The sequence below is a fragment of the Phocoena phocoena genome, chromosome 12, assembly GCF_963924675.1.
Source record: "Phocoena phocoena chromosome 12, mPhoPho1.1, whole genome shotgun sequence".
NCBI lineage: Eukaryota > Metazoa > Chordata > Mammalia > Artiodactyla > Phocoenidae > Phocoena > Phocoena phocoena.
Genome location: NC_089230.1, coordinates 44,919,015 through 45,063,193, shown reverse-complemented (window position 1 = coordinate 45,063,193; position 144,179 = coordinate 44,919,015).

Genomic DNA, 144,179 nt, shown 5'->3' with positions numbered 1-144,179 from the left:
ATTCTCATGGGCCATGGCTGGGGCAGAGGGTGTGATGGGGAGGTAATGTGTAGAAGGAAGGTCAATTAATTATTCCTCTTCTGTATAAACTATTAGAGGAATATCCATCATAGGTATATACTTTCAATCTATATTTATATTGGTTGTTCCTATGTATACAAAAATATAACAAATCAGATGCTGAGTTGGTTAGAAGTTAAAAACCTGAGACATGAAATCAGAGTCTTACATTTGAGTTTCGGTTTTGCCACTGAATGAATGTGTGACCTCTGATGAATGAACATTTGAGCCTACTTTCCACCTGTACAATAGGGGTAATAATGCCTACTTTATGGATTTTGAAAGTCAAGTAAGATGAAATAAGATAATGTTTATAAAGTATTTGTATTGGGTCTGGTGTATACCAAAACCTCAAAGATTGTGACTAAAATTTGCAAAAAGAAAATAATAGAAGTCAGAATATTGATATGAAGCAAACAAAACAAAAAAATTAAGGGAGAAACACTAATGATAAAAATCACGAGTAATATTGAAGGAGTCTATGCGTTATTAAATTGTAAAATTAAGAAAGGAAGACTTAAATTGTTAAATAATAATGAACTATAAGGACTGCTTTTCACAATGCCTGGCAGATAACAGACACTAAACAAATGTTGCAGATTCTGAGGTATCATGAAGATTTAAGTGGGAAATGAGCTGCATTTGAAGGAGACTGGTACAGGATACGTAGAGGGTGGAGAACTAGAAAGTGACTTTCTTTCTCTGTGGAACCAAAACCAGCTGGTTGTTTTCTAGAATCATGTTTCCAACACTATTCAGATGCAGAAACAAAACCATAGGTTTTAGAAGAAAACTTAATTTTCCACCTTTAGTCACTGGGAAGTCTCCCTCAGTTATTTCTCATTCTTCATGCTGATTAACTACAAACCCCACTGGTGGTAAATATCTAGATGTTGTTGTGCCTATGTTTTTTGGGTTTTTTTTGCGGTACGTGGGCCTCTCACTGTTGTGGCCTCTCCCATTGCGGAGCACAGGCTCCGGACGCGCAGGCTCAGCGGCCATGGCTCACGGGCCCAGCCGCTGCGCGGCATGTGGGATCTTCCCGGACCGGGGCACGAACCCGCGTACCCTGCATTAGCAGGCGGACTCTCAACCACTTCGCCACCAGGGAAGCCCTGTGCCTATGTTTTAAAACTTTTGTTTTACTGTCTTTTTGACAGGACATAGCTAAAGAAGAAGAGAGGAGAAAAACCTATTTTGAAGAAAGTATATGCACCAATCCATTTCACCCATTAAATATTGATAATTTTACATTACAGTTCTAAAACAACAAGGAATTATTGCTCCCATATCAACCGGTCTGAAACAGAAGCAAGTCTGTTTTCCTTCCCCTGTGGTTAGCACAGTGTGTCTGGACAAACAGACAATTAAGTTCTTAAAATATGCACCAAAATGAGGCTTCGACTGTGTGTGTTTTCATATTGTTCTACAACAAAAGACAGTTAACTCACTGGGGTGGCTTAACTTATTCTGACTCTTCTTGATAAACATGTGCATTATACGTAATATTTACACAGGTTCTTAGCAAGTTTCAGGAAAAAGGATTATTTGTAAAATAAAGAACTTATTTTTCACATCTCAGTGTTGCTATGGTGTAAAGAAGAATCATTCAACAGAAAAGGTCAGAACACCTTGATCATATATCTATTTCACCCTTTAGCTATTAGTGTGACCTCAGCAAAGTCACCTCTTTCATTCGACCAGCAGGTACCTCATCTCTAAAATATGACTGATGCTAGTTCTTGATTGACCTACAGAATAAGGCTGTGAGGCTCAAATGAAATTATAAATGGAAAAAAAGTGTTCAAATGCCATATAAAGCTCGTTTTCCATTAGTACTTTAATATTAACTCCATAAAAATTTTGTAGTTTTATACCATCTGTCTGCATATACATGACCACAAATATTTTGAATGTAGAGTTTTAAAAAAATCAGCCAGAGTATCTTCATGCTTTATCTCCAAGAGGCAATAACCTGCCTGTCTAAAATTATATAACATTTATAAAATAAAACACATGTAAACATATACATAATTATAATGTCATTTCATTTTGTATATGTGTTAGATACACATATAATACATATTATATACTAAATTAAATGATTTATTAAAACTTTTAAATTATGTGTGAGGATGAGTTCTCAAGCTCTTATCTACTTTTTTAATGTTCTTTCTTAAATGCTGGTTTTAACATTCACCTTCTCCTGTAGCTTCCTCTCCCCTTTGCTTTATTGTATCACGCTTGTAAAATAACTGGTTACATAACCTTGCTGTCTGTGTCTGTTTCAGTAAACATACTATTTTATACTTTTGTTTTTATTTTAACAAAGTGGCAATATTGGTGTAGGGCCAAGGGAGAGTGTATTTCAAGCACATTCCACAAGAGAATTGCTGGAGGTAGTTAATAAATGTCAAGAATTCTAAGCATGAAATACTCAAGATTTTCCAAGAGGAAAAAAAAATAAATAAAATTTAGGTCTCATTCATCCAAATAGTACCTTTGATCAGAACAATTTTGATTACATTCTTTTAATTTCCTTGCTCCAGTTTGCTTATTGGCTTTGTCTATATCTCTGCACAGTTAACAAATTAGCTGATATTTCTGGCTGTCTTCACAATCAATTATGCATTGATCAACTGTTTGACCATGCAGCAATCTGGTTTGGTTGTTAAGACAGCTGCAAACACTGGATTGACTGTTGCAATTGTTAATTCAGCTGTACAGACCTGGCGTCAGAGCAGGACTTTTGAAATATGTATAAAATGCCTCAAATGGTCATCTAAATGTTAAACGTGTGTTCAAAATAAAGTTTAATCTTGACAATCTTAAATCTTAAATCTTAACAAGAACAGTCTTGTTCTCACAGATTGCACATTAAAAATAAAATTCCACATGGAACATAATTTAAGGTTCTCATATAACAAGAAACTGCCAGACTAACAATGAGGCGTATTAATAACTATTGCTGTCCTTCAGTGCTAAAGAGGATGTTGACCCTTGCAATTGTGTTGTTCTTATTCAAGTTTTGATTATGGTGAAATGATCAAAATACTTAGGTTCTACTCTATATCATTATTAATATTTCTTCTTTTATGACTTTGTGCTGCTGAAAATTAAGAGAATTTAACTGTTATGAATTGGGAACTGTGTACCCTTAATTTCTACCAACAGAAACTGTATTGTCTGTTGTCTAAATATTGTCTAAAATATTTACTGTCTGGCCCTTTAAGAAAAAGTTTGCTGACCCTGCCAGAGTTACTACCCCCCCTCTAGTGAGAAGGCTCTTTTCCACTCACAACACCAGTTGTCCCTCCATGCCACCTAGAGATCTGACTCTGCTTCAGATCAGGGACAATAGGAACCCCTAGGCGACAGCACCTGGCTAGGGCTCTGGAGGGCAGAGTTCTGGGTGAGATGAGCAAATATCATATCAGGTAAAATATCAGGTAGTCACAGAATGAACTTTTGGATTTGTTGGATTTTGGCTTCTCCCCTATGTTATTGTCATACAGGGATCCAAAGCCTTCTCTCCTTTGAGAAATGTTTCTTTTTTGTAACTTCCTCAGAAAGCCCATTGGTAATCAGATGGATTCCACAGTCCAGTACTGGAGTGGGCGTATTAGCTTTCTGTTAGGCCTTGAAATTATCTTTCATGGCTTCATCATACTATTAATGTAGAAAGATATTAAGCTTAGTTCAGTGCGTGTTTAGGGAAAAGAAGCAAATATAAATACCTGACACATCTTCACATAGGCCAGGGACTCAACAAAGATACTTTGTGACTCAACTGGGGTCTGTTCTAGCTCACCGGAGCTTAGGATTCCTTTCCAAGCTTTGAGGCCAAACTCCAGTAATAAAGTCTATATATTTTCTGGTCTCTTCCAATGGTCTTTTCCATCTGTAGTGCCAGTAGCCTTATTTTGTCAAGGATTCAATATTCTCAGCCATCTTTCCCCTCTTTAGCAAACAAATGATGACATCATTATTATTATTGTTGTTGATGTGGTGGTTGTTATTACAGTCCCTGCTCTCCAGTGATTCCTAGTCTGGTGATAAAAACATGAATGCAAACAGCTACCCTTAATGAAACGTGATAAGTGAGGAACTGCTTCACCAGAGAAGGTAAAATTTCTCAGTGGTGGGATGTAGTTGGATCTTACCATCTCCATCATTAAATATTCAGGAATCTGGACAGCTGGTTGTTAAAACATTTTGTAACTTAAAATTGGCCATGGTGGGAATATCAACCCCATGGAAACTGGCAAGTGCTACAAAGCAGGACGTTTTTTTTTGTTCAGAGAGCTGATTTACCAAAACAACACTGCATTTGAGCTGGAAAAAAGAGGAAGGGAGCGAAGTCATTGCAAGAAGCGGGGACAGACATTATGATTAATATATAATATATATATATAACATCAGTAATATTTGATGTTGAAAAAATTTATTCTCTTTGACATGCAACGTTACTTCAATTTTATTCATTCAAATATGAAAATCGTATTTTAATCAACTGGAATCAAATTCGAATTCTTTTCTATGCTTAATTTGCCACAGGCTGATAGGGCAAGCACAAGTTTGTCACCACAATTATGTTTTGGTAAATTTTCTCTTATTATTTTTCACAGATTTTATTTCTATTTCACAGGATATATATATCCTGCTCCGTTTTCCTTTGGTATATAGTGTTATTCAGGACTCAGGAAGTCTAATGTCAGCCTGACTTTTATCCCCTTGTAGGCAGGCCACCCTTCTTCTTTGATGTTTTTAGTATTCATATATTATTCTATAATCCCAGATTTACATTGTTTCCAGAATGAGTCTTATTATTTTAGTCTGATATTTAGGGAAGCTTTTATATCTATAAATTTGGGTTTCTTTTTTTCACCTTAGGCAGATTTTTCTGTGTCGTACTATTCCTTTAGTTGTGTCAGAAAGAACTTTCTTGGGTTGTATCTTTATTCCTTTTCCTCCATATCTATAAATTTTCCTGTCACTTTCACTTCTGTCCTTTACCTTTAGACTTAAGGTTTCTCAAATCTGCTATCCTTATTACCAATTTGATTTGGTCACATCCATTTATATCATCTCTAATGGGAATTTCAGTTTTGCTCTTGCTCTGGGGTTTTGTGCATTTTCTCATTATTTTATTCAGATTTCTTTGTATCTCTGCCTTTACCTAACACTCTTTAGTCTTCTCTTACTCCAGAGGACACTTCCTTCTTTCATGTTTTTGAAGACATCAAGCATAGTTTGCTAAACTTTGCCTTTTTCCTACTGTTCTTTTCTGTTTGCTCATTCTTACACAGGTGGAGATTCACCCAGACCTGGCATGTCCCAAAAGATGCTTTCTTGGTTTCATTAGCCTGGGCTACTCTTCTCCTAGGTACAGACACTGCCATGTTTCAGCTCTAGAACCAAAGGCAGATTGATTTGCACAGACCTTAGAATATTTGTTTCTAATAGTGATTAGTCCAGAAAGGATGGACTTAGTAATTCTTTCCTTAAGGGGAAAGGCATTTCAGCTAGTGTTGGCCAACATGTACCTCTGGCTTTAAGGGTAGAAGCCCCTGAATGGGTATATGGGCAGACTCTGCTTGGCTTAACAAATGATTCTTTGGCAGCTGGAAAAAAAAAATCACATGTTTTTCTGGTCTGTGTAATTTCTGTGGCCAGAGTTTAGGGCAGGTAAAGGAGGGTAAATCGAAGATTTTTCCTACCCCTGGTTTGGACTCACACTTGTTGCTTTGTATGTGCTGCTGTATCATATGTTGTGCCACAGGATTTCTCAACAGCAGTGCCATTGACATTTTGGACTAGACGATTCATTGCTGTGGAGGGCTGTTCTGTGTGTTGTAGGGTGGCCATACATTAAAGTAGCCATACCCTGCCCAAGTTGTGATAAACAAAAATGTCTCCAGATGTTGCTAAATGTTCCCTGGTAAGCAAAATTGCCCTCCCTCTTTCCCATTGAAAACCACTGCTACAGAGTCTAAGAATATACCTCCAATTCCATAACAAATGCTATGTATTTTATGAAGTTTTCTCCAAAACTGATTGATGTTCTTTTATGTGAAATTTTTTGTACCGCTGCCAGTCTTTTTCTCTGTCTTTATACGCATTTTGTAGAACGTTGAATGGAATTTTATGAGGAATTACTGCTTTTGCTCTTGCATTTCTTTATTCACTGATTAATCTGCCAAATATTCATTGAGTGCATAATATATGCCATGGTCTCTGCTGAGTTGTGGAACAACAAACTGAGTAAGATACTCTCCTGCCAATTCTTAACTTTGGGGATTTCTTCTAAGATTTATACAAATGATCATATTTATCTTCTTGAAATGTCTTGTTCTTTTGGCTTCCTCTGCTTCTTTTCCTACATCTGGACTAATTGTAGGACTTGTCAGTTCCTTTAAAATGTTAATGTCATTTACAAATTTCCAAAGGAGGGGGTAAAGCGTGTGGTATTCCTTAATCTTATTTGATCCTAGACCCCTATTTTCTCTAGACCATCTCATGAGATTATTAGTGCAAGTTATAGGCTTTGCAAAATACTCATTTAGAGATTTCTCTATTATCTGAGGATGGATGACACAGATGCTTTTCAAATTAATGTCTTCAGTCCTGATGTTTTACAGAGTCCCAGACCCAAATATTCAATTCCTCCTGGGTATCTCCAGATTATAGTCCTACAAATAGCTCACACTCAGTGCTTCTTTCAAGGCATCCATGACCCCCAAAATAGAGAGTAAAATTTTTCATTTTCCTCTGTACCTTTAACACTGTTCTGTCCTAACCTTAACTCAGTGTAGGTTGGGCATCTGTTACAATTCTGTCTCCCCTCTGAGACTGAAAACCCAGGGGCAGGGTCCAGGCCTCTTCTTCACTCTTTTTCAGAATTTGGAATAGAATGGGTGCTCAGATTTTTTTTTTAATTAAATTTAAAATACAAAAACCCTGGAAAAAAGTAATACCATTGACATTTCTTAGAAAATGTTTTTAGCTTATTTCTCTACATATTTAAATTGAGGTTCAGGGATAGATCTGAAAGCTCTAGGAACCTAAGGGGAGATGCTGGAGAGGAGTAATAGCAAGAGGAAAAAGGGCAGAGAAGCAGGGTACTTGGATTTGCCAAAGACAAACTTGAATGATTTAATAATACTGGATAGTGCTAGCAGTGTTTTTGGAAAAAAATAAATTTGTGTCTTTTGTTTTTATTTTTGTGTTTTGCCAGTCCTAAGAATTTTGCAGGTTGGCTTGGGTCCAGTGTGATGATTAAACATTTGTTTCTTAAAAAGCAAATTGATTCTTTTGTTCCCTGTTACTCAGTTTAAGACTAAATCATGAGGGGATTTGGAAGGATGTACTAAAGTTTCATCTGGTTTGTTGAGAACAATATGCTACTAGATAATCATTCCTTTATCACAGCTGAAGAAAGTAATAGTTGTTGTTTTTTAAGAATTAAAACTCCATATACACTTCTGATTAAATCCACACCACAGTAAACATCATGACTGGGATTGGGGGAGCCCACCAAATCTTCCTGCCACAATTCTTTGCTGAGCCCAGAAAAGCAATTTCTCTCTCTTCCCTTTTGAGATGGGTATGTTATGGGTCCATTTATCTTTGCATTCAGGTGCGTGAGACAGAGATGAGGAAGAGAATCTGCCAAGCACTAGGAAACAATACTAAATGAGCACCTTGAGGAAACTGCAAAGTAGTTTCTACTTTATCAGGATTTTCAATTCCAGGTATCTTACTTTGGAACTTCTGTATTACTTTGATATCACTCATAAAGTGTTCCATCTCTGAAACTGCTAGATCCACAGAAATCAGTAGCCTCTTTTGGGCAATGTATAAAAAGAAGACCATAGATTACAATCTGATGATTGTAAAAATAAATAGGTTGATTTTCTTTTCTCAGCAATCAATACAGCTTTATTCTTCATCAAGAAAAAGTAAATCTTAGATCTCTGTTATTCTAAGTCTGTGTGAAAAAAAGACAAACCTTAGCGTTTCAGAGGATCAAACCTCATAGCGTAGGTATTAGTCTATTTGATGCCTTCTGTGTCTGCAATTAGCATTATTCCAGGTTCAGGTACTAAAATCAACAAAATAGGGTAAACTTTTCTTCCTTACATTGATTTAACAACACTTGAGGTCACTATAGAAGATGTAATTTGCCTAAATTAGGCCTATATTCACAATGTAAAGAAGTGCTTTTTAATACAGTTATCTAACAATGCTAAGTGTACATTGAAACATAAGTCAGTGGTTATGTTTATTTAAAGTAGATGGGGAGGACCTTCAAGATGGTGGAGGAGTAAGACGCGGAGATCACCTTCCTCCCCACAAATACATCAAAAATACATCTACATGTGGAACGACTCCTACAGAACACCTACTGAACGCTGGCAGAAGACCTCAGACCTCCCAAAAGGCAAGAAACCCCCCACGTACCTGGTAGGGCAAAAGAAAAAAGAATAAACATATACAAAAGAATAGGGACGGGACCTGCACCAGTGGGAGGGAGCTGTGAAGGAGGAAAAGTTTCCACACGCTAGGAAGCCCCTTCGCGGGCGGAGACTGCGGGTGGCAGAGGGGGGAGTTTCGGCGCCGCGGAGGAGAGCACAGCAACAGGGGTGCGGAGGGCAAAGCGGAGAGATTCCCGCACGGAGGAATGGATCAGAGCCAACCAGCGCTCACCAGCCTGAGAGGCTTGTCTGCTCCCCCGCCGGGGCGGGCGGGGGCTGGGAGCTGAGGCTTGGGCTTTGGTCAGAGCGCAGGGAGAGGACTGGGGTCGGCTGCGTGAACACAGCCTGAAGGGGGCTAGTGCGCCACAGCTAGCCGGGAGGGAGTCTGGGAAAACGTCTGGAGCTGCCGAAGAGGCAAGAGACCATTGTTTCAGGTTGTGCGAGGAGGGGATTCAGAGCATCGCCTAAACAAGCTCCAGAGATGGGTGCGAGCCGCGGCTATCAGCGCGGACCCCAGAGACGGCCATGAAATGCTAAGGCTGTTACTGCAGCCGCGAAGAATCCTGTGTGCAAGCACAGGTCACTATCCACACCTACCCTCCAGGGAGCCTGTGCAGCCCACCACTGCCAGGGTCCCATGATCCAGGGACAACTTCCCTGGGAAAACACACGGCATGCCTCAGGCTGTTGCAATGTCACAGTGGCCTCTGCCGCCGCAGGCTCGCCCCGCATTCCGTACCCCTCCCTTCCGCCAGCCTGAGTGAGCCAGTGCTCCGTAATCAGCCACTCCTTTAACACCTTCCTGTCTGGGTGAAGAACAGATGCCAGAGGGCAACCTACATGCAGAGGCAGGACCAAATCTAAAGCTGAACCCCAGGACCTCTGCCAACAAAGAAGAGAAAGGGAAATTTCTCCATACAGCCTCAGGAGCAGTGGATTAAATCTCCACAATCAACTTGATGTACGCTGCATCTCTGGAATGCTTTAATAGACAACGAATCATCCCAGAATTGAGGCTTTGGGAGCAACTGTAGACTTGGGGTTTGCCATATGTGACTGACTAGTTTATGATTTATATGTTTACCTTAGTTAAGTTTTTAGCTTGTTATCATTGGCGGATTGTTTATTGGTTTGGATGCTCTCTTCTTTTTTTAAATTACTTTTTTAATTTTAATAATATTAAAAAATCTTTTTAATTTAATAACTTCATTTTATTTATTTATTTATTTATTTATTTATTTATTCTCCCTTTTCTTCTGAGCCATGTGGCTGACAGGGTCTTGGTGCTCCGGCCAGGTGTCAGGCCTGAGCCTCGGAGGTGGGAGAGCTGAGCTCAGGATATTGGACCATCAAAGACATCCCAGCCCTATGTAATATCATTATATCATGACTCATTAAATATGATGGACTTAATTAATGTTTATAGGACATTCCCTCCAAAAACAACAGAATAGAATTTCTTCTCAAGTGCTCATGAAACGTTCTCCAGGATAGATCATATCTTGGGTCACAAATCAAGCCTTGGTAAATTTAAGAAAATTGAAATCATATCAAGTATCTTTTCCGAAGACAGCGCTATAAGAGTAGGTATCAATTACAGGAAAAAATCTGTAAAAAATACAAGCACATGGAAGCTAAACAATAAGCTACTAAATAACCAAGAGATCACTGAAGAAATCAAAGAGGAAATCAAAAAATACCTAGAGACAAATGACAATGAAAACATGACAACCCAAAACCTATGGGATGCAGCAAAAGCAGTTCTAAGACGGAAGTTTATAGCGATACAATCCTACCAGAAGAAACAAGAAACATCTCAAGTACACAACGTAACCTTACACCTAAAGTAAATGGAGAAAGAAGAACAAAAAAACCCAAAGTTAGCAGAAGGAAAGAAATCATAAAGATCAGATCAGAAATAAATGAAAAAGAAATGAAGGAAACGATAGCAAAGATCAACAAAACTAAAAGCTGGTTCTTTGGGAAGATAAACAAAATTGATAAACTATTAGCCAGATTCATCAATAAAAAAGGGAGAAGACTCAAATCAGTAGAATTAGAAATGAAAAAGGAGAAGTAACAACTAACACTACAGAAATACAAGGACAATGAGAAATTACTACAAGCAACTATATGCCAATAAAATGGACAACCTGGAAGAAATGGACAAATTCCTAGAAAAGTACAGCCTTCCAAGACTGAACCAGGAAGAAATAGAAAATATAAACAGACCAATCACAACCACTGAAATTGAAACTGTGATTAAAAATCTTCCAACAAATAAAAGCCCAGGACCAGATGGCTTCACAGGTGAATTCTATCAAACATTTAGAGAAGAGCTAGCACCTGTCCTTCTTAAACTCTTCCAAAATATAGGAGAGTGAGGAACACTCCCAAACTCATTCTACGAGGTGACCATCACCCTGATACCAAACCAGACAAAGATGTCCCAAAGAAAACTACAGGCCAATATCACTGATGAACATAGATGCAAAAATCTGCAGCAAAATACTAGCAAAAAGAATCCAACAGCACTTTAACAGGATACAGACCATGATCAAGTGGGGTTTATAACAGTAATGCAAGGATTCTTCAATATACGCAAATCAATCAATGCGATATACCATATCAACAAATTGAAGTTGAAAAACCATAAGATCATCTCAATAGATGCAGAAAAAGCTTTCAACAAAATCAACACCCATTTAAGATAAAAACCTTCCAGAAAGTACGCATAGAGGGAACTTACCTCAACATAATAAAGGCCATATATGACAAACCCACAGCCAACATCGTTCTCAATGGTGAAAAACTGAAACTATTTCCACTAAGATCAGGAACAAGACACGTTGTCCACTCTCACCACTATTATTCAACATAGTTTTCGAAGTTTTAGCCACAGTAATCAGAGATGTAAAAGAAATAAAAGGAATCCAAATTGGAAAAGAAGAAGTAAAATTGTCACTGTTTGCAGATGACATGATACTATACATAGAGAATCCTAAAGATGCTCCCAGAAAAACTACTAGAGCTAATCAATGAATTTAGTAAAGTAGCAGGATACAAAATTAATGCACAGAAATCTCTTTCATTCCTAGATACTAATGATGAAAAATGTGAAAGAGAAATTAAGAAAACTCTCTCATTTACCATTGCAGCAAAAAGAATAAAATACCTAAGCATAAACCTACCTAAGGAGACAAAAGACCTGTATACAGAAAATTATAAAACACTGATGAAAGAAATTAAAGATGATACAAATAGATGGAGAGATATACCATGTTCTTGAATGGGAAGAATCAATATTGTGAAAATGACTATATTACCCAAAGGAAGCTACAGATTCAATGCAATCCCTATCAAATTACCAATGTCATTTACACAGAACTAGAACAAAAAATGTCACAATTTGTATGGAAACACAAAAGACCACGAATAGCCAAAGCAATGTTGAGAAAGAAAAATGGAGCTGGAGGAATCAGGCTCCCTGACTTCAGACTATACTACAAAGCTACAGTAATCAAGACAGTATGGTACTGGCACAAAAACAGAAATATAGATCAATGGAACAGGATAGAAAGCCCAGAAGTAAACCCATGCACATATGGTCACCTTCTTTGATAAAGGAGGCATGAATATACAATGGAGACAAGACAGCCTCTTCAATATGTGGTGTTGGGAGAACTGGACAACTACATGTAAAAGAATGAAATTAGAACACTCCCTAACACCATACACAAAAATAAACTCAAAATGGATTAAAGACCTAAATGTAAGGCCAGACACTATAAAACTCTTAGAGGAAGACACAGGCAGAACACTCTATGACATAAATCACAGAAAGGTCCTTTGGACCCACCCCCTAGAGAAAGGGAAATAAAAACAAAAATAAACAAATGGGACCTAATGAAATTTAAAAGCTTTTGCACAGTGAAGGAAACCATAAACAAGACCAAAAGACAACCCTCAGAATGGAAGAAAATATTTGCAAACAAAACAACTGACAAAGGATTACTCTCCAAAATATACAAGCAGCTCATGCAGCTCAATATCAAAAAACCAAACAACCCAATCCTAAAATGGGCAGAAAACCTAAATGGACATTTCTCCAAAGAAGACATACAGATTGCCAACAAACATATAAAAGGGTGCTCAGCATCACTAATCATCAGAGAAATGCAAATCAAAAATGCAATGAGGTATCACCTCACACCAGTCAGAATGGCCATCATCAAAAAGTCTACAAACAATAAATGCTGGAGAGGGTGTGGAGAAAAGGGAACCCTCTTGCACTGTTGGTGGGAATGTAAATTGATACAGCCACAATGGAGAACAGTATGGACGTTCCTTAAAAAACTAAAAATAGAACTACTTTATGACCCAGAAATCCCACTACTGGGCATATACCCTGAGAAAACCATAATTAAAAAAGAGACATATACCACAATGTTCATTGCAGCACTATTTACGATAGCCAGGACATGGAAGCAACCTAAGTGTCCATCGACAGATGAATGGATAAAGAAGATGTGACATGTGGCACATACATACAATGGAATATTACTTAGCCATAAAAAGAAATGAAATTGAGTTATTTGTAGTGAGATGGATGGACCTAGAGTCTGTCATACAAAGTGAAGTAAGTCAGAAAGAGAAAAAAAATATCATATGCTAACACATATATGTGGAATTAAAGAAAAATGGTTTTGAAGAACCTAGGGGCAGGACAGGAATAAAGATGCAGACGTAGAGAATGGACTTGAGGACACGGGGAGGGGGAAGGGTAAGCTGTGACAAAGTGAGAGCGTGGCATGGACATATATACACTACCAAACGTAAAATAGATAGCTAGTGGGAAGCAGCGCATGGCACATGGAGATCAGCTTGGTGCTTTGTGACCACCTAGAGGGGTTGGATATGGAAGGTGGGAGGGAGGTGCAAGAGAGCAGTGATATGGGGATATACATATATGTATAGCTGATTCACTTTGTTATACAGCAGAAAGTAACACAACAATGTAAAGTAATTATACTCCAATAAAGATGTTTAAATAAATAAATAAATAAAAAGTAGATGGGATAATGATGATGGTTTATGGAGATAAATGAGGTGCTACTGAAAGAGTGATAACCTGTCACATTCACTTCATTATTCACCATTTGTCCTCTGGTGGGGAAGCCGGAAACTTAGGATAGCTCTTTGCTTATGTTACAAACTTGATATATATGGGTATGCCACACATGTTGTTTAAAATACACAATTTAGCATGTTCAACAGTTCTTTTTACCAAAAGTGAATTTTAGACATTTTGGGCAAAGTTTTATGAAAGTAAAGGAGAACATTTGTGAGTTAATATACATAAAACTCTTAGAAAAGTAAACGTCGCAGAGTAAGCTCTCTGCATTTTCTATTTTTATATATAGAATACTTACTGTCAATTTAAGGATTTATATATTAGTTAATATTAAATTAATATTAAGCAGCTATTATGAATTAGCAGCTATAATACTATAAGCTATCAGAGTCACAAATACAGTAGACACAGTATTTTTCCAAAAGAAGCTTGTACATCAGTGGTAAAGAAATGCACAAACACAAAAGTTTAAGAATATAAAGCAGCATGGTAGGAACTTCGTGACATCAGGGGTTCAGAGAATGGAGAGATTCTTCTGGCCCCAGGCAAGATATAGATTGATTGATTACACTGGAGGAAGATTGGAAGAGATAGTAAACATTTCAGGAAGGGAAAGAAAAAAAGAAATGGAGATAAGACTACATAAAAGATTTATAGGCTGGATGTACTGGAGGCCAGGCTAAGAAGACGAGATTAGAAAAGAACACCAGAATTACAGGCCTGGACTTGGCCCCATTTAATCATTGAAATTTTCTTAGTAATAAGCCAGAATGATAATTGTGTTTTGGAAGGTTAATATGACAGTTATGTATAGAGTTACCATGTCCAGTTATACATTTTTAGGCTCAGAGAAATGGGAGCCTAATAAGATGACTAATAGGTAAGTAATAAAATAGGTAGCAGTGGAAATGGAAAGGAAAAGTTGAATGCAATGGACATTGCTGAAGAATTACCATACTTTATTGTGTTTATAAGATAGTATTTTTTGTATACTCTGCATATTGGAGTAAATACCTTCATTTACAAAGATGGTATTTCAAATTCTTAAGGATTATGGTCAATTTTTAATAAACATCATTTGTTTCTATGGCTAAAATAATTAACTAAATAATGGTAGATGAAAGATATAGCCATTTTAAGGTGTTAATACTTTAGCAAATATTTTGAAAGCTGGTGCTAGAACTTGGGTTTTGGATGCAGCTGACCATAATTCAGTTATGAGCTTTGCAACTTACTTATGTGAATTTGGGCAAGTTATTTAACTCTCTGAACCATGCATTTCTCATCTCTAAAATGCTGAATAATAAAGCTTTCCTCATTGATTTATTATAAGGATGAAATAACATACTTTAAAATGCCCAGACGTATCTGCCGCATGTAATAATTATGCAGTACATGTTAGGTGCAATTAATGTCTGTAAACCAAGTGTAAAAAGGTAGAAAGCAGATCTTATTGTAAAACCTATTACAGGGCTTAGCACACAATGCACTTTATTTTTCTAGCTTCAAGGACCTTACAATCTTTTTATTTTCCTATCTCACTGATTTCTCCCTTAAAACCTTATTTGTTTCTTCTCTTCTCTTTGACCTCTTTCTGTTGGTATGATCCAAAGATCAGATCTTGGATTTCTCTGTCTCACATTTTCGCTTGATGCTCTTATCCAGTCCTATGACTTTAAATATTATCTCTGTGCTGATTACTTTTCTGCTAATTTTAAAGATATGTTCTCAAATTCTTTGATAGTTCTCCCTCCAAAAGACAGCTTAATTCCACTTCCCTGAGTATAGAGTGTGGATTATACATAGTGACCCTTCTAGTGTGACTAAGTGATGGCCTGTCACTTTTGAGATTAGGGCTTTCATATTGGGTTATCCCTCTCTCTCTCTCTCTCTCTCTCTCTCTCTCTCTCTCTCTCTCTCAGTCATCAATTGCTCTGTGTGAAGATATGCCCTGGGAAGCCCTATGTAGAGGTCCATATAGTGAGGAACTGAAGCCTCCTGCCAAGAGCCACATGAGTGATCTTGGAAACAGATTCTCTAGCCTCAATCAAGTGTTCAGAAACTACATACAGCCTTAGTAACAACTTGATTGCAAACTCGTGAGGAACTCTGAGCAAGAACAACACAGGTAAGCCATGTCTAGATTTCTAACATTCAGAAACTGTGTGAGATTCTTTTTTTTTTTTGCTTTAGAGTGTTAAATTTTGGGACAATTTGTTACATAGCAACAGATAAGTAATACAACCCCTGAATTTACATCTCTATCAGACCTCTATCCAGAACCCCAGACTTGAATATCCAACTGCCTACTTGCTATCTCTTACCTAGATGTCTAATAGACATCTTGATTTCAACATGTTTAAAGCTAAACTCATGCTCCTTGTTCTCGTTCTTCCAAAGTTCAAGATAACTTTCCGATGCCAGCTGCTATGTTCCTTGACTCCTGTCTTTTACACTCTATCTCCAATCTATTAGGGAATTCTTTTGGCTCTACTTGAAAACTATATCCTGAGTTGACCACTTCTCACCACCTCACTGCTACCATTCTAGGACAAGTTAATCTCATTTCTTGGCTGGATCATTTCAAGAAACTCCCTGTTGTCTTTCAGTTTTATCCTTGTCTCCCTCCCCCACTATATGTTCTCAACACAGAAGACAGCTATCCTTTAAAAGTGTATCCTATCCTTTAAAAACTTGAGACAAATTTCCAGCATAGATACTGGTGGAGTTGCTTGTATTGCACTAGCTTTCCTGCAGATAGCAATTATAAACCCTGGACAAAATATTTTTTAAAAAGCAGTTAAATCCCTCAGTGTCTATTTTGGATTAGCATTGGCACATAATCCAAAGTAAGCAGACTCTGAGACGGATTTAACATTTGAAAGAAGGGTACCATCCTGGGTAACAGCCACATTTAAAGGCTTTTTTTCCTGATGGCAATACCCAATTAATGTGTGGTGCAATTGGATAAAACTAAGCAGAAGCTACTTACTGACTTGTAATTTTATTACAAGGTAGGAGCTACCAGAATGACTAGAAATTAAGGGAAGAAAGCCCAGAAAAGGAGCCACAGACACAGGACCCCCAAATCTGTTTTTGGGGTCCCGCAAAACTCCCCTCCAACCTGTGGACGATTTCCTGAAATTCATAGATAGTAAGCATTACATTAAGGAGTCCAAATCAACCATGTGGTGGCTGAAAAAGTTCAGCATAAATTTCAGCTCTTGATCCATATTGGGAAGACAGGTTTAGAGCTGAGTCCTGCCAAGTAAAAGGAACCTGTTAAATACCTCAGACTTTCCGCTGAAACCCAGGAAATTCCCCATATTAGATGCAAATACTATGTTCCCTGATTTGCCCAAGTGCTAAGAGCAAAATGGAAACAAATATTTTCCAACAAAGTATAAAATCAACACTTCAAAAATTCAATGTGATCAGCCAGTAATTTAACCATCAGAAAAAAAAAAAATCACCACTTCTCACAGGAAGACAACAGAATTCAGAGTCTCAGTTCACAATACCAAGGGTACAATAAAAAATTTATTAGATATAGGAAAATGTGAGTTATTATCAAGGATGAAAGCAATCAATATCAGTAGACCACTGATAATTAGTAGACAATTAACAGTAAAGGACATTTAAGTATCTATCATAAGGACTTAATTTAAAAGATGGTCACGAGAGTGAACGGATGGGAATTATTGGTAGAGAAATGAAAGCTATAAAAAAATCAAAAAGAATTTCTAGAAATGAAAAATTTAGCATCTGAAATAATTAAGTTCTGTGGATGAATTTTGTAGAAGATTGGAGTTAGCAGATAAAATGTTTTGGTAGGCAGAATAATAGCTCTGTAAAGATGTTCACATCCTAATCCTTGGAACCTGTAAATATGTAACTGTGATATTATGATTTATAATAAATATATATTTGATCTTGGTCCCAGTTTCTAGCTCAGAGCTCCTAAAACTCTTGGAATTTCCTAAGTGATAAAGGTGAAATGTGTGTCTTTTGTTATTCATAACAAGCCCCTTTCAACCACACCTGAGTTTATATTACTGAGGGGAATTTTGAAAAGTCCCTAGGTACGCTAAGGATGGGGGCTGGTTACCAGGGGAACCAACCTTGATTACAGAGTTGGAACTTTCAGTCCCAGGCTCTAACCTCTTGGGAAGGGAGAGGGGCTGGAGATTGAGTTAATCTCCAACAGCCAATGATTTAATCAATCATGCCTATGTGATGAAAGCTCTGTAAAAATCCAAAAGGATGAGATTCAGAGAGTTTTCAGGTTGGTGAACTCGTGAAGGTGCTGGGAGAGTGGTATGCCCAGAGAAGGCATGGAAGCTCCTTGGCCCTTTCCCACATACCTTCCCCTAGGTATCTCTTCCATCTGGCTGTTTCTGAGTTACATTTTTAAATAATAAATTTGTAATCTAGTAAGTAAAATGTGTTCCTGAGTTTTGTGAGCCACTCTAGCAAATTAATCAAGCCTGAGGTAGGGGTCCTGGGAACCTCTGAATTGTAGCCAGTTGGTTAGAAGCATAGGTAACAACAACCTGGACTTGCAGTTGGCATTCAAAATGCGGGGCAGGCTTGTAGGATTGAGCCCTCAATTTATGGGATCTGACGCTATCTCCAGGTAGGTGATGTCATAATTGAGTTAAATTGTAAGACACCTAGCTGGTGTCACAGAATTGCTTTGTGTGTAGAAACTACCCTGCACCCCTTCTCCGCCTCCCCTTCCAACCCCCCCCCCCGACACATTTGGTGACCAGAAGTATTGAGTGTGAGTAATATTAAAAGAGTCACACAGGAGGAAGTTTTTCCTTTACAGTAACTTTCCATGGCAAAAGGAATTTTGCACATTAAGACTACAAACTTCAAAATAGAGAGATTATCCTGAATTATCTATGTGGTCCCCATGTAATCACATGGGTCTTTAAAGGTGGAAGTGGGTCATAGATTTGAGAAAATGGAAGAAGACAGGAAAGATCTGAAGTGTGAGAGACATGTCACCAAATATTGATGAATTTGAAGATAGAGAAAGGGGCCCACACACTAAGGCAGGCAGGGAACCTGTAAAGCTGAGAACGAACCTCAGCTGACGGTGAGCAAAGAAACAGGGACCTCAGTTTCACAAACACAAGGAACTGAACTGTGCCCACAATCTGCATGGATTTACCTAGAGCTTCCATAAAAGAAGACAGCCTCGCTGATAGCTTGATTTTAGCCTGGTGAAACCTGCACTGGATATTTGACCCACAAAACTGTCGGATAATACGTGTATGTGGGTCTAAGCTTCTAAATTTACGGTAATTCGTTATGGCACCAATTGAAAACTAATACAAAAAGGTCAATAAACTTCAAAATAGATAAATATACAAAGAAAGAAGGGGCAGGTAATTATTTTTTTTAAATATTGGCTAAAAATTCCCCCAATTTGTTCAAAAACATAAACTTATAGGACCAAAAACTTGAATATCTCCCAGCAAGATAAATACAAAATAAACCACCTTAGGCATATCATTATAAAACTTCTGAAAACCCAACATAAAGACAAAATATTGAAAGCAGACAGAGAAAAAGAAATTATACACAGGGGAACACTTATATAAATGATGGCTGAATTATCATCAGAAACAGCAAAGACCAGGAGACTATAGAGGCACTTTACATTTTCAGCAAATGGTGTTGGAGCCACTGGATAAACATATGTTAAAAAAGGAATCATGACTCCCCCTCACACCGCAAACAAAAATAAATTCATGATGGGTTATAGCCTTAAATGTATATGTAAAATCATAAATCTCTTAGAAGAAAATACAGGAGAATACTTTTGTGACCTGAGAGCATAGGTAAAGATTTCTTAGGACAAAAATGCACTAAACCTGAAAGAATATAATCATAACTTACACTTCATCCAAATACATATATTTTGCTAATTAAAAATATACAAATAAGAGAGGAAAAAGTCAAAACTATGGACTGGGAGAATATATTTGCAATACATATATCCAACAAAGAAATTATATCCAGGGTATGTAAAGAATTCCCTCAAACCCGTAAGAAGCCAAATAATCCTTTAAAGTGAGTAAAGGAATTAGGTAGATATCTCACAAAGGAAGATACATGATGGTCAAAAAGTATATGAGAAGGTGTTGACATTACAAATCATCAGGGAAATGCAAATCACAATGATTTACCATTGACCAGAAAAAAAACTTTTCAGTGTCCAGTACTAGCAAGGATGTGGAAGAACTGGAACTCATACATTGCTGATGGCAGGGTAATGTGATACAAGTGCTTTGGAAAATTTATTGGTAGTTTCCTATAAAGTTAAACATATAACAATCACTCAGCAATTCTACTCCTAGGTATTAACCTTAGAGAAATAAAAATGTGTCTTCAAAATGACCTGTATGAGAAGCAGCTTTATACCTAATTGCCAAAAAAAAAGGATATAACTCAAATGTCCATCAACAGGATTACAAATAGCAAATTATAGTATTTGTACAATGAAATACCACTCAGAAGTAACAAAGAATCCACTGCTGACACAAATGACAACATGGAGGAATCCCAAAAACACTATGTTAAGTGAAAGAAGCTAGACAAAATGAGTAAACAAACAAAAACAAAACCCACACACATCTCATTTTATTCTATATATTTATTTATTTTTAAATTGAAGGATAGTTGACTTACAGTATTAGTTTCAAGTGTACAACATAGTGATTTCATATTTTTATAGATTATGTACCATACAAAGTTATTACAATATTATTGACTATATTGAATGTGCTATACATTACATCCCTTTGACTCATTTATTTTATAACTGGTAGTTTGTACCTCTTGCTCCCCTTCACCTAGTTTACCAATCCACCCACCCACTTCCCCTCTGGCAACCACTAGTTTGCTCTCTGTATCTGTTTTGTTATATTTATTCATTCAACATATAGGTAAAAATATAAAGCATTTGTCTTTTTCTGTCTGATGTATTTCACTTAGCATAGTACCCTCCTGTGCATCCATATTGTTGCAAATGGCAAGATTTCATTCTTTTTTATGGCCTAATACTATTCCATTGTATATAATATGCTACTTCTTTATCCAGTCATCTGTTGATGGACACTTAGGTTGCTTCCATACCTTGGCTACTGTCAATGAACATGGGGTATGTATATCTTTTCACATTAGTGTTTTTGTTTCTTTGGAAAAACTGCATCGTATGATAGTTCTATTTTTAATTTCTTGAGGAAGCTCCATACTATTTTCCATAGTGGCTGTACCAATTTACATTCCCAAAAACAGGACACAAGGATTCCCTTTTCTCTGCATTCTTAACAACACTTGTTATTTCTTGTCTTTTTAATGATAGCCATTCTGACAGGTGTGAGATAATAACTCATTGTGGTTTTGATTTGCATTTCCTTGATGATCAGTGATGCTGAGCATCTTTTCATGTGCTTGTTGGCCATCTGTAGGTCTTTGGAAAATTACCTGTTCAGATCCCCTGCCCATTTTTTAGTCAGGTTGTTTGTTTTTTGATGTTGAGTTGTATGATTTATATTTTTTGGATTTTAATCCCTTTACAGACATATCATTGACAAATATATTCTCCCATTCTGTACGTTACCTTTTTATTTTGTTGATGGTTTCCTTTGCTGTGCGAAAGTTTTATAGTTTGATGTGGTCCCATTTGTTTATTTTTGCTTTTGTTGTCTTTGTCGGAGGAGACATTTAAAAAATATACTGCTGCTGTTTCCTTTCCTTTCTTTTTGTCTTAAAAAAAAATACTGCTAAGGCCAATTTCAAAGTGCATATTGCCTATGTTTTCTTTTATGAGTTTCATGGTTTCAGGTCTTACATTTAAGCCTTTAGTCCATTTTGAGTTTGTTTTTGTATATGGTGTGAGGAAATGTTCTAGACTGGTTCTTTTACGTGTAGCTGTCCAGTTTTCCCAACACCATTTATTGAAAAGACTGTCTTTTCCCCATTTTATATTCTTGCCTCCTTAATTGACCATGTGTGAGTGGGTTTATTTCTGGGCTGTCTATTCTGTTCCATTGATCTGTGTGTCTGTTTTTGTGCCAGTAACATACTGTATTGATTACTATAGTTTTATAGTATAGTTTGTAGTTAGCAAGTGGGATACCTCCAGCTTTGTTCCTCTTTCTCAAGATTGCTTTGGCTATTTGGGATTCTTGCCTCTTTTACAGTATACTTCATAATGTATTAGTGAGGGTGATAAACACTTCACAAGAAGACTGTAGCTACAAAAGTTACTCTGGTTTACATATTTAGTGACTTCAGTCTGAACCTTAAGTCTTTTGATTTCAAGTCTCATTTCCTTTCAACTACTGTCTATGAAATTCCTGGTGTTAAATTCAGTACTAAGAAAAAGAGAGTTGGGAGGATAGAATACTCCTTGGCTTTTATTCAAGAAGTATTAGTCTTTTCCAAATCAAAATAGATTAAAAAGGAAATCAAAATTAACTGCAATCTGTATCATTGACTGGAAATGTTGCTATAAAGTACATTGTGGGTGATTGGGTGATTGACAAAGTATAAACATGAAGTATAGATATGGATTATAATGTGATTTTGACAAGTGGAATGTGACTATATATGAATTTCCTTGTTTTCAGGAATGCACACTGAAGTATTTAGGGGTAAAGGGCCATGAAGTATATGACTTACTCTCTCTCTTGGGTAGAGAAAGAAAATGGGGAAGTAAATATGACAAAATGTTAATGACACATGAAACTGGATAGAAAGTATAAAAGAGTTCTTTGTACTATTTTTGCAAAGTTTCTGTCCAAATTATCAAATTGTTTCATGATAATAAAGTTTTTTAGAAAGGAAAAATATTGAGTGTCTACCAAGTGCCAAGAAGGCATTCTTAGAGATATTTGCAATACAAAAACAGATAGGATGCAAAAACAGATGACTTCAGGAAGCTTTAAGCCTTGTGTGAAAACAGGAAATTAAACAGGAGTTACAAAATGGTGTCACAAGTGCTATAATCAAAATAGCTCTACTGGGACTTCCCTGGTGGCGCAGTGGTTGAGAGTCCGCCTGCCGATGCAGGGGTCACGGGTTCGTGCCCCGGTCTGGGAAGATCCCACATGCCGCGGAGCGGCTGGGCCCGTGAGCCATGGCCGCTGGGCCTGCACATCTGGAGCCTGTGCTCTGCAACGGGAGAGGCCACAACAGTGAGAGGCCCGTGTACTGCAAAAAAAATATATCTCTACTGTACCTCTTCCTAAGTGAAGCTGGTTGTATTCCCCAGATTCATCTGCCCTCCCAAAAGACAGTAGAGGATTCTCCACTTTAGTATGTTACTTTAACCCTTAGCCTTGACCTTTATTCCTGGCCACTGATTTTCCTATGTGATTGACCATCAAAATGATCACACTCTCAACCCATTGATGCTGGCCTGTGACCTCTATTTGCTGCAGAAGAAGAATCTCAGGATATGCAACATACATGTGGGTAGATTAAACTTGTAACTATGGGGTTTAGGTCTTCTAGACTTTGGGTTTTTTGGGTGTTTTTTAAAAAATTTATTTATTTTTGGCTGCATTGGGTCTTCGTTGCTGCTCACGGGCTTTCTCTAGTTGCGGTGAGTGGGGGCTACTCTTCATTGTGGTGCACGGGCTTCTCATTGCAGAACATGGGCTCTAGGTGCAGGGGCTTCAGTAGTTGTGGCACACAGGCTTAGTTGCTCTGTGGCATGTGGGATCTTCCCAGAGCAGGGCTTGAACCCGTGTCCCCTGTGTTGGCAGGTGGATTCTTTACCACTGCGCCACCAGAGAAGCCCTCTTCTAGACTTTGAGTACTAACTAGACTGTAACTTTTGGTACTTGACATTCAAAGAACTATTCTGTGCACTGGAACAATTCCAGCACCTCACTCTCATGTTTTCAATGAGGCAGGAAAATGGAATGGTTCAATAAAGAAGCATATCAGAACAACTGTCTGCAGGAGAGAAAAAATGTGAAACCTTCACCCCTGTCCCCACTTAGAATCACTGTGCATAAGGAGAGTTATTGTGGATAGTGCTGTGTAGTGATGTAAAAAGTGGCAAAGCAAAATACAGGTTGGCACTCACTGATCTAGTCTAGTTTACAGGTAAGGAAACTTTTACCAAGAAAGGTAAAACGTCTTAACCGAGATTATGCAACTGGTACGTTGAACTCTATGAAATCAACATTTTTGTAGGTTAAAATAACTGTCTAATAATGGGGACTTTATATAGTTAAAAATAATAATGTTATGCTTGGCCTTCATACTCCTAGGGAAGGGCCTTTCTAGTAGACCATGCTTTTTGCTTGATATAGAAAACAAAGTACTTTCTGAAAGATTCACCGATGACAGATATGCTGTTTAAATTGAACGATTTTCTTGATACCCAGGGCCCTCATTTATGGTCACACTCAGGGTGCAAGGCACAGTTTCACGAGGCACTGTTCATGTATTCCATGACGCAAGTGGCAGAATCATCACATTCTACACTGGAAAAACATTTTACACCCATGCTCTTTTGAACTTGTTTCTTTTCCTTGATATCTGACATTAATATTCACTAATTATTGCTATGCCCACTTCCTGATACTAACCCTACTTTCTAATTCCTTCCTTTTTGATATTTCTCATTTTTACAGTCCTAGAAGCCTACTCGTTGCTTTTCCATTGGTAGCTTATTTCCCTCGCATGGCTCTGTATCCCTCCCTGCCTTCTCCTTAATGAGGATCATCCCATCTGCCCTTATTCTCTTTTCTCCATGAGCAATGTCATCAAAGTGAATCCCATCCAACGTTAATTTAAATTTACAGATTAATTTATTTATATAAGGTAACTCTTATCTGAAGTGCAGAAGCAGAAACACAAAACAACATAAGAATGAGATTTCTAGGTGTCCACTTTTTTCCTAAATATTTCTGAATATTTAGACGATTGGATGTGTTTTGAATTATGTTTTAAAGTCTATTTTATTTTATTTTTATATGTGCATATATGACTGAACTGATATGTTCCATGACAGTTTTCTAGAAGCAGCATGGGGGAGAAGAAAACTAGGAAAACAGAGTATGGACCAGAAGGAAAATTAGAGACGGGATCTGAAACATGTATTTAGAAAAGTGCTGAATAACTTAGTTATGTGGAAGAAAGATCAGCAAACATGCAGATGTGAACTCATCCTAGCAACAGTTTCCAACCATGGCTGTGATGCCAACGATAGCTTTAGCTGAGAGCCTCTTTCATTCAGAAAACATTACTAATTCTAACATGCATTGTTGTATGTAACCTTATCTTAGGTGTACACATCCTATTTGGGGAAAAAAAACCCTAAAAAACAAGTAATATTGATTAAAATTTTGATCTATTTTTTAATTTCTGTGTTTCACATTTTAAGTTGAACCACTAGATTTTTTTTCCAGCAAAACTAGGACCAATTTGATGTTTTATTGATTTAGAAATATCATGCTTTCTCAGACTTTACATGCTATGCTTTGATGGCCTGACTGCTGGGTGTTTTATTTTAGCACAAAGCCTTAATAACACTCTTGGGGACGGAAGGTCTGTTGCTCTTTTGTTATTGCTGTTTGTTTGTTTATCGTTTTTTTATCCTGACTAGAAAGTCAACATAGATATGTGCATTTTGTTGCAGGTTACCAACTACAGGCTGAAAATAGTTTTGTAAGACATAGTTTATTTTTCCTTTTTCTTCCTTTCATCGAGATCCGTCATGGATAACAAACATTTGTAAAGAATAAACACTGGGGAAAGAAAAAACCATAAAGTTTTAAAAAATATATACATAAAACATTGGCAAGACTCCCCTTGTGAATTGTTATAGAACTTTATGGTAACTTTTAAGTTCATGGATTTATTAGAAGTTACTAATTGGATGTTCAGATCCAGTCCTTTATTTTTATAAGAATTTTATCTACATTCCATTCACTTATGAAAAACACATTTTCCTAACTCATCTACTTTAACAGCAGGACTCAAAATGCCTTAGGAAGGTGAGTGCTGAGAAAGACTTTGCCTAAGAGGGGATTTTGGTTGGCATACTGTTCAACAAGACATAGATTAAAATGGCCAGACATCCTGGATTGTCTTTTCCAATTTTAATTCAATTCACTTTAACAAATGGTTTTCTAATGGTCTAAAAATTATAAGACACTGGATTGGACTGGGCAGGAAATAAACATATGGGATATCCTTTATCCCCTAAGTAGTTTAGTTTGGTTGGGTGTTGGAGGAGGCAATAAAACTTGTACATATGTAGCTGTTACAGGAAGCAAGAGTAAATGGGCTTTGTTAAAGAGCTATCAGTACGGTGCTATAATGTAACAAGCCCAAATAGATGTCGTTCTTTTAGGACTGAGAGGGTTATTAAGCCTTCATGGAGGGAGCTAATTTTGAAATAAACGTTGGAAAAAATAAAGTTTTTAAAAGCAGAGAAAGAAAGTCATATCAGAAGGAGGGAAAAGTGTGAACCAAATGCAGTTTTAATTTTGCCAGCAAGTAGGGGGCTTATAATGGCTTTTGATAGAGATTGGAGTTGTGTTTTAGGCAGTGAAGTTTAAGATGAAGTTTGGACAAACACCTCGGCAGATCACATAGGATTCCATTGGTATTTTTAATTGGGTGAAATGTATCAAGTTCTTAATATAAATCTCTTTATAATCTGGACCCAATCTATTTACTCTAGCACTTTTTTCTAACACACCAAGATTAAAAGTAGAACCTAGGGAAACTCTAAAATATAAAGGATGGACCCAGAATTATAAGTGAAAAAAAATGTCTGAGGGGCTTCCCTGGTAGCGCAGTGGTTGAGAGTCCGCTTGCCAATGCAAGGGACACGGGTTCATACCCCGGTCCGGGAAGATCCCACATGCCGCGGAGCGGCTGGGCCCGTGAGCCATGGCCGCTGGGCCTGCGCATCCGGAGCCTGTGCTCCGCAACGGGAAAGGCCACAACAGTGAGAGGCCCGCGTACCGCAAAAAAAAAAAAAAAAAAAAAAAAATGTCTGAGAAGAAACAACAGTATGAAAAAAATATGAAGGAAATAAACTAAGAGAGAATGATGTAAGAACATGTTTCAGCTCAGTTTTTGAGACTAGAATAATCCTGACACCAAAAGTGGATAAGGACAATAACAAATAAAATTGCCAGTAAATGTTCCTTATCAACATGGACTAAAAAATTCTGAGTTGAGTTATATATAACTGGAAATCAGTTATATGTAGAAAGAAAAATGACAGTGTGGAGTTTATTCCTGGAATGCAAGGATGGTTTAAAGTTTGAAAATCGATCAGTGTAATTCATCACATTAATAGAATATGATGGTCTCAATAGATGCAAAGAAATATTTGATAAAATTCAACACCCACTTATAATTCTCAGCAAACCAGAAATTTAAGGACACTTTCATAATCAAACAAAGGATATCTGCAGTTCAGAAACAGTTGCTACAGCCATTTGGAAAGTATTTTCATGGAATGATGTTGGGGGCGGGGGGGGGGGGGGCTAAAGCCTGTCTAAAAAGGAATGAAGAACAGGGGAATTCAATGTAAACTGTACAAGCCTTGGCTATGATGGGAAAAGGAGAAAAGGGTGATGGTTCCAGGAGGATAGTAGGAAGGTGTTTTTTGGGTTTTATTTATTTTTGATATTTTGAAAATTGGAGAAAATGAACTATTTATCATTACCTAAACAGACCATGCAGTTTTACTCCCTATGCTTAGTACATTGTATATATCTGGGGACTGACAGGAAATAGATACACACTTAAAGCATTTAACTGGACAGAGCTAAATATTGGGACTATAGAGGTACACAGGGACTTGCAGTATTAGAATTCTGTTACCACCCCTAGACCTGAAGTTGCACCCATGAGAATTATATGGTCTAACAAGATTAATACCTTGAACTCTCTTTCTTCCCACCTGCCATTATCCTGTAGGTACCTACCACTGGCTGATCCCAACAGAAAACAGAGAGCAAGGAATCCTGGGTAATGCAGTCTGCAGGGGTCTCTCCACTAGGTCACAAAGAGATAGACAGGAAGAGATTTGGCGAGGCCAATGAAGAATAACTAGTACACACATGTTGTTGTCTAACTATTACGCCCTTCCCTACTTTTCTATCTGGCAAAATCCCCATTACTCGTCAAGGCTCAGTTCATGAGAAATATTCTATAGGAACTAACAGTGCTTCCCAGCCAAAGAGAGTTGGTCTCTCTTCTATTCGTATGCATGTATCTGTGACAAAGAATATTTACTGGTGTAAGAACGTGGTGGACACAGTATTAACCTGTATTGTTTATCTCATTTATCCATATAATCTTTTTTTTTTTTTTTTTGCGGTACGTGGGCCTCTCACTCTTGTGGCCTCTCCCGTTTCGGAGCATAGGCTCCGGACGCGCAGGCTCAGCGGCCATGGCTCACGGGCCCATCCGCTCCGCGGCATGTGGGATCTTCCCGGACCGGGGCACGAACCCGTGTCCCCTGCATCGGCAGGCAGACTCTCAACCACTGCGCCACCATGGAAGCCCTATCCATATAACCTTTTAAGGTAGATATATGTACTTAATCACTGAGGAATCCTAGGCTTAGCAGGTTAAATAACTTGTCCAAAGGTACAGAGCTGGTGACTGGCAATTTTGCCAAGTTCATACTGCCTTCATCACTTCATGCTCCCATAATGCCTTGTGTATAGATCAAATAGAGCACTTTACCACATTCCATTTGTTGAAAGTCAAGCAAGAAAAACATACATGTAGCGAATGATGATCACAGAATGCCAACAGGCAAGCAACTCATCCTGGCACCTTTAATCACTAGTAATGGTGTGAGTTTCTCTAAGAAGAGGGTCTTGGACTGGAGTTCAGATTTGGTATCTGTCCCAGTGACAAATGGGATGACAGCAAAGCATGGAGTCAGAGTTCTACTATATTAGGTAGGTCTACTTCTGTTGCAAATGATAAAAATCCTCCTTAAGTAGTTGAAGCAACAAAAGAAAATGTATTTGTCCATATAGCTAGCAAGTCCAAAGTGGACCTGACTTAAAGTACAGATAAACAAGTCTAAGAGTTCAAGGGTTCACACAATGTCTTCAGGGCTTTTTCTCTCTCCCAATCTCTGTTTTACTTTTAAAAAATCTTTTCCTTGCCTATTGCTCAGTTTTCTTCTGACAAGTTCTCTCTGCTGCCACTGGTAGCCTTTGGTTTACACAGCAATTTCTTAGTACATTCAGTTGAATGAGAATGTCTTTCCAATATCCGTTTATCAATTTAGGAAGGCATCTCTTTGGTCTTGCTTATTTGTTAAATGCTCACCCCAGGGCCAATTACTGTGATAGGGAAATTGGCCACATTAACTGGTCATGTTTGAGATACACGTCCACCATTAAGGATGGGAAAGGGAATAACTGCAGGATGCTAGAAAAATAATGAGAGTTAATGGGAAATGTGCTGGGTAGTCCATCCAGATAGCTATCACAATCTTTACCCAATCTCCTTGCCAATTTTCAAATTAAATGCACTCTTCTTTCAAAACATGGTTTTGTTTTTTGTTTGTGTTCCAGCTCTACCATCAAGCTTTTCAGGAAATAATTAGCATGAGTGTAATTAATAGAAGTATGGTATTTTCACCCTTATGAAAAATCTTTCTCACAGTGGTTAATTCAGCACAGGGAAACTGTATTGCAGTTTACCCACATTGTCACTCTCTTAAAAGCACAAGAATGGCTTCATATTGAATGATGTGTTATATTAGTCTTCACTTTTTTTCAGAGGACTGACATGACATGTATCTGACAACCCTTTGACATGTACCTGACAATCCAAATTACTTTTCTCCTCTGCCTGCTGTATCAATATTTCTTAAACATTTTGGGTCAACAAGAATCTGATGAAAGCCAAGGACCCACACCCTAGAAAAATGCACATATAAACATACCATGAATTTTCTACAGAATCCTAGGGAGTTCACAAATCTCTAATGTGGAGAACAGTTTACAACGTGGGGAAAGCAAAGTATAGGCTTGCACATCAGTTAGTACCTTAGCTGAGGAGTGTGCAGTTTTGTAGGCTTTGTGTGTTTTTTTTAACATCCTTATTGGAGTATAATTGCTGTACAATGGTGTGTCAGTGTCCACTGTACAACAAAGTGAATCAGCCATACGCATACATATATCCCCATATCCCCTCCCTCTTGCGTCCCCCTTCCCCTCTTCCCATCCCACCCCTCTAGATGGTCACAGAGCATCGAGCTGATCCTCCAGTGCTACACGGCTGCTTCCCACCAGCCATCCACTCTACACTTGGCAGTGTATATATGTCAGTGCTACTCTCTCATTTCGTCCCAGCTTACCCTTCTCCCTCCCCGTGTTCTCAAGTCCATTCTTTACGTCTGTTTTTATTCCTGTCCTGCCCTTAGGTTCTTCAGAACCAATTTTTTTTTTTTTTTTTAGATTCCATATATATGTGTTAGCATACAGTATTTGTTTTTCTCTTTCTGACTTACTTCATTTTGTATGACAGACTCTAGGTCGATCCACCTCACTACAAATAACTCAATTTCATTTCTTTTTATGGCTGAGTAATATTCCATCGTATATATGTACCATATCTTCTTTATCCATTCATCTGTCGATGGACACTTAGGTTGCTTCCATGTCCTGGCTATTGTAAATAGAGCTGTAATGAATATTGTGGTACATGTCTCTTTTTGAATCATGGTTTTCTCAGGGTATATGCCCAGTAGTGGGATTGCTGGGTCTTATGGTAGTTCTATTTTTAGTTTTTTAAGGGACCTCCATACGGTTTTCCATTGTGGCTGTATCTATTTACATTCCCACCAACAGTGCAAGAGGGTTCCCTTTCCTCCACACCCTCTCCAGCATTTACTGTTTGTAGACTTTTTGATGATGGCCATTCTGACCAGTGTGAGGTGATACCTCATCGTAGTTTTGATTTGCATTTCTCTAATGATTAGTGATGTTGAGCATCGTTTCATGTGTTTGTTGGCAATCTGTGTATCTTCTTTGGAGAAATGTCTATTTAGGTCTTCTGCCCATTTTTGGATTGGCTTGTTTGTTTTTCTGATATTCAGCTGCATGAGCTGCTTGCATATTTTGGAGATTAATCCTTTGTCAGTTGCTTCGCTTGAAAATATTTTTGTGATGAGCTCTATCAAAAAATTTGTGATGAGCTCTATCATAAATTCCTGAAATTTAAGGTACACATATTAAGGTGGGATAGTTGGACATACAGGATCTGTGTTCATGATGACAATCTGGAATCCTTCTATAGGACAGTGTCTCTCAAACCTTAGCATGTGTAAGAGTCACTTAGAAGGTTTGTGGAAATAGATTGCTGGCCCCACCCCCCCGAGTTTTTGATTCAGTAGGTCTGGGGTGAGGCTGGAAAATGTTCATGTCTAACAGCCTACCAGGTGATACCAGTGCTGTTGGTCTGGAGACCACACTGGCAAACACTGATGTAGAAGATTCTGTTGTTTTGGGTTTCCGTCCAACTTGTTCTCTTCTTGTTACAGCATCCCTTCCAATGCCCCCAACGTCCTTTGGGAAATTGCTTCTCTCTTACTCCAGCCATTCTGTTCTTATTTTTCTGCCTACGTTCATTCATGTGTGATTACTCACAGAGAAATACATCTATAGAGAAAACCAATTCAATAGAAACAGAATAGAATGGTGGCTGCCAGGGGTTGGGCACACGGGGGAATGGTGAAATGTTGGTCAAAGGGAATAAACTTTTAGTTATGTGATGAGTAAGTTCTGACGATCTAATGTACAGCTTGGTGACTATAGTTTAAAATAAGGTATTGTATACTTGAAGGTCGCTAAGAGTAGATCTTAAGGTGTTGTCACCACCAAGAAAAAGAAGTTAACTATGCAAGATGATTATGTGTTAATTATCTTCTTTATCTTGGTAATCTTTCCACAATATAGATATCTCAAATCATCACGTTGTACACTTTAAATATATATATTTATGTTTGTCAATTACTCCTCAATAAAGTTGGGAAAAAACAGAAATAAAAAAGAAGAGAATGAAGCCACCACATAGGAGAAGCTAGAAACAGGGAAGGAAAAGAAAAGAGAAGAGAAAAGAAAACACAGAAAAGAGGAACAAGATAGTCTTTATATCCCACTCATTCTTTAAGTTGGGTCCAGCACTTGCCTTCCCAATCACTTGAGCAATAAATTCTTTCTTTCTTAAGTCACCTAGAATGTGTTCCTGTAACTTTCTATGAAGAAGTACTGATACATTTTCTTTTATTTTTTTAAAAGACCTTTTGAGATTCCAGTTCCCACATGTTATATCTGGTTATTAAAGTAAGTTAATAAATATTCTTTGTTTAAAAAATTGAATAATATTTACATATTCCCAAATCAAGTAAAATCAACATAATTCAAGTTTTATTTGCATACTTCAATTTGTGTTCCGGTTGCTACAACTACTGATTTGGTTACCTTAACATGAACACCAATCTAGGTAGTATTAGCCATAGAGTACGTGCTGGCATGGGCTCTGTTTAATAGTTTCTGCTCTGATGGTGGTGGTGTTATTGTTACTGATTTATAGGGAGACATTCAGGTCTCTGTCTTGTATTTTGCAAGTAGCTCCGATTAACATCTACAGATGCTCTTACTATTTTTCTTTTAGTACAATGAAATTAATAGGAAGGAGACCACCTGAGGCACATTAATTAATAGTTAAGAGAAAACTTTAACCTATTTGCCCTCTTCATTCCTCCAACTGGATAGGTAATATGTTTTCACCAATAAAATTCAGCCTGCTGCTATGCTGTATGTAATGTGAATTACCTTTCGGTGGGGCACCAGGAGAACTTAGTGTAACATGCAAAACCTCCAGAGAATACCGGATTTTGTTTTTGCTCTTCCTTGAATTCTCTCTCTGGTGTGCCTTGTGGTGTTTAGAGGGATTTGAAAGCATCTGGATTTTTTTGGAAAAAGAAAAAAAAATCAGATTGACAATGACTTGACAAAGTTTCTCTCACTCCTTATGTTACTGACTGTGTAAAATTGTTAATATGCTTCTTTACTATTTATGGTCTCCCCAATCTTAGTGACAGTTGAAGAAGAAAGATGAATGCCCATGATTCATCTTGTTCAGATAGAGCACTTCTAATCCTAAGAAAAAAGTGGAATATTACCTTTTGATGAGGTCTACTATTCCAGTGACAAATAGGACCTTAATAATCTACCATTATTGAATGAAGATAATAAATGACATTTCACTTATTCTCAAGACATCATTTCAACAGAAACTTTGGAGGGAGGGGTTACTTTATATCCACAGGGGGGAAAATATTAAGAGTTAGGTATAAACCCTGAAGCTATTATTCTCTAGTTATTTTATTAAATTACAGATGCATGAAACTTTTCCAGGCTTATTTAATTTGTGCCCCTGGCTTCTCTTTAAGAGCGAGGACAGATAGCACACATTTCCATGATGTAGCATGAACAGGGACCTTATTTCACTTGTTAGTTGAGTAGAAGGTGAACAGAGTTTTCTGGGGGAAATATAAAACAGAGTTTCCCACTGAGCTAACCTCATTTTCTAGGATTCTACCATTGCCCTCGCCATATGTCCCACTGCATTATTATAAAGACATCAAACTGCTAAGGTTATTTCTGTTTCTAGTAAATAGGTGCTAGTTATATTTCTAAAATTATCCCTATGCAAGTTAAATTTCCTTTTGAAAGAACTATCGGTACTAATGTACAATTTCGATTACCTAAATTCAATGAGAGGAAATGACATGTACAAAAGAGAAGGATGGGGCAGGGGTTGGGGGTATTAGAAAGGTAGATTGGAGTACAACATAAACATTAAGCTAGGGAGTCTGGAATGAATTCCAGTACCTTGGAGAACTCCTTATAGTAATTGGCGTGGGTCTCTGGGTATCATTGCAAATTCAAACTTAAGCCATATGTGAAGGTCGTTTTTTTTTTTTTTCCTCTACGTGGGCTTCTCACTGTTGTGGCCTCTCCCGTTGCGGAGCACAGGCTCCGGACGCGCAGGCTCAGCGGCCATGGCTCACGGGCCCAGCCACTCCGCGGCATGTGGGATCTTCCCGGACCGGGGCATGAACCCACGTCCCCTGCATCGGCAGGCGGACTCACAACCACTGCACCACCAGGGAAGCCCTGAAGGTTTTTTTTTGAGAACTTCTACTGCCAGCACCATTACCAGGCTTCACCCCTGATGTGAGAGGTGTGAGTGGGGGCTATCTCCCCTTCAGCCAAAAGATAATTTCATTTCAGATCCTGTGTTTCTATTCAAATAGCCCCTCTATCCATCCTCCTGCCAGCCTCTGTCTGATACATGCACACTGATATTGTAAGCCAACTTTCTCTTGCAGTAGGCTCCCACAACTTTTCTCATAAATATAGTGCATGAAAGCAACATAACCTGTTTTTTAAGCATTGTGGACATGCAAAGAATAAATCAAGAAATGTGTAAGACTAATGATTAAGAGCAGGCATTCTAGAGTCCAAATGCATTGGGTCAATTCCATGTTCTGAAACTTACTTGCTGTGTGACTCTGCGAAAGTTATTTAACTCTTTCAGTCTTTGTAAAATGAGGATAGTGTTTGGGCCTCATATGGTTATTTCAAAGTGTCAATGAGTTAGTATCTGTAAAGCACGGATAACTGTGCACAATACACAGTAACGTCTCAATAAGTGTCTGAGATATCTCTTACAGGTTTTGACCTGATGGGTTAGCAGAAAAAGCAAGGGCTTTGTAGGCAAGCAAACTTGGTTTTAAATCTTGGCTCAGCTGCTACTAACCATGTGAACTTGGGCCTCTCTGAGCCTATCTCCACATCAAAGGATTGCTCAGCAGGCATACCCAGGCTGCAAGTAGTAGAACACCCTACTTGAAATGGCTTAACAAATAAGGAAAGATATTACCTTGTGTAACCAGTAGTCGGGGATGAAGGTACAGTGTGTCACTTTCTGACGTTTTTCTTACTACTCTTTGGCTTCAGCCCTTCTCTCTCTGTCAATTTTGTCCTCAGTCTGGCTCCTCTCATGGTCCCAAGTTGGTGGCTGGGACAACTTGGGCAAGATGCTCCTTTTTCCTGCCTAGAGTGAGAAAGAGAGATTCTTAGCCAACCATGAAATACAACTTCTTCCCTTTACCCTTCTGAATCATTTTAGGACACACAATCACCCATAGACCAATAACAAGCCTCAGAAAACTAGCATAGACTAATTAGAATCCTCCTTTGGAAGGGATGGAGATAGAAACCTGAAAAAAAAAATCAGCGTTGTATTTGGAAGAAGGAAGGGGGAAATGGATACTGTGTGGGCAACCAAGTATGTTCATCACAATTTGTTTTTAATGTTAAATAAGATAATATAGTTACATATATATCATAGCACCCAGCTGCTGTACCAAAATGCTTTCTTCTTTTCTCTCTGCAGTAATTTTCTTACTCATAAACACATTAAATTAAACTGAGGCTTTATCTGGCATTGTTGATGGATTAGTTGAAAAAATGAAGGTTGGGAGGGGAGCTGGAGAGAGAGATTTAAGAGCAGTTAGAACAAATTAGAAGGTTTTATAGTAGTTCAGATAAGACATAATAAACCCCAAACCATGGAGGCGACAAACTGGAAGATAATGATAAGTGTGAAAATATTACAGAGCTAGAATTCATAGGATTGATGAGTGACTGGTGATAGGAGATGGGTGGTAGGAAAGGAAGGAACTTCAAGATTTTGAATCTGGTTGCCAGGGAGAATGCTAGTATCTGTAATACAGAAAGGAGAAGAAGGGTTAGTCTGGGGGAACGGGATGACTTTGGTTCAAGGGGTGTTTTGAGTTCAAAGGTCTGGCAGAATATCCAAGCAGAAAATTAATGAGATTATTAATTTAGTGTGGAGGCTAGACCCTTTGGGTCATTCAAATAGGGGTGTTAGACTTGGTGAGATTTCAGGAAGGATTGTGCACATCTAAATGGAGTGGATTAAGCAAAGGAATTAAGAAACAGCTACATTTGTAGATAGGAAGAGAATGATCAGTCAAAAAAAAACACACAGATACAGCCCAACAATAGATGCTGGGGGATAAATTATTTCAAACAAAGGGGTATTCAACAACGTTGAATGGCACAGATGTTTCAGAGAGTTTAAAAATAGAGAAAAGACACAGGACTCAGTGATTAGAAGGTCCATATTACCTCTAAGGAAGTAAATTTGATAAGATCAGTAATGAAATTTAAGAAATTTTGAGTGATCAGAAAAAGACGACAGGAATAGCTACTCTTTCAAAAATCTGGTGGTAAAGGGAGAATCATGGGGTGGTAAGCACAGGATGCTACAGGGTTGAGGAATTGTTTTTGTTTAAATTCGGAGAGAACTGAAGAGATTTATGGGAGAAGAAACAGAATCAGTATAAGAGAAAAGACTGAAGATTCAAGAAAAAGAAGCAATGATAGAACACCTCTCAATTTTTAAATACTATGTGGCAGGCATTGTTAGGATTCCATATTTCAAAGGCAGAGCCTGAGCTCGTGGGCTGTTCAATAATTTACTCAGGATCCCACAACTAAAAGGGGCAGAACCATGCTATGAGTCCATTTGTGATCGCAAACTCCATATTCCCTGCTGTGCTGTGATCTCAGCTCCTGGAGGAGGGGGTAGGGGGCATCAGAAGTACCAGTGAAGAGAGGCATTCACTTTGGCAAAGAGGAGGGGCACTTCTTTTTCAAATCTAGGACAAAGAGAGAAAGAGAAAGTGAAGGTGGGAAAGAATTTCGGATGGAGGAGGAAATTGAAAAGTGCAAGTGAGAGGTCCTTAACTTGTTTATCAGAGTCCTGCCTTCGGAACATAAGAGATGGGAACATTTCTTAGCCTTAAGGAAATTGGAAATTTTTCTAACAGTTAATGCATATCTTGCCCTTGCACCACCTCTTTGGCCAAATTTAACAGTTGTTACATATAAAGTTTTTCCTTTAGTAGAGAATGATTTAATATCATCAGAAAGAATTGTAAGAATGGTATGTAAATGGTAAATGTAAAGTTAAATGCCTTATAAATATTTATAGAGTGAGTGATTGGGCCCATGAACATTTAAAATGGGTAAGTAGTTTATATATGATTTTACCAGTAGTATGAAGGGATATTATGTTCATTGCTATTTTTTTCATACTTTCTCTTATATAATAACCCTAGTCAGCTGGGCATTTTGCATCATTGCCTCAGGGAAGAAAAACACAGTAGAAAGAGAAAACAAGGGGTTAATTCTTAATTTTTGAGGGTTTGAGCCTAGGCCTCCGACAGTGAACATAAAATTTGGATAATGCAAAATGAAAGTGATATAAAGAGCAATAAGATTCTGTCTCACTTTGTCTACCACTGGTGTTTATCTCCAGACTAGATGACCATTTTCATTGACACAGTAGAGATGTGGAGGAGAGATAAAAGGGAAACCAGGAGTGAGCAGATGCTGTGATCCCTAACAGGATCTGGTGGACCTAAAGGAAACCACAGCCACCCCATGGAGACCTGAAGATCGAAGAGCAGAGGACACCTTTCATGGGCTCAACTCAGAGAGGAAGTTCTGGCTTAGTGTGTCTATGCAGTGTATGTAGACAGATGGATCTACAATTGACTTAGTGTTTCTTGCACTTCACTGGGGTGTAAAGAAAGTTGAATGACGCCTGGATGTGGGAAAGCAGCACAGAAAAGGAAAATGACTGCATGGGGGAACTCAACTGGGTTTCTCCAGGCTCAAAATGAAGCAGTGAAAGGCAGAATGACTCCAGAAAGGACTTGCAGGAGTTCACCGAGAGAGAGAGAGAGAGAGAGAGAGAGAGAGGGAGAGAGAGAGAGAGAGCGCGCCAGTTCTGAAGGATGCCAAGAACAAGGGATGACTCAGGATTCTGACATGAATAGATAATGATGCAGTACCGAAGCACCGACCTTCTGCCCCTCGATGGCTCAGTACTGAGTGAATGGTTCCTATACCACTCCCCACCCAAATTTACCTTGTGGATATTGGTGAATTCCCACAGTGACATACTCACGGTGGGAATATACTCATAGTAACAACAGTCATACTTTTCATAAGACTCAGATTTGATAAATTTACATTTCATAATTTCAAAGGACTGGAAATAAATATACGGCATTTTAATTCAAATGTCTAGTGCTACCTTGAAATTCAACAATATTGTAATCCTTAGTAGCAACAATGTTTCTAATGTACTGGTATTATTTGCCACACAAACTTGTAGAGGAAGTAGAAAATCCCCAGGTAGTACATGGATAGACTAGGACATTTTTAAGTCCAAAATGAAAATGTTATAAAGTTCTCTAAAGTGCTTTCCTCAAAAGTCAGGTGTAATCAAGATGAAGGGAGGGGCTTCCCTGGTGGCGCAGTGGTTGAGAGTCCGCCTGCCGATGCAGGGGACACGGGTTCGTGCCCCGGTCTGGGAAGATACCACCTGCCGCGGAGCGGCTAGGCCCGTGATCCATGGCCGTGAGCCCGCGCGTCCGGAGCCTGTGCTCCACAATGGGAGAGGCCACAACAGTGAGAGGCCCGCATGATGAAAAAAAAAAAAAAAAAAAAAAAAAGATGAAGGGAGAGTGTATTTACTGCTTGCCATTTTGAATTATTTTTTAATTGTTTCATGTGAGTACTTATTTTATTTCTCAAGAAAATGTAAATTCTTGAGGGCAGAGTTTGGGTCCTACCCAGCAGTTCAGACAAACAAAAGGAGAGCTGCATTCAAGGAGATCCTGGAGAGCAGAGGGGTAAAAACCCAACGCTGCCCAAGTCAGCACTGACAGAAAAGAAAGATGAACTGTTTTGAAAAATGAGAGCCAAATTTTGGAGCCAAAAAAGCAGTACAGGAAGTAAGTGCAAGGGCTTAGGGAACTATCAGTGGTGCACAGCTGCTGGAGAATCTCTTTCGGGGAGTACCAGCTGCAGAGTGGAGAGATGTGCTGTTGATAGGGACTACACCACACACAGTGTTAGCACACCTATGATTCAAACCCAGAGGAGCCCAGCATTACAGCTTTCAAGCTTTACTTTAAAAGGGAATTTTTACTGGAATAAAGCAACTAGATTTTGCATGTAAGTAAATCTAGTATGGTAGAAAGATCCCAGAATTTGGAGGTAGAAGGGCACTGTTTGAAGTCTGACCCAGGGAAAACCACCTCTTGACCTATTTTCCTCATGTGTAAAATGAAGCTAATTGCACTTTTTCTACCCTGCAGCATTACTTAGATGATCAAGTAAAATAATATATGAGAAAGTATTTTTGTCCTAAAGTATTAAAGCTGTCAAGTGTTATAAAATATTAGTTATTATAATTATTTTTGAAGTTGTAATTTTAAAACTTTTAAACTCTCCTAGTTGCCTTCAAAATACAATGGAAGGAAAAGTACGCAGAGTACAGAGAACTTATCAGAAATCAGTTGTCTAATCAAACAATTGCATAATGCTCTTGTGCCTTTCCTTCTCCTTTTTTAGTTATTCTATTAATCAGTATCCCTTTATGAGTAGAGAGGCTGGGGAAAGAAGATTCCCCAAATCCCTGCAGCTTGACCCACAGGCCAACAAAAGTCAGGCCCCATGCATAGTTTCAGACTTAGCTCCCGCCGGCGACTTGTTAAACAAGTAGCAACTTAACAGTCCCAAACAAAGCCTGGTTCATGCCTCCTTGCCTTTAGCACTTACTCCTTCTTCTTACTGTAGCACATTTTTTTTGGACTCATATTAATTCTGCAAGACCCACTCAGGTGTCTCTGAAACCGTGGGGAATCATCAGTTAAATCCATTATGCCTGGAACCTGCCTTTCCCGAGCAAGGTCCTTTTAGTCGTTGCTACAAAAAAACCTAGCTTGTCCTCCAAGCCACACTTACCCTAACAATAAGAGGTCGAGTTGTTTTCCAGGAAGGTAGAGTCAGCTGTGTCTAGTTAGGACTGAAGTGGTTAAAGCTGGATAGGACCACCCATTCTCCAACTGGGCATGCGCCAGTGCGGCTCAGCGACCCTTTGACGTCAGAGGGCTGAAAGCTCCACCCTTTGATTATGGTAAGTGACGCCATTTTAAAACAAGCGTTCTCGGAAGACTCCTGTAGTTTAGTTATCCCCGCACAGAAAGATGGTTTCTCAGCTTTTTATTATTTCCAGTCACCTTTCCCGAAGCTTCGCATGCCTCCTATGCCTCAGACGACCCTGCTTCTTTATCTCATAAATATCCCGAGGCTGTCACCTTCGTGGAGGTGCATCTGAGAACTTGTTCTCCCATCTCCTCGCATGGCTGCTGCAAAACTTGACGTCTTAGCGTTTTGGCTTGCTCCGTGTCAGGCAAATGAAACACCTCCTCCTCAGCAAAGCTTTTCCTGACTACCTGTGTGTTTTCTTGCTACCTGTGATGCCCGTCTTCCTCCCGCTTATTCTCTCTGTCCGAAAAATGAGGTTTCCTCAGGGAATCTTTCCCTGCTCTATTAAGGGTCTGTGCCAGAGCTCTTCAAGGACAGAGATTGCATTTGGTAAGCTTTTCACCAGAATGTCAGCTCCAAGAGAGGTGAGACTTTGTTCTTAGACTTTGTTTTTATTCTTTGCTGTTTCCTTGGAACCTAGAGCAATGCCTGGTATATAGTAGGTGCTCAGTAAATACTTGTTGCCCCATGGATGGTTATTTTAAAAGGCTATGGGGCAAAGATTGACAGTTGAAATCCTTGACTGAAGTTAAAATTTTTATTTTCTCTTTTAAGAATTCAGTGCACTTTCATATGGTGGTAAAATATGTTGCATTTCAGTGGAATTGTGAACTTTCTTGCACTTTTGTGTCAAGGAAATAATATTCAAATTCATCGGGAATAAAAATGGGTGAATAAATGGATGAATAAAAATGTGTCCTGTGATTTTGCTGTAATAGGAATGATCATTACAGGCCCGCACTGCCATGGTGCATTGAAAACCATAACAAGTTAGAATATGGAAAGAACCAGAGTTTTCTATTATCAAAGTGAAATAAAACAATAAATAGGGCTTCCCTGGTGGCGCAGTGGTTGAGAGTCCGCCTGCCGATGCAGGGGACACGGGTTCGTGCCGCCGTCCGGGAAGATCCCCCGTGCCGCGGAGCGGCTGGGCCCGTGAGCCATGGTCGCTGAGCCTGCGCGTCCGGAGCCTGTGCTCCACAACGGGAGAGGCCACAACAGTGAGAGGCCCACATACCGCAAAAAAACCCCCAAAAAACAATAAATAGAGAATCATCTTGATAATGCAAATAAAAATTACGTTTTAGCCTTATTTAGAGAAGTATTCCTGGAAGAAAGTATTTTGGTTCTGAACTATCATAGGCAGTTTCTTTAACTTCTCACTTTCTTTTGTATTTATAAGTTTTAGCCTTGGGATAATTTTAAAAATCCTCATGATTATCCTGTTTAGAGAAGTGACTCTGTGTCTTATTTGAAGTTTGGAAAGTTTGTTTTCTAGATGTACGGCCACGTGTCATGTTGGCTGCAGAGCTGTTGGGACAGGCTTGATTTGATCTGACTGCAAGGCCTGATGAACTGTTTTATCAAGTGCTGGCAGTTCATTCAAATAGCACCTGCAACAGATCAGAGACGCTGCTAAGGGGAAATTAATGCTTATGTTACTCTTCCAAGCAGCTAATTTCATAAACAAAATTAGATTTCTTGGATGGTAATTGACACAATCTGGTAATTCAGAGACTTGTCATTAAAAATTAAGCATATAGGGAAACAATGTTAACTCACCTTCCACTACCAATCCCCTGGTGGCAGAGCATCCAAAGCAAAAATATCTCAAAGGAATGTCAATAGCAGAATAAAGATCAAAGGGGAGTCTTCACTGAGTATGCACTGAATCTCTTTGGTCTTAGCAGAGAAAAAATTCTGATGATGTTTTTCTCTCACTGCAAAAATGTGTAGTTTTTGGGAATGTGTAATTCTACTTAGAAACTATTGAAAACTGTTTTAGCATTCCTAGAGAGGTAGTGATGAATTTAACTTTACTTTTTCTAAAAATAAGTGAAGACCTTTTTTAAGTTCCTCAAAAATCCAGTAACTCTGAAATTCCAGGAGGTTGTATGACTGTTTTTTTTGACCTCTAAAATTTTTCTCATAATAAGAATTCTTTTTTTCTTGCATGAAGTTCTTAAGTATGATAGAAAGATATGTGCCAGAAGAGTTAAGGAAAATCTTAAGTACACAGGGAGAAAAGTTAGTGCTTTATTATTCTGTCTTCACTTTTGTTTTTCTCCCCATATCAAGGCCTCTTCTCTTCATACCTCATGTCTACCTAGCAACAACATTACTGCTTCTCAGAAGAGTTGCCCCACTATCCCAGCCTGATTTGTCCCTTTTGGATGTCCTTTTGCATTTACTTTTGAAACCACTTATTTGGTATCTAATTTCATACGGCACTTAATTTTTTTTTTACTAATTTTACTGTTTATTGTGTATTTTCAGATTGTTCTCCAGCAATAGTGGCTCAATTTGTGGCAGTAAACACGTGTGTAGTTGTTTGCCTGGCTCTCTACCAACATGGGGTTTGTAAAAGGAAAACTCAAAGTTATAAACATCTAGAAAAAGAAACAAAGAGTTGACCTACAAAGAAAGACTAGTTCTCCAAATAACACAATGCTGAGTATTTAAAAAGAAAATACCCTGTGAAATTAGGAACGTTTCTGAGTTCAGATCAATCTGTTCAAAGTGGAAAGCAGCAACTTTGTCACATGATTTTTATATTCACAAAGGTCAAGACACAGCTTCAGTATCTGCACAGAAAAGATGAGGGACAGACTTATTTTTGCAGGAGGTCCAGGTTATCTGAAATGTTCAGCAATTGGACATTGAGGAAAGGATCTCTGAGCTTGACGATATTTCAGTAGAAACCACCAGAACTGAAAAGTGAACAAAGACCGAAAAAATTGGAACTGTGGGACAGTTACAAAAGGTATAATGTATGTGTAATGGGAATAACAAAAGGAGAAGAAAAAAAAGGAAGAGAAGAAATATTTAAGATAATAATGACTGAGAATTTCCCCAAAATTAATGTCAGATACCAAAAAAATTACAACTTGTCTTTCTGTATTTTGAATATGATATGCCTAAGTCAAAGAAAAAAATTCTGAAACAAGCCAAAGGTAAGATGTACCTTACCTATAGAGGAGCAAGGATAAAAATTACATCTAACTTCTCATAAACCATGCAAGCCAAGAAGAGAAGTGGAGGGAAACATTTAATCTGATGAAAGAAAAAAAGCCACTTACCTACAATTCTGTACCCTGAGAAATTTTCCTTCAAAAGTGAAGGAAAAGTAAAGACTTCCTCGGACAAACAAAAATCGAGGGAGTTTGTTCCTAGTGGGCCTTGCCTTGCAAGAATGTTAAAGGAAGCTCTTCAGAGAAAAGGAAAATAAGTCAAAAACTGGGATCCACATAAAGAAAGGAAGAGCATCAAAGAAGGAATAAATGAAGGTAAAATAAAACCTTTTTATTTTTCTTAGTTGATCTGATAAGTTTGTTCGGAATAGTAATACCAACAGTGTATTCGATTATGTATGCTTATGTGTAAATGAAATGAGTGATGGCCATGGTACAAGAGACATGATTAGAGTATGCCAAAGGTTGGAGAAAGATACACCATGCTAATACTAATCAAAAGAAAGCAGAAGTAGGTATATTTAGAAAGAGTGGACTTCAAAGCAGGAATGTTACCAGGGATGAAGAGGAGACTTGCATAATGTTAAAGGGATCAATTCTCCAAGAAGTCATAACAGTTCTCAATATGTATATGCCTAACAGAGCATCAAAATAGGTGAGGTAAATCTGAAGAAAATATATTAAAAAGAAATTGCTGACAGTAACTTTGTCAGCCTTTGAGCATGATTTTGTTTATTTTTAGTTGGAAAATACCTGCAAAAACTGAAATATATTAATACCCTTTACCTATATAAAATTCACCTAAGAAGCCTGATTTTTTTTTTCCGTTTGAAAATAAAAACAAAATAGCTCTAACAGTATTGCATTGATCAGACATCTGGGTAGTGTCAAATATAGCTAATTATTTTTTAATATGCCTTCTTTTAAAAATGAAGGAATACATCTCTGTATCTATCTAATACATCTCTAGTACCTATCTAGCTAGGTAGCTAGCTAGCTAGCTAGCTAGTCATTTAGGACACTTAAACATAATTTACATGTAAAAGAAGTCTTAATAATTTTATTATTTTGAAATTGGAACCTAAATTTGCAAAAGACAAGGCAAGAAGAGTCATCAGAAGAGATAAAATATGGATATATATCACAAGTAACTAAATGCAATAATTAGTAGGTAATATTTTAAAACAGCAATAAATAAAAATTATGAATTAAACGTTTTCAAAGAATAAGAAACTTTAGTTGAAATGACTAGAGTAAGCCAAAAACCACAGAATTATTTTGATGATAAAAAGGGACTTTATTTGTGCAGGTATAACTTGGCCCTTTTAACAAAGAAAGCACAGATTTTACTTTTACTGTTTTGGATTATCATCTATATGATGATATGCAATAAAGGATTCATGAGTTTTTTTCTCTCATAAATAAAGTCATCAAATTTATCCAGCTTTGGCAAGCTCATTTCATAGTTCCTTTCAAGCTCATTATTTCTAACTATTATTCAAGCTCATTATTTCTAAATATTATAAACCCAAGCAAATGAGGTTCGTTTCTCAGACCTACATTTATGGTACAAACTATCAGATTTGTACTTCATTATATGCTTTTACATTCCGGCATATTTTTCCTTTAGACTAAATCATTCTCTTATAGCTCATAATAAACCAAATTATATTCATTATTTTGTTTACATACCTTACATCCCATATTTTTACATTTCTTAAAAAGGAACATGAACTTTAATATAACTAAGATTCATTTGCCTTTTTAACGTGTTAACTGATGGCTGCTCTGTAATGTAGTAAATAAGAGCCCAGGTATTTTAAAATTAAGCTGTTCCTATATAAAGACTATTAACTGACTCAAATTAAGGTTAGTTTATGACCTTAAAATTAAAGACATGGAAATTATAATTCAGGCTAACATATGAAATCCTCATGATTTGTAGTATCACATGCATTGATCTCTTTTAAAACATTACTTACTAGTAATTAATTCAGTTGAAAACAAAATTTTGTGGTTTTCTAAGTGATATTAGTTTATCTGATGCACCAAACCAGTAGAAGTAGTTTGGGAACTTCACAATAGTCTATTCATTAGAAAGTAAATCCAAGACTTGCATAAACTAGAATGTTGTGCTAGCATTATTTTTACATGGTGGTAAAATCAGGAAGAAGATATAGAACACTTTCTATTAAATCAGTTATGATAAATCAGTTATCAAAGTTATTAAATCAGTCTAATTAGTCCAGAATTATCTTGAGGAAGAAAATTACATGAGTTTTGTTTCTTACACAATGATATACCAGATATTAAAAATTTTAAGTTGTTTAGAAGTAATGTTATTCTTTTTATCTTATAACCTAATAACTAAGGGCATTCATTAAATTCACAGGTCAAAGCTTTCTTAAAAAAAATTAAAATTTTTTATTTTGAGATAATTTTATATTCACGAACAGTTGTAAGAACTAATACAGAGAGGTCCTGTGTACTCTCTACCCAGTATCTCCAATGGTAAGATCCTGCAAAACTATAATTTATTAATGTTAATCAGATTTCCCTGATTATACTTGTGTGTGTATTTAAGTTCCAGGCAATTTTATCACATATATGAGTTTTTATATCCACCATCTTCAGGTTACCAAATAATTCCGTCACCACAAGAATATCTAGTTGGTGTCCTTTGATGACTGCATCCCTCCCGCCTCCCTCCTCCACCCCCTTCAATCCATTCCTAATCTATGGTGACCTCTCCCTCCTGCACCCACTACCCCTAGTTACCACTAATCTGTTCTTCAGCTATATAATTTGTCACTTCAAAAATGTCATATAAATGGAATCATATTATATGTAACCTCTTGGGATTGACTTTTTTCACTTAGCATAATTTCCTGATGATTGATCCAAGTTGTTGTATGCCTCAATAGTCCATTTCTTTTTATTACTGAGCAGTGTTCCATGGTATGGAGGTACCACACTTTGTTTAACCATTCATCTATTTAAGGACATCTTGGGGTGGTTCCAGTTTTTAGCTGTTACAAGTAAAGCTGCTGTGAACTTTCATGTACGGTTTTTTACATGAATATAAGTTTTCATTTCTCTAGGATAAATGCCCAAGAACTTACTACTGGGTAGTATGATAATCGTATGTCAGTTATAAGAAACTGCCAAACTATTTTCCAGAGTGGCTTTACTCTTTTACATTCGCATAGACAACATAGGAGTGATCCAGTTTCTCAGCATCCTCTCCAGCATTTGGTGTCGTCACTATTTTAGCCATTATGATGCATGTGAGAGATACTACATTGGGGCTTTAATTTGCCTTTGCCTAATAATGATGCTGAATATCTTTTCATGTGCTTACTTGCCATCTGTGTATCCTCTTTGGTGAAATGTCTGTTTATATCTTTTGCCCATTTTATAATTAGATTGTTTTTTATATTGTGAGTTTTAGAGTTCTAGATACTAGTCTTTTGTTGGATATGTGTTTTGCAAATATTTTCTTCCAGTCTATTGCTTGTCTTTTCATCCTTTTAACGATGTATTTTTGAGAGGAAAAGTTTTAACTTTTGATGAAGTCTAATTTATCAGTTTTTTCTTTCATTGATCAAGTTTTGGTATCAAGTCTAAGAACTCTTTGTCTAGCCCTAAATCCTGAAAAATTTCTGACTTTTTTCTAAAAGTTTTATAGTTTTGTATTTTAAATTGATCCATTTTGAGTTAATTGTTTGAGCTGTGAGGCTTAGAGTTCATTTTTTTGTCTATATAGGTCAAAGCTTTTTGTTTTGTGTGCGTGTATGTTGCAGCTGTAATAATAATTTTTAAAAAAAGAGCCAATGCATTGAAAACATAAATCTCTTCCTGGAAATATTGTAAGTTGACACTCCTGTCTTTCAGACGAAACCTGCTGAAATCATCACCTTCCCTTATATTTAATATATTTGCTGTCCTGGAATCAGGCTCAGTATATACATGAGGCTGTCCCTCTTTCAGTGTTAATTACCTACACCTTGCAGTGTTGAGGAGTCAGTAATGCCACCTGTTGTTAATTTGCTGTAGACTAACTTTTCTCTGAGAAAAGACCAGAGAAAATGTGTACACGCAGTCATTCAAGAGGGATCCTTTGTGACTATTTCCTCCTTATTCTACCAGCATAAGACTTGATCATCTGATGCTTTTCTATGACTCTCCATAATTCCTACCATTTTTTTCTTTTCTAATTTTAAATTCCTCTTATTTGTACATCAAACTCTGATAATATTAGCAGCAATAAGGATTACTTATCAAATGATTATTTTGCACCAAATATATATTTTTTCTCGTTCTTCACAATTGTTTATGCAACGTACACTTTATTTTACTCATTTTACAGGTGAGAACACTGAGACTCGGAGTTTTTTTATTTCAATGCCTTTACTTTTTCCACTAAGACCTTCTCCCTTTCTACAGACATCCTATAAATTAGGCCATTGCTATTATATTGAAATGTGATAATCTGCCACAATTTTTAAATACTTATGAAATTCTTAGATAACTTTCATCACTACCTTGCCTCCAAAGTTCTTGAGTTTATTTAATTTGTCTCATTATACTACTACTCCCTGCTCCTTGAATGTATAGTAACAATCCCATTCTCATTTTTCTTCCTTATGGCTCTGGAAAACTTTGAAATTGCCATTTTTGTTCTTGTCACTTTAACAGCTTCCCTGTTGCCTAACTTCAAAAACATACTGCACTATTCAAAGGAATAAAACAATTTAGCCTTCAGAATTGAGTAGATTCATCCCGAGTGAAAGGTGAGCGTGAAGGATTCTCAAAGTTCTTTATATTTGGTTGCTTTTCTAGTTGTTTGCAAGCAACCTCTTAGACCTTTATTTGAAACATTGTCTTATCTTGTGTTTCAAAATAATGTTCTAGCTTAATGGATTATGAATAAAATTCTGCCAAAAGATTTTTGTAAAATGTATCCAGATTCCTGCCTAAATATATAACATTATTATTTTAAGTGGATACAATATTGGATCTGATGATTTTTATAACAAAATTAAATAATGTAATGTTTTACATTGGTATTTAAAAATGGAAGGAGTACTTCTCCATGCCTTTGACAGAGTTGACCATAAATCAACCCATACAATTTTTTTTTTTTTTTTTTTTTTGCGGTACGCGGGCCTCTCACTGTTGTGTCCTCTCCCGTTGCGGAGCACAGGCTCCGGACGCGCGGGCTCAGCGGCCATGGCTCACGGGCCTAGCCGCTCCGCGGCATGTGGGATCTTCCTGGACCGGGGCATGAACCGATGTCCCCTGCATCGGCAGGCAGACTCGCAACCACTGCGCCACCAGGGAACCCCAACCCATACAATTTTAAAAGCAAATAAAACCCACTTCATGCCTCTCCATTCTTAACGTTCTCTGCCTGCAAGTGTAATATCTTGTTTTCTACTGAGCTCCATCACCTCTACCTGAATGCCTCAAAATATGACATTAGTGTTTTTCTCCCCTTGTTCCTTCAACAACTTTAGTATCTAGCTATCTTTTACTACTCTCCTATATAAGGACTTTACTCCAGATGAACTCACTGTCTCTATAAAGCTTTCTCTCATCTTTCTTTACTCTTCTTATTATTCTACCCAATGTATTCCTTTCTTCACTACAGTCTTTTCAGTCTTAGGCAGTATTTAACATTGATACAAAAATATATCTTCTTTATTTTTTTCATTATCCTCCAAAGTCCACTCATCTGTCCTTCTCTCCATCCATGCATCTACTCATCCACCCTGCTCTCTATCCAGTAACCCAGCAAGTGTCCACAGGATCCATAATATGTGCTAGACGTTGTGGTAAACTCTTGAGTTATAAAGACATATCAGGTGCAGTGTGAATACAGGCATAATTTATCTTAAGGGAGTTGAGAGACACTCCACTTGGGTGGTTGGCTGCTTGAAGGATCAGGAATGTTTGACAACTGGAGAAGTGTAAGGCGAACGTTTGAGGCAGAGGCAATAAGTGCAGAGTTGTGAACATTGGCGAGAGAAAGTGAGTGCCACTCGGGGTCTCCGAGAGATCCGGTGCTATGATAGCATAAAGTACAATGTGGAAAGAGGTAGGAAACAAGGCTGAAGGAATCATGAACACTGTATACCAACCCAAAGAATTTGAGACTTTGTGATAAGGTTGTTTTATTTGATTTATTTTTAAAAATAAAATTGTTTATAGTTAAGGTATACAACATGATTTGATACACATATATTAATACATAGTGAAGTGATTACTACAGTCAAGCTAATGTACATATCTTATCCTCACACAGAGTTACCACTTTTTCTGTGTGTCAACTAGAAGTCTACTTTCTTAGCAAATTTCTGGTATTCAATACAGTATTATTAACTATAGCCACATTTCTGTACATTAGATCTCTAGAGGTATTCATTCTACATAGTTGCAACTTTGTACCTTTTAGCAAACATCTCCTCATTCCCCTTACCTCCCTGTCCCTGGTGACCATTATTCTACTCTCGGCTTCTATGTATTTGACTTTTTAGATTCCATATATAAGTGAGGTCATGCCGTTTTTAAGACCTAATGATATTCCATTGTATATATATACCACAATTTCTTTATCCATTCATCTGTTGATGGATACTTAGGTTTTTCTATATCTTGGCTATTGTGAATAATGCTGCAATGAATATGGGAATGCAGATATTTCTTCAAGGTAATGATCTTTTTCTTTTGGGTATATACCCAAAGGAGAAATTCCTGGATCATATGGTAGTTATATTTTCAGTTTTTTGAGGCTGTACCTGTTTACATTCCCACTAAAAGTGTACAAGTGTTCTTTTTCTCCACATCCTCGGTCAAGCTTGTTATCTTTATTTATTTATTTTTGTAATAGACATCCTAACAGGTGCAAAGTGGTATCTTATTGTGGTTTTTGATTTGCATTTCCCTGAGGATTAATGATGTTGAGTACCTTTTCACGTATCTTTGGTCAGTTGTATATCTTCTTTGGAAAAATGTGTATTCAGGTCCTTTGCCTATTTTTAAGTCATTATTCTTTGATTTTTGTTTTTGTTTGTTTGTTTGTTTTTGATCTTGAGTTGTATGAGTTCCTTATATATTTTGAATATAAACTCCTTATCCAATGTACGGTTTGCAAATATTTCCTCCCATTCCGTAGGTTGCCTTTTTATTTTGTTGATTGTTACCTTTGCTGTGCAGAAGCTTTTCTGTTTGATGTAGTCCCACTTGTTTAATTTTACTTTTGTTGCCTGAGCTTTTGGTAGCGTATCCTAAAAATCATTGCCAAAGCCAAGGTCAAGGAAGTTTTCCTCTAAGCTTTTCTTCTCGAAGTTTTATGGTTTCAGGTCTTACTTTTCAGTCTTTAATTCATCTTGAGTTGATTTTTCTGTATAGTGTAAGATGAGAGCCCAGTTCAGCTAATTAAGACCTGGCTCAGCTGGAAGTATCACCCATCATACCAAAAGCAGTCTCACCTTGGCTTGGACCTCTCTACTCATGGCACCTGGGTTCCCAGCATGAAGGTCCCGAGAGAGTATCCATAAGGCAGGCATTCCAAGAGACAAAGCAGAAGTGGATTTTTTAAAAAATAACTTAGCCGAGGAAGCCACATAGGGTCACTTCTTCTGTAGTATGCATAGTATATTGGATGAAGCAGGCACTGCCCTTCCAGATTCCGGGGGAGGGGAATTAACTCCACAGCTTGATAAGGAGGATAAAGTCACACTATAGAAGACAGTCTATAGTGTGTATACAGAATACTGGGAGATTTGGGGAAATATAATCTGCCATGGTTGTTGGTAGCTGCTGGCAGGTTGGGAGGGGTTTTGGTAAAAACATTGTCTTAGAGGCTTCTAAGTCTATTTCTACAGGAAAAAAAAGTCTTAAGGAAATATTAATGGTTAGGAACACTGAGTGGTAATTTACAGAATACTAATACAACTCAGTGGAGATTACAGTATTGCAACTTTGCGCTTACACATTTTTAATTAACAGTTTTTTTTTTTCTGAGCCCTGGACAACAGCACAAAATACCATTTGTCGCTAGTTTTTTCGAATGATAAATTGAGTTGCTACAAATTTTCATTAAGGTTATTATTAATATCTCCTATTACTGCAAGCTTCTAAGTACTTCATTTATAACATCACTGGTGGTTCTTCACTTACATTTTATCAGAGTGGCTGGCTAGAAAGATAGAATATTCGATATGCAATAGAGACAAATGACGGCAGAACAATGGATTCTGAATGTTGCTTGAAAAACCACAATTCCCTTTACTGAGTTGAGACTCTAGAATTGCCCACACTTAATCATCAACTGTTCATTTTTTATGTTTTTGCCATCTGGCCCACTGAATAGAAAACAATAAGACTACTACCCCTTTGGAATTTTCTGTTAAACCATTCCCTTTTCTAAGGTGAATGATATATATACACACGTATGGTCATATAATTTTTTGGTTCATCTGTTTCTTTTTGTTCCTATACCTGTTACCAGAATAACATATTTTCTTAAGTCTGTACTTTTTTTTTTGATAAGATTTGTTGACAAATTCTTTTCATATCATTACTAATCATGGGGAAATCTACTTAGCTTAATCAGTAATCCATTTCTTAACTTGATTATTTCTGTGCAAAAAAATGGTCCCTGTATTTAAGGTAATTTCCAGTTTAGTTATGAAAACAAATCACATACAGACGGTCTATCATAGGAGCAAAAGAGAAATAATGTGTGCATTGATTAACATTTATCAGCAATTCTTTTCTTTTTATACCTTTCTGGGCCTTTTATGAGGCTAATTGTGGGTGGTAGAAGTAAAGAAAGGAATTATAGTAAATTTCAAAAATAAAGAGATGAATTATTAAGTTACTATATCATTATTAACAATAATATTATTATCAACAACAGTATACTATACTGTAAAAAATGTTTCTATGCTTTCATGATAAAAGTAATACAATGCTCATTGTAGAAAATTTGGAAAATATGAAAAAGAGAGTGAAATTTGCCCATATTCTCCCATTTCAGTGGAAACTATTCTTAATATTTTAGTGCATTTTCTTCTAGATCTATATGTACATATGTGTGTGTTTTCCATGCAAAAACATTGAAGTCATAGTGCAGTGGTGGTTGTGGTGGATTGTCACACAGCAGCTGATCTCATCTCCTTCCAGTGTGCTTTACTGCACAAGCCAGAAAGATAAAAAAGTATATTTTCTAGATGCTCTTGTAGAAAAACATTTCAGATGTAAATTGGTTTTGGCAGTTAGGTGCTTCTTGTGAGTTTTGTAGGGGTTAGGTTGGGCAGCAGCTTTCTGCCTTGTAAACATTCTTGCTGTTGGCACTAGCAAACACAGCTGTAGAGATGACTTTTTTTTTTTTTTTTTTGGCTACAGTTGCATTGCAGGGTCCACTTGCTTGCTTCATGGGTATCTTGGGGCAAGTTAGTGATAGCAGCAGCTTCTAAATCCTTGGATGTAAATGATTCCAGAGAATCTCTTGATTCTTCAACTTCCCAATTGTGATGCTGATTTTAAGTCCATAGGCAAAGTTGGCTGTTTTATTAATTAGAGTTATTCAATTATTGTAACAAACCCTAAAATGTCACTGCTTTGACACTTTATTTTTTATGTTTTTAAAAAATTTTATTATTTTTAAAAATTTTTAATTGAAGTTTAGTTGCTATACAATATTACATATTACAGGTGTATAATATAGTGATTCACAATTTTTAAAGGTTATACTCCATTTACAGTTAATATAAAATATTGGCTATATTCCCTGTGTTGTACAGTATATCCTTGTAGCTTATTTTATACCTAATAGTTTAACACACTTTAATAGTTTTTAAATAGTTCAGTGCCAGTACTTCTGGTTGGCTGACACTTTCTTTCCATTTTGTGGCTCTGGAATCCCCTAGGCTTCATCATCTTTGTGTCCAACTGGCAGAAAGAGAAAGGGATTGTTGAAAAAACACATGTTCCTCTTAAAATCCCTGGCCCTGAAATGACACACATAACTTCTGACCATATCTCACTGGTGAGGCTATTATTAAGTGACCTGGCTTTACCTACACTCAAGGAAAATGGGAAATGTGATCATTGGCAGTCATTTCCCAGTAACAACTCTATATTAAAGGGACATGAAGTTTGTATCTGCGACAGTGGCTTATTCTGGGTGTCATTCTTAGAATACCAGACAATGGAACCCATTCCTGCATCCCTTGCAATGATTTTTAAGACTCTGTTTCCTTATATTCAAGTTCTTTTTACTTAAAAGCAGCTAGAATGATTTCTGTTTTCTACAACCAAAGTACACGTTATATTCGTTTTGGATCTTTTCTTAATCTTTATATTTCATAAAAATCAATTTCTAATACCATTAAAATTTGTCTTTTGGCTCTCAAATGCTGCTTCCATGACTTATACTATTTCATATCGTAGGGGATTATAAGTCTAGGTTGGCTTTTTCTTTTATTATGAACATATTTTCTGCCTAGATTTAAATGTTTTATGGCAATTCAAAAATTTTGACAGAATGTGTCTAGGTATAATTTTCCCTGTAATACACTGACCATTTTTCTTTTGTCACCTCTGGGCTTTTTGTACTTCAGGAAAACTTATGCTAACCTTAAATATATTGGATTCCTTCTTTTTCAAAGGACTTAAATTCATTTTGTGAGAACACCTGTAATTTTGATGTTGAATTTCTGTGATATTTATAATTTTTATTAAAAAACCTTGTAGAATAACGTTGTTCTTTAATTATACGTATGTATAATTTTAATAAAAATACAACCTAAATATTACATGATAGTGTTAATAAAATGCCCTCCAAAATCTGCTCCCAAACAGTAAGTTTTACTAGAAAGATCAGGCAGTTTTGTTGGAAACACTCTAAATGACCATGGTAGGGACTGTGTAAGTAAACAATGAAACATCCTTACATTAGAATGTGATATAACCCTTAAAAATAAATTTTTAAAAAGCAAAGAAACATAAGCATAACAACTGAGAAAACTCATATTCATATGAATGAACTTTGAGATATTTTGTTTAGGGATAAACTCAAGTTCCAAAGCAGTGGGACTCATGTGCTACATTTTTGTAGAAAGGGGATGAGAAAGAAAATGAATTTACATTTGCATATGCATAAAATACCTTTCGAGGCTTACATTAATAATGGATACCTTTGATTGTCTCTGGCTGGATAACTAGGTGGTTAAGGGCAAGATTTGGAGAGAGATTTTTGCATTGCATGCCCTTTTGTACCCCTTGAATACTGAAATATGTGTGAGTGTAAACTGCCCCCCAAATAAAAAAAATAAATAAATCTTAAAGACGCAGACGTAGAGAATGGACTTGAGGACACAGCAGGGGATGGGGAAGCTGGGATGAAGTGAGAAAGTAACGTTAACATATATACACTACCAAATGTAAAATAGCTAGCTAGTGGGAAGCTGCCGCATAGTACAAGGAGATCAGCTCACGCTTTGTGTCCACCTAGAGGGGTGGGATAGGGAGGGTGGGAGGGAGGTTCAAGAGGGAGGGGATATGGGGATATATGTATACATATAGCTGATTTACTTTGTTGTACAGCAGAAACTAACGCAACACTGTAAAGCAATTACACTCCAATAAAGATGTTAAATAGATCAATAAATCCTGTATGATAACCCAGAGATTACGTCATTCATATTAAAGTCTTGATCTGTAATCTTTTCAGTAAAACTTTCAGTAGAAGAAACATTTTACATGTATATGTACATGTCAGATATTGGGAATGCTAGCAAGAACTAAGACAGTTCTACTTTCAAATACATAAAAGTCTAGGAGGGGAGATGACTTTGTAAACCAACCACTGTAGTGCATTTGGTAAATGCTGTAATGCAAATTACTTTGCTGTCCATAGTCAACACAGGGAAATCAATGCCTAGCCTCAGTGCCCTGCCAACCTAAAGCAGTAGGTTAAGCTAGAGTCTTTGACTTCTATGCCAAATATATACAGCCTATATAGGAACCCCATGTGAGCCTAACTGATTTGTCCTAATTATTTGTCTAGGTGTTAGAAAATTAGTAGTCAGATACTTCTCCAGATTTCTAGGTTTGCGGTTTTCTTTCTTGTTCTGGAGGAATATCATGGACTTCTTCCAGTGCAGTACAAAATATTCCTACTGCAGGTTTTCTAAAGAATTGTTGTTTCAGTGTTTGCCTCCACTAATGGGAAATGCACCACCTCTTGAGGGGCCTGTACTAACAGCTCCTGTTCCTCTGTTGTGCCTCCTCTTCCCACAGAAACTTAGCTGTGCCAACAGACGCCAGCCTTCTGAGAGTCAGTATGGCGTAGTGGTTAGGAGCTTGTGCTCTGAAGTCAGCCTGCTTGATTTTGACAAGTAGTTTCAGAAATCACAAATATGTGAACTTGAGTAAGTTATGTAAACTTTCTTTGCCTCCATTTCCTCATTTGTATCAGGAGGATAACAGAAATACCTACTTTACGCAGTTGATACGAGGATCAAACGAGACAGTTAAACAAAACTTAGAGCAAAGTGACTGGGATATAGTAAATGGCTAATAAATGTTGATTATTGTAATGTTCATTATTGTTTACAGGTTGGTCCAAGCCCAGTCTCAGGATTGTCCCTGTGACAATCCTAACTAGGGAATTAAAACTACAAGTAACTTCAGTTTCCATTCATCCCCATCAATACTCCTTATATCCAGGGCCAACAGAAAACATTTTAGCGGGTGGCATGATGAATAAAGAGAACATTAATGCAAGAGGAAATTAAAGACATATTCGTGAACAAAATGTATTTCTAGACCATTTGCAGAAAGGGTATCAGACAGGGGTGGAGTCCATCCCCATTGAAGAGGAGCAGTGTTGAACAGTGATTAAGCGCTCAGCATCTGCAGTCGGCCAGAACCTGGTTCAAATCCCAGCTCTGCCTCTTTCTGCCTGTTTCACTTTGGGGCAAATTAACTGATTCAAGCCATGGTTCCTTTAATTATAAAAAAGGAGAATATAATAAAACTGACATCATGAGATTGGTGTGAGCTTTAAGTGAGATGATGACTCTACGCTGCTTAGCAGAGTGTGTCCATAGGACAAGCCGAGTAAGGAGGGGCATCGACTGAACGGGCTGAGCCCACTGAAGGAGACACCCAATGTTTCCCTCCCAGAAGATGGAGGTATGAGAATGAGAGGGGTTGAGGGGCCTTGCCACAATCGGTCCCTTTTACAGTGGTCCCGTTCCCCATTTAACAGTGGGTTTGGGAATACTTTATGCTGAGTACAGGGCAAAAGGCTGCCTGAGTGGGAGAAATGGTAGGAGAGCTTAATTTTAGTTGGCTTTTGCCGTGGAGGCTTCCTTCTCTTACAAGCTTAAAGCAAAAGTAGAAGTGTACTATCAATGATTCAATCTTTACAGAAGTTGCATGCAGACCTACATCCTTGACCTTTTTCCCTTTTAACACTTACAGTGCTAATGGAATTACCTTGTTGTGGTGATCTTATTGTATGGCACTTAAGATTTCTAGTGGCCTTTCTCATTTGTTATTCATAGTACAAATGAATTTCTCCCACAAACATTATTTTGTGGCAGCTAAACTTTTGCGGTGGAAATCGGGGTCCCCAACCCCTGCGCCACAGACCGGTATGGGTCTGTGGTCTGTTAGGAACCAGGCCACACAGCAGGAGGTGAGTGGCGGGCCAGCGAGCAAGGAAGCTTCATCTGTATTTACAGCTGCTCCCCATCGCTCACATTACCACCTGAGCTCTGCCTCCTGTCAGCATTATGGTGAGTTGTATAGTTATTTCATTATCTATTACAATGTAATAATAATAGAAATAAAGTGCTCAATAAATGTAATGTGCTTGAATCATCCTGAAACCACACCCCCTCTCCAATTCCGTGGAAAAGTTGTCTTCCATGAAACTGGTCCCTGGTGCCAAAAAGGTTGGGGACCACTGGTGTAAATAAAGAAATGAAGGGCACAATTTACTATAAATTTACAATTTATAGCTTAGGGTTCACTGCAGGGGGGAAGATTTCCAAGATATTGTAGATCCTGATACTTTATGGCAGGAGTTACTGTGCCAATCCAGAGAGGCTAGGGATTCACTGAAGATTTTAATCTAACTAGGATAAGGAACGGATGTGATCTGTTTTTAGATTTAGAAAGCCCACACTGACAGATCTGACCTGAGAAAAAGTAACTTAATTTTATAGTGATTGCTTAGTTTACTTGCTGCAAACGGAAGAGATGACAATTCAAATCAGTGAGAGCATAAAATGAAGTCAAAATTATGTGTGCAGGGGCTTCCCTGGTGGCGCAGTGGTTGAGAGTCCGCCTGCCGATGCAGGGGACACGGGTTCGTGCCCCGGTCTGGGAAGATCCCACATGCCGCGGAGCGGCTGGGCCCGTGAGCCATGGCCGCTGAGCCTGCGCGTCCGGAGCCCGTGCTCCGCAACGGGAGAGGCCACAACAGTGAGAGGCCCGCGTACCGCAAAAAAAAAAAAAAAAAAAAAATTATGTGTGCAGACTTTGTCCTTGCTTACCAGTTGAGAAAGAAGTACACATTGAAACTAAGAAAAAAAAGACTAATGATGAGATTAAAGCCATCTGGAAAAAAAAAGAGAACAGATTCTTGGGTGCCTGAAGAGAGAAAACACAGAGATGCAGGAAAAATTAGCTTGGAGGGAAATAATAAAGAGCTTTGGAGAAAAAAGCCAAGTTTGAATAAAAGATGTACAGGAAACAGAAATAAAAGCCTAAAGCAAGACGAAAAAGATATTTTACTAAAAGATGGAAACGGAGCGGGAAGGTTTGACCCAATTGAATGACCCTAACATGTGGAATCAGCCATTAATCGAGTCAAAGAAGAAAGGGTACAAAAGCCCATTGCCAACTCATACAGAAGCTCAGTTTTTAATTTGTCTTTTCCTACATACTGCAATATGTGAAGCAATCTAGTTAGACAAAACACGTTCGTTATAGTCTGTATAATTTCCCCACAAACAAAAATGTTTTGTGCAAAATGTTAAGTGTACTACAAAATATTGAGCTCTTTCCTAAGAATTCATATGTACTTTGCTGTGTAACACTTAGTCATGGGTAGAATCCTAAAAGGATTTAGTTCTGATGAGCAGTCATAACTTTAAAGCTCACTGTTTATAAACTAAATTATTTAGATATTTTATTAGAATTGTTAGATATTTTATTGGAAACATAAAAGAGAAGAATTTTCGATGGGGCTATCAGTGTTTTCTGATTTGATCCATTTAAGAATTTTCTGTGCTTTCTGGAGGCATTATGAATAGTATAACATCTCAGCACAGTAGATGTAAGTGGATGGGGCAGTGGGTAGCCACATTTGTTGTGCGGTCTGAAGGATTTTAGAAAAACTCCAAATTCTGTCTCTTGCCCAGGTTGTCAGTGCTTGAAAATCCTGAGGATTTTTTTTTTTAGTAAGTATTTTCCATTCCTTGCTGACCTGAAGCCCAAATATTCCTTGATGTCGTTAAGGTCTTTATTAAAGCCTATGAATTTAATCGTTGTGGAAGCGTGGAATTGTGGAGCTAAAAATAAGCTTAAAGATCCAAATTCACCTCTCTCAGCCCAGGTAGTTTAGGTAACTGGTCCCAAATCACAATTGTGGACACAGAACTAGCTCAGTTTATATGCGTCCTCGTTGGTTGCTTTTACTTAGTGATGGTGGATCGTTTTTCCTGAGAAGCAAGACCCAAGGACCTGAGAGTCTTGGGCTTCATGTGGGCACAGAAAGGACAAAATGGGTGAAGGTGGAAGGTAGAAATAGAAGAGGGATTTCACCTTCTTCTCGGTTGGTTGGCTGCTATTGTCTTTTGAACATGCAGAGGAAAAGGGTAGTTTGGCATAAAGTCTGCTAAGGTTTTGAATCATTTCCTCCCCAATAGAAGTATTTACAGTCTTTAACTTGGATGTTATCTACTTTATAAAGGAGAAGCTAACTTGTTTGGGACTTTCTCTTTCCTTTGTGTTAGTGTCTCAAGCAACAAACTTTCTCTGCTGCAGAGTTGTTGCACTAAACACAAGACTCAGGCCATGAAATTCAAGTATTTTCCAGTATTTTCTTCTTCTCCAGCTGTGTTCTCTGATTACAGAGTTAGTGTTTGGAACTCTTACTCTTTAAATGACCCTTATATATATTCCAGTGACCAGGAAACCTGCAGCTTTTCCCTTACCCTTTTAAAGTGCCATTTCAGTGCTTAGAAAACATTTCATCCATCAGCGGTATCAATACTTTTCATGCTGTGAAAGTTGTCTGTCCTGGCTTCTTGCACAAATAATGAGCATGCAGAGCTGACCCAAATTCTACAAAAGAACTGCATAATATAAGCTAATCATTATATAAAAAGTGCATCGAGTGGCTCTATAATAAATTTTGAGGGATCTACAAAATAAAATGCACACCATGTCAGCTCTTTAATACGTCTTGTCAGTGTTAGGAAAAACGTATTTTCTTTTACTATTTCCTGTTCTCTCCAAATTTCTCTCCTAAATAAGAGTTTCAGTGCTTAGTGTAAAAAATATAAACAGTAGATATAAATATAAAAAATGAATGGTAGTTTCCAAAGAGAGTTCCTATCCAAAGAAATAAGTACTGAAACTATGGTATGTTTCTTCATCTGTAGGTATTCATAGAGAATGTGTATACACACACACACACACACACACACACACACACACACACGCATTTATAAAGTGGAACATGACATACGTTTTATTCTATAACCTGCATTTTCCCATAATAATATACCATGGGAATCTTTCTGTTTCATAAAAAGAAACCTATGTAATCATTTTAAATGGATATATGTCCCATGATGTAGTTAACTAGTTATCTATTGATGAACACATAGGTTATGTCCCAAAGTTTTCATTATTACGAGCTGAGTCACCCATGTCTGTCCAAGGCACACAATTATAGCATCCCAATAAATTGCCACCACCTTTCCTTTTTGCCTTCCTGGCACTTCCTGTTTGTGCCATGTAGCTGGCTCTTTAATATGCTCTTTGTTGTACCTGGCACTGTTAGTATATATTTTAATATATGTTCAGTTTTTCTGTGCTGTGTGTAAGCCCCCTGGAGAATGGAATTAGGTCTTCTATTTCTTTATTTCCTCTCCCTTAATGTGTAACACAGACCATTGATATTGTAGGAGATCCTCAAATATGAATACTTGATTTTTATTTCAGTTTGATTTGTGGCCTCTAGGTAGCTTCCCATGTTCTAGGCTTTTGCTGTTTATTTTATTCCATCCAGATTTATCTGTTCTTTGATTTATCCCCTTTTAAATATATACACCTAAATACAGGATGGTTAATACAATTAGACTTTTATAAACTAATAATGAAAATACAAAAAAAAAAAGTACTTCCAATGTTCCAGGAACTTTTCTCACATATATTAATTCATATTCAAACATATTAATTCATTTGTTCCTTACAACAGCCAAATGACATAGGTTTAGTTAATAACCCCATTTATAAGTGGGGAACTTGAGGCATAGAAAGACTAAATTACTGCCCAAACAAATAGGGGCAGAACCAGTATTCCAACCTTGATAACTTCGCTCCAAATAAATGTACTTATCTATAAATGTACTTAGTGAAAGCTTCTGGTTCAATCTGTTTGCACCGTTACCATTACAGAGACCTGAAGAGATGGGACCTAAGAAACAAACTTCAAGCACTGTGAGGAGGGGAGATGCTGCAAACAGGCTTCTTCTTAGATCTCGTGGGAGATGCGCTGCCCCTTTGCCTTCATTAGGGATTCCCTCTGCATACTTTAAGACCATATAAGTCTGAAAATGAAATGCCCTTAATAGTCCAAATGCAAAAAGGATCTCAGAACTGTCTTAGTCATTGAGACTTCAGATATAATACCCCATATTAGTGGCTCCAAATATATACAGTTACAATTTTATGCCATAATCATCCGTAAAAACCGCACAAAGCAGTATGTTTGCAGAGTAGGTTTGGTTGCAGGATGCTGAATCAAGCATTTGGAAAGGGTCTTCCTTCTTTTTGCTTACCACCAGTAAGCATGCATTGGACACAATCCTGGGCAAGTCACACCTCTTACAATCTAATTTTCCCTTTAAAATGAGCTGTTTGGAATGAGTGATCTCCAGGGCCTTCCTAAATAAGACGGTCAATGACAATCTGATATTAAATACTTCGAAATGAACGTGTCAAGTAGAAACCTTAGGGCAGGTAGAATGAGAAATAAGTCAGCTGATAGTGACAGGGTCTTCTTTACTCTTCATCTTCCCTTGCAGGGTCTTGGGGCCAATTAGACTAGTGCTCTCCACAAAGCCAGATGACTTCACCAAACCCAAGTTTCTCCTGAATTTAAATGGTTTGGCTGACACGAATATTTTAGGTGTAAAGAATAACAAGGTGATTTTTGACAACAGTCAGAAATGAACTCTTCTATGTGTGTGTGGGAAGAGGTAAGGTAATTGCTAGCATGGCTTTTGGGGTCCTTTTTGGCTGTTGGCTCCTGCAGGAATAATGTACATTAAGATAGTATTATTGCCTCTTTGACTACAACTAGCTCAGTGCTTCCCAACTGAGGTCAATATTGGCTCCCCAGGGACATTTGGTAATATCTAGAGACATTTTGATTGTCACAGCTGGGAGTGGGGTGGGGGAACAGTGTGCCACTGGCATCCAGTGTGTAGGCCAAGGACCCTGCTAAACACTGCTTCCTAAAATGCACAGGACAGCCTCCACAGTAAAGAACTATCCAGCCCCAAATGTCATTAGTGCCGTGGTTGAGAAAGCCTAGACTAGCTAACACATGGAGAAGGTCTAGGCTGAGGAAAAGATAATAACCTGTGGGTCTTGGTTCACATGCAATTTCATTTTGTAAAGTCAGAAACCTGTGTAATGACAACCGAATGAGCTTAGAGAATATATTGCTGAGAAGCATTTTAAACTAGTAAGATAATTTAGGTTTAATGAGCCCTACGACCTTTATAAATATCTCCCCCCAAACTTTCTTTTAAAAAATAAATTGAATTATGAAACTCATCTGCTTAGAACACTTTAAATAGATTGCTCTCAGGAAAAATGCACACTTCTTAGTGGCCCACAAGGCTCTGCATGAGCTGGTCCCAACTCACAGGGCTCCTTGTCTGTCCTTCTCCCCGTACTAGCCCTTTAGCTCTTCAAATGCATGATGCTGTTCCTATTTAGAGTCTCCACCCACATTGCCATTCCTCCCTCTGTCTAGAACATGCCTTTCCACCCGCAGGCCCTCTTCCTGCACCTGCTTGTCCTTAGCTCACATGTTGGCGTCTCTTGTGAGTGTTTCACTAGAGCTCTTCCTAATCTAAAGTAGGTTCTGTGTATTATTCTCTACATTTTAGAATATTTATCACACTTCTAATCATATATTTTTATGAGTTTGTGTGTTAATATTTAGCTCCCTTCGTGGCTCTAAGATCCACGAGGGGAAAAAAATTGATGCTGTTTCTTCTTTTGTAACTTCCCCAAAAGTATTGATTGCCTCATCTATACGTATTTACTGGGATGACAAATATAAGATACATTATCTTTTTAATGTGGTTAGAATAGGTAATATGAGTTCTACCCTCTTAACACATTTTTAATTATACAGTGCAATATTGTTAACTGTAAGCACTCTGTGGTCAGCCAGTCTCTAGAACGTTCTGACAGTGCTTTTGCACCTTGCATCTCCAGTGTTTAACTTAAGATCTGCTCAGAGTAGGTCCTCAATAAATATTTATTGGATAAATAAAAGAGACTGGCTTTGAGTCATGGGGGAAGATGATGTCTCTGTCCTTTTTCCCCTCAGACATAACCACAATTTACCACAGTGCTCTCGGAAAGGAAGTTCCTCTGTTGGGTACAAGGAGCAGACGTCTTTACCAGGGGCTCCATTCTTTCTCTGAGGCAGAAATAGATAAGTATCCAAAAAGGAGAGAACATTTGTTCAATGCTGTGTGTTCAACCTGGAGTTGATGTTTCTTGCTGCTGCCTTGTGATACAACTACATCTAGCTAGAAGTGCTGCTTCTCTCTGTAATAACAAGGACAAAAGGGGCAAGACAGTTCTTTCCCAAAGTTTAGGATTAGAACAGTAGAGCATCTCTACTTGAGTTGAAGAAGAACAGTCCTAAGTGATATCCACATGTCAACTGATCTTTGATAGGAAGATTCCTATGAGCACCATTGCCCATGTACGTTTAGGGTTTTGATTGACAAGGATTTAAAAAGAGCTCAGGACCTCAAGAAGTTATCTAGTTTATGCACATCCTTCTTGAGGCAAATAAAGCTTTATTAACATTTACAGCTGGAATAATCTGATTAGCATCCTGATATTCTGATTGCTGGTAGCCTGGTCTGCCTTCCTGTTTATTATCAGCACATCATCTTTGTGTTCCAAAGAACTGGGACTGACCTGGAACACTTAGTTCTTCTGAGTAAAATCATAAAGATATGTTTTCCTTTTTTAGTTCTCCGAATGTCTGGCCTACATTTTATCTTTTTGTTATCATGTAAAAGAACATTGTATTCTACTTATGGTTTATTATAAGAGAAGATTATGTCTCTGTGTGTAGATATATATGATCTCCAGTTTCTGTTGGGTCAAGGTATCTATATATAATGAAATGTATTCTCACAGTGAAAATCCTTTTATATAGATTTTGTTCAGATACAGAATTTAATTTTATAAAATGGATAAATTAAATCAATAGAGAGGTCAAAACTTTTTTTCTAGCACTATAATTCTTTCTGTTTGAGGTTAACAAGATGATCCTAATGCCTTTAGTCTCTAATCCAAGAAGCTACAAATAGTTCTTTTTAAAAAATGCTAAATTTGAGATTATTTTAAAATATGAATTCCTGATAAGTATATCTGCTTTGTTGTGGTTCGAATCTTAACTGTCTAATGTTTTGAATTCAGATCATATGTTTTACCTATTCACTATTGTCTTGTGAATAAAAACAATGATCCTGATTCAAAGATGGTATTTCCCTTATTAATGACAAGAAAAATTTTTCAGAAATATCAAATTGCCCATTGAAATAAACATAGAGTAAAATTTCACTGGATATTCTAATTATTTAAAGCATGGCGTAAATCAGTAAATGTGTATTTTTATTATCAGCATCATTACCATTATCACTTTGAATACTGTTATTGTCATCACTGCTGCCCTCATCATCATTGTCGTGCAGTTTTCCTTTTCTTCCTCCTCGTCCTCCTTTTCCAATTCACAAAAGGCTAACAAAAATTTCCAAAGAAATACCTTAATATCTACTTTAAGAAACAGTTAAGAATAGACAGCATAATTTTATAAGTTGAATCATTCTGCTGAAAGTTTTTAAGCATATTCTCTTAAATAAGTTAAGCTCAAATTCTCTGTATTCGTTTTCTGTTGCTGTAACAAGTACCACAAACTTCATGGCTTAAAACAACATACATTTATTATCTCATAGTTTCTGAGGGTTAGGAGTCCAGGCATGAGTTAATTGGATCTTCTGCTCGGGGTCTCCCAAGGCTGCAGTCAAAGTGTAGGCAGGGCTGTGATAGCATCTGAGGCTCAGGGTTCTTGTCCAGGATTATTCACACTGGTGGCACAATTCAGTTCCTTGCAACTGTAGAACTGAAACCCTATTTTCTTGTTGGCTGCTGGCTGGAGACTACTTCACGTCCTAGAGACAGCCTGCTGTTCCTTGCCATGTGGCCCTATTCATGACATGGGATTTGCATCTTCAGTCTCTCTCATACTCAAATCTCTATCTTCAAGAAAAGCATAGTTCTCTGTAAGGATTCACATGAGTAGGTCGGGCCCATCCAGGATAACCTCTCTTTTGATTAACTGAACGTTAACAGACTACTAACCTAATCAGAAGAGTGAAATCCCATTATGTTCACAACTCCCACCCACTCTTAGGGAGAAGAGATCATGCAGGGTATATGTACCAGGGGGCAAAATCTTGGGGCTATCTTTTAATTCAGTCTACCACACTCTTTAAGCTGCTTATTAATTTCTTCAGCTCTTCCCTATAGAGAGAAGCTAGGAGCCACATGTGGTCATTTAAACTGAAATGAATTAAAATTATATAAAATTACAAATTCAGTTTCTTAGTTGCACTAGCCACATTTTACAAGGTCAATCAATAGTCATATGTGGCTAGTGGCTGCCACATGGCAGTGGAAAGTGCAATTATAGAACATTTCAACTATCACAGAAAGTTCTATTTGGGGTTAAGGTATTAATACTTCGTATGAATTATCACTTCAATATAGCATAGCTAATAAGACTTTTATTGTCTTAGAAGACTGAGTAAAACTGGAAATTTTAAACATTATTATACAGGTAAGAGAAGGCATTTTTAAAGAGAGTATTTTCATATGTATCAAGTCATACCGCAGAGGTGGTATTTTCTGGTCTTCTCAGAGTCTGAGCCTCAGGGACAGTTTCTTGGTATTGTCTCTTTGCTGTGGCTAATTTCAGTAATAGAACATTACCAACACCACAGGAAGTCCTATTGAGGAGTGCTCCATAGGAACCCATAAAAAGGACAAAATTCAATCTAACATGTAGCTAGAACAGTGCTGTCCAATGGAACATTCTCTGATGACAGAAATGCTGTTTATACGATACTCACTAGCTACATGTAGCTATTGAGCACTCGAAATATAGTTAGTAAGGAACTAAATTCCTAGTTTTATTTGATTTTAATTATGAATTTATTAAATAAATAACAATTTAAAAAGATACATGTGGCTAGTGGTTACCATATTGGACAGTCCAGGTCTAGAGTATCATACATTTTCTATCACTGGGGTCCCTAAATGAAGTTGGATACTGTTTTGCCATTGGCTCGTATGTAACATCTGGGCGCTTTTAGGTTGGCGGTGGGAAGATGATTGGGTAGATGAGGGAGAGACAATGTAAGGTGCTTAATCTTCATTATGTTTTAGACAGTTTTGAAAGTCTAAGAAAAGAGGATGAAAAGTAAAATCTCCTAGTTTTAAATCTTATTTTAGATTCAAGTTAGCTTTTCATCTGTAGCAATTTGTTTGCCTTTAGAATGTTACAGCTTTATTCAGCTGGAAGAAATTTTCTCACAGTGTTTTCTCCTCACATTCACTTGCCTTTTGCTTTGTTACATTTAATTAAATCTCCCCTTAAGGCAGATGGGAGGGAAAACATCAAGTAAACATGTTCCACTTCAGAACTTGTGCTTCCCCAAAAGGTATAATTTGTAACTTAATAAACACAGCCACATTGTGATTTAATTAACAAGTCACGGCAAGAAACAAAATAGTAAGTCTGTGATTTATTTTAATATGATGAAAATGGCAGATTTCTTTTACATGAACATTTAAAGTGGAGCAAAATCAAATTTAGCTCAGCGTACCATCTCTAGATGTGCTGATATGCTGTCACAAAACACACACTGACTATGTACACCTATTTTTAGGGATGAAGATTTCCAGCATGCTAATATCTTTAGGTATCATTTCCAGACACTCAGCTTCTTAGGAACTGGACCAACTGTTGAAACTGCATGGCACTCATAATGATAACTATCTCTGAATTAACAACAACATGCAAAGTCCAAGTCAAACAGGCAAGCATATTTTGTAGTTACATTTCAGCATAGCCAGAGTTTGCCATTTCTATTATATATATATTATTTTTGTTTGTTTATTTTTTTTGCTTATGGGCCAGAATGCCACAGAATGAAATGTCACAACTGAAGATTTCTAAGAAAGAATGTACCACAGAACTTGGCTCCATATGCACCATAGAGGTTCGAGAAGGCCACTTTGGGCACTGGCTTTGGTCCAATTACAAGTTCGAATTCCAGTTACCAACCAGAGCTACAAAGAGAATGAATTTAGAAAACAAACTCTGAAGAGTTCTGTACTTTGCCTAGTAGCTAAGAGCCAAGGAACATTTCCACCCACCATATTCGCTGTGTCTTGTTGCCTTATTTTTTCCTTGAGCTACAGAGTGATAAGTAGGATTGGAAGGTAGGGATGTACAGCAGGATAATGATACTTTGAAATATCACCTAAATATTCTTCTTTGTAGGTAATTCACTTTATTCTTCTCCCTTGCAACCTTTCAACACTCACATTAGACTGTGAAGTTGAGACTTATTGCCATGGAAAATAAGGAGAATGGGGATATATCTGAAAATAAACATTTTTGACTGAGTCAACAAAAGAATTTTATTTAAATATAGAGTAGAGGGAGGGGACCTTCCAGATGGCAGAGGAGTAAGACATGGAGATCATCTTCCTCCCCACAAATACATCAAAAATACACCTACACGTGGAACAACTCCTGCAGGACACCTACTGGACGCTGGCAGAAGACCTCAGACCTCCCAAAAGGCAAGAAATTCCCCACGTACCTGGGTAGGGCAAAAGAAAAAAAGAACAGAGACAAAAGAATAGAGCACCGCCTAAACGAGCTCCAGAGATGCGCACGAGCCGAGGCTATCAGCTTGGACCCCAGAGATGGGCATGAAACACTGCTGCTGCTGCTGCAGCCACAAAGAATCCTGTGTGCAAGCACAGGTCACTATCCACATCCCCCCCAGGAGCCTGTGCAACCTGCCATTGCCAGGGTCCCTTGATCCGGGGGCAACTTCCCTGGGAGAACACATGGCGCGCCTCAGGCTGTTGCAGTGTCACACTGGCCTCTGCCACCTCAGGCTCACCTCACACTCCAATTATAACTACTGTACCCCTCCCCCTGGGCTGAGTGAGCCAGAGCCCCCAGTCAGCCGCTGCTTTAACCCTGTCCTGTCTGGGTGGGAACAGATGCCCTCAGGTGACCTGCACTCAGAGGCGGGGGCCAAACCCAAAGCTGAAACCCAGGAGCTGTGCTAACAAAGAAGAGAAAGGGAACTCTCTCCCAGCAGCCTCAGAAGCAGCAGATTAAATCCCCACAATCAACTTGATATACCCTGCATCTGTGGAATACCTGAATAAACACCAAATCAACCCCAAATTGAGGGAGTGGACTTAGGGGACAACTGCAGACTTGGGGTTTGCGGTCTTTGACTTGTTACTGATTTTTATGTTTATCTTAGTATAGTTTTTAGCACTTGTTATCATTGGTGGATTTCTTTATTGGGTTGGTTGCTCTCTTCTTTTTAAAAAGAATATTTTTAATTTTTTTAATATTAATAATTTTTGGTTTTTTAATAATTTATTTTTATTTAATGCTTTTTTTCCTCCCTTTTCTTCTGAGCTGTGTGGCTGACAGGGTCTTGGTGTTCTGGCCTGGTCTCAGGCCTGAGCCTCTGAAGTGGGAGAGCCAAGTTCAGGACACTGGTCCACCAGAGACCTCCTGGCCCTACATAATATCATTCAGCAAGAGCTCTCCAGAAATCTCTGTCTCAGTGCTAAGACCCATCTCCACCCAATGGCCAGCAAGCTCCAGTGCTGGACGCCCCATGCCAAACAACTAGCAAGACAGGAACACAACCCCACCCGTTAGTAGAGAGGGTGCCTAAAATCATACTAAGGTGACAGACACCCCAAAACACACCAGACACAGCCCTGCCCACCAGAAAGACAAGATCCAGCCCCATCCATGAGAACACAGACACCAGTCCCCTCCACCAGGAAGCCTACACAACCCACTGAACCCACTGAACTACCTTATCCACTGGGGGCAGACACCAAAAATAACACGAACTATGAACATGCAGCCTGCGAAAAGGAGACCCCAAATACGGTATGTTAAGCAAAATGAGAAGAAAGAGAAATACACAGCAGATGAAGGAGCAAGGTAAAAACCCACCAGACCAAATGAAGAGGAAATAGGCAGTCTACCTGAAAAAGAATTCAGAGTAATGATGGTAGAGATGATCCAAAGTCTTGGAAATAGAATGGAAAATACAAGAAATGTTTAACAAGAACCTAGAAGAACTAAAGAGCAAACAAACAATGATGAACAACACAGTAAATGAAATTAAAAATTCTCTAGAAGGAATCAATAGAATAACTGAGGCAGAAGAACAGATAAGTGACCTGGAAGATAAAATAGTGGAAATAACTACTGCAGAGTAGAATAAAGAAAAAAAGAATGGAAAGAATTGAGGACAGTCTCAGAGACCTCTGGGACAACATTAAACACTCCAACATTTGAATTATAGGGGTTTCAGAAGAAGAAGAGAAAAAGAAAGGTTCTGAGAAAATATTTGAAGAGATTATAGTTGAAAACTTCCCTAACATGGGAAAGGAAATAGTCAATCAAGTCCAGAAGTGCAGAGTGTCCCATACAGGATAAATCCAAGGAGAAACACACCAAGACACATATTAATCAAAGTATCAAAAATTAAATACAAACAAAAAATATTAAAAGCAGTAAGAGAAAAGCAACAAGTAACATACAAGGGAACCCCAAACAGTTAACAGGTGATCTTTCAGCAGAAAGTCTGCAAGCCAGAAGGGAGTGGCAGCACATATTTAAAGTGATGAAAGGGAAAAAACCTACAACCAAGATTACTCTACCCAGCAAGGATCTCGTTCAGATTCGAAGGAGAAATTAAAACCTTTACAGACAAGCAAAAGTTAAGAGAATTCATTACCACCAAACCAGCTTTACAACAAATGCTAAAGGAACTTCTCTAGGTATGAAACACAAGAGAAGGAAAAGACCTACAAAAACAAACCCAAAACAAATAAGAAAACAGTAATAGGAACATACATATTGATAATTAACTTAAATGTAAATGGATTAAATGTTCCAACAAGAAAACATAGACTGGTTGAATGAATACAAAAAGAAATGCTATATATATGCTGTCTACAAGAGACCCACTTCAGACCTAGGGACACATACAGACTGAAAGTGAGGGGATGGAAAAAGATATTCCACACAAATGGAAATCAAAAGAAAGCTGGAGTAGCAATTCTCGTATCAGATAAAAGAGACTTTAAAATAAGGAATGTTATAAGAGACAAGGAAGGACACTACCTAATGATCAAGGGATCAATCCAAGAGGAACATATAACAATTGTAAATATTTATGCACCCAACATAGGAGCACCTCAATACATAAGGCAAATGCTAACAGCCATAGAAGGGGAAATTGACAGTAAGATAATCATAGTAGGGGACTTTAACATCCCACTTTCACCAATGGACAGGTCGACCAAAATGAAAATAAATAAGGAAACACAAGCTTTAAATGACTCATTAAGTAAGATGGAGTTAATTGATATTTATAGGACATTCTATCCAAAAACAACCGAATATACTTTCTTCTGAACAAAATACCTAGGAATAAACCTACCTAATGAGACAAAAGACCTGTATGCAGAAAACAGTAAGAAACTGATGAAAGAAATTAAAGATGATAGAAACAGATGGAGAGATGTAATACCATGTTCTCGGATTGGAAGAATCAGTATTGTGAAAATGACTATACTACCCAAAGCAATCTACAGATTCAAGGCAATCCCTATCAGACTACCAATGGCATTTTTCACAGAACTAGAACAAAAAATTGCAGAATTTGTATGGAAACACAAAAGATCCTGAATAGCCAAAGCAATCTTGGGAAAGAAAAACGGAGCTGGAGGAATCAGGCTCCCTGACTTCAGACTATACTACAGAGCTACAGTAATCAAAACAATAAGGTACTGGCACATAAACAGAAATATAAATCAATGGAACAGGATAGAAATCCCAGAGGTAAACCCATGTACATATGGTCACCTTATCTTTGGTAAAGGAGGCAAGAATATACAATGGAGAAATTACAGCCTCTTAAAAAAGTGGTGCTGGGAAAAGTGGACAGCTACATGTAAAAGAATTAAATTAAAGCACTCCCTAACACCGTACACAGCAATAAACTCAAGATGGATTGAAGACCTAAATGTAAGTCCAGACACTATAAAACTCTTAGAGGAAAACATAGGGAGAACACTCTATGACACAAATCACAGCAAGATCCTTTTGGACCCACCTCTTAGAGAAAAGGAAATAAAAGCAAAAATAAACAATTGGGACCTAATGAAACTTAAAACCTTTTGCACAGCAGAGGAAACCATAAACAAGACAAAAAGACAACCCTCAGAATGGGAGAAAATTTTTGCAAATAGAGCAACAGACAAAGGGTTAATCTCCAAAATATGCAAGCAGCTCAATATTAAAAAAAACAAACAACCCAATCCAAAGATGGGCAGAACACCTAAACTGACATTTCTCCAAAGAAGATATACAGATTGCCAACAAACACACGAATGGATGCTCAACATCACTAATCATTAGAGAAATGGAAATCAAAACTACAATGAGGTATCACCTCACACTAGTTAGAATGGCCATCATCAAAAATCTACAAACAATAAATATTGGAGAGGGTGTGGATAAAAGGGAACCTTCCTGCACTGTTGATGGGATTGTAAATTGATACAGCCAGTATGGAGAACAGTATGGAGTTCCTGAAAAAACTAAGAAGTAGAACTACTGTATGACCCAATAATCCCATACTGGGCATATACCCTGAGAAAACCATAATTCAAAAAGAGTCATGTACCACAATGTTCATTGCAGCTCTTTTTACAATAGCCAGGACGTAGAAGCAACATACATGTCCATCGACAGGTGAATGGATAAAGAAGATGTGGCACATATATACAATGGAATATTACTCAGCCATAAAAAGAAACGAAATTGAGTTATTTGTAGTGATGTGGATGGACTCAGAGTCTGTCATACAAAGTGAAGTAAGTCAGAAAGAAAAAATCAAGTACCGTATGCTAACACATATATATGAATCTGTAAAACATAAATCCTTCTGATTAACCAAGGAGAGGAGAGGAATAAAGATGCAGATGTAGAGCATGGGTTGAGGACATGGGGAAGGGGAAGGGTAAGCTGGAACGAAGTGAGAGAGTAGCATTGACATATATACACTACCAAATGTAAAATATATAGCTAGTGGGAAGCAGCTGCAAAGCACAGGGAGATCAGCTCGGTGCTTTGTGACCACCTAGAGGGGTGGAATAGGGAGGGTGGGAGGGAGACACAAGAGGGAGGGGGTATGAGGATATATGTATACATATAGCTGATTCAGTTTGTTACATAGCAGAAACTAACACAACATTGTAAAGCAATTATACTCCAATAACAATGTTTAAAAGAAAAGAATATGAAAGAATATATATTTAAAATGTATAACTATCACTTTGCTGAACAGCAGAAATTAACACAATTTTAAATCAATTAGACTTCAATAAAATAAATTTCTTTTAAATAAAAAAGATTAAAAAAATATAGAACAGACACAATAGTGTAAAAGCAAAATGCACTTGACTTGCAAGAAGCAGGCACTTGAAAGAAAAATGATTTATGGATTTATCTTGGTAGACCCAGAGCTTTCTGGAATCACACAGTGGAAGGGTGCAGGGTGCAACAAAGAGTGGGTTTTTGTTTGTTTTAACTAGAAAGAAAGCAGATGAAGAAAATGAGAGGCGTTGACAGTTTGAAAATGTGCAGGAAGGTCTGGCACAAACATGGGGCTTTATTTGTTCATTCATTCAACTGTGCTTTGCATTGTTTTAGACACTATATACTAAATTGGAGTAGGCTTGAGACAATATGAGAGGAAAGAATTGGAAAGAATGAGTCTAATGAAGTTTCGAGAGATGTTCTTTAAGAAGTGGGAAGATATGGGGGAAATAGAGTCAAGAGGCAGAGTTTTAGTTAAAAGTTTTTAAGATGAAATGAATAATAGCATGTTATATTCTGATAGGAATAACCCAGTAGAAAGGGGGAAATTGTCAATACAGGAGAGAAGAAAAGCTCATTGTGACAATGTTCTTAAATGAGTGAAAGGGGATGGGAATGAGAGGTTGGGTTTAGTTGGAAGTAACAGGAACACTAGAATTGAAGGTGGATGTGATAGTAGAATTGGAAATGCAAGCAAACAGAATATAACATTATTTGAAGATTATACTTACATAGAAATAATGCATTGAACATTTAGGAAAATAAATTCAGATTGGAAGGGATTTCAGTTGTGAAAGATGAAGTTGTCTGGGAATCCTGACTTTAAAGGCATTAGAGAAGCCCAGTCGTTTACAACTGGAGGTGATTTTGCCTCCGCCAGTGCCTAAGGAGATTCGGTTCTATATGGAGATGTGTTTTATTGTCCCACCTAATGGAGGGGATGCCACAGACATCTAGCACGTAGAGGTGAAAGGCATTGTCTAAAAGACAGCCCCCGCCACAAAGAATTATTCCGCCCAAAGTGTGATTAGTGCCAAGGTTGAGAAACTCTGGCAGGAGCCAGTCTACCTGATCTCTACCAAAATGTGCTGGAGCTTTCAAGGGTACAGTTAATTTTGTTTGGTCTTTAGAGCCAAATAGAGGAGGAAGAAGAAAAACACCAGGCCCCAATCCAGAGCATTGAATATTGACTTTTAGAAGGTATCTGGCCAGGTAACATGCTGTGGGGAATTCTCCTATCTGAAAGCATGAAACCTTTGGCTTAACTATGTGGCTCAGTCACCACCCTAAACACATTTATGTTGAATAGGCTCACTCAGATTCTAGGCAGTCACCACACTAAGCTAATTCAACAAGTCCTATGAGGAACAAATGTATACAGGTATTCTAGGTCAGCCTAAACACCAAAATGAGGTTTACTGATGAATTAGTTACTGAGGAAAACAAACTTATTTGAACACCATCTTTTGAAGTCATACATTTTGATGCTTAATATGCATCTTCATAGTTCAAATGAGAGTAATGAAGATGTATTTTCATAAACTTTATATGATCACATCCAAAAATTATTTAATAGTTAATAAGCCTCAGACAAAATAAGGATTTGAAAATTTGCCTATTTCAGATGCACATGTCACATTATCTGGCACATGTTTTGGTAAAATTTGAAGTGGATTCTTTATAACATTATAGGCAGAGTGAAGGGAATGGGGATAAGAGAAAGGTTTGAAAGACCAGAAAATTTTAGTATTTACAAACTTGAAGACTGTTGTGAAATATCATCTTGCACCTAACTAAGGTTTGCTTGAATACTTCCTAAAAGTCGTCTAAGTACTAGGACCAATGTAAATGCTCCTATCTTGTTTGACAACCTTTCTTGTTTTTCAGATTCACTGGATTATAGTAACTGCAAGAAGGGATAGTCAAAACCAATTAACACATGCATCCTAATATTAGCTTTACATAGTTACACATAATAACACAGGTAAACTATATTAAAAAAATCAGCTGTCTCTAAACAATATCAGACTGAAATACAGCATATAAATGTTTATTGTAAAATGCCTTAAAATCTTTTTAAAAGAAAGCAAAGCATAAATTATACAGCAACATCAAAATATTTAGTGACATATGCCTTAAAAATGAAGAATGACTTCAATTTCTCTTACATACGTTCTTTTATTTTCAAACTCCTTTTAAAGAGCCTTCTTTATTATGTCAACTTCAGCTATAAATTGATCTTTAATCCATTTGTCTATATTTGTTCTCTGCCCACTATATGCAAAACACTGACTTGGGCCTGGAGAGTCAGTGATAAGTAACATGCTGTACTTGTTCTAAGGGCTTTATAGTCTAGCAGGATAGAGAGAAGTAACAACAATATAATGTAAGTTCCATGTCAAGGGTAACCATGAAGATACAATGAAAGGTCAAAGAAAGGAGTACTTAACCCAGACTTGGAAGCTTTGTGAGGAGGGTGAGTTCGTGGAATTCTAAGCTGCACTCTGAAGGAAGGATAAACAGTAGCTGCCTAGGGAAGTGGAGTGAGAGAGGAGGAGGTCATTTCAGTGAAAGGGAACAGCCGTTCAGATCAAATGTTCAGATATGGGATAGAGGATGGTGTATTGGAAGAAACATAAATGGTTCAATATGACATTAATCTAGAAAATGGAAGAGACCAATGGGATTGTGCTATGGTCTGAATGCTTGTATCCCTGCAAATTCATATGTTGAAATCCTAACCCCACAGGTGTTAGGAGGTAGTACCTTTTGGAGGTGATTAGGTCATGAGGGTGGAGCCCTCATGAATGGGATTAGTGATTTTGTAAAAGAGATCACACAGAGCTTCCTAGAGTCTTCTGCTGTGTAAAGATACGAGGAGAAGGTGCTGGATGTGAACCAGAAAGAGGGTCTTTACTCAACCATGCTGACATCCTGATCTTGGGCTTCCAGCTTCCAAACTGTGAGAAATACATTTCTGTTATTTATATGCTACCCAGTCGGTGCTATTTTGTTATAGCAGCCCAAAGGGACTAACAGATTGCTGAAGATAGAGAGGCAATCAGGGGCCAGAGCACCAAAGGCACTTTATCCTGAGAGCATTGGGGAGTCACTAGGATGTATTACTCTGTGGAACAACTTGATCAGGTTCTAAAATGAAGGATCTACTTATTTTTGCTTTTGTTTTCTTTGCCTGAGGAAACAGGTCCAAGAAAATTTTGCTATGACTTATGTCAGAGTGTTCTGCCTATGTTTTCTTCTAGAAGTTTTATGGTTTCTGGTCCTACATTTAGGTCTTTAGTCCATTTTGAGGTTATTTCTAAATGTTCTAATTTCATCCATTTTGTGAGGAAATGTTCTAATTTCATTCTTTTACATATAGTTGTCCAGTTTTCTCTGCACCACTTATTGTAGCTATCCAGTTTTTCTAGCACCATTATTGTATCTTTTTCCTCATTGTATATTTTTGCCTACTTTGTTATAGATCAGTTGACCGTATGTACATGGGTTTATTTCTGGGCTCTCTATTCTGGTCCATTGATCTATGTGTCTGTTTTTGTGCCAATATCATACTGTTTTGATTACGGTAGGCTTGTAGTATAGTCTGAAGTCAGGGAGTGTGATACCTCTAGCTTTGTTCTTTCTTTCTCAAGATTGCTTTGGCTATTCAAGGCTTTTGTGGTTCCATATAAACTTTAGGATTATTTATTCTAGTTCTGTGAAAAATGTCATGGGTATTTTGATAGGGATTGCATAAAATCTATAGGTGCTTTGGGTAGTATGAACACTTTAACAATATTAATTCTTCCAATTCATTAACATGGGATATCTTTCTGTTTCTTTGTATCATATTCCATTTCCTTCATCAACATTTTATAGTGTTCAGACTATAGGTCTTTTGCCTTCTTCGTTAAATTTATTCCTAAGTATTTAGTACTTTTTGATACAGTTTTAAATGGCATTGTTTCCTTGCTTTTTCTTTTTGGTAGTTTATTATTAGCATAAAAGCCTCAAAAAGCTAAAAATAGAACTAGTATATGTTCCAGCAGTTCCACTTCTGGGTATATATCCAAAGAAAATGAAAACACTAATTCTAAGAGATATATTCACCCCAACGTTCATCTTTATAAAAGCCAAGATATGGAAGCAGCCTAAGTGTCCATCAACAGATGAATGGATAAAGAAGTTGTGGTGTATATATACAATGGAATATTATTCAGTCATAAAAAATAACAAAATTTTACCATTTGCAACAACATGGATACACCTGGATGGTATTCTGCTGGGTAAAATAAATCAGAGAAAGATAAATATTGTTATCACTTATATGTGGAATTTAAAAAGTTAAACAAACAGATGAATGTAACAAAACAGAAACAGACTCACAGATATAGAGAACAAACAAGTGGTTAGCAGTGGGGAGAGGGAAAGTGGGAGGGGCAGGATGGGGTAGGGGATTAAGCGGTACAAACTACTATGTATAAAATAAATAAACTACAAGGATATATTGTACAGCACAGGGAATATAGCCAATATTTTATAATAACTTTAAGTGGAGTATAATCTATAAATATTGAACCACTATGTTGTACACCTGAAACTAATATAATACTGTAAATCAACTATATACTTCAATAAAAAAACATAAAATTAAGGATCTATAGCTGCAATTTGAAGAACATATTAGAGAAGGATAAAGTTGGAGTCAGTGTACCCAGTTAAGATGCTCTGCCTTACACTGTGTGGCCTGGACAAAGGTAAGGGAATCTTGATGAGAAGAGTGGGAAAATTTGGCAAATAATTTTGTGGTAAAATGGACATGACTTTGTGATGAGAGGTAAAGGAAATAGAGGGTTTGACAGTGATCTCCACCTCTTTGGTTTAGGAAGTTTGGTTAATGATGATGCCACTGACTGAGGAAGGCCGTCCAGAGGTTTGTAGGGAAGATGAGGTCTATGAGCTATTGCACTTAAAGGTATATATTGATTACAGTGGGAATTCAGTTGCATGGTGATGGTTTCTCCTCTGGAATTTCCACATGTCCCATTTTTAGGTATCTAAATGCTACATTTAATAAGATATATTTCTGAAGACAACTAGTAGAATTTGTAAACAAATCCCTCTGATAGCTTATGAGAGGTGTCAACTCAACAATTTATTATTGTTTTCTCAAGCCACCTGGCTCACTAATAAATACATCCTAAATAATGATACATACCTTTGCAGAAATGGCCACTAAATGTAGGCTGGGGATGTTAAACTTTTAGCACTCAAGTTGGAGAAAAATATATTTTAAAACTAGATTAAGGTGCTATCAAGAAGTGATATAAGAAGAAGAAGAAACGATATACATTTAAATTATGTCTTACACAATTCAATAATAATACTAGTAAATATACTTACTGGTAAATATACTCACTAGTAAATAATACATTAAACTCGTAACATTTTATTTCATTGCTGAGAATAAAGAATAAGTGGTAAGAATTAGGTGAATTCTATGTACAGAAGATTTTTGAAATTTCTTGATGTAGTTAAAACAGTATTAATAAGTTGCTTCTTATAGTTTAAATTAATAGCTGATAATAAAATGTTATCTTCAAAATAAATTATTTGTTGCTAGTTTAGATTATTAGGTATTAATGAGTTGCTTGTGCCTTATCCAACACATGCCTTACCCAACAACATTTATTGTCTTTTTTAATGATGACAGGAATTATATTTTTTTCTCCATGGAATTCAAGATCCTAATAGAACTTGTGACAAGGAACGTCTTATGCTAAAATCTTGCTAATACAGCTCATTTCTTTCTAAAGAAAGATAAATGCACAGGAGCTGTTTTCCAGTTCTAGGTGTAAATCTTGATTTTTCTCAGGTTTTATCTTTTTGTTCTGGTAAACTAAACTACAGTTGTCTTCTATAATAATACACTGTGATTTTATGATTCACTTCTATAATAGTGAATCATAAAATCACATTGAAGGTGATTTTAATGTTCGAACATGACCTTGTATAATGAAAATTTCAGAAATATTACTCTTTAAGTACTCTGACATTTTTCAAACACTCTCCTTTAAATGCTATAGCTCAGAGAAGGGAATGGGCCACTTTTACAATAACATGCTGTGTGCATATTTCTCTCTTTTTAATTTCAATTCAAAGAAAGTGTAAAAATCTTCAAACACAGCAGAAATTGTGAATTAATAGGATCTGCAATTAGATTTTTTTTTATGGCATAAACTGCCTGTGCCTTAGCAAAACAAGTTGTCAGCATTGTGAAGGTCAAAGTTGCTTGGTATCAAATAGATCAAATGCTGAATTGTTTATATACATGTTAGAAAAGTACACTGCTGTAAAATTATTCTTATAATCTGCAGAACGTGACACTGAAAATAACATTTACTATTTAATGTTGAGAAGGCATTTGTAGATAGACACCAATAGGCAGCAGTTTTCTTGGATTGTGTCTAGAACGACCTTTATTCTCCTTTGCAATAATTCCCTTCCACCAGAAATACTTGACAAAGAAGGGTGTTTGTCAATGGATACATCCCTTGCAATTTCAGCGGGGCTTTGAACTTTGAGGTCCAAGTGAGACAATTTTCAAGACTTATTTTTCACAGGATTTCCTGATTATTTTTTGTATGCTGGATGTTTTCTACCTTTTACTCACCCTAAGTATGGTGCAGATTATAGGTAAAAGTTTTTACTGTTAGAAAGAATAGAAAATCAGACATGGAGATGAAACCAAGATACTTTACTATGACCACATGAGGCTCCCCAAAATATCTCAGTATGTTCCTATTGCTGTGGATAATAATTTAAATTCATTAACTTTCTTTTCCATCATCCAGCCTTTCCAGCTTTGCTAACTGTTCACACTAGCTGAAATGGCCTACTGTGTGTCTCTTAGGTACTATACGAACTCTGTTTCATGTTTGTTTTATTTTGTCTATTTATGTTGTTTCATGCAAAAGAAACAATTTCCCTCTTCTTTTTATTTGTGAATCTCAGTGAAAAAATATTTACATAAAGATATCTCCCTGTACTGCCCCCTGCCCACCCAGAATTTGTTGCTTATTTCTGCCTCAAAATCAAGAGAAATATGCAGAGTGGATAGCTGGGGGGAAACCACAGCTTGTTTTTATGAGGCTGTCTCCCCAAGCTCCTGTGAAGAAGCCATTCTCCTGTGAACCAGATCAGAGCACAAAGGACCTACTGAGATGCTTCTTGCTTTTCTGGTCTTGATTCACTTTCCCCGTGATTCAGTACTACAACTTGGTGCTCTAGATCTTACGGTTCTTAGGAAAAATCACACATTCATTTACCCCTATCAAAAATGTCACCCCATGCATCAATAATAATAATATTACATTAATGATATTAATATTACAGTATTACATTAATATCCCTTCATATTCCTCAAGGCAGATATGAAGCAAAAAAGGAGAAGATTAAACTTACGTTTGAGTGGTTATTTTCAAATTCTGAAGAACATTTGGAGTATGGGAGTGCTGATGGCGAGGATTAAGGGGGGATAAGGAGGGGAAGAGAGGTTCCCACCCTGTCATCAGAATTGCTCTTCTTTCATGGGTTTTGTAATTTTTTTTCCATACAGTATTTCATTTAAACAAACGTTGCCATGGATAAAAAAAAAGACTTCTAAAGGTTGAAGTGAATCACAACTCACTCTGTTCATCCAAACTCAACTTTCTCTCCAAAAAGCAAACCTTACCTTAAAGTTTATCCTGACCTCCCCACCCAAGGTATGACTTCCTTTGAACGCCTGTAGCCATTACTGACTGGGCTCTGGGAGTCAGACATTCTAAACTCCTCTGTGCTTTGTTTCTCCTATTATTATCCTATAGTAAGAGGATAAGAATAGCATCTGTCTCAAGGATCTGTGCTGCAGATTGAATGAATGAAGTTACTAACACTTAATATGCAAATCACGGTAGCTATTATTAGTAGCTACTTAATTCTGTTCTGCCTGATGATAACTCGTGTGTTACTATTTTGAATTGATTTTTCATTTTATTATGAAATATATGCATTCAAATAATTGATATATATATATATACATATATGTCAACTGTATGTATTATATAATACATATAAGTAAATATTCACTTAGGAAATAGAGCTTCCCCAATATCATTGAACCAGTATGCACCTTTTTCCAGTGCATACTTCTTAGTTTCTGCCAGAAATTTTATCACACTTGTATCTCTAAAAATTATATTGTTTTAGTCTAGCACTTTAAAAAATTTATATAAGTGGTACCACACTGTATATATTCTTTATTTTTCAAAATCAGGTGGCTTTTGCTTGTCAGCAGTTTCTTTGTGAAGTTCATATATATTATTTCATATTGTAGTAGTTATTTCATTTTTGCTGCCATAGAATGTTTCTTTTAATATTCTATAGTTTGATTTCCCAATGAGAGGCATTTTGATAGTCTCAAGTTCTTTGCTATATTAAAACTGCTATAAACACTCTTGAACATGTTTTCTAGTGTTAAATGGTACTTTATTTTACTATTTAATTTTTCTCTGCCCTCCTTCCCATCCCACCTAGGTTGAAAATGTCTCTTAAAGCCTTTATAGCATTGAACAGTTTCTTGAACACAATAGGTACTGCATATGTGATGGTTAATTTTATGTGTCAACTTGACTGGGTTACGGGATGCCCAGATAGCTGGTAAAACATTATTTCTAGGTGTGTCTGTGAGGGTGTCTCTGGAAGAGATTAGCACTTGAATCATTAGACTGAATAAGGAAAATCCACCCTCACCTATGTGGACGGGCATCATATTGTCCTTTGAAGGCCTGAATAGAACAAAAAGGCAGAGGAAGGGTGAATTCTCTCTCTTTTTGACCTGAGTTATATATTTTCTCCTTCCCTTGGATAATGAAGCTTCTGGTTCTCAGGGCGTTGGATTCCAGGCTATGTATCAGCAGCCCTTTGGATTCAGACTGAGTTATCACTGGCTTTACTGGTTCTCCAACTTGCAGATCATATGGGTTTTCTTGGCCTCCTTAACCATGTTCCCATAATAAATCTATCTATCTATCTATCTATCTATGTATCTATCTATCCATTTGCTATAATCAAAATAGATTTATCCCTTGACCAATATATTACTTAATTTAATTGGTCTTTTTCCTTTTTCTGTCCTTTAGCATTCATCTCTTCATTTGTTTGGCCATTTATTCTGTTCGTGGTAGCCCTTTAGAATATCAGTGGTACATGTGCTTGTTTATAAAGTCATGTTCACAATTAACATATGCTTTTTCAATATTACACACTATCATATGTTGGGTAAGCTACTTAACCTGTCTAAATTTATTTCTTCCTTGATAAAATTAGTATAAAAAATCTACTTAATAACTTTGTTGTAGAGATTGGACATAGCACATTTAAAATATCTAGCATAACAAGGGCTCAAAATATGTATTATTATTATTATTATTCCCTGACTTCTGTAGTTAACTCCTATCTCTGAAGCCAGACGGTATGTCCCTAGAGCACAAAGAACACTTTCATAATTACACCCACCCACAGTGCCTGACACAACTCATGTTTGTAGAATTGAACAGAATAGGCAGTGGCTATTAAGCAAGGACTGATTGACTGACTCCCTGTTGAGTAACTCTTCTTCCTCCTTTCTCTCACTTAACTCTTGAAGGTGATTTGCCGTCGCGTAACATTACTGGTTAGGACGGGAGCAGAGAGGGGAGCCATCAGCTGCAGCAAAATGAAGGAGAAATAATAACAAGAAATTGTTCCTGAGGCTGAGGACTATGGGCAGACAAGTTAGGTGGTCACCTCTGTGGTATGGCTTGACATATATTGTCAAAAATGTCCCCTCCCGCCTCCTGTCACGTTGTCAAGAATCGCTTCTTTTAGTCATTTCTTTTGAATTAAGACTTAATAGGGCTTCCCTGGTGGTGTAGTGGTTAAGAATCTGCCTGCCAATGCAGGGGACACGGGTTCGAGCCCTGGTCCAGATCCCACATGCCGTGGAGCAACTAAGCCCATGCGCCACAGCTACTGAGCCTGCGCTCTAGAGCCCACAAGCCACAACTACTGAGCCCACGTGCCACAGCTACTGAAGCCCATGCACCTAGAGCCCATGTTTCTCAACAAGAGAAGCCACCGCAATGAGAAGCCCACGCACCACAAGGAAGAGTAGCCCCCACTCACTGCAACTAGAGAAAGCCCGAGCAGCAACGAAGACCCAACACAGCCAAAAATAAATAAATTAAAATAAAAAACTTTGAAAAGACTTAATAAAAGTCTTGTTAAAAGTATATGAATAAATAATAATATTTATTATTAAATAATAAATAATACTATATTAAATAATAATATTTCAGAAGGGAGGATGCAGAGTGATCAGTTGAACTCTTTAGGGTGTCAAACTTTGCTAATTTCAAAGTTTTTCTTGGAGTCACTTTATTATAATAAAACATTCAGTATGTGTTTTCCACATGCCAGACAGCTTACTTATGTCATTTATAATGTTTACAAACATCTACAGTTTTGATATTATGTCCATATTACAGATAAGCAAATTGAAGCCTAGAAGAGTTTTTTACCCAATTTATCAAATCTTAGCTATCCATGCCTTAGAGTTTTGTGATTCTAAACTCTACTACATAGTGAGGTCTTTCATCTCTTGCCATGGCCTGTGCTTGCACCACAGTAACTGACAGCATGGTGGGATAATTAGAGAGGACGTTCTTGACTTGTGTCAACAACGCTGTAACCCCATTGCCTGCACTTAGCTGTCTTCTATTCACATCATAAAAAAGCCTAGTGTTAGACCTCATTTCAGTAATGCATGAGCTTTCTCGAGTCTTTTTGGGGATGTGTTCTTCTGCTTCTGGGTGACTCCACACTGCAGCTTGCTTCTCCCCAGTAACATGGCTCCTGACCATCCCCTGAGCAGCTCCAGCCCCAGTCTTCACTCCCACTCCTGTGGCCACTGGCTTTTTGTGCACAGTTGTGTCCCCCATGTGATCACTTTCCTTACTCCTTCATTCCTCTGCAGCACCACTTTTATAAGATAATTACCAAAATGTGCAGATAACAATTTTACCCTCAAGTTGGCCTAGGCTTGAGTTGTCCACCCTAAAGCCCTGGCCAAGGATTTCTTCACCTGAGGTGCAAGAACTCCCTGCATGTTCACATCCCTTGTTCTCTCATCTCATCTCAGGTCTTTTGTTACCTGTTTGGTGAGTTTTTTCCCAACCATCCTATTTAAAATTGCAAGCTTGCAGCCTCTCTTCTCTGGTTTCTAAACTTTCTATCCCCCATTGTTGCTCTGTTTTTATTCCTAGCACTTATCATCATTCTACTTATACAAATTTTACTGACTTTTCTGTCTTTCTTCCCTCAATATAAACTAAGCTTCAAGAATGAGAGATTTTTGTAAGCTTTGTTCACTACTGTTATCTTCAGAGTCTTAAGCAGTGTAGAGCATCTAGTGGATACTTAACAAATGATTGCTTAAATAATTAATAATTATGTTGGATTACTTGAATGACAGAAGTGGTACTGGGTGTGATAGCTGAAGCTGTTGAGGTAGTGGGGGCTGGGGTCTGGCACATCATTTTTTTTAGGGATTGGTGCTACATCAACATGAAAATATTCTTACTAAACCTATTTATTTAAAAAAACTTGATAGAGACACATGAAATTATTTAACATTTTACTCCTCTTTCTGTCTCAATGTCAAATCCATAGAACTTGTTATAGGTAGTCACTTTTTATACACTATTGTCCTAATTTGAACATTTGGACTGTGTAGAAAGTAATCATTTTCCCCTTCAGTTAAATCTAAAACACGTGGCAGAGATATTCCAGGGACTGTTTGCTGTTATAGTACAAATGGTGAGAGAGATAAAGGGGATGAGAAAATGGTAGTGAGCTGAAAGACTTTCAATCTGGTGCTGATCTTCAGCTATCTGAGATTATTACCTATTTCATTCTTGTCAAAAATTGGTGATAAATGGGTAGTAGTTATATTAGCCCAATACTTCGGTTTATTCTTTTAGTGTCTTATTTGACAAGGATTGCTAGGTTGGAAAAAAAAATCTTGGCAAGGCTAGTAAAGAGATCATTTGGGAAATTTTCAAGTTGAAATCTAATTATAAACTTCTCATTATTGAGTTGTTCAGTCAAACTAATAATAAGGAAAGAGTCTGAGATATTCATAAATTCCTGAAGGACGGATTTCATGGGTGAGGTGGTAGAAATCAAGACCTTAAAGCTGACTTTTTCCAGTTTTTCAAATCATGGTCTGGTATTTGAAGCTTCATTTTTTGTTTTTTCGTTTAGTGCTGGTAATATTTTATTATAGTATAAGATATCTATATACATTTCCTGAAGTTTATATTATAAATCTACCCTTTCAGTTGCTCTAAATTTTGTATTTGGATTCAACCAGGTGGTCAGGAACTGCCCACTTGTTTTGCATTGTTTCAGCCCCTTGTGGAGTTGCTTGTACAGAGTTGCATTTTAGATTTATGCCATCAGCTTGTGTTGAGGGACATTGTAAGAAACAGCCATAGGAAAGACACTATAATACATATTGTATAAACCTTGTCAAGCACTTGTTCCTTATGAGAACTCCAGGAAAACTTTCTTTCCATATTCTATAACAGGGAAAACTGGGTTTCTTTTGAGCAAATGGTTTGTATATGTCTTATAAATATGGTGAATTGAATGACTAGTAGGCTTTCTGTCTGCTTTGGCCTCTGTGGAACTATATCAGCCAGGATTTGGATAGGAAAACAGAAGTCACTCTATGCTTTCCAAGTATGAAGAATTATAATACGGAAAGTTAGAGTTTTGCATAATTGCTGGAAAATCTGTGGGTTATGAAAGTTGTCACTACTGCAGATTACAATTTGAAGCAGCAAAGGGAGTGATTCTCAAATCTCTGTGGAAGCTGTTATGCTCTCACATCTGCCTCTGCTTCCATAGAACATGGCCTCTTTTTACCTTTGCCTTCCAAACCCACATGAGTGCTTCTCGTTGGCATATTCTAACCTGGACAATATGGGAAAGAGATTTTCAGAAATATATTGTCAAATTCGTTTGTGCAATACAGAAAAGAGCTTAGAAAAGCTGGTGGTAAGGCTGAATGGATAATAGGTAATTAAGCAAAAAAAAAAATTTTAAGCATAGCAAATTTTGCCCACTTCTTACAATAGGACAGGATCTAAAAATGCATAGTTTATATTCTAATTTTATACCTGGATTCAATTTGCTTTACCTATTTTTTTAATACTAATTTTCTTATTTATTTATTTATATTGTTGTATTATAATTATCTATTTTTATAAGCCATCTCAACTCTTTTGGAAAATGGTATATAAATAAATAACTTATTTGAAAGGGAAGTAGAGAAGAATGAGTTTGTGAGAAATGTGTATCTAAAAATAACCTAATACACATGAACTATGGCTGAGATCTAAAGTGGTTGGTAAGAGTAACCCAGATAGTTGCCATACTACTCTCCAAAACACCACCCGTTATCTTAGATATATCCTTTTTGTTATCACACTGATTTTTTTCTCTTACTAATGGATTCTCAAAATATGTTATTAAAAATAATAGACCATAAAATATACACATTTACCGAGCATAACTGAACAATGAAGTCTTTCATACAAGCAAATTTTTCATGTAGTTTAGGCTTATTCCTTTAAAGTCCTTAATTTTTTAATTTTAATAATTTTTGTGAAATTTTATAGAGAAATACAAAAATTTTATAAATAAAAATGTATATCTCTACCTTCTTAAGCAGTCGATCGTGAAAAATAATTCAAACGTTTTTGTACAAATTTAAAGTAACTATTATGAAGCAATAATTTAGTTGTGTACCGTCATCATGCTTTCAGGGACTCTTGGGATGTAGAAGAATCAGATTCCTTAAAAATGAGCTTAATTCTTCTGCTCTTTTTGATTTGTTTCTTTCTTGCATTATTTTCCTTATCTAATGTCTTATTTTACACCTAGTTGTCTAGAAGAGTTCTGAGAATGGCTCTACCTTTCCAGTAGAATAATGGTCTCAGTATAACAGTTAATATTTCTTCATGCTTGAGAGCTTCCTTTTTCTTTCTTTTTTTTTTCCTTTTAAGTTTAAAGCTATATATCAACTCCTGAGGTTTCCAGAAGCTTGACCTCTGAATGAGTGGGCATTATTGCATGTATTTGATCCCTTTAATAGGATTACAGAGTAATGAAATTTAGAGACTAAGGGAGAGTATGAAAGGTCACCTGGTCCACCACTTTCCCAAAGAGGCCACTTCCATTTAGAACCATATCTAAACCACTGCAGGCAAAGGGCAACCTCCACTATTTTATAGCCTTTTAAAGACAGAAATGCTACAATCTCTCGTGGCAAGCCATTTTTTAACGTTTTATAATTCTCTCTGTCAGAAATTCTTCCTTACATTTAACTTAGATTTCTCATGCAAAAGTTTAAGCTCCTGAACTTGTCCCTGAGGAAATGTGAAAAAAAAACCCTGAGGTTTTGAAAGGACTTAAGAAAATTAGGTTCTTCTGTTCCTCAGTTTTACTTTTCCTATGGCAAAAGTTGGCGTAAGGGTGTGTGTGTGTGTGTGTGTGTGTGTGTGTGTAAGAGAGAGACAGAGATAGAAACAGAGGCTGTAGATATTTTCAGATGCCCATCATTCATATGACATTCATTCATGGATCAGACTAGTTGGTGAGGGTCTGGGCTGAACTAATTCTACATTCTCAACAAGTCTCCCTTGATACTTAATTCACATTCACAAACTAGCCAGCTGCAGCGTAGGATTAGGAGTGGTTTGTAGCTATCAGGCAGGATATAGAAATGATATAGCAGAGAAACAGTATAGGGACTGGAAAGAAGACCCACCATTATCCTTGGCATTTAAGAACTGTACGACTTGGAGCAAGTTTATTTCTGCTGTGGAATGGAGATTGATAGTAATATATCATTTTTATCATCCTATGAAGAGGGAATTTGGGGGACTCAAAGAGAAAATGAGTGTATAAATTCTTTAAAAATTGTAAGCCACATATAAGTATATGGTAAGTTCTCATTCCTCAAGTATTTACCTCTTCCTAAAATACTGGATTGTGGAATTAGGGAAATCTGTTTTGGGTTATAGATTTGGCACTCTGTAATTGTGTGGCCTTAAGCAAATCTCTTAACATCTTTGAGCCACAATTTCTCCTGAAAAATGGGACAATATAATTGACCTTGCAGGTTAGTGGTGATGATTAGAGGTAATGAATGCAAAGTGTTTACCATGCTGTTTCCCAAACAGTAGGCATTTAGTAAATACTAACAAATGTTATCATCCAGTCATTGAAGCAAAAAAAAAAAAAAACGCATTAATTTCTACTTCTCTTGCTATCTCACATCTCCCATGCAGTTATGCCAGTTCTACCTTCTTAATATTTCTGGAAGTACTTCTCTTTTACAGTCTCCATGGCTATTGTGTAATCTGTGCCATTATCATAACTCTTACGATGTATTTCAGTATTTAACTGTCTGTCCCCTTTGCTTCCAGATATTTTCCCCTTTGATCCAGCTTCCATAGTATAACCAAAGTCATCTTTCAATGAGCTGTATGAACATTGTACTGGTCTTTATCAAATATTACAATAACTCTGCCATTAAATGAAGCCAAAGATATTCACAATAAGTTAAGGTTCTTCATGACCTGGTTTATTATTTTTATATTATCTTCAACTTTCCTCTCCACAGTGCACTGGCAGTTAGTCTAAATGTGCTGTGTCTTTGTGTGCGCTGCTTTCTCTGCATGAAATACTCTTGTCCTCTTATCTTCCTTGCAAGTCTACATTTGCTCTTTGGAGAATATGGAGATTCTAGCCTTGAAAGCTACAGACATGTAGAAGAATCTATATGTAAGCTTCTTGGGTTCAAATGTTAGGTATATGGATTTTTCTGAGGATTCTGTGACTCTTAAAATGTTAAGAACCACTGTTTGGACTCAGATTAAGCATCCTCCCCTTTGCAAAGTCTTTACTTTTCAGTGACCCTTGGGCATTGAATATCAAATGATGGGTAACATTGTCTTTAATATTTTGAAGCAGACATTTATCACTGTTGCTTTCAGCAGGCAACTGATGAGTCAAAGTAGGATTCTGAGCAGATAAACTCCTGTGTGAAGTGCCTTCAGAGTAAGATCTATTGCTCAAACTCTGTCTCTTTTGACTAATGCCTGGAAATACATGATCAAAGTTCATTGCTCTAATATGAAAGTGTTGATTCCATTGAGTACACAAATCCATACATTTTAGTGTAAAATGTACAACTTCGGGCTATTATCAACCATTGTGCTTTAAAATTATAAGTGAGTTTTAGGTCTTTTCTCAACAGAAAGAAAGGGCGGGAGGAAGGATGTTATGGTCCCAGAGAATCTAAGGAAAATAACAGGACTACCATGAGAGAAAAATAGGAAAGTTAGGGAAATCACAGTCAAATTTTACTTCTGTCTCTGTTTGTCAAATGATACTGTAAAGCAGTAGTCTTCCCACTGGATGTAGATAACCCTGAGGAAACACAAACATTTTCCAAGGGGTACAGGGACACCAAGAGTTTCAAAAAAATTAATTTCTAGATATTCAAATTCTATGTACTTTTTCCTAAAACTGATTACCTTCGAATAAGCCTGAGGTCATGCTGAGTGTCCTTTCCCATCTTTCACACTTTTCTCCCACTCTACAAAAGAAAAGAAACTCTCTTACCTGTCCAGAATCATACCATGGTGCATTGCTATGGTTCATTGCTCTGCCATGTAAAACCCCTTGGGGCATTGTGTAAAGGTATCATGGGAAACATTGCTGTAGGTGCTAAGAAAGTGAGTTAAATTTGCTTAGTAAAAACCAATTTGCAAGTGAATTCGATTCCAATTCTTTGCTTTCAATGCAGTTGAAGGAGGACCCAATTGAATTTTTGGCTGTGATGGCTTTTGTCAGGAAACTCAGAAGTAGTGTAATAAATTATTATAACAAAACTCCTTCCATTCATGTAACCCATGCTTACATGTATAAAAATGAAAAATAAGAATTAATGCTAAAATTCTGTCATTTTATCAAAAAATAGTATTCACCCAGGGTTACACCTACTGATAGAGGAATGAAAGCTCCATACATCTCATAAAATGCATTTCCAATAAAAGTTGACTTTTTATGTTTAATTATTATCAATCAAGTATATTTATATTGTTTTGACCAATAGTATATTAACAATAATTACAATACTGAAATTTTTTTTTAAACATTTAGAGCTTTTGAATCTCTGAAAATAAAATCACAGAAGTATATATATGTTCATATATAATATATTGTACGTAACATATTTAAAATTACATATTGTAATATATATGAAATATATACATTTGTAGGAAAGCATGATAACTTGAATAATAATAAACATTCAAACAAAATAATACGTTCCTCTAAGAAAAAATTCTGTGGGAGAGGTGGAATGATAATGCAAGTGTAAGGAGAAAATAAAATGTTAAATTTCTGACCATTAAAAAGAGCTTTTCATTTTTCAATGGATGATGGTATGAAACTGCTATTATAAACATGTGAAAGTATGATGTCATATTTTAAATGTCAGTGTTTGCAATATGCTGGAGATTACATTCTTCACAAGTATTTAGACTTGAGCAAATGTTTTACGCTCAGAATCATCTATTATAAAAATTGTGTTTTGGGGGTTTTCTTTTCATGGAGTCCTCTTAACTACTCATCCTTCCCCAAACTGAGCACATTCTAGTAAATACATTGACTCCTCAAAGAGATCCCAGTGGACTTTGGGATGGCCTTGGGTACTGAGAGTAAGGGAGCTGGACCAAACAAGGAGAGGTAAGGATGAACAGAGTGGGGAGTGCCAGAGGCAGACACACCTGTGCCATGATTTTCCTGGCTGTGGCTTTGGCTCTTAGAAGTAGATATCCCTGGTTGTGGTAACAAGAGCCTCTGCTGTGTTTTCAAAAGGCAGGGGAGCTTACCTCAGAGGAGGAGGTGGTCCCCAAGTACTCCAGGCCTTACCTCATGCCTACTCACGAGAATCATCTCCAACGAAGGAAATGAGGTAATAACCAGGCAAACATAATTCAATGAGGGAAAAACAATTTTTATCTCATTTATTTTCAGGGATGAATCATTTTCTCCTAGTTTATTTTCCCTGTTTATTAAATCATGTTCAGCTCTTCATCATCAAACTCTTCACTTCTTTTAGGCTTGTTTTCCCATGTTCAATACCTCTTTGCTTCACAATAATTTGGATTTCTAGCTACCAACTTAGTGCAACAATTTTAAGTAAGTGAGGAAGCAGTACTCTTGGCAAATTCCTGACTGATTTGTCACTGTCTGAATTTATGACATATTTATAAAAGTCAACACAATTCATAAACTTTTTCTGTGGTACTGGAGGGGCAATCCTGAACTTAATTGAAGTGCTAATAATACAAAATAACAGCATGCATATTCACCAGAAAGTAGTTGAGCATGTTTTATTATTTCAGTGTCATTTTAACATTGGATTGAGTGACAACATGATATACTTGGAGCTCGCAGACTTGGGTTCCTGGCCAGCCAGTATTGCTACCAAATACTTGTGTCCTTTGAGAAATTTTGGCCCCTAAAATCTCTGGTCTTTAGTTTCCACATTTATAGAGTGAAGGAGTTGAACCCGACCAATTCTTATTTTCCTTTTCTGCTAAAACTCCATTACATGACTTTCTAATCTTATAATGAACTTCAGTAGGGATTTACTCTCTCCACGTCCCATTTATTCATTCTGTTCTTAGGAACTAACAATATTCCTCTTGAATTTTAAATACTTATGAATTTCTGGTATTCCTTGTGTTAGATGGAGATCTTTAAGGAGAAGAACATGTTTGAATTCCAATTTGAGTCCTACATAACTTTTCCACATTTGATGCGATACAAGTTTTGGCTAGATTGACCTGAAATTGTCTCTTTTTCTGCTTATTATAATCCTAATGTCAAGATTCATTTTACAGATGGATGTTAAGTGATCTTGTTTCAATATGATGTTTTCTCTTTCATCCTTTTCCCCATATCCGTATTGATGTAATTTAGTGTTCTGCCTCTTTGATTCAGAATTAAATTTTTCTCTGTTTCTTGTATTTCTACGTAACCTCTCTAAACTACATCAAAGGATCTGTATCCTGTTTTATTCTCTACTTATTTGATCATCTTTATATCCTTGGCTGTCTTTCTGGTACTCATCAACTTCACAATGGGACTATATTTTAAAATATTGGTGTTCAGAGAGGATGGGGGGGTTGGATTATAAAAATCCATGTTTAACCAATTCACAATTTTATTTATATAACACTTTATTTAGTATTAGGGAAACTAGACTTTTTATTAACTGGGAACAAAACATATATTTTATCTTTGCATACTTCCTGTGTTTGCCAGTTTCCATGAACTAGATGCTTGAGGCTACAAAAGAATATATTCTCCTCCCTTATCCTCAACGAAGAGTGAAATATAATGCTGTGATTTTTCTTTTTGAATTTTAGAACCACTTTATTTTAAATAATTTATTTTTCCAGTCATTTTCCAGTCACAAGAGAAGGTTCTTAAATGATATCTCTAAGGCAGTGGTTCTTTTTTTTTCAACTTCTTTATTGGAGTATAATTGCTTTACAATGTTGTGTTAGTTTCTGCTGTATCACAAAGTGAATCAGCTATATGTATACATATATCCCCATATCCCCTCCCTCTTTCGTCTCCCTCCCACCCTCCCTATCCCACCCCTCTAGGTGGTCACAAAGCACCGAGCTGATCTCCCTGTGCTATGCGCTGCTTCCCACTAGCTATCTGTTTTACATTTGGTAGTGTATATGTCCATAAGACTCTCTCACTTTGTCCCAGCTTACCCTTCCCCCCTCTTGTGTTCTCAAGTCCATTTGCCTCTTTATTCCTGTCCTGCCCCTAGTTTCGTCAGAACCTTTTTTTTTTTTTTTTAGATTCCATGTATATGTGTTAGCATACGGTATTTGTTTTTCTCTTTCTGACTTACTTCACTGTGTATGACAGACTCTAGGTCCATCCACCTCACTACAAGTAACTCAATTTCATTTCTTTTTATGGCTGAGTGATATTCTGTTGTATATATGTGCCACATCTTCTGTATCCATTTGTCTGTTGATGGACACTTAGGTTGCTTCCATGACCTGGCTGTTGTAAGTAGTGCTGCAGTGAACATTGGGGTACATGACTCTTTTTGAATTATGGTTTTCTCAGGGTATATGCCCCGTAGTAGGATTGCTGGGTCATATGATATGATATTTTAAATGTGGTGGAGGGCATTAATATAAGTTGAAAATCTAATAAAAAATCTGTTTTCAAACAGGATATGGATTTTTCAATAGAAGTAAGAAGAAATGTAATAATAAAAAGCTGCAAAGTAATAGTGTAATAAATCCCCATCTCTTTTTCTCTGCAGGCCTTTTGTCTTAAAGCAGTATAGAAAATACTCTCAACTTTATGAGCCCAATCAAAAGCTAAATTTAGTCTTTGAAAGGTGAGGCCACCTCACTGACCTTAATTATATTTCTTTAAAAATACAATTGAAGATATTTTTTCCCGTACAGGGGTTGCTGACACTTGGCTGGTGCAGGGCATATCTGAACCCATCTTCTCAGTCATAACTGTAAACATGTAGTTTCCAGTGCTCTTTTCAGGGGGTGTTAGCAATGGACTTGCTGGTAAACTCTAGGGGATATTAGATGGTCACTTTTGGAGGACACATCAACAAGGCATGTTTGAGGCTCACAGGAAGGTATTAGAGTGGACGTGAAAGAAACAGACTTCAATTCAAACCCCATTTCTCTCTCTCATTAGATGTGTGGCCTGTCAGTAAACTGAGGATGCCATAGTACCTGCCTTGTAGAGGTAAGCCAGGCATACTTATGTGCTCTTATGAGTTTAATTTTACATTAAGATCTTTCTCTTCCAAAGACATGCCTGGCTCTTCATTATAAAAGACTGGTATCGTCTAAGATTGGATAAGCAGGGTGTAAGCCGCCTTTGGGTGAGGTGGGAGATTAAAAACCAGGCAAAGATGCTTGGATTTAATATGGCAAGAAACAGGAGGAGAACACATTTTTGAGGATAAGAAACAGTGTGTTTTAGAAGCGGTCTTCCACGTGAAAAGTAGTTCATAAATCAAATCACATTTAGAGTACAGTCTAAGAGGACATCTTTCTTTGTCTATATAATGGGATAAAAACTGTCCACCTCAGAGTTATGAGCATCAGAGTACATAGTGGTGCTTTATAACCATAAAGTATCATACAAATAATACACAGGAACAAGGGCAAGGGAGAGTGCTGGAAGACAGGAAGAAGCTTGTCCCGACCTCTTTTTAGTCTCTGCAGATGCAGAGGATGATTTTCACAGTACATCACACACTCCCATTTATTGTCTATTCCAGAAAATAAGAACTGTAGAGCTGTAGACCTTTGTGTGGTGAGGGGGAGGGTCTTGGTCCTCCTAAAATCATGTTTTAAGCACATAGATCATAAAGTAAGCCATTTAAATGTTCACTCTAATCAGTCTCGAGTGCATGTGGAGATATATTTAGCAGTATAAGCACAGTTCCCTGCAAAGTAGCTCTACCCTTTTTGCTTCCACAAGAACACACTGAAAGCAAGTGAGAGGGATGTTACTGCAGTGATTACTCAAATCATCTTTAATTTGTAAAGAATATAATTCACAAACCTCATTAACTATTTTTAGGGGCAAACAATGTGTAATATTCTGTTTGCTTTGACACCCAGGTGGAGAACTTTACATTAGCCTGGAGGCAGAGTGGTTTTACCTTCCCTTCTTCATGAGTGTCATATGACTATTGTGAAGGCAGAAGGTACCCTGGTAGCTAGGACCTAGGATACTCTGTCCAGCCCTTCCTGTAGTCTTCCCAGGATGGGTTCCTCATATGTTTCTCATCTTCCTTCTTTCCCTGCGCCTTCACCACCATCTAATGCTTTTCCTTCTCTCCCTGCCTTTCACCGCTGCCCTTTGCTGATATTTCTTGTGTATTACTAACACATTCTGGAAATGGGAGTGCTACCAAGAGGCGTTCTAATTATACTTGTGATGTGAAAAGGTATCCTATACTTAAAAAATAAAAGCCAAGCAGTTCTTAACTGCTAGATGAAGATCAGTGAATATGACTTTTGTATAGAAATTCTTTGTTATTGACATCATTTACCACCAGAAAACACAGTGTCAACCTCTGTATCAGTTAGGATGACTAGTGTGGGACAGGACACCTCGCTATTCTGCTGCATAAACCAAATGCCTTTGGCCTCCATGCAGGTCTAGGCTAACATGTGTCCCCCAAACTGAGAAGATGTTGTGGAGGAATGTTGCAGGAAAATTTGAGGGTCAGACAAATTATGAGAGGTCATAAAAGGGAATGTTGGGAATAAAAGAAGAAATCAGAAATCTAGGAAAATGAGTCTCTGAAGTAGCAGACTTAGTAAGGAGGATAAAAAAGAGCAATAAAGATTTTTATGTATTTTGACGACTTGATTATTGAGTGGTCCTTGGAGCATACATGCCATGGGGAAAACACAAGTCTCCTGTCTCTCTGCCTCGGGGAAAAAGATTATTAGACTTGCTTTAAAAAAGATAAAAGGTGTGAGGGACAAACTCTCAAATGGGATAAATGTGTACAGCACAGACACCAGAAAATATTTCCCCAACAGAGAAGCCTTAAATAGCTGTGTGCTCCCCACTGGCACCACCTAAATCGCTCACAGAACCTAGTAATTCACTGAAGGGAGGGTTTTTTAAAAAGCACTTTCCATTACTCTGCGTATGTGTGTTGCCTTTGGAACAGTTATTCTGCTGAGCTTTATACCGAAAGGGAACTGTTTACACTATCATTTGCAGCTAAACCCGTGTGTGTGTGTGTGTGTGTGTGTGTGTGTGTGTGTATGTGTATGTATGTGTGTTTGTGTGTGAAAATTCGTAGGAAAATATTCAGAATAGTGTTTCTTTAACCCATGGTTGATTTTCACTACAGCAATCAGATGTTAATGTGAACTTTTATTTTCACTCTTCCCTAAATCACCAGGAGGCCCTGAGTATTGGTATAAGACGCTAGTCCAGAAATTCGAGATATTTGCAAAATATACTTGGCGTGTCCTTGATTAATAGTCTTAATTATATCTAAAATGCAATTTTCAATTTGAATAAGAGAGAAATACACACTTATTGAAACAAAAGTTAAGCAGTAATGATAAGTAAAATCGCTGGGAGGGAAAAGAATGGAGGAGTTTTGTGATGCTGTTGAATAACTGAGTTCACTACGTTTTGCTACTGTTTTTTATTTTATTTTTTTAAACACAAAACATGAACTTTACCATTTCAACCATTTAAAATATATAATTCAATGGCAGTGAGTACATTTATAATGTTGTGTAACCCTAACCACCATCCATCTCCAGGGTGTTTCTCATCTTCCCAAACTGAAACTCCACGCCCATTCTCCCCTCCCTCAGTGCCTGGCAACCACCATCCTGCTATCTGTTTCTATGAATTTGACTCTGCTCCAGGTACCTCATACAACTGGAATCATGTAATAGTATCTGTCCCTTTGTGACGGGCTTATTTCACTTCGAATAATGTTGTTAAGGTTTTTCCATGTTAGTGTGTGTCAGAATTTTCTTCCTTTTGAAGGTTGAATAATATTCCATCATATGTATATATCACATTTTGTTTATCCTTTCGTTTGTTAAGGGCACTTTGGTTGCTTCCAACTTTTGGCTGTTGTGAATAATGTTGCTATAAACGTGCGTAAAAATATCTGTTTGAGTCCCTGCTTTCAATCCCTTTAGGTATATGCCCAGCAGTGGGATTGCTGCATCATATGGTAGTCCTTTTTTAAACTTTTTGTTTTGCTGTTCTCCAGAGTGGCTGCGCCATTTTACATTCCCACCAGCAGTGCACAACGATTCCAATTTCTCCACATCCTCGCCAACACTTAGTCTTTTTTCAAATAATAGCACTTTTAATGGGTATGAAGTGGCATCTTTTTTAAAAAATCAGATAGGGCTTCCCTGGTGGCTCAGTGGTTGAGAGTCAGCCTGCCGATGCAGGGGACGCGGGTTCGTGCCCTGGTCCGGGAGGATCCCACATGCCGCGGAGCGGCTGGGCCCGTGAGCCACGGCCGCTGAGCCTGCGCGTCCAGAGCCTGTGCTCCGCAACGGGAGATGCCACAACAGTGAGAGGCCCACATACCGCAAAAAAAAAAAAAAAAAAACAGATAGATTACTGACTAATTTCTGATATAGATTGAATGTATTTACAAATCTTGATTTTACTAACAGAATGTTTTATTCTTTCAGGATAGGTTACTTTTCAGTATTAGTGCCCAGCAGACCTGTAGCTAATCTGGTTTAGGCACGTTAGATAACTCCCTCATGGTCATTTGGCACTAAGGGATAGAGCCAGAATGCAAAGCTAAGTATGTCTGACTCCATCACACAAGTCTCTTGAGACAAAATCTACCCACAAAATCTTACATTGTAGAATGATGGGTGTCTACCAAAACTCCAGTAAGGATATAGTTCATATCCGTTGAAGGCTTACTCTGTTAATGGCTTTACAAACATTATGGCTAACTCTCACAGCAGCCGTATTTTTACACATAAACAGCCTGAGGTTCAGAGAACTTAGTTTACTATTCAATATTATCCAGCTGTGAGTAGATGGACCGGGATTCAACGTGAGGTCTTCATACACTCAGGCCAGAGTTACCAGTAGGGCATATACTTAGAATTTTGCCTCCACAAGATGCGTATATCAAAAACTGCTGGGAAGACATCCTGTTTTTGTCCAGTAAAAATGTTCTAAGAGTATTTATAGAGGGAATATGATCCCTTGGAGGATAGGAAGAGCACAAGTACATGGAGATGGTAAGAAGAGGATTCCAGACAGAGGGAAATTGTGAGCCTCTAATCTAGAACCGGGTCTTGTGTGGCATTTCAAGGCTGCAGCATCTCGGTGGTGTTGGATATATCTCCAAATTAGTGGCTACGTCAGCAGGTGACTTGAGTCACCTCCTGGTCTAGCTTTGTCTGCATCCTCCTGCCTCCTAGATTGCAATGTTATATTAGCCACAGCCTCTGCAGTGGCAGTGTGTTTAGTTCCTGATGATATTTGTTTTTTCTCTTTTTACCTATCTCTCAATGCTATGTGTTTAGAACAGCAGGGATGCTTCAGAGTGTGACCGCACAGATCTTTATTGATTAGAAGTCATGGAATAAGGTTGTGAGGTACCATTAAGTCAGGGCAAAATGGAAAGGGGTGAAGGGGAGTGCGTTGTCCAAGGGGGCTGTGAAAACTCAGGATTATTCAAGGAGACACCACTAATAAAGGGAGTTCAGTATCCACGGCTGGGTCACGGCAGTAGGGATCTGAGCTGCAAACTGTATTCAGCATTAGACTGGAGGCATAATGTGGTTTGGACAATCAATTCAAACTTCAAGTGATAATGGATTCGGGATTGGAGAGGAAATTTCAGGATCTCACTTGTGTGGCCTGTAAACTCACTTCCAACACAGCAGGAAAGTGTAGTGTCAGGTAAGGTAAATAAAGTGACATTGTACTGTGGTGGCAGGGTTGGATGAGAAACTTCATCTTTTCAGAATAGTCACCTTTCCTTCTCAAGCCAGCCAAGAAATCCATGTGAGTGGGTTCGTAGTGGGAGGTTCTGGTACCTCTGGCTGAGAAGTATCGAGAAAGACAAACTTTTATATCAGGTCCTTCTAACTCTGATATTCTACAATCTATCGAATAGTGTATTGAATTTTTCTGCCTCTTCTACTGCTTCTATTATAGTTAATATCACAAGGTCGTTAGCTGTAGTGTGCTTGAAGTACTTACTGCACTCACATGGAAATAGGGCCAGATTAGGTACCATATAATAAGGAATACTGTTTATTACCAGTACTTCAGAATAATATCTGTAAACAAAAAGGTAGGTTTTCTTGCTTATTTTATTTTCCAGATGGCTTTTTGTAGTTCAGGACATCTAAAGAAAACAGAGACATTAACTGAAAAGAACTTAACTGTCAGTAAGACTAAACTACAGAGAAGTTGATAAATAAGTGAAGCATAAATTTCAACAAAATAGAAATAATGTTCAGCTAAGACTTCAATGTGATTCTCATGGTAATTGAAAATCAGTAGGGACTTGGGGATAAATGTAATTCTTGAAAGGAATTCTTAATTTTGGGGTCTTTTTTTTTACCTTTTTTTTTAACATCTTTATTAGAGTATAATTTCTTTACAATGGTGTGTTAGTTTCTGCTTTATAACAAAGTGAATCAGTTATATATGTACATATGTTCCCATATCTCTTCCCTCTTGCGTCTTCCTCCCTCCCACCTTCCCCATCCCACCCCTCTATGTGGTGGGGTCATTTTTTGATTAAACTTTTCTTTCCATTTATCTGTTTATTCAAAAAATATTTATTGAGAGCCTACTATAGGAAATGTATTGTGTTTGGCTTATGTTCCGCACCCTTATAAAGCTGATACAAGCCATCTTTGAGCTGACAATCGTCTGTATCCTTGTGGGATACATGTTATCCCTTGCTGGTTGCATGTTAAATCATTCCAAACCACTCTAGCTCTTCACTTGTATCTGAGCTGACAATGTATTCTTAGAGAATTCCTTCTGAGAGTGAATGAATTCTACTCATTCGCTTAAAGACTATCTAGTAAAGTCTAGTCTAGTGGGACTTTATGACACGTTTTCCTGCTTTTGCAATGAGCACTTCTATTATAAAAAGGTATACATATTGTCTCAGCTCAGATATGCTGGGAAATATGAAAACCATTCTTTAGATTAGGGTAGGAATAGAATAACTTTCAGACTGGATGCTACTTACGAGAGCTTGCCATTTCTCATCTCAATCAATTACTTGGAATTCCAGTACTCAATGACTTCTCCCTATATCAGACTGTCTAATTTGGGTATGGTCCACAAACTCAAATGCCTGTGGGATTTGACAAATAATAAATTTGAATAAACATGAATAAAACAAGCAGTGCCCCTGGCAATGAAGAGTGGTAAGAATGTGGTCATCTGAAAAGTGCATACGCTACGTAATGGGACAGCCGTCACTCAGCTGCCACTGAATGTCCCATGTGGGAAATCTTGTCTTTTATTGCTGGACCAGCTCATGTAATTTGTAAGCAAAGACAGATTCTGAAATGTTATATAAAATTTCCAATTGAAAATATAATAGAATTTTTAAAAATCACCTGACTAGAGAGAAATATTCATGTTCCTGAATTTCCATTTCGTGACCTCTTCTATACTCCTAAAGCTGAAAAAGAAAAAAAAAAAGGATTCACTATCTTACTGGGCTTGGCTATTTTAAAGTGTAATGTCTATCTGTAGTTGTCATGTACAATGTGAAATATTTTTTTCAGTTTGCAGTTATAGACAAAACCACCTTTATAATCAAGTCTAAAAATAAAAAAAGACTGATTATACTTTAGTAATTTCTTGCTATTTCTCATACAAGTTAAAGGAAGAACTAATATGACAATGCCATATTCATTCCATCAATCATTTCACAGTTTCTGGGAGAATCAACTTTCAAGATTTTAATAAGTTTACTGGAGTTCTGAAACTAAATTAGGAAGAAGTATTCTGGGTGAAATGTTCCCCGAAAACTCCTTATAAGCTAGGTAATCAAATCGCCAGTGAAGGAACTTAATGCACGAAAAGTAAGAGAACTTAAAAGGTTTGGATCCAGTTCTCCTTTATACCAGAAATTATTCAAAACTATAATCTCTGCTTTCTCCAATCTTTGAATTCACTGCTGATTTCCTATGATCTTGAGCAATGCTGGCATATAATAAGATGCTCGATTACTTTTCTTGATGAATAAATGAATGAAATAAAAGGAGAGGAAATTTAGAGTCAGCAAATAATGATAATGGTCATAAAACAAAACCCCACTGAGGAAGACAGAAAATATGGTCACAACACGTCTAGGTCATAGTAAAGAGGACCCCTTGTGCACCTAGGGACAGGTGTGGAAAGATGTGCCAAGGAACAGCCAGCTTCAACCTGACTGGGAGGCTGTCATAGAAGTGAGCTCCAAAGTACATAAAGAGAAACAGTGGGGGCTTCCCTGGTGGCGCAGTGGTTGAGAGTCTGCCTGCCGATGCAGGGGACGCGGGTTCGTGCCCCGGTCCGGGAGGATCCCACATGCCGCGGAGCGGCTGGGCCTGTGAGCCGTGGCCGCTGGGCCTGCACGTCCGGAGCCTGTGCTCCATGATGGGAGAGACCACAACAGTGAGAGGCCTGCATACGGCAAAAAAAAAAAAAAAAAAAAGAGAAACAGTGGGACAACGTTGATCAAAGAATACATGCTTTGCAAATGTTTTTCAGTTCTTCCTTTGAAAGGATTGGATTTTGATTGTCTCTCACAGTCTGGGACAAAGATGCCATGATTAGAATTGTGGTAAGCACAAAATCAACTGGTAAGACTTTAGGGCTGGGTAGGTAACAACTGCTGGTCTGTAAGATTTTCTGAGTCATCATTTTTTTTTCCAGTGGTTGTATTTACCGTACAATAATTGTTGGTATGTATTTCATAGTACAACAGAACTCAGCATCTTAATTGATTAATCAGATTAAGCTCATATACTGGTCAAGTAAAATATCTCTTAGCTGAAAATATTTGCTTTGTGGAAAGAGAGGCAATTTAAGGCCATTGAATCCAATAATAGTTTCAAATCAATCAACTGAATTATTCCCTGACTTGATAGATCAACATGGTGATTTTGTAATGAGCTATGGGCAAGAAACATTTACAGTTGCCAACTTATCATTTCAATATCAATGCTGGAATGAAAAATAGACTGTGTTCCCAGCTGGTTTCCTTGTGAGCAGAACAAGTTAAACATGACTGTGTTTCTTAGGTAGAGTCAGAAACAACATTAGATAAGAGTAAATTAAGGGTCCTGCTTTGTTTTATTAATTACTGGAAAATTATTCATTCTCCGCCACAAGCATGGCAGAATCATCCTCTCCCACTCCAGGCTCTCCACCATCTAAGTTCTATCTTTACACCAAGATAGCTATCTAAAATTTAGTGGGTCTCGATATTATACCATATAATGTATCATATTTAATTCTAACAGCAACTCTGCAAGGCCTGCATTTTTAATCAATGTCTATGGTATTTAATTCTAAGTAAATAAAATGATTGGTTTGATTATTTAAGGTTATTAAAAATGGTGGTTATACATCACATTTTGAGATTTGGAAATATTAATAATTTTTTTAATATGTTGAACTTTTATATAGTTATGTTAAAAACATTATATAAAGTTTCAATATATGTTAAAAGTACAACATGGCGCATGAAAAACAGTAATATATGATTAAGATATAGTGTGTAGATTAAAATAGACAAATTAATCTTCTAAGAAATTTTCAGGAAAAGCTTTGCAAGTTTAATACCTAAAAATAGGAGCTGCTACCCAGTGGTATGTACTTCTAGTGATTTTTTTTTAGAGACTGAAACAAAAAATAATTAAAGTATGGACACTTCATTTAGTTTATATATAATAAATTTGGAGATGTCTATGAAATGCATTAAAGTATTTTCCACTCTACTGTGTTGTGGTTTTAAAAATATGCATACATAAGTTATTATAGGATCCAATCATGATAATTAGGTGATTGTATGACCAGGACATTTAGTTTCTACAGGCTGAGGTAATTAAATGATCCAGTGGCATGAGGGAGAATGATTTTGGAACGCTTGTTAATTTGTTGTGAGAATTCTGCATGTCCATAAGATATTTCTTCACATTTCAAAGCTGAGAAACTTGATTCCTAAATCTTTGGTTGCTTGAATCACCTGAAACCCCTTCGCCATGAATTGTGTAAAAGAATAAATTATGTTAGGGCATGGTGATAATATCTTCAAAGTGCCAGGAATTTTCAGGCTCACCTCAGCTGTTACTCAAGAAGCTTACTATTGAAGACAGAGGGGAAAAAAGCGAAATCTTGAGTTCACTCATTTCTTGGCTTTCATACTACATGCCAAATCTAATTGTGTGCTAGTTGCCCTATTACTGGATAATGTGAATGGCATCTGTGTAAACTATGAGTACAATTAAATGATATTCCACTGTCCTGTGTGTGCTTTGCTGTCTGTCAATGTATAAAATTGAGTTTACAGTGAAGTAAAGGGGTGCTGGGTAGCTTTATGCAAGTCCTGGAATTATCACAAGAAAAGAATTCAACTACAGAAAGAAACATAGATGTATCTTAACTTACCTTTTAAGATTGAGGAACTATGCATTTAATTTTCTTTGCTACTTCAAGTATCAGATTTTGAGTAAATGTTCTGAAAATAGTCATCGAATCCCATTTCTATTTAAAAATTAAATAAATTAGGTGAAAGTGCAACACACAAAAATGTTTTCAGCTATTTAAACTCTTGTCAGTGAAGGCAAGCATGAAGTGCACAGCAAAATCTTATTTATAAAAATGTCTTTGATTTTCATTTTCCTGGTATAATAATGTGATATTTTGATTGTATAAAAGATACTGTGAATTTAAAACAGAAATGACTGAGCTCTAAACCTAAAATAGCAGTAGCAGTGCTTTAATAATTGAGAAAGAGATTAAGAAGACCCTTGTAAATGTATCCTTAATCATAAACTGTGTGAAAATTATATAATTTGAAAGTCAGTTTATTTTTGGCAGGTTCTTTTCGTTATGCATATGTCACAGATTGAAAATATCTAGTTTGCATATAAAAGTCTAAGTAGTATGTCTTCTGGAAATAGAAATACTTAAAATGCTGAATTAGCCTCTTTACTATGTATAGAGAAACGCTATAATAGATTCTGAGTTAAACTATATGTCTAGGCTAAGGTCCTGAATGGGCTAATGTCCATTAACAATCAACAAATTAGTGAATTGCCTTTATTGAAATTTCTTTTCTCAACCTAGTGGTTTGTTTAACTGATGTGACCATTAGGAGCTATTAGCATGTTAAGTTGGCCTTAGAAACAAAAGGATGAACACAGCACAATTTATTATTTTGCTAGGCTAAGCAAACATGGTTTACATGCATTACTGCCTTCTAACAATGCCAGTAGTCATCTGTTGAATAAATATTCTGTTGGGCTAAGAACAAAAGAATCAGCAGATCTATGATCTACTGAACTTCTAATTATTGATATGTTTTAGCTAATTTGTAGACTTTGAGCCATATATATGTAGACCCATCCAAAATTTCATATTATGTTGGATTTTTTAAATCAGATATTATTATTATGAATAAGAAAAATGCATATTGCAACTAGATGTGGGTGAAACTTTCTTAAAATGAAGCTACTTTCAAATGTACTCCATTTAATATACATTAAGGTAAAGGAGAATCAGAAGGAAGTATTTATTTAAATGTTCAACATCCTCATTTTGATATTTTACTACTGCTACATTTAGTTTCTCGTTATTGGTTTTATATCTAGGAAAGCAGACTTAGCAGTGTCATATAGAGGTCTGAGGAGAAGCTCTTCCCATTGGCATGTTTTATTCTGATTTAAATGCCTGTGCTTTTGAAGTTGTTTCTGATAGCATTTCACAAAGAAATAGGAATTTTTGTATGTATGCATTTTCCTTAGCTTGTGCCTTTCAGGAAGAAATGGAGGAAATAACATTTCCAACAGACTCTGAGTATTGCACTGGGCATGTGTCCCCATTGCCCCAGTTTGAGCCTGAATTTTCATTAATTCACTCCATGAATGTTTACTGATCACCACCACATGCCAGATACTTTTCTAAGTACTAAGGTTACATACTGAGCCCGAAAGAAAAAAATCCCTGTGCTTGTGAATCTTACATTCTAGTAGAGGAAGACAGACAACAGACAATAAACCTGAGTAAGAAGGATATTGAAGGATGATAAGTGCTATAAAAGAAAGAACAGAATAAAGAGACTGGAAGCGGTGAGGGAGAGGGAACATTTGGCATTTTGAATAGAGTCATCCAGCTTCCCTCAGTAAGAGTGACACTAAAGTAAATATTTTAAAAAGGTAAGGGAGTTTGTTTTTCGGATATAGGAAGGAAAGAACGCTCCAGGCAGAGGGAACAGCTAGTGTAAATGTTCTAAGGCATGTGCTTGCCTGATGTGTTCAAGGATCAGAGTAAATAAGGCTAGGTAAGAGATCTGTGGGAAATGAGGTCAGAAGGAAAAAACAAGGAGAGTCTTATAGTCCATTGCAAGATATGTGGCCTTTACTCTGAGCGTGATCTCCCATATGTTTTAAGAGGATCACTCAGACTGCTTTAGGAAGATTAGACTGTAAGAGGGTCAGAGTCTATTAAAGGAGGCCTGGTTAGGTGTCAATTGCAGTGATCCTGGAGAGAGATTATGGTGATTTGGTTGTGGGAAGGGGGATCACAGGACATGAAAAGTAATGAAAAGTAGTCTGATTCTGGATATATTTTGAAAGTAGAACCAAGAAGATTTGGATAGTGGAATGGGGAATATGAACGAAAGAGAGAAATCAAGGATGGCTCCAAGGTTTCAACCTAAGTGGCTGGAAAGATGAATTGACATCCTCAGCTCATCAGGAAGAGTTGTGGGTAAGAGTAAGAATAAGAGTTCAGCTTTGAACCTGTTGGAAGGTTGCCAGATTTAGCAAATAAAAATACAAGGCAAGTCCATGGACGTTCTCTTGGTCAAATTTGTATTTGTGTATTTAATCTGGTAGTCTTAACATGTTGACATCTAAATGAAGATATTGCAGAAGTATTTGGGGCACAGCTGTGAGCTGAAATTGTAATTTTTGTTAGCAAGTAGATGAAATTTAAAACCATGAGACTGAATGATACAGCAAAAGACATGAGTATAGATAAAGAAGGACAGAGGTTCTGTGACCTTCCTATAGTGAGGCTTGAAGCATCCCAACTTTTATAAAGCTTGGGAAGAAGAGGGAGTTGCTAAAAAGTCCAAGAAAGAGAAACAATAATAGCAGGAAAACCAATAGAATGTGGTGTGCTAGTAGTCAAATGAGGAAAGATTTCAAACAGGAGGGGGCAATCCATTATGATATGTGCTGATAGGAATAATCCAATATAGAGGAAAATGTTGATGTATTAGAGAAAAAGAGTAATTGCTGAAGCAATGTCCTTGACTAGATAGGATGTCATGGATTCAGCTAGTCACGTATAGGAATGAAGCTTGGCAGCAAGAGTAGCAGATAGGAGGACAGAAAATGCAGTGACAAATGCTGGTGGGTAAGCAAAGGAGGTGGTGAGAGTCTGTGGAAGTTCTCTTTGATTGCCTCAGTTTTCTCAGTGAAGTAGGAGACAAGATCATAGTTGTAATTCAGAGTAGGTAAAGAAATATTTGGAATTTGAAGAGAAAGAAGACATGAGACACGTCTAGGTGAGGAGAGTAACTGGACAGGTCAAACATAGCATGATTGGGGAGCATTAAAACCCTCTTAATTTGTGGGCATGAATTTAAATTGAAACTAGTTAATATGGTTTTGTGTTATTTGTAGCACATCCACACCAAAGTAGGGCATTGAAAACTTTATGGTGAAAATTAAAGTTAGGATTTTAAAAAGTGAGTGCTACTTACCAGATATTACCCAATTTAGGTGAAAAAATCTTAAATATAATAGACAGTCCTCCATTTGCCAGCACCAATTTATAACAAATCTGAGAGAAGTTCCTTTGCATGGTGATGAGTAAAACTATAAAAGATTTGTTGAGAGAGACTAAACCCAAAATAGAGGAGAGCTTTGTATACTTTACTATGTACGAAATTATTAAGGGGATCCTGAGCTTAGTTTTCAGGTCCTCACAGAAATTGGTAGGAATTCTAAAGCAGTATTAAGAATTCACTTCCTATTGCAGTTTACCTTCTCTTCCACTTTTTTTTTTTTTACATCTTTATTAGAGTATAATTGCTTTACAATGTTGTGTTAGTTTCTGCTGCATAAAAAAGTGAATCAGCCATATGTATACATATATCCCCATATCTCCTCCCTCTTGCGTCTCCCTCCCACCCTCCCTATCCCACTCCTCTAGGTGGTCACAAAGCACAGAGTTGATCTCCCTGTGCTATGCGGCTGCTTCCAACTAGCTATCTAATTTACATTTGGTAGTGTATATATGTCCATGCCACTCCCTCACTTCGTCCCAGCTTACCCTTTCCCCTCCCTGTGTCCTCAAGTCCATTCTCTACATCTGCGTCTTTATTCCTGTCCTGCCCTAGGTTCTTCAGAACCTTTTTTTTTTTTTAGATTCCATATATATGTGTTAGCATATGATATTTGTTTTTCTCTTTCTGACTTACTTCACTCTGTATGACAGACTCTAGGTACATCCACCTCACTACAAATAACTCAATTTCGTTTCTTTTTATGGCCGAGTAATACTCCATTGTATATATGTGCCACATCTTCTTTACCCATTCATCTGTCAGTGGACACTTAGGTTGCTTCCATGTCCTGGCTATTGTAAATAGTGCTGCAGTGAACATTGTGGAACATGACTCTTTTTGAATTATGGTTTTCTCAGGGTATATGCCCAGTAGTGGGATTGCTGGGTCGTACGGCAGTTCTATTTTTAGTTTTCTAAGGAACCTCCATACTGTTTTCCATAGTGGCTGTATCAATTTACATTCCTACACACAGTGCAAGAGGGTACCCTTTTCTCCACACCCTCTCCAGCATTTGTTGTTTGTAGATTTTTTTTTTTTTTGCGGTACGCAGGCCTCTCACTGTTGTGGCCTCTCCCGCTGTGGAGCACAGGCTCCGGACGTGCAGGCTCAGCGGCCATGGCTCACAGGCCTAGCTTCTCCGCGACATGTGGGATCTTCCCCGACCAGGGAACGAACCCGTGTCCCCTGAATTGGCAGGCGGACTCTCAACCACTGCGCCGCCAGGGAAGCTCTGTTTCTAGATTTTTTGATGATGGCCATTCTGACCGGTGTGAGGTAATACCTCATTGTAGTTTTGATTTGAATTTCTCTAATGATTAGTGATGTTGAGCATCCTTGTATGTGTTTGTTGGCAATCTGTGTATCTTCTTTGGAGAAATGTCTATTTAGGTCTTCTGCCCATTTTTGGATTGGGTTGTTTGTTTTTTTGATATTGAGCTGCATGAACTGCTCATATATTTTGGAGATTAATCCTTTGTCAGTTGCTTCATTTGCAAAAGTTTTCTCCCATTCTGAGGGTCTTCTTTTGGTCTTGTTTATTGTTTCCTCTGCTGTGCAAAAGCTTTTAAATTTCATTAGGTCCCATTTGTTAATTTTTGTTTTTATTTCCATTTCTCTAGGAGGTGGGTCAAAAAGGATCTTGCTGTGATTTATGTCATAGAGTGTTCAGGCTGTGTTTTCCTCTAAGAATTTTATAGCGTCTGGCCTTACATTTAGGTCTTTAATCCATTTTGAGTTTACTTTTGTGTATGGTGTTAGGGAGTGTTCTAATTTAATTCCTTTACATGTAGCTCTCCAGTTTTCCCAGCACCACTTATTGCAGAGGCTCTCTTTTCTCCATTGTATATTCTTGCCCCCTTTATAAAAGATAAAGTGACCATATGTGCGTGGGTTTATCTCTGGGCTTTCTACCCTGTTCCATTGATCTGTATTTCTGTTTTTGTGCCAGTACCTTACTGTCTTGATGATTGTAGCTTTGTAGTATAGTCTGAAGTCCAGGAACCTGATTCCTCCAGCTCCGTTTTTCTTTCTCAAGATTCTTTTGGCTATTCGGGGTCTTTTGTGTTTCCATACAATTGTGAAAATTTTTGTTCTAGTTCTGTGAAAAATGCCATTGGTAATTTGATAGCGATTGCATTTAATCTGTAGCTTCCTTTGGGTAGTATGGTCATTTTCACAATGTTGATTCTTCCAATCCAAGAACATGATTTATTTCTCCATCTGTTTGTATCATCTTTAATTTCTTTCATCAGTGTCTTATAGTTTTCTGCATACAGGTCTTTTGTTTCTTTAGGTAGGTTTATTCCTAGGAATTTTATTCTTTTTGTTGCAGTGGTAAATGGGAGTGTTTCCTTAGTTTCTCTTTCAGATTTTTTGTCATTAGTGTATAGGAATGCAAGAGATTTTTGTGCATTAATTTTGTATCCTGCTACTTTACCAAATTCATTGATTAGCTCTAGTAGTTTTCTGGTAGCATCTTTAGGATTCTCTATGTATAGTATTATGTCATCTGCAAACAGTGACAGCTTTACTTCGTTTCCGATTTGGATTCCTTTTATTTCTTTTTCTTTGATTGCTATGGCTAAAAGTTCCAAAACTATGTTGAATAATAGTGGTGAGAGTGGACAACCTTGTCTTGTTCCTGATCTTAGAGGAAATGGTTTCAGTTTTTCACCATTAAGAATGATGTTGGCTGTGGGTTTGTCATATATGGCCTTTATTATGTTGAGGTAAGTTCACTCTGTGCCTACTTTCTGAAGGGTTTTTATCATAAACGGGTGTTGATTTTGTTGAAAGCTTTTTCTGCATCTTTTGAGATGATCATATGATTTTTCTCCTTCAATTTGTTAATGTAGTTTATCACATTGATTGATTTCCCTATATTTAAGAATCCATGCATTCCTGGGACAAACTCCACTTTATCATGGTGTATGATCCTTTTAATGTGCTGTTGGATTCTGTTTGCTAGTATTTTGTTGAGGATTTTTGCATCTGTGTTCATCAGTGATATTGGCCTGTAGTTTTCTTTCTTTGTGACATCTTTGTCTTGTTTTGGTATCAGGGTGATGGTGGCCCTGTAGAATTAGTTGGGGAGTGTTCCTCCCTCTGCTATATTTTGGAAGAGTTTGAGAAGGATAGATGTTAGCTCTTCTCTAAATGTTTGATAGAATTCGCCTGTGAAGCCATCTGGTCCTGGACTTTTGTTTGTTGGAAGATTTTTAATCACAGTTTCAATTTCAGTGCTTGTGATTGGTCTGTTTATATTTTCTATTTCTTCCTGGTTCAGTCTCGGAAGGTTGTGTATTTCTACGAATTTGTCCATTCCTTCCAGGTTGTCCATTTTATTAGCATTTAGTTGCTTGTAGTAATCTTTCATGATCCTTTGTATTTCTGCTGTGTCAGTTGCTACTCCTCCTTTTTCATTTCTAATTCTATTGATGTGAGTCTTCTCCCTTTTTTTTCTTGATGAGTCTGGTTAATGGTTTATCAATTTTGTTTATCTTTTCAAAGAACCAGCTTTTAGTTTTATTGATCTTTGCTATTGTTTCCTTCATTTGTTTTTCATTTATTTCTGATCTGATCTTTATGATTTCTTTCCTTCTGCTGACTTTGGGTTTTTTTCTTTCTCTAATTGCTTTAGGTGTAAGGTTAGGTTGTTTTTTTGAGATGTTCTTGTTTCTTGAGGTAGGATTCTATTGCTATAAACTTCCCTCTTAGAAGTACTTTTGCTGCATCCCATAGGTTTGGGTCGTCGTGTTTTCATTGTCATTTGTTTCTAGGTGTTTTTTGGTTTCCTCTTTGATTTCTTCAGTGTTCTCTTGGTTATTTAGTAGTGTATTGTTTAGGCTCCATGTGTTTGTATTTTTTTACAGATTTTTCTGTCTAATTGATATCTCGTCTCATAATGTTGTAGTCAGAAAAGTTGCTTGTTACGCTTTCAGTTTTCTTAAATTTACCAAGGCTTGATTTGTGACCCAAGAGATGATCTATCCTGGAGAATGTTCAATGAGCACTTGAGAAGAAAGTATATTCTGTCTTCCACGTTTTTTTCTGTCTTCCACGTTTTTTAAGTGGCTCTCTGTGACAGGCTCTGGATTTCTTACTTAGAATGTTACTTAGAATCTCAATGGTAATTACAGTTTACTAAATTGCAATTAAGTAAATATGATTATCTCAATGGTAATTACCAAAATGCATTTTAGTTCTCTCCAAACACGTTATATACTTGGTGAGGTACAATCTTTAGTTCTTAATCCATTAATTTCTACTGAGTATCTTGCTTTCCTCCAGCAGCTCAAGTTCTGAAAAATACTGACATCCAGCCTTTCTAGGTATGAGATTGGCCTTGGGGCTTCCCTGGTGGCACAGTGGTTGGGAGTCTGCCTGCCGATGCAGGGGACGCGGGTTTGTGCCCCCGTCCGGGAGGGTCCCACGTGCCGCAGAGTGGCTGGGGCCGTGGCCGCTGGGCCTGCGCATCCAGAGCCTGTGCTCCACAACGGGAGAGGCTGCAGCAGTGAGAGGCCCGCGTATCGCAAAAAAAAAAAAAAAAAAGAGAGATTGGCTGTGTAACACTGTAGCTCCCTGATTCTCAAACCAAACTGAGTACTCTGCTTTGTGGCCATGATCCCTGCCAGGTACATTTTTGCTGGTGTGATGAGATTTCCCTGAAGAACAGTTTTACCTGATAACTTTAGTGAGGAAAGGGCTTTTTGAAATTTATTTTGTTGGAAAAAAATGACTTCTTTCTTGGACTCTTAGTTAACAATGCGTCTTTTTTTTTTTTTTGGTAATGCTATGATAGTTTTCGTACAATCATCAAATATCTCCTCAACAGCAAAAGGTTAAAGGCATTATTAAAGTATAACAACTTGAATAACTTTCTGTCTAACACAGCTTAGTCCAGTGGCTCCTTAATGCCAGTCCATGAGCATAATTGGCTGTCTGTGATGATATTAATATAGATGATACAGATATTTACCATAATCTATGGTAAAATGAGAAAAACAGGGACATTGTAAGATTTTCAACTGTCTTTATTTTAGAAGCACTGTGATTCTGAGGCTACATCCTTTTTAATTTTTATAGCAGTAATGGGTAATACTTCTTATTTTGTATCATGCTTAATTTTTGAAAGAAGTCGACACTCTATGACCTCTAATTTAATTTTAAGATTTAACTGGTCCATCAAATACAGAAGACAGTGAACCAAATATTTAGTCCATATATGATCCCATGAAGAACAGAGCATATGCAGGGGCTTAGAAAAACATAGAAAAGGTGAAGAAAGGAGCAGTTCTGTTCCCTTCATAAGGAATAAAAATCCATTTATGTCCACAGCTAGAAAAATTTGGTTCAGTGTTTCCAAATAGATTGATTGCATTATATTTTTAAAATTAGGATGAAAAATATGTAACTTAAATGTGACTTTGCTTATAAACTTTGTATAAAAATTCTAGATGGGAAATAGAAAAATTATTTTTCTGTAATTGACCTTTAAAAATCATCTGTGTTTTCTTTACATGGAAACTAGATGTTTACTTTTGTGACTGTGTGTGTACCTTCATATTGGAGACTGACTAATGCTTAGAAGGGCAAAATGTCATAGGCAGATCCTAGGCAGGAGGCAGTCAATCCCCTACAGTATTTCAAAAGGTCCTTCTGAGTAATTTTTTTCCTTGGGTGTTTAGATGCCTGTGGAGACATCTGAAAAAGAAGCTCCACAAAATATTTTGTAGTAGATACCCATAATCATAGAATTATCTTAGATTAAGTTTTAAGTCATGTAGAATTTAATAAATAGATTTTATTTAAACTGGGATGAAAATGCTAAAGAAACATGAAAGAAATCTTATCCTTAGGGTAACCATATTTTCTATAATATGCTTTTGACACATCATGTAAAAAGTAACAAGAAAGACTTGTGGAGAAATATGACATTCTGAAGTTTAAATATTTTACTATGTTCTACAAATCTCTAATTATTAAAAAATAGATTGAGTTAATTAATGGAAAATGATTTTTTAAATGTGCAAATAAAAATTCAGATTACATTATATTTTGCACATTAAAAAATAGTTTAGGGCTTCCCTGGTGGCGCAGTGGTTGAGAGTCCGCCTGCCGATGCAGGGGACACGGGTTCGTGCCCCGGTCTGGGAAGATCCCACATGCCGCGGAGCGGCTGGGCCCGTGAGCCATGGCCGCTGAGCCTGCGCGTCCGGAGCCTGTCCTCCGCAACGGGAGAGGCCACAACAGTGAGAGGCCCGCGTAACGCATAAAAAAAAAAAAATAGTTTATGGTGAGGTGATTTTTAATAAGTCCCTAAATACTTTTATCATAGATAGCAAACAAAGAAAACAACTGTTTTGAACTTAAATGTCTAATTATCGAGTACTATTTTGAAAATCTCTGGTAAACATATTTCATGCCATCCAGTGTAGTTACCTGGGACAGAATAGCTTAGGGGTGAAAGTACATACTAGAAACAGACTGCCTGGGTTTTTCTTTTCTTTTTCTTTTTATTGGAGTATAGTTGCTTTACAGTGTTATATTAGTTTCTACTGTACAGCAAAGCGAATTAGCTAGACGTATACATATATCCCCTCTTTTTAGGATTTCCTTCCCATTTAGGTCACCACAGAGCACTGAGTAGAGTTCCCTGTACTATACAGTAAGTTCTCATTAGTTGCCTGGGTTTGTATCCCTGCTCTGCCCTTTACTTGCTGTGTAAAAATGAACAAGTTATTTGACTTTTCTGTGCCTCAGTTTGTTTTTTTAATCTGAAAAATTGAGATGTAATGGTATATACCTCACAGCCATAGAACTGTTGTGAGCATCAACTAAATTGATATATTTGAAATGTTTCGAACGGTAACCTACATACGATCAAAGTGTTAGCTATTACTTTTTGAAATAAAAATCTTAAAGTTTATGCAAAATGTTAAAAAATTACATACCATACAATGTCAGGTAAAAAAACCGCAGGATACGCAATGAAATATGTTATGTGATTAAATTGGCTTTTCAGATATGATTAAAACAACTCACAAATAGAAAATGTCTGCAAGAAGAGTTACAATTGAGGAGTTTATAGTGCAACCTACATTAGTGTCTGCTTTGCATAGTATATTCAGTATTCACAACCCCAGTCCCCAATTTGCAAGTAGTGGTGAACACCTTGTCCTTTTAAATGTGGACTCTACCATAACTAGGGAGGGAGGCATACAGCCTGACAGAGGCTGCCCTGGGGCTGGCTGGGGCAGTGATGCACTGCCCCTGCATGCCCTCGTGCTGAACTCTAATGTGTCACAGACACTGGTCACTGGAGAATAATCAAAACTACAAATTTAAACTGGAAAAAAGCCAAAGTCAAACATATTCCTTGATATATTTCTGCTGGTGTTGCCATATTTTTCGCTGTTTCTATGGTCACAACAGTGGATCCTCATTGAGCACAGCAATTTGAGAGTTCTAAGAGAAACTTGTCCTTTTTTTTTGTTTTTTAATCATCTCTCTCTGGATCTGAAATATAAAAATATACAATCACTTTCCTCCTTAAAATCCTACTGTTCACAGGGATTGACAATATGAACTTTATCCCTAAATTTATGGTTGCTTTTATTAAGCAGGTTCAGTTATCATTAAAGACTGTAAATCCCAGTTTGCTTGCAGTTGTATCACAGCTCAGGACTGTTTGTTGCTCTTATATTAACTTGGCGAATATAACTAGTGTTGAGATAAACAAATGGGCATTTCCTCATTACAGAGATGCTGATTGTCAAGGACAATATCTAAAGCTGGAATTGGGGCAGTTTGCCTGGAAGTGAGGGGAAAGGCATAAAATCAGTAATAATGTTGTTTATATTTTTTTCAATTATACTTTTTTTGGTGTTGTAAAAGAATTTAAAAAAAAAAGACTTCTTTTTCAGCGAAGAAACCATAAAGTATTTTCTTTATGGAACAATAAGTAATGTCTGCACATGTATACTGTGGCCACACATTGTGTGCAGGTTAACTGCTAACTTAATATTAGAAGAATCAGTATGGTACAGTTATCCAAATTGGATATTATCTGATTATTCAGTTTCTATTTCCCCATTTTTCCATTAGTTTGTTACTAAGGGATGAAAATGTAGGTGGTTTTATTGAAATTTTTGTCTAAAAATTTGCAATAAACTATATATTTGCAGTAACAAATATCTCTATATTTGTCATGTGAGCATTTGTTCATATGAAAAAATTATTATAGCAGCAATTTCTTTCATAACTTCCTGAACATATTAGCTTTGCTTGGTAATATAAATTTAAAAATCACTGATTATTAGTATGATGCTAGCGTTCTAGAAAAGATTGCACTACTAATTTCTGTATTCACTTAGCAGTCATGATGCTACAGTTAAACTCATAATTAGTAAAATATATCCTTTAGGAGGTACTTGTGTTGAGCCTTTTCCAAAACTTGTCTAAAATTTAGGTGATATTCAGTGAAACAAATACTTTTAATCATCTGCAGTCTGTAGTCCCCTTTGTACAAGATCACACAGAAATCAGCAGCATAATATTGGAACAAAGTCAGGGAAACTGAAAGAAAGTGGATGTAACTGTGAAATCAAGGGTATTCTATGGCAGTAGGGGGTAAGGTTGGAAAGAAAGATTTGGTCTAGATTGTGAAAGGACCTGTGTGCTTTGATAAGAAGTTTGGGAGCAATGAATGGTTTTCAGCAGCAAACTGGCAATGAAATATAGGCTTAGGGGACATCTCTGAAAACAAGTCTGGTTGAATGTAAGCATGCTGTCTTGGGAATATGAGCCTTTTACTGTGATTCAAGCAAGAAATAATGAAGGGCCAGACCTATAGGGAGAGAAGGGATTGATTTAAAATGTAGCTTTGATTATTTCATTCTATTTCCTTCAGTCTCTTCTGAGTTTTCCTGGCCTCATTTCAATCAAGGAGTCTTGTTAAAATATCATACTCCATTGAAAGTATGACCAAATAAATATGTGATGTTGGGAAGTAAAGGGTATGAGGAGGAGAGAAGATATATTTTCCAACGACAGGAGTAACAGACTTGATGGAAAGCTCTCCAGTTTGCACCCAAGAGTCTGATGCTTGAGCCTTATCTAAGTGATTACTAAAGATATGAAAGAGGAACAGGCATGCCATTCTTGAGGAGTTCAGTTTGATTCATCAATGCATACCACCCCTTTTTCCCCTGTAGGATGACACGAGCATTGCTCACAAGAATCCTCTTATACACCCAAGGTAATCTAAACCCTGTCTTTTTCCTGTCTTATCCATTTTAGAGACATTTGCCAAGTGGCCTAGGACTAGAGATTTAACAAAGACAATGTTTTGCATCTTTACTATGTTCAGTCCCCTTTGGGCCATCAAACTAATTATAACTATTGATTCAGCAGCCCTGTTACTCTGTTATAGAAGGAAGTTAGATTAGGCAGACAAGCTTATTTTTGGACTTTTTCTCAATTCCTCATGAACTTTTGGATGCTTGTAAATTGATTTTTAAAATGTTTAATATATTCTGTGCACAATTATACAGTTCATAGACTTATTTTTCTCCTCTTTTACTTTGAAATAATGTATAGTGCTCACAGAACATCTTGCTGTAATACAAGGATAAATGAATTTTCTCATTTCCCATCTTTGCTTCCTCTTTATTTCTCCATCCACCTCACCCTAAGTCATTTGTTTTTCATTCTAGCAGTTGTTCTGCCGGGTCTCTCTGGGCTACCCAGGAGACTCCTCAGAGCACGCTGCAGTCAAGCACACAGAACTGCTGCTAGTTTCTTTGAAAAAGCCTGTCTCCTCTCTTGGAGGGCAGCTGAAGCAGGGTGTTATCAGCTGGCTGACAGATACAGTATAAAGCAAAGCAAGCCCTCCACTGCTTTCCTCTGATGATCTGGGTGAACACCTGCCTGCAGAAGTGATAATTAGTGATACCCCTCTCTGAATATAGCTTCCTTCTTTAGGTTACTTCTCCATACTCAAGCCTCTAGTGAATTTATAACCATGATATAAGAAACTCCATTTTGCAGACACATCTAATTAGCAGTGAATTAGCCACGTATAGCCAATTCCATCCATAGGGTACTGAATATGACACTTAAAATCAACATGGCCTGTTAAAAGACCTCAGGTTAGATGTTTATAGCTTTTTACACATTATAAGGAGTACAAAAATGGGGTACAGTTAATCAAAACAAATCTGACAGATCAATGGGCTCAAACCAGGTTCATGTTTATTTGGGACCAAATCATTTTCTCTCTCTCCTTTTTTTTGTCTTTTAATGGAATTTAAACATGCTTAGATACAATCTGGTGGCAGTATGTCCCAAAAAAGAGAATTTTATGAGAAAAACACCCTCAAAACTGGGAGAAATATTTAGAAGCAATGGATAAAAGGTAGTAGAGGCAAACAAGCACCTTAGTCCATGGCCAAGCATGCCAGTTAAATTCTAACCAGATCAGGACCACCTTAGACCCAGGCAAGGGCAGCCCCTGCTCTGGGCCTTGTGTTTCAGAGAGCTCTGCATGTCACAAACACATAAATTCATTGAATATAAAACAGATTGGCCATCTGTCCCTTGGGATCTGGCACTTGTGACCTGTAACCCTAAACATCTGCTCTTGTGACTAGTATCATTTAGGCCCCAAAGAAAAGGATGCTCCTTCTACATCTCTTTGCCTATGATCTTGAAATGAAAGGTGATTGCATGCCAATGCCAGGGAGGTTTGTGGCATGTACAGCTGCTGACATCAGACATACACAATGCCTTGGAATGTAGGAAGCATTTGAGTGGATAAATCTCAAGTGTGAGGCCCAGTGAGTTACCACGAAGTGAATATACCTGTGTAATTAAGCATTTTCCAATCACAAGCACTGCCAAGAGGAATTGCTAACCGAACATTGTAGACTGTTGTCGTCTATTACTTCATGTAAATAGGATCCTGTAGTACTCTATTGTGACCAGACTTTTTTTGCTCAATATTTGTGAGATCCATAAAGATTGATGAATATAGTTATAATTCATTCATTGCTGTATAGTATTTTATTGTGTGAAAAAAACACAATTTATTTATGCTCTATTGTAGATGAACATTTGTGTTATTTCCAGTTTGGAAATAGTACTGAATAGTGCTGCTATGTACACTCGTTCATGTCTATTAGTAAATCTATATATTTATTTCTGTTGGGTATACACTAAGGAGTGGAATTTCTGGGTAATAAGGTATACATAGGTTTAGTTTCAGTTTTCCACCGTGGTTGTATTCATTTATACCCTCTAGAGCACTCTGTAAGAGTTGCTATTATCTTCTATCCTTCCCAACTTCTGCTATTTTCTGTTACTTTTATTTTTGCCATTCTTGTGGTGTATAGTAGTATCACATTATGGTTTTAATTTAATCTTGTGTGCAGAAAAATCTTTAAAAATCCATACAAAAAATCTACTAGACCTAATAAATGAGTTAGGTAAGGTTGCAGGATACAAAACTAATGTACAAAATTCAATTTGTTTCTATATACTAGAAATGAACAATCCAAAATTGTTCATGGACATTGTTGATGTGCAATCATATTGTTTCCAGTTTTCTGGCTGTTACAAATAAATTGCTGTGAGCATTCAGATACAAGTCTTTGTGTGCACAAAAGCTTTCTTGTTATTTCATTTATTTTATTTTAAATTGGGGTATAGTTGCTTTACGATGTTGTGTTTCTGCCGTACAAAGAAGTGAATCAGCTATATGTATACATACATCTCCTCCCACTTGGACCTTCCTCCCACCCCCCGGCCCCATCCCATCCCTCTAGGTCACCCTAGAGCACCAAGCTGAGCTCCCTGTGCTATATAGCAGGTTCCCACTAGTTATCTGTTTTAAACATGGTAGTGTATATATGTCAATCCCAGTCTCCCAATTCATCCCACCCCCCCTTACCCCCACCATGTCCACACGTCCATTCTCTACATTTGCGTCTCTATTCCTGCCCTGCAAATAGGTTCATCTGTACCATTTTTCTAGATTTCACATATATGCGTTAACATACGATATGTGTTTTTCTCTTTCTGACTTCCTTCACTCGGAAAGCTTTCTTTTCACTTAGGCAAATACTCAGGAGTGTATGGCTGGATCATACAGTACATATGTGTTTAAAATACTCAGGAGTGTTTGGCTGGATCATATAGTACGTATGTGTTTAACATTTAAAGCCAATCTGCTTTTGAAAGTGGTTATATTGTTTTACATTCACACCTCCAGAGTATCAGAGTCCTAGTTCCTCCACATTGTAGCCAACATTTGATATGGTTAGTCTTTCTATACATCACTATAGTTGGTATACAGATGTGTCATAAAATATCCTTTTGATTTTTATTTGCATTTTTCTGTTGACTAATGATGTTATTAACTTATTTGCCATTAAATATCTTCTTTGGAAAATGGCTGGTAAAATTTTTGCCCAGTTTTAAAATCAGGTTGTTTGCTTTTTTATTATTGGGTTTTGAGAGTTCCATATATATTTTGAAACAAATTTTTTTATCAGATATATGATCTGCAAATATTTCTCCTACTCTCTAGCTTGTCTTTTCATTCTCTTAACAATGTCTTTCAGAGAGCAGAAGTTTTTAATTTAAAAAATCCACTTCATTTTTTTTCTTATACAGAGTGTACTTTTAGAGTCATAACAACCCTTTGTCCAACACAAGATCACAAAATTTTTTTCCTGTTTTCCCTTATAAGCTTTATAATTTTAAGCTTTATTTAGGACTATGATCCATGAATTTTGAGTTAATTTTGATATGTGGTGTGATATGAATCAAAGTTCACTTTTTTTTTTGCAGATGAATATCCAATTATTTTAGTACCTTTTATTGAAGATATTATCATTTCCCAATGAACTAAGTTTGCACCTTGGTCAAAAATTAGTTGTCCATATATAAGCAGGCATATTTCTGGACACTGTGGTGTTCAAGTCATCTGTTTATCTATCTTGATGCCTATATTGCACCTTTAGTTGTTGCAGCTTCATAATAAATCTTCAAATAATGTAGCATTAATTTTCCAACTTTGTTCTTTTTTTAAAGTTGTTCAGGTTATTCTAGGTCCTTTGCATTTCTGCTTATTTTAGAATTAGCATGTTAATTTTTACAAAAAAAACCCTTCTAGGATTTTGCCTGAGAAGCATTTGAATCTATTGGTCAGTTTGAACCTTTAGATCAATTCCTAACTACATTTAGTCTTTCAACCCAAGAACATGATGTATATTTTTGTCTTTTTCTTTTTGAAATTGAATCTGTTGTTTAACTGCCACATTTCAAAAACACATTTTTTAATTATATTTTTATGGAGGTATAGTTGACTTATAACAGTGTATTAGTTTCAAGTATACAACATGATTCAATATTTGTGTACATTGCAAAATGATCACCACAGCAAATCTAGTTAACATCCATCACCATACATAGTTACCATTTTTTTTTCTTGTGATGAGAACTTTTAAGATCTACTCTCTTAGCAACTTTCAATATCCCATCCCTCTAGGTCACCCCAACTTTCAAATATGCAATACAGTATTTTAAACTATGGTTGCCATATTGTACATTACATCCTCATGACTTATTTTAGAATTTAAAGTTTGTACCTTTTGACCCCCTTCTACCCCCTACACCATCCCTGGCAACCACCAGTTTGTTCTCTGTATCTATGAGGTTGGTGGTTTTGTTTGTTTTGTTTTGCTTTGTTTTTAGATTCCACATATAAGTGAGATTATATGGTATTTGTCTTTCTCTGACTTACTTCACTTAGCATAATGCCTTCAAAGTCCATCCATGTTGTTGAAAATGACAAGGTTTCCTTCTTTTTTCTAGCTGAATAATATTCCATTGTATATGTATATCTTACATCTTCTTTATCCATTCATCTATTGATGTACACTTAGGTCATTTCTCTACCTTGGCTATTGTAAATAATGCTGCAGTGAACATGAGGGTGCATATATCTTATCAAGTTAGTGTTTTGTGTTCTTTGGATAAATACCCAGAAATGGAATTGCTGGATCACACAGTACTTCTATTTTTTATTATTATTTTTTAGGAAGCTCCATACTGTTTTTCATGATGGCTGCATCAATTTATATTTCCACCAACAGTGCACAATGGTTCCCTTTTTTTCACATCCTTGCCAACACTTGTCATTTCTTGTCTTTTTTATGAGAGCCATTCTGACAGGTATGAGATGTTATCTTATTGTAATCTTGATTTGCATTTCCCTTATGATTAGTGATGTTCAGCATCTTTTTGTGTACCGTTTGGAAAATGTCTATTCAACTCTTCTGCCCAATTTTAATTGAATTGTTCAGTGTTTTGTTACTGAGTTGTATGAATTATTTGTATATTCCAGATGTTAATCCTTAATCAGATATATGATTTGAAAATATAATCTCCCATTCAGTAGTTTGCCTTTTCATTTCATTAATGATTTCCTTTGCTGTGCACAAGCTTTTTAGTTTGATTGTATTTCCACTTGTCTATTTTTGCTTTTGTTGCCTAAGCTTTTGGAGTTAGATACAAAAAATCATTGCCAAGATCAATGTCAAGGGAATTACTGCCTATGTTTTCCTCCAGGGTTTTTACGTTTTCAGGATTTAATCTCTCTCAACAGTGTATTATTAAAATCTCTATATCCTTACTGATTTTTTGTTTAGTTTTCTATCATTTTCTATCATTATTGATTAGAAAGAATTGAAATCTATGACTATAATTGTGAATTTACCTAATTCTTCTTGCAGTTCTATCACTTTTTGCTTCCTGTATGTTAAAAATTGTTATATTCTCTGATAAATTACCTTTTTATCATTATAAAATGAGATTCTCTATTGCTGTTCATATTTTTTGCTCTGAAATCTACTTTGCTATAATATAGTCACTCTAGCTTTATTTTGATTATTATTAAAATACATTTTGTTTCTTCCTTTCAATTTTAACCTATTTGTACCTCTGTGTTGACAGTGTATTTATTTTAGGCTGTATATAGTTGGATCTTACTTTTCTATCTATTCTGACAATCTGTGACTTTTTAAAAGTGTGTGTAAACCATTTATATTTAATGCAATTGTTGAGATAGCTAAGTTTAAACTTATCAGCTTTCTATTGGTTGTGTAATGTACCATCTATTCTTTTTCCCTTTTTCCTTTTTTGCTTCCTTCTCATAGATTGGATATATTTTTATGGTTTTATTTTATCTCCTTTGTTGGATCATTAGCATAACCATCTGTTTTTCTATTTAGTTGTTGTTTTGTGTTTATTGTTACATTTTAACCTTATCACCGTCCACCTTCAAATGGTATTATAACACTTCACATACACTAAGAATATTACATATTACACTTCTGTTTCTTTCTTCCCGGCCTTTGTACTATTGCTATATATTTTACTTCTAAATATGTTATAAAACTCACATTATATTATTATTATTGTTTACATAATCAATTATATTTTATAAACATTTATATTTTAAGTATATTTAAATTGTAAAAGATTTATATATTTACTCATGTAATTACCATTTCTGCTCTTCAATTTTTTGTATAGACCCATATTTTCATCTGGTATCACTTTCTTTTTTTAGAATTTTTATTGGAGTAGTTGATTTACAATGTTGTGTTAGTTTCTGCTGTACAGCAAAGTGAATCAGTTATACATATACATACATCTACTCTTTTTTAGATTCTTTTCCCATATAGGCCATTACAGGGTATTGAGTAGAGTTTCCTATGCTATACAGTAGGTCCTTATTAGTTATCTATTTTATATATAGTAGCATGTATATATCAATCCCAATTTCCCAATTTATCCCTCCCCCTGCCCCAGGTTTCCCCCCGGTAACCATAAATTTGTTTTCTACATCTGTGACTCTATTTCTGTTTTGTAAATAAGTTCATTTTATGATTTTTTTTAAGATTCCACATATAAGCAATATTATATGGATATAGAGATCATCATACTGAGTGAAGTAAGTCAGACAGAGAAAGACAAATATTATTGTCTACTTTCTAGAAAGACTTCCTTTACTGTTTTCTGTAGTGTGGACCTGCTAGTGATAAATTCTTTCATCATTATATGTCTAAAAGAACCTTCACGTTGCCTTAATTTTTGAAACTTATTTTCAATAGACACAGAATTTTAGGTCACTTGCTCTCTCCAGTCATTTAAAAATGTTGATTTCCTGTCTTCAAAATATTTTCTTTCCAACAAGAAATCTGCTGCCATTATTTTTTATTCTTCTGTAGGTAATATATCTTTTCGCTGACTACTTTTATGATTTTCTCTTTATCATTATATTGTAGTAATTTGTTTGTGATTTGTCTTCTTGTATTTTTCTTTATATTTTGTGTGCTTAAGGCTCATTGAGTTTCTTAGATATGGTTTATAGTGTTCATCAGATAGGGAAACATTTCAGCCACTATTTATTAAAATATTTTCCTGCCTTTCCTCTAACACATCTACTTGCTTCTCAATTTTGAGAACTCTAATTACATGTATAATTGACTCCTTGACATTTTCTATAGCTCAGTGAAGCTTTTTCCTTTTCCTTTTCTTTCTCCTCTTCCTCCTCCTCTTTTTTCTCCTTCTTCTTCTCCTTCTCCTTTTCCCTGTCCCTTTCTCTCTCCTCCCCCTCTGTCTCCCTCTCCTTGTTCTTCTTCTTCTTTCATTCTCTGCCACCTCTGCATTTCATTTGGAAAATTTCTATGAGTTCAGGTTCACAAATACTTGTGTAATATCTAATCTGCTGTTAATATCATCCAGTAAATAGTTCATCTAAGATGTTATGGTTTTATTTCTACAAGTTTGACTTTTTTAATATTTTCAATATTTCAACTAAAGTTTTTAAGCATATGTGACACAGTTGTATTAAGTATTTTAATATTCTTATCAGCAAATTCTAATATCTATTTGAATTCTGACTCAGTTCAATTGGTAGATTTTTCTGTTATTATGGGTTATATTTTCCTTCTTTTTTAAACATCTTATAATTTTAGATTGGATGCCAGACACTGTGAATTTACCCTTGTTTCGTGTTGGATGTGTTTGCACTTCTATAAATATTGTTGTTTTGTTCTGTAATGCTGGTTAAGTTACTTGGAAACAGTTTGATATTTTCAGGTCTTTCTTTTAAGATTGATTAGTTGAAACCCGAACTGAGTTTAATCTAAGGCCAATCATTCCTGACAACTAAGACCCTTCACTCTGCACAGTGTCATTATGAATTATGAGATTTTCTAGTTTGGCTGGTGGGGATAGGGACTATTCTTACCCTGTGTCAGTTATGCACTGCTCAATCTACTCCTTTTGAGTAGCTCTTTTCCTGGCCCCAGGTAGTTTCCTTATACACATGCTAATCAGTATTCTGCTAAATACACAATGATACCCTCTAAAGATCTTGAGGTTTCTTTCTCTGGATAGCTCTCTTCTTTCCTCTTGTTGCTTGGTCTCCCTGAATTTCCAACTCTACCTTCTTTTTTTGCGGTACACGGGCCTCTCACTGTTGTGGCCTCTCCTGTTGCGGAGCACAGGCTCCGGACATGCAGGCTCAGTGGCCATGGCTCACGGGCCCAGCCGCTCCGTGGCATGTGGGATCTTCCCGGACCGGGGCACGAACCTGTGTCCCCTGCATCGGCAGGCGGACTCTCAACCACTGCGCCACCAGGGAAGCCCTCCAACTGTATCTTCTTAACTCATGGAGTTTCCTGAGCACTACCTGGATTCTTCCCATGCTGTTACGCTGTACTTTCTTAAGGCATTGAGTTAGAGCAATCGTAGGGCTCTTGTTCATTTCCTGTCCCTCAGGGATCACTGTCCTTCATTGCCTCATGCCCACTGTTTTAAAAACTGTTCAGATATCTGGGACTTACCTGGTGATCCAGTGGGTAAGAATCCACGTTCCCAATACAGGGGACCTGGGTTCGATCCCAGGTCGGGGAACTAGATCCCACATGCATGCCGCAACTAAGAGTCCGCGTGCCACAACTAAGACCCGGCACAGCCAAAAATAAATAAATAAATAAATATTAAAAAGAAAAAACACTTCATATATGTATTCATTGTTTCAAATGGAAGGAAAATTTTTTCTCTGTTACTCTATCTTGTCCAGATGTTTGGTATTTAATGTTTTGAGACCTTTGATGTTATATTTAATCTTTTATGTAAATTCTATATTTCTTTCTTGATGATTGTGATAAGTTAATTACATATATAACCGTAGTTTTCGACCCCTTTTTGTATTCATATTCTTTACAATATGATTCTTTAATTCTTTCCATCAAGAGGAGGCATCTGTTCCTCCACCCCTGGAATCTAGATGGCCTTGTGACTTGCTGTGGCTCAATGGTTTTCTAGTAATGCTTAGCGTCCATACGAAAAGGTCCAAGATAGCCTGCTGCTGCTGAGTAAACATCTTGAGCAGAGTTGAGTCATCCTAGCTACGGCCATCTCAAGCCAACCATTCCTAAGTGGCCCAGAACCTGACCACAGAGTATGAGTAAGCCAGGCCGACAAATGAGAGCTGCTCAGCTGATCCCAGACCAAACTGTTGATGTTCAGAATTGCAACTGAACAGGTAGTTTTTTAATCAATAAGTTTTAGGGGTGGTTTTTACACAGCATTAACTGATATCATTAACATTAACTGGTATATAGAAGTGCAATTAATTTTTATTGACCTTGTATGTAATGATCATTAATTATCCTTATAGTTTGTCTACAGATTCTTTTGATTTACTATAATCACAAAATAGTCATATGTGAATAATGACAGTTTTACTTATTTTCAACACTTGCACCTTTCATTTCCTTTTCTTATTTTATTGTAGTTGCTTGAACCTCCAGTATAATATTGAACAGAAATGGTGATCCTCGTTTCATTCCTAATCTCAGGAGGGAGTGCTTATAATAAACTTCCTTTGTGTGTAAGGTTTCAAAGCCCCTTTAGAGTTTGACGTCTCTTGAGGGATATGCATTCTTTATGCTTAAAGCTTCTCAAGTCTCACTTTCTTTGTCACTGCAGAACCAGGGGACCACCAAAGTTCTGCCAGCCTTTCCGTCCCCCAGTGAGACCCTTTGTCTGAACCAAGTTTCTACTATTGATACTGACTGCATCAAGCCAGCAAGTATTCCAGGGCAGAAATGGCTACAGATCTGTTGGCTACTCCTCCAGGATTCCTACTTCTTCAGAATTTTAGCCTCTCTAGTCCTTTTTGTTTCCACAGATCTCTGATGCCTATAAACAGAAGCTCTTTTTATTTTATCTGACTTTTCTATTTTTCTTGACTAGAACTTTGGTCAGACACAGACTATATCATTTGTATTAGAGTTCTCCAGAGAAACAGAACCAATATTATTTATATATATATATATATATATATATATATATATATATATAGAGAGAGAGAGAGAGAGAGAGAGAGAGAGAGAGAGAGAAAGAAAGATTTGTTATGAAGAGTTAGAATAAAGACACAGACCTACTAGAGAATGGACTTGATATGGGGAGGGGGAAGGGTAAGCTGTGACAAAGCGCGAGAGAGGCATGGACATATATACACTACCAAACGTAAGGTAGGTAGCTAGTGGGAAGCAGCTGCACAGCACAGGGAGATCAGCTCGGTGGTTTGTGACCACCTAGAGGGGTGGGATAGGGAGGGTGGGAGGGAGGGAGACGCAAGAGAGAAGAGATATGGGAACATATGTATATGTATAACTGATTCACTTTGTTATAAAGCAGAAACTAACACACCATTGTAAAGCAATTATACTCTAATAAAGATGTAAAAAACAAAACAAACAAAAAAAAAGAGTTAGCTCATGTGATTATGGATATTGAGGAATCCCACAATCTGCTGTTTGCTTGCAAGCTGGAGACCTAGGAAAGCCAGTGGTATAATTCCAGTCCTATTTAAAGGCCTGAGAATCAGAGGACCTGATAATGTAAATTCCAATCCAAGGGCAAGAGAAGAGCTATGTCCCAGCTCAAGTAGGCAAGTAGGAAGGGAACTAATCATTCCTTCCTCTGATTTTTGTTCTCTTTTGGCCCTCAACATTTGGATGGTGCCCACCCACATTGGGAAGAGCAATCTACTTTTACTGAGTCCACCAATTTAAATGCTTATCTCATCTGAAACACCCTCATGGATATACCCAGAAATGACCTTTTATTTAGGCACCCCATGGCCCAGTCAAGTTGACACATAAAATAAATCATCACACCATCCTACTAAGAAACTTAAACAGATTAGCCTGCTATTTACAACAGTTACACATGGAAGCTGAATTTTACATTATAAAATATTCATACCGAAATTAAATTTGTATATATGCAACTCTCTTAAAACATTAGCCAGATCTCTAGAATTTATGTTGCTATTTGCAGTAGCAATCTAGTTACTGCTTTTAAAGACAGTAAAAATTATGATTTTAGGAATGGTGATTTATGTGAAGAAACTGAAATATTTTGTAGTGTTTTATGCATAAGGACAGTTTATTGTGTGTTCCTGTTATGATGTTTGAATGTGATATGTAAAATTCAGTATTTAGTTCTGAATATAACTATTGCTTTAAGAATTTTATTGACAATTTTAGTTACTACTGCCTATGCAAAGTTTCTTCAAATTGAAATTAATAAAAACTTGTCTAATAACTAGAATGACTAAAAATTATTTAGTTTGGTATTTAAGACACATAAATCCATAACTTTGTGCTTATATTAAGTTATAACTTTTCAGGGTAAGAAAATAGAAAATATTTTACCTGGAAGTTTTAGCTCAACTTATAATCAATATATACTTATTAATATAGCATGGGGACTTCCATTTGTACTCTTGCTGCAGGTTGTGAAAATAGGGTTAGCCCTCACCAGCACATTTGTGTTAGAGACATTTTAAAATGTCTTTTTCTTTTTTGTCTGCATAGACTGGCAGGATTATTTTTTACAATTAAAAAAAAACCAAAATCAAACCCTTTTTGTCTTTACCGACCACTATTTCACTTCATCACTTGGGGTTCAATCATAGATGCAGAATCACTATGAGTATTATGGAATAAGAAATTTATTATACAAAATAAACCTCACATTGTTGTCGCAGGGGCTGGGAAATAAAGGTCTGAAAAGATTTAGAGAAAAGTCCTTAATTAATCCTGGTGTTGAAGGATGATTTAGAACTTGCAGAAAGTCACTTCAGGGTCCTAAAGTAGAACTGTATCTGCCTCACAACTTCCCTACTGCAGTGCTTGCGTGGCTCCTGTTTATCTATTGAAATATAGTTGAGATATCTCCTGTTATGTTCTGTGACAAAGTAGTGTTAAATAGGAATCTATTTCTGCAGACACTGTTTTGTTTGGTTATCTTGCTGTGGAAGCTCAAGAACTCCCTTATCAGAACTCATGGGTTTTCCAGACTAAATGGCTCTAATTAACAAGCAAATCACAATGGCTAGAGATAGAATTTGCTTGGTGAAGACTCTGGGGTCCCAGGCACACCAAGGAATGCAAAAAGTTGGACACAAGGGACTCTTGGAAATACTTCAGCACCAAGTAGTACTCACATTTTATAGACAAAGCACCCAGACAGTAAGAAAATATAGATATTATCTGAAGTGTGTATGCAAAAGTTAGAGTTTTCTTAAATTCTAAAGGTAATAGAGTTTCTAAATTGGTCTTTACTGTGTCTCTTTTTAGATTTGTAAGCAGCATTTATCTTGTAATGTATTATGTTCATAACATGCTTCATTTACAAATCACTTTCCTGTAAAAATTATATTTACTTCTCACAATGACCCTATAAGGTCAGTATTAATATGTTCATTTTACAAAAGGAGAAATAGAGGCTCAGAGGATAAGTGAGTTGTCCAAGGTCATATCAAGTATAAGTGGGAAAGGCAGGACCTTCATCAGGTCTCTGCTATGACACAAACCTACTCTTAGCACCCAGTGAAACACAAATGAGCACTGTGTTGTTCAATAGCAGTATTTTTTCCAAAATGTTTCAGTCTTTCATGTTGTAAGTTTAACTTACATTCAAGTCTCTATCATCTTATGAGACCTTTATTTTTTGGTAACTCCTGAATTATTTTTTTTCTTTTCCTTCTCATCCAAACACTGAAAGCATAATCTACACTCCCTGTCCCTATTCACTTTCATTCCTCTCTAAATTCTCAGCAACCTGGTTTCTTCAGCCACCACATCTCATAAGATCAACAAGTACCTCTTAATTATTAAATAAAATGTATATTTGGTGTAATTTTCTGGGACTGTTATATTTCTCTTGAATTGATTCTTTTATTACAAAATGCCACTCAATATCTACTGATACTTTCTTGCCTTGTCTTTAAAATCTAATGTACCTTATATTAATAAAATATCTTTCTGTTTCCATTCTTTTATTTTCAACCTTTCTGTGTATCTAATATTTAGATCTCATCTCTTGTAAACACCATATATCTGGCATTTAAAAAAATCAGTCTGAAATTCTTTGTCTGTTAAATGGAGTCTTTAGTCCATTTCTATTTACTGTACTTTGGCTTATATCTACATTTTGTTTTTTGTTTGTTTGTTTCATTCTATTATTTATTCTTTTATTCCTCTTTGTTTCTTTTAGTTTAGTTACAAATTTTTAATATGCTATTTTTCTAGTAATTTAAAAATTCATTTAAAATCACATTTATTTATACATTTTGACTTTTAAAATCTATACTCTTATTTACTCATTCTATTTCTCTTAATTGCTTTCTGAAATGTCATGCTCCCAAGTAGGATAGTTCCTGCTGCCTAAAATCTCTCTTTAGTATTTCTTGGAAGGCAGCTTTTGTCTGATAACCTCTTATTTTACCTTTATTTTAACAGGATATTTCCTATGAGCATAAAATTCTACCTTACCATGTTTGTTTGTTTGTTTTTCTCCACACTTTAAAGATGTCATTTCACTACCTTCTGTTTTGACCATTTCTGTTGAGAAGCCAGCCGTCCTTTTATACTCTGCTCCTTTAAATGTAATGCGTCTTGTTTTCCCTCTGCCATTTTTATGATTATTTTTCTTTGTCTCTTTTCTAGCATTTAACTATACTATACCTATGCATGTTTTCTTTATACTTTTCTTTCTTAGGTGTTGTAGAGCTTTTTGAAAGTATGGATTGAAGTCTTTGCCAGTTTTGGAAAATTCTCACCAGTTATGTCTGTAGGTATTCCTTCTGCTCTATTCTCTTTCCTCTACTTTTTTTTTTTTCTTTTCAATTTGTGAAATGCTTTATATACTTTATCTCATGAAATCCTTAAAATGATCCTACAAGGTGCTTTTGTGATTTTCCCTACTTTACAAATGATTAAACTGAGGTTTGAAAGGGTAAGGGATCAGCCCATGATCCACAACCAAGAAGTGTAGGAGTCAGAACACAAAACCAAGTTTTCCCCAAAGAACTACGAGGATGATTTGGGCAACAAGCCAAAGTTCAAGAGACAGTGGAGTCCAGAGTGGATTTTATATATGGATTACCTAGAAAACTTCTCCAGGCCTCCGTATTACCATCATATTGAGTGGTGCAGTTGAAAGAACGTTTAAATGAAAGTTGAGGTATCTGGGTTATAGACTTTTTTTTTTTTTTTTTTGCGGTACGTGGGCCTCTCACCGTTGTGGCCTCTCCCGTTGTGGAGCACAGGCTCCGGACGCGCAGGCTCAGTGGCCATGGCTCACGGGCCCAGCCGCTCGGCACGTGGGATCTTCCTGGACCGGGGCACAAACCCGTGTCCCCTGCATTGGCAGGCGGAGTCTCAACCATTGCGCCACCAGGGATACCCTAGACTATTTTTTGTTACCAAAAAGTTTGTGTAATTGAGAGCCATTTATTTAACTTGCTGAGGCACTGAAGACGTTTTCAAGGTGATAGAGAAGGTCCCTTCCAGTTTTAAACATCTTTAATTAGATGGTAGCTGCCTTTTGACTGCCTTGGAGGAATCAAGTATATAATAATGGTCTCTGATAGTGATATTCTTCTACAGCTTTATTTATTCATTTATTATTTGACCTTGACATTTGTAACATTCTCTCTTTTTTTTTAAATAGATCTTTATTGGAGTATAATTACTTCACAATACTGTGTTCCTGTTGCACAACAAAGCGAATCAGCCATATGCATACACATGTCCCCATATACCCTCCCTCTTGAACCTCCCTCCCATCCTCCCTATCCCACCCCTCTAGGTCATTGCAAAGCACCAAGCTGATCTCCCTGTGCTATGCTGCTGCTTCCCACCAGCCAACTATTTTACATTCAGTAGTGTATATATGCCAACACTACTCTCACTTTGCCCCAGCTTCACCCTCCCACCCCGTGTCCTCAAGTCCATTCTCTATGTCTACCTCTTTATTCCTGCCCTGCAACTAGGTTCATCAGTACTATTTTTTTTTTTTTTAGATTCCATATATATGCATTAGCATACGGTATTTGTTTTTCTCTTTCTGACTTACTTCACTCTGTATGGCAGACTCTAGGTCCATCCACCTCACTACAAATAACTCAATTTCATTTCTTTTTATGGCTGAGTAATATTCCATTGTATATACATACCACATCTTCTTTATCCATTCATCTGTCGATGGACATTTAGGTTGCTTCCATGTCCTGGCTATTGTAAATAGAGCTGCAGTGAACATTGTGGCACATGACTCTTTTTGAATTATGGTTTTTTCAGGGTATATGCCCAGTAGTGGGATTGCTGGGTCATATGGTAGTTGTATTTTTAGTTTTTTAAGGAACCTCCATACTGTTTTCCATCATGGTTTTATCAACTTACATTCCCACCAACAGTGCAAAAGGGTTTCCTTTTCACCACACCATTTCCAGCATTTACTGTTTCTAGATTTTTGATGATGGCCATTCTGACTGGTGTGAGGTGATACCTCTTGTAGTTTTGATTTGCATTTCTCTAATTACTGATGTTGAGCATCTTTTCACGTGCCTCTTGGTCATCTGTATGTCTTCCTTGGTGAAATGTCTATTTAGGTCTTCCTCCCATTTTTTAACTGGATTGTTTGCTTTTTTTGATATTGAGCTCCATGAGCTGTTTGTATATTTTGGAGATTAATCCTTTGTCTGTTGTTTCATTTGCAAATATTTTCTCCCATTCTGAGGGTTGTATTTTCATCTAGTTTAAGGTTTCCCATTCTGAGGGTTGTCTTTTCATCTTGTTTATGGTTTCCTTTGCTGTGCAAAAGCTTTTTAGTTTAATTAAGTGCCATTTGTTTATTTTTGTTTTTATTTCCTTTATTCTAGGAGGTGGGTCAAAAAAGATCTTGCTGTGGTTTATGTCAAAGAGTGTTTCTCCTATGTTTTCCAGTAAGAATTTTATAGTGTCTGGTCTTACATTTAAGTCTTTAATCCATTTGGAGTTTATTTTTGTGTATGGTGTTAGGGAGTGTTCTAATTTCATTCTTTTCCATGTAGCTGTCCAGTATTCCCAGCACCACTTATTGAAGAGGCTGTGTTTTCTCCATTGTATGTTCTTGCCTCCTTTGTTGTAAATTAGGTGCCCATATTTATGTGGTTTTATCTCTGGGCTTTCTATCCTGTACCATTGATCTATATTTCTGTTTTTGTGCCATACTCTCTTGATTGCTGTAGCTTTGTGGTATAGATTGAAGTCAGGGAGCCTGATTCCTCCAACTCCATTTTTGTTTCCCAAGATTGCTTTGATTATTCAGGGTCTTTTGTGTTTCCATACGAATTGTAAAATTTTTTGTTCTAATTCTGTGAAGAATGCCATTGGTAGTTTGATAGGGATTGCGTTGAATCTGTAGGTTGCTTTGGGTAGTATAGTCATTTTCACAATATTGATTCTTCCAATCCAAGTACATGGTATATTTCTCCATCTGTTTATGTCATCTTTGATTTCTTTCAACAGTGTTTTATTGTTTTCTGAGTACAGGTCTTTCATCTCCTTAGGCAGGTTTATTCCTAGGTATTTTATTCTTTTTGTTACAGTGGTAAATGGGAGTATTTCCTTAATTTCTCTTTCTTATTTTTCATTGTTGGTGTACAGGAATGCCAGAGATTTCTGTGCATTAATTTTGTATCCTGCAACCTTACCAAATTCATTGATTAGTTCTAGTAGTTTTCTGGTGGCATCTTTAGGATTTTCTATGTATAGTATCATGTCATTGGCAAACAGTGACAGTTTTACTTCTTCTTTTCCAATTTGTATTCCTTTTATTTCTTTTCCTTCTCTGATTGCTGTGGCTAGGACTTCCAAAACTATGTTGAATAAGAGTGGTGAGACTGGACATCCTTGTGGAAATGCTTTCAGTTTTTCACCATTGAGTATGATGCTTGCTGTGGGTTTGTCTTATGTGGCCTTTATTATGTTGAGGTACGTTCCTTCTATGCCCGTTTTCTGGAGAGTTTTTATCATAAATTGGTGTTGAATTTTGTCAGAAGCTTTTTCTGCATCTACTGAGATGATCATGTGGTTTTTAATTACTTAATTTGTTAATGTGGTGTGTCACTTTGATTGATTTGCATATACTGAAGGATCCTTGTATCCCTGGTATAAATCCCACTTGAGCATGGTGTATGATCCTTTTAATGTGCTGTTGGATTCTGTTTGCTAGTATTTTGTTGAGGATTTTTGCATCTATGTTCATCAGTGATATTGGTCTAGAATTTTCTTTTTTTGTGATATATTTTTCTGGTTTTGGTATCAGGATGGTGGTGGCTTCATAGAATGAATTCTGGTGTGTTTCTCCCACTTCAGTTTTTTGGAAGACTTTGAGAATGATCGGTGTTAACTCTTCTCTAAATGTTTGAATGAATTCTCCTGTGAAGCCATCTAGTCCTGGACTTTTGTTCGTTGGAAGATTTTTAATTACGGTTTCAATTTCATTACTTGTGATAGGTCTGTTTATATTTTCTAATTCTTCCTGGTGCAGGCTTGGAAAATTGTACCTTTCCAAGAATTTGTCCATTTCTTCATGGTTGTCCATTTTATTGGCATATAGTTGTTTTCAGTAGTCTCTTATAATCCTTTATATTTCTTCAGTGTCAGTTGTGATTTCTCCTTTTTCATTTCTAATTTTATTGATATGCCTCCTCTCCCTTTTTTTCTTGATGAGTCTGGTTAAGAGTTTATCAATTTTGTTTATATTCTCAAAGAACTGGGTTTTAATTTTATTGATCTTTGCTATTGTTTTCTTTGTTTCTATTTCATTTATTTCTGCTCTGATCTTTATGATTTCTTTCCTTCTACTGACTTTGGGTTTTCTATGTTCTTCTTTCTCTAGTTGTTTTTTTTTTTTTTTTTTTTTTTTTGCGGTATGCGGGCCTCTCACTGTTGTGATCTCTCACGTTGCGGAGCACAGGCTCCGGAAGCGCAGGCTCAGCGGCCATGGCTCACGGGCCCAGCCGCTCCGCGGCATGTGGGATCTTCCCAGACCGGGGCACAAACCCGTGTCCCCTGCACCGGCAGGCGAACTCTCAACCACTGTGCCACCAGGGAAGCCCGAGCTTCTCTTTTCTTAAAAAATTATATATATATATATATATATATATATATATATATATATATATATGTATATAATGTTATATGTATATAATGTTTAAGAGAAAAGAATCAGGCCTTTCTGTGGCCCTCTTAGGCTTAATCTATATAATGCTCATAGGCAGACGCTCAGGGTTGTGAATCTAGGAGGTCTAGAGATGAAGAGAAAGTAATATATTTCTTTGTTTCCGGGCATGCATTTCTGTTTGGGGTGGAAGTGAGTATTTGGCATGGTGATCAGAGATGCTCACATGGAGTTTGCAACAAGTAGATAAAATAAAGTGGTAACTGGCAGAGAATGGAGACCCCAGGCAGGGATGATGGAAAGGATGCTACCACCTCTCAGTAAGTGTGTGTAGCAGGTGGATCCTACTGGAGTGTACAGAGGCCTCGTTTGAAGAAAAGACAACCGCATTGAGTTTGGATGCCTGATGAGAAAATGCATACATAAAGATTAAAAATTTACAGTGTTCCTTGAGTAGTCATTTTGGGGATGATCTTTGGAAAGCATCAATGTAAGATTATGCATTTCTGCCCTGTGCATTGAGTGGGTAACTGTAAGAGAAAGGGAATTAAAATGTTTTCTTTTAAAAATAAACTCATTTTATCATAAGGCCTTATAAGTTATGTATTTTATAGATATTCTTCCATATGCATCAAGTAAAGTGTAATAACAATGCAAAATTAGTTAGCACTAAAGTTCCACTGTAATCTAATAAACCGGGCTTTTGTTTGTTTGTTTGTTTTACTAGTTTTGGAAGCAAAACTCCTCCTTTGTTATGGTAAGTCACAACGGATGAGCATTTTTGGATAAAGTTGAAAGACAACTCTTGGCAATTTATGAGAATAATTTTCCTTTAAAACAAGGTATATTGCTTGTTTTTGAGAATCCCATATTCTAGGATGGTGAATATGGGAGCTGAGTCCCTTGAGACGAGATACCAGAGGCAGAACATGGAGTGCAGGGGTGGGGAGAGTAAGATTGGTGTGAAATCCGTACAGTCTGTTTCCATTCAAGTGGTAGCCCTGGCAGAGTGACAATCTCTGGCTTACAAATGGGATGTGTTCCACCCATTTTTTGGGGGAGAAGTCAGTTGCCTGACTGAACACATTTTCTTTTAGAAAGAGCGCTGTAAAAATTAGGTAGTATCCTGGACAAACCACAGAAACTGTTTAACCAATGTGTGACCAAATAAGACCAATGTTGAAAATGACCAGCTTCTTTACAGTTGGGGGAGACAGAGATCCTGTGGAAAGAGGTGACATGCTTTGAAATATAGCTCTGCCACTTCTTGGCTGTGTAAGCCTGAAAAGTAACTTAAATCTCTAAGGCTTAGTTTCCCCCCAGCAAAATAAAGACTAATAATAGTACTACCTCAGGTTCTTGTGAAGGGTAAATAAAACACTAAATACATGTAAATGAGCTTAGCCAGTGATGAAAAATATAAAGAGCCCAATAATGATATTTTTTATTATTATTTGAATGAATTCCTGCTGACTTATGAGTGACTTATAAGCTCTGTACTCTTCCCAATGGTATCAGCATTTAAAATAGAGACACTTCGTCCCAGCTTACCCTTCCCCCTCCTCGTGTCCTCAAGACTATTCTCTATGTCTGCATCTTTATTCCTTTCCTGCCCCTAGGTTCATCAGAACCATTGTTTTTTAGATTCCATATGTATGTGTTAGCATACAGTATTTGTTTTTCTCTTTATGACTTACTCTATATGACAGACTAGGGTGGGAGGGAGACGCAAGAGGGAGGGGATATGGGGATATATGTATACATATAGCTGATTCACTTTGTTATACAGCAGAAAGTAACACAACACTGTAAAGCAATTATACTCCAATAAAGATGTTAAAAAAATAAATGAATAAATAAAAGGATACTCTTTAACACTAAAAAAGTAAAATAAAATAGAGACACTTGTTCACTTTAATTTCTTATGCGGAACTTTCTGGCACTAAAACCTGGTTAGAATTTATAAAAGTTCAGGTAGTTTTTGTGAAAATAGTTTGAGCGCAGAACCATCATGAAAAATGACCAGTGCTACAGAGTCAACAGCTCAAAGTTGTGCCTTCTCTCTTATTTTATACAATGAAGGCTTTTGTTAGCTGGTTTCTGGTTCTATTATAACAGTAACCAAGCCAAGGCTATGAGGTTAAGGTGGATGGCTTATCTTTATTTTTTATATGTGCTACTTGAGAACCTAAATGTGACCTATTATGAGCTGAATAACTCATTTTCAATACTGTTTAATTTGTGAATTGCTCTGGATTTCCTCATAGGGATAATATAAGAACATGTGCCTAATAACAAAATAAAGGCTCTTAAGCCTTTTAGATTTGAGTTTTTCTCAGAACCTGCTTATAATTCCATAAAATTTTTTCACAGTTATAAAATACTAATTTATACTTTTTTTTTTTTTCCAATATGCGGGCCTCTCACTGTTGTGGCCTCTCCCGTTGCGGAGCACAGGCTCCGGACGCGCAGGCCCAGCGGCCATGGCTCATGGGCCCAGCCGCTCTGCAGCATGCGGGGTCTTCCCACACCGGGGCACGAACCCGTGTCCCCTGCATCGGCAGGCGGACTCTCAACCACTGCGCCACCAGGGAAGCCCTAATTTATACATTTTTACATCCAACACCTCTGAGGGGTAAACAATGTTCTGGGAAAAGAAAGTGATATTTGTTCCAAAACTAATGGTCATTCATTCACTGATTTGTTCATTCATTCACTCGTTCATTTGTGTATTCATTCATCCATTTGTTCAGTACCTATCATGACAAACATGTACTGGGCATACAAATCTGAATAACACCTGGTGCCTACCCCCAGGATTGGTATTTTAGTACATGTAGAAGATGCTGTCAGTGTTCTGCCATATTCTCCACTTTCTGAAGGCAAGAAAATGGCCAATTCAAATTAATGACTCGAGTTTTAACTTTTAGCTTTTTAAGCCTGTGATACCCTGACTGAGCCTGTGCATCTTCCTCCTACTCCCAGGCTGTAGGTACCCAGACCTCCGCCAACAGTAGATGGGGATTCAGTGGATAAACCTCCTCATTTTTCTTATCCCTTGGCTGGGACCACTTCGAGGAGCTTTTTACACTATCTCACAGGGTACCCAACAGGTTTGAGCAGTAGTATCCCCAGGGGTAGCAGACCGGATAGTGCACTTTATTGATTATTCCCATACTTTTCCCACTCCTGCATGTATCTAAAAGTTTTTCCTGGGATCACTTCCCAAAGTGCTTAAATTCTAATCCTTGTCTAAGGGTCTGTTTCTGTGGGAACTCAAGCCATGCTAGTATATATCATAATGTTAATAACATTTTTATTTTATTTAATCTTTGCAACAACACAGTGAAATGAATATTTCTTCATTTTGAAAATTAAAAAAAAAAAGCAAAAAACTAAGTCTCAGAGTGATCAAGAAAATAACTCAAGGGCAATCCAATTGATTGTGACATATCTGAGATTTTATTCTAGGTGTATCTTGCTCTAAAGGTTACTATCTTCTTGGTATCATTATCAACATGACAAGTAGCCGTGATAACAGTAGAATATCTAGAGAATAATAACTCTAAGTTAAAAACATAGCCATTAATTTAAATTGGCCATTTTCCATTTGCTTTCAAAGATAGTTTAGTCTAGTCTATGTTTTATCTTTAAAATTTTTTCTTCTTAATTGACAATAATTCAAAGTTTAATTGGGTTTCCTTCCCAAATCACTTGTTTGTAAGGATCTACCCTCCCACGAATAGGTAGTTAGTCACATTCTTGGCATCATAGGACTTTTCTAATAAAAATGACCCCTTTTTGTCCTCCCATGGTACTTGAAATTTTTATTAGTAACTTCACTTTTTAAGGAGTTCTGTGGACCAATTTGCTCCTTTTTAGCTGAGTTACGTAGAGCATATGGAGTGTATCTCGTTGCCAAAGGGAACATCTTCTTTCATTTCTTTCCCCAGTGTCTACTGTGGTGATTCCCAAACTCTGTTCCATGGAGAGAAAAGAAAATTCATGATGGCAAGAGTTTTCCTTCAATATGTATTTTCAGTTACATATGTAAAGAGGTTTTATAATTGTTTTTAAATTTTGTGCCACAGCTAAGAATTCCAGGACGTCACACATGTGATCACATTATGCATTGCCCTTAGCAAATAGGCATCATTTATCAACTTTCCTGTAAGTTGTACAATGTCTGTTGGATTAAACTGGAACAAATTATTTATGTATTATGTATTATCTCACAAATTCAAACATACTTGTGATATTATTTTTGCCTTTATTGATAATTTACTGCTGCAATTAATTAGTCTCTGATGAGGGCTTTTTTTCTTTATCCATGTCATGAGTCATATTGAAGTTTCATCATTACTTTAAAAACTCTCTTGATTAAATAAACATGGGTAATATGAATCCAAGTTCTCAGCAATAGCATCTAGCTGTTTCTCATTCCCCACCTACCTCTCAGCCCCATCACCTCCCTGATAGTACTTTCTTGAATATGCTATTTTCTGAATACAGTATACCTTTTCAGTTTTCTGTGCACTTGCTGATGACATTTCCTCTCCTCTGGAATGCTCTCCTTCTCTTCACCACTTAATAAAATCCTTCACAACCCAATCCGGATATTAATTGCTTCTGAAACCCTCCTTTCCCTGCCAAAGAGTTATTGTTCTCTCCTTACTCTCATTATATTTGTATATTCCTCTATTACAGTCCTATACATTGTTAATATATTATTTATTAAAATACCTGTCTCTTTTACTAGGCTAGCTATTCCTAAGTTCAGGCCACTTTTATATTTGTGCTAGTGTTTAGCATAGAAAATGGAAGCTCAAGACAGCCAATAAATGCTTAGGAAATGACTAACTGCACACGTTGTATGACCTTTATTTTTCCTCCCTCCTCCTTCCTTTCTTTTCTTCTATCACCATGACACTCATCCGTGTATTTTTATATGTCATATATTCACTGACTACCTACTCTGTAAAAGCCACTGTGTAAATGCTACAGAGGAAACAAAAGTGAAAAAGAAAGACATCGTTTTTGAGTTTAGTGAATTTACATCCTAGTATTAACTATTATTGGACATTGTAACTTGGGCCCTGGAAGGAATATGTATTATATAAAATATTATATTATCTATACATATAGATATATACAATGTATATCTCTGTATTTTTGGAGATATATATATATATATATATATATATTCCAAAAGATTTAGTTGTTTTACTTTGTTATGGCCTAGTTACATTGACTTATAAGAGGTTGTGTCACATAATTACTTTAGGTTCTTGTCTTTCTGGATCTGATAGTAATTAGATAGGATGGTGTTGTGATTACTTCTTGTTTGACCAAGAGCATGGAGACATGGTTTTTTTTATTATGAAAAACTTTAAATGAGAATAGAGAATAGTTGTATTTATCAATCTTAGACATTCTAAGAGTTTTATTTTTTTTAAACTATTCATGTAAAAATTAAATCTTGATAACTTATTTATCCAAATATCTTGAAAATTTAGACTTGAGGGCTTTTCAGCCTGGCTTATTTAATTTATCTCAGCAAAAGAATGTCTCCAAAATGGGTTCTGTATAAGGCCTTGAAAGCGTTCTGCAAATAAAATGTGGGGAGTGCCTTGATCAAACAGGTTTACACATGGCAGATAAGCTTCAACACACCTCCCCTTGGAAATTCATGTGCTTATTAGCAAAGAGCCCTGAGCTATGAGTCAATGAAGAAACTTAAGTTTATTTCACCTATTTTTTTTCACAAATTCCTTTGACTTCTGAAACTTTTTCTATGTAACATCTAGAAACATTGTAATTAATATTTTGAAGTCCATGATGACGTTGGTTAGTGAACTGGTTACAATTGGTCGGTACCTTCTTTTTTTTTTAAAGTCATTATTGAATTTGTTACAATATTGCTTCTTTTTTTTAATGTTTTTTCATTTTATTGGCCTTGAGGCATGTGGGATCTTAGCTCCCTGACCAGAGATTGAACCCGCACCCCTTGCACTGGAAGGCGAAGTCTTAACTACTGGACCACCAGGGAAGTCCCTGGTCGGTACCTTCTGATAAAATGTGATGTAATGGTTCATTCCATTAACGATGATAAATATTCTGACAGATGGAGAAAGAAGCAAGAGAAAATATCTGCTTTAGGCTGAACACCTTTTGACCCAGTAAGAAAAACCAAGGGAGAGAGTGAGAATGGAGTACTTTCAAGGTTCAATATAGGATCAAATGGAATCAGAAAAGATGTAAGGCAGAGCTCAGAATCAGTGATCATGAATCAGAGCTGAGAGGAACTGGAAGACGTCATTTAAACAAGCTTCTGAGGAAAAGCCTTCTTTTCCAGATTATGGTCCCTGTTTCCAAGGACAAAGCGACCTTGGAGGTTGGGCTGTCAAAGTGTACAACAGGAATTAGAGCTCCAGGAGGGATATATACATTACTTTCTGGACAATGAAGTCCATACTTTCTCAAATCAAAACCACTCTTACGTTCTGTCAAATAACAAAGATCTTTCTGTCTTCCTACCGATAATTTGGGCTTCTCTTTCCCCCCTAGTTATTTAAAATGTCACAGAGAATTAGGCTACAGATAATGTTTCAACAGTATTGCCATCATTTAATTTATGATGTACTCCAGCTGAAAGTTTCTCAAATTCAAGGCTTTGAGCTTTTATAAAAAATTATTAACACATTATTAATTAATAGAGTCAATATTCTATAATTTTTTTTCTTTCAACTGTATAAAGTTGTAAAGTATTGGCCATTAAATAGAAATCGTGGTGCCTCTTTTTTCAATTGGGACTTTGTCTTTTGTATCTCTGTGATTGCATATACTAGGCACTCCTAAAATAGTTACAGGATTGAAGTCAGTAAATTATGGAATGAAAAAAGTGATCATACACCTACAATGTAAATGAAGAATATTAGTTTATCTATAGTGTTTTGATGGAGTCACTTATGTTTGCTTTGCTTTGCTTTTTTTTGATTCTAAAATGGGTTTATTTATGTATCTGTTTGTTTCCTATTGGCACGTATGTATGAGGCTGCAAAGAGAGCCACAGTAAAGATACTCTTTACAACCTGCCTCGTATATGATGTAAGGATTTATTAAATAATGGTGACTCTTCTGTGGTTCCTTCCCATACTCAAGCCAATCCATACTGCTTCCTGTGGAGAAGCCACTGGGTGAATAGCAAAAATGCTTTTTGATGGTGATGATGAAACCAAAAGACAGACTGCTTCTTTAGAAGATAGATTCTCTAATATTCTTTTATTGACATACTGTTGGAGGAGTAGAAAATTATGATCTTCTGTCTCAGCTAACCTGGAGTTCTTCCCCAAATTAATTCCTTATTCAAACACAAAATGTACTTCTTATGACCCCTCCTCTCTCCTCAACTTCTTGCTCAGGGCAAGGCCAAGGAGCTTTTGAAGTGCTCTGGCTTAGCTGGCTTTTAATCTTGCTTTTTAAAACATCTTCTGTGTCTGGAAATCTGATTCAGTTTAAACAGCTGAGTTATAGTATGCTGCAACCTAAAATTTATAAATGCGTAGTAAAGCTGTAGTGTGGTGAGTGAAATAATAAAATAGCATTATGAAGAGAGTTAGTTGATGTGCATACATGAAACCTATTTTTCATGTATTAAATACTGACTGTAAGTTATTTCAAAATCAAACATGCTTAAAAATAGAAAAGAGTTAAAGGTCACATTATGAAATATCTATAAATTGTTGTCTTTTTGTAAGCTTCACTGATTGGAAGTTTATAAGAAAAATGCCCAGTGATTCAAAAAAAATCAGCTAAGGGCTTCCCTGGTGGCGCAGTGGTTGAGAGTCCGCCTGCCGATGCAGAGGACACGGGCTCGTGCCCCGGTCCGGGAGGATCCCGCATGCCGCGGAGCGGCTGGGCCCGTGGGCCGTGGCCGCTGGGCCTGCGCGTCCAGAGCCTATGCTCCGCAACGGGAGAGGCCACAACAGTGAGAGGCCCGCGTACCGCAAAACAAAAACAAACAAACAAAAAAAATCAGCTAAAACTATGAACACAGAATATTTTTATATTGTGTTACAATTCCCTTTTCTATTATTTTGCACTTAAGCTGAAATTTGTTTTTAGTGTCATGTATTTTAAGTTTTGCAAGAAGTTTTTTTTTTTTTTTTTTTTGTGATACGTAGCTCACGGGCCCAGCCGCTCCGCGGCATGTGGGATCTTCCCGGACCAGGGCACGAACCCGTGGCCCCTGCATCGGCAGGCAGACTCTCAACCACTGTGCCACCAGGGAAGCCCTGCAAGAATTTTTTAAAAGACATTTGCAATGAATATTTCACTAAAGATCAAGTTCCTGATAGTGTAGAAAAACCTTGAAATAGGTGTTTCTTTTAAGATATCTATAAACTATTCATTTCTTAATGCAACTTCAGAAAAGTATTATCTCCAATAATAAACATAAAAGTATCCGAAAACTTTCTGCCACTTTGTGATTTCCATTTTATTTGGAATTGTCTTAATCACGGACAAAGTCTGAAGCTATAACAACTGTTGAAAGTTATCACAAATTGGTGTTTTATTATTGGAAGTGGCCCGTCTCATGCTTCCAGAATATGGAGTTTTTAAACTCCAGAAGGACATTCCACTAGCTGAGACCCATTCTTATTGTTTACAGTGTACATTGGGGCTACCCTTTGGGCTTGTCACCAGGCGGCGATTCAAGTAGAATAATGCTCCAAGACCATTTGTTCTTAATGAAAGCAATTTGTTATGAGCTGAGGGGAAAGTGTCCTTTGTCCTTCTGCCAAAGCAGCCTTGCTCTATGTTTGTTGAGTTTGTTCAGATTAATGGGGATACTGCAAGATGCTTTAAGACAAAAAGCATTAGCAGAAAGATGCAAAGCATTTTTCTAAAACAATGCCAAACATCAGTGAGAACATATCATGTTTTCAGACATCTATTATGAAAACTGCTTACGTTTTCCTATATGTGTCCATAGGGCTCCATTATTCGTTTGATAAAATTCTTTTTGAGGAATGTTATTTTTTAGGATGATGGTAAGAATTGTATGGATAGAAATAGCATTCGTAAGACCACACAATTTATAATTTACGGTCAGTCCCCTTGGATAAGTCACTGGTCACAATAAATGATTAAATCACACAAAAACAATTTGCTGATCACTTTCTTCATCTGCAGTAGAGATGGCAATATTTTGCCACGAGAATTTTTTTAGGAATAATTGAAAATTGAAATGTAATTTTATGAGCCTTACCTTAGCAAAGTCTTCATAGTAACAGCAACAATAATTAAGCATATGCCAGGTAATAAGATAATTGGAAGATGTACTTCCTTGGCTGTAATGTTTATACTAAGAGGTATAATAATATTGCTAAGATTCCATCAACATCCATAAAATACAAATTAATTAATGGATTCAAGCTGCATCTAATACACATTTGTATTAGAATTAAATTATAAAGTAGATTTATACAAATAATAGATAACAGGCTAGCATTTTTTGTTTAAATTTGAGATACTATATTTTTGGAGAGTTTGTTCTTGCACTAAGGACATATAGCCTTAAAACCTTAAATAGAGGAGATAAACAAGTGTGAAAGTCTGACTAAAGAAGCTGCAACTAAAGGAGCTTGAGAGACATACAAAGACATTTTGGTCCTGTACGCCTGATACCGATAGACATTGAAAAATACAAAATTCCAACAATATCCTATTTCTTAGTATAGATAGAATTGTTCTCTGAATTCCACATATTGATTAGCTGAATTAATTAGTTGCCTTGGTGCCATTTAGATGCATTTTAAAAGATAAAATATAGCGAGACAAGTAATCCAATAAAATAAAATTTGAATTTATAATTTTCTTTCTTCCTTCTGTCTTTCCTTCCCTCACTTTCTGTCCCACTTTCATTTTTTTCTCCACTTCATTATGCAAATACTTTTAACTGATTGTAATATTAATTTATTATAGACCCTAGAAATCAGAATTAAACCTGATACTTTGAGAATATCAATATGTTTCCATTCATTTTCATATCATACGTAAAAATACTGCTCATATTTCGTGCATATCTGAGCAAATTCTGAGGTACTGAGTTTTAAATGGGGGTGTGGGTGAACATGGGATTGGGCAGAACTCTGTAATTTCTGTAATTTGGAGAACCATTGATTTGCTCTGTTGCTTGTGACTTATTCTGTGGTTCCTACGTAATTCTAAAATGGTGGCCAGTGGCTAGCTAGCCATGGATAGTCGGCCCAGTGCTCCACTTTGTGGTAGCTGGCTTCGGGTGGGTGGTCAAAATCAGAGCCTACTCCCATTGATATCTTCATTTTGCCTTCTCTGAACACTTATGTGCCCAGGAGATGCTTTTCTTAGTCTACTGCCTGGAACAGCACAACAGAGACAAGGTTTTCAGATAATGATTATCTAATTTGCTGTCTGTTCTTTTGGCTGCAGGTGGAACAGGAATTGGGAAAACACCAGAATCAAATCTTCATGAATTTTTAGGTAGGTTTGAACTTCTT